We start from the raw sequence: 144,179 nt of genomic DNA, 5'->3' as shown, positions 1-144,179 counted from the left end.
CTAAAATTCAGAGATTTTTATAGCATGCCCTAAACTATCAAGCAATTATACCTCTTCCCGCTAAACATTTCTCTAGTTCATTTATTCACGCAGCTTCTTCCTGAACCTTCCAGCAGGTCACGAGCACCCAAGCAGGAACAGGTTGTAGAAGGCTTTCCTTCTCTCCACAGAAATAGGCATTTCGTTCCTAACCAGTGGGGAATTAAATCCGACTTTTTCTTCAGTTCTAAAACTAGCACCAGCTTCCACTTCTCACACTCAGTCTGACACCCCCTCATCAACCTCAACAGCTTAGAGTCAACTGTTAGCCATATGAGACTTCAGCGACAGCAGAGTTTCTCTTGCACTGAACTTGCATTTCCTGCTCCCATTTCCACTTGATTCCTGCCTTTCTATTGGCAAGAGTCATCCTGGTAATCACCGCTCTCCTTCCTGTGACGTGGCTTTCCTGTCTGTTTTTCTTTTCCCAGTAACAAATAACGTCATTAAATCATGTGAAATTTAGCAAGTATATCTTTAATCTGTAAGAGAGATGATAAACTTAATTTGCATCCTAACTTAGAAAAGACATGGGTAAAACAACTCATGTCAACTACTGCTGCTTACATTTTCCTGAAAGTTTTGTGAAATCGGTATTCTCATGGAAACCGACTTCTGAAACTTCATAATAATGATGAGGAGCACTTTTCTAACCTTATTTTAAATTACTGAAAGGTCTCCAAATTCCTGTTTAGATGTAATTCTAGAAAATATTATGATATAAAAGTAAGACATAGTATTTTTTAGTAGGAGCTCTTTTTTAAAATAAAATAGTCTGTGGAGCCTGGAAGGAGTCAACACTTCCACTAAGAAGCATGCTGGTATGAGTATATGAATATTTTATGTTGCATCTTACACAGAGGCCTAAAGGAGAAAAAAAATCAACAAACTAAATTAAGCAATGATATTGCAAAGGTCTTACACTGAGTGTCAGAAGGGCCGATGATCTATTATTAGTTCTCAAAGTATGCTCTGTCAATAATCCATCATCAACTTCCCCCAAAAATCACTAGAAAAACCTGTTGAACCAGCAAAGCTAAGAAAAGCTAACCTAAAATCTTAGCCATTAGGTTTGCTTCCATAAGGGAGCATACGACCTTGACAGTCTTAAAAATCTCTGCAAAGCACTGAGCCACTGGGTGGCTCAGTGGGTTAAGCCTGTGCCTTCATCTCGGGTCGTGATCTCAGGGTCTTGGGATCAACCCCCAAGTGGGGCTCTCTGCTTGGCAGAGAGCCTGCTTCCCCTCTCTCTCTGCCTGCTTATGATCTCCCTCTCTGTGTCAAATAAATAAAAATCTTAAAAAAAAAAAAAAGAACTCTCTGCAAAGGGGATGGCGAGAAAGGATATTTATAGGGTCCAAGGTCCAGGCTAAGTGATTTTAAGGTGCGTCTTGCAAGCCAGAGTACTGGTTGGGTTGGGCAGAGTTTATGACACAAAGCCTTTGAACTTTAGGCACAGAAAAGTATATATTACAGAATAAGCTGTTAGTCTTGACAGGTGGGTTATTTTGGTTGGTTTATAGTCTGCCAAGAATAAATATTTCCCTGGGGAATGTATTTAAGTTGTTTTGCTTAATCCCAGTATAGTTCAGCACAAGGTCAGAAGAGACAAGAACAGAACAGCTTAACACAGGGACCAAAGAAAAAAAAACAAACAAACAAAAAAAAAAAACAAAGAAAAACACAAAAGTTAGTCCAGTTCTCAATTCTGCCTCTAAACTCTTATTTTCAGTAAAATGTTCCCATTATATAGATTCAGAAACAGCAACAATAAGTTGATGTCCCACTAACTAAACTACTGGACCAATGTCACACTATACCAAAGTCAGCACTGACCCATAATTCCTAACTTCCAGTGCAGTGTTCTTCCCATTACTGTTATGCAGAAGAAACTGGGTTTTATTCTAACCTTAATTAAAAGCCTAACCTAAGGTGCTTCGTTAGTGCGTAAGTAGCGCGTCAGTCTCATAAAAGTCTAACCTAACTGTAACTAAAATATGGGTGGCAATTATAGCTTAAGCTAGAAATCAAAGAACCACTTGATCATGTAGACATGAGAATGTAATTTCTCAGGCTGAATATTTGATAGAACTTAAATAATCATTGCAAAGGATTTCAGAAATTCTATGAAATAACCTCAAAATCTCAAAGAGAAAAACAAAGCTAAGTGTGTGGACTTACATGTGCAAATGTACACAGGGTTGAGGGAGTGTTACAATAGTGAAGATAGAGATGTGTAATTTAACCTAGTGCACGAAATTTTTCCAGGCTAGACCCTAAACCCAGAGTCATCCTTCGTCTCTACCAGGCTTTGGGAATTAGAGATAGATCAATGCTTCAAGCAGACTCAGCCCAACAAATCTCTCCATTTAGGCCAGAAAGGTTGGCTGCAATTTAACACCACCTACACGTGTACTGGACTGGACTGGGCAGTCTCGTACAGGATGCAGTCTACAAAACACACATGGTAGCCCTAACTAAATCAACGATCCTTTGCCCTCCAAAGTCTACTTGCTACAAAGTGTATTTATGAGAGAAAAACATATAGATGAAATTAGAACATACTGTTCAGAGTTCCTATGCTATTTTTAGGATTTGAATATGCTTCTGTTTTTATTTATTTAGTTTTTTTAAAAAGATTTTACTTACCTATTTTATTTAATTTATTTACTTAATTTTTTAAAAAGATTTATCTATTTATTTATTTAATTATTTATTTGACAGACAGAGAGAGAGAGACACACAGCAAGAGAGGGAACACAGGCAGGGGGAGTGGAAGAGGGAGAAGTGGGCTTCCTGCTGAGCAGGGAGCCCAATGTGGGACTTGATCCCAGGACCCTAGTATCATGACCTGAGTGGAAATGCAGATGGCTAATGACTGAGCCACCCAGGCGCCCCTACTTACTTATTTTAGAGAGTGAGAGAGTGTGTGTGTGAGCAGGAGGAAGGGCAGAGGGAGAGAGAGAATCCCAAGCAGACTTGCTCTGAGCGCAGAGCCTGACGAGAGGTTTGATTCCATGACCCTGAGATCACCACCTAAGCTGAAATCCAGAGTTGGATGCTTAACTGACTGAGCACTCCAGGGGCCCCTCAGTATGTTTTTAAACTTCTCTATTCATGTGTGTGTAATAAAGCTTTTGGAGGAGGTTTGCCTCAGGTCTTATTTTATGTATTTACATAAGATTGCTGGTCTATTATTAGATATACCACCCTGAATCTTAGAGATTATAAACCACAAACATTTTAATCTGTTCTCCAGCTCCTTGTCCCGTTCAAGCTCTATTATAAAGCCATGTGAAAGTGAACATTCATAATGCAGAGTACTAACCACTATACGATCACGGCGAAAGTGAACATTCAGAAGCAAAACAAGTTAATGCACATTTGTTGGGCTTGTTGGAATCTAAAATCATAGCAAAATTTTGATATACCCGAAGTTAGTCATTTGCCTTTTATGAGGCAATCAAAATTCAAGATTCTATATACATATCATTCGGATTCCCTTAATTTCTCTTTATTACAACTGGAAATGAATCATAAGAGAATTCATCTTTAATGCCCCAATATTGCTTATCATTTTATAGATAGTCTCCCAAGATGTTATAATCATCTATTGGTATCAAAAATATTTAAATGACATTCAGTCCCGAAACTAAAATAAAACTTATCACACACTTAAAGTTGTAATCTCCTGGAGAGCAAAGAACTTGCATCTCTTGGTTTTTGGAAAAGTGAAATAGCAGCTTTCTGTAGAATTAACTCTATGGCTACAGGGAATACAAATATGATTTAGGGACAAATGCTCAATATTCTACAACAAAATATTCATACTTTTTTTTTCAGTTTCTTTTATTTACAATAAGATTATCCATCACTAGTGACAAAACATTATCACCACCTTTCAGTTTACCTATAAAGTGAATAACAGCTCAGATTGTGAATATGACCTAAATAAATTTATACTTGGCTCTTGGGGTATGAGGAGTGGCATGCTAAATAACACTTCACCAGGAGGTCCTTTGCCACAAGTATGCAGCCTGTCATTTCAATGGCTATTTAGTTTGAGAGACTAGAATAGAGAAATTTCTGGATTCTAATTTAAGCCATTTAACAGATAAGATCAGAATGGTGATTAAAGCAACAGAGCCTTCCATAGCTTTTTGATTTAGAACCATTACCAACTCTTTCTTTGAATTGTGATTGTCTAAAGAAATTGGGGAAGATTAATACAGATTGTAGGTAGAAAAAAGTGTTTTGCTCTAGAGATAAGATGGATAAATTTATATGTTGAAATAGCACATAAAAACTGAATGATGAAGGGCACCTGAGTGGCCCAGTGGGTTAAGCCTCTGCCTTAGGCTCAGGTCATGATCTCAGGGTCCTGGGATCGAGCCCCACATCAGGCTCTCTGCTCAGCAGGGAACCTGCTTCCCCCTCTCTCTCTGCCTGCCTCTCTGTCTACTTGTGATCTCTCTCTCTCTCTCTGCCAAATAAATAAATAACATCTTAAAAAAAAAAAGTGAATGACGAGCAAGGCAAGATGGAGGAAAAACATTTCATTTCACTTCTCCTACTAATAACAACAAAAGTCCTGGACAAAAACCCATAAATGGCCCAACACAAGACTGGAAAAGTGGAGAAAACAAGGCAGATTGTCTAGTGAACTTAGAACTTGTGTCTCAACCCAGTGATGAGTTCTGTGGGCTTTTTACTTGGTGGCTATATATCTCAGCCCAAGGGCTACAGAAGTTCACAACTAGCACAGACCTAAAAATACCCTCAAGAAAACAGGCTTTTTCTAGACAAAGATTAAGAAAGGGTCACCCAGTAGGCTCGCTCTGCTGTTCTTTCTGCTTTTGAGACAAGCACCATGAAAAAAATGTTGTGTCTCCCCTCCCACCCCAAGGGCACTGATATACCCGAAGTTAGTCATTTGCCTTTTATGAGGCAATCAAAATTCAAGATTCTATATACATATCATTCGGATTCCCTTAATTTCTCTTTATTACAACTGGAATTCTTAACAACTTTATTACAACTGCATTCTTAAAATGCAGATGAAAAATTAGAAAATCACAGCCAAGAAATAGAAGATGTAAAGAAGGACCAAACAGAAGGTTCAGAAGTGAAAATACAATCACCCAGAACAAGGGAACTTAGTAGCAGAATGACAGGAATGCAATGGTGAACCTGAAGAAAGAAAAACAGAAATGATCCAATCAGAGCAATAACAAGGCAGATTTAAAAAATTGTAACTGATGAAATTTGAAGTGAATTATGGTCTCCTATCACATACGCATTAGATTGGCAGAATAGATGAAGCTTAACCAAGTGTTGGTAAGGATATAGAATAGTAAGGTCCCTCACCACTGCTGTATGAAGGTAGATAGAAGCAACCACTTCAGAAATCATGTTGGTGGGGCACCTGGGTGGCTCCGTGGGTTAAAGCCTCTGCCTTCAGTTCGGGTCATGGTCCCTGGATCCTGGGAACGAGCCCCGCATCGGGCTCCCTGCTCAGTGGTGAGTCGGCTTCCTCCTCTCTCTCTGCCTGCCTCTCTGCCTACTTGTATCTCTGTCTGTCAAATAAATAAATAAAACCTTAAAAAAAAAGAAGAGGGGGAGGAGTCAAGATGGCAGAGAAGTAGCAGGCTGAGACTACTTCAGGTAGCGGGAGATCAGCTAGATAGCTTAGCTAAAGATTGCAAACACCTACAAATCCAATGGGAGATCGAAGAGAAGAAGAACAGCAATTCTAGAAACAGAAAATCAACCACTTTCTGAAAGGTAGGACTGGCGGAGAAGTGAATCCAAAGCCACGGGAAGATAGACTGCGGGGGGAGGGGCCGGCTCCCGGCAAGTGGCGGACCGACGGAGCACAAAATCGGGACTTTTAAAACTCTGTTCCGCTGAGGGACATCACTACAGAGGCTCAACCGGGGTGAAGCCCACGCAGGGTCAGCGTGGCCTCAGGTCCCACAGGGTCACAGAAGGATCGGGGGTGTCTGAGTGTCGCAGAGCTCGCAGGTATTAGAAAGGGGAAGCCGGCTACAGAGATGGAGGTGAGGACTGAGCTCTCAACTCGGGGTTACCTTGAACTGGTCGCAGGCTCGGTCAGCTCAGAGCGCGGCCAGAGGCAGGGTGACGGGAGTCATTGGGTGCTGTTCTCTGAGGGCGCACTGAGGAGTGAGGCTCCGGGCTCTCGGCTCCTCTGGGCTGGAGACTGGGAGGCCGCCATCTTCATTCCCGCCCTCCGGACTCTACGGAAAGCACTAAGGGAACAAAAGCTCCGGAAAACGAACCCGAGCGGATTACTCAGCCCGGCCCCGGGTAAGGGCGGTGCAACACCGCCTGGGGCAAAGACGCTTGAGAATCACTACACAGGCCCCTCCCCCAGAAGATTAACAAGAAACCCAGCCGGGACCAAGTTCACCTACCAAGGGGTGTAGTTTCAATACCAAGGAGAGCAGCGGAATTCCAGAGGACGAGAAAGCAAAGCACGGAACTCACGGCTTTCTCCCCATGATTCTTTAGCCTTGCAGTTAATTTAATTTTTTTTTTCTTTTTCAATTTTTTTCTGCTTCTGCTAAATTTTTTTAACTTTTACCCTTTTCTTTTTTAACGTTTCTTAACTAGTTTATCTAATGTATATATATATTTTTTTCCTTTTTATATTTTCTCTTTATTGGTTTTCTTTTTTTAATTGCTTTTTTTTTTTTTCTTTCTGAACCACTTTTTATCCCCTTTCTCCCCCTTCACGATTTGGGATCTCTTCTGATTTGGCTAAAGCATATTTTCCTGGGGTTGTTGCCACCCTTTTAGTATTTTACTTGCTCCTTCATATGCTCTTATCTGGACAAAATGACAAGGCGGAAAAATTCACCATAAAAAAAAGAACAAGAGGCAGTACCAAAGGCTAGGGACCTAATCAATACAGACATTGGTAATATGTCAGATCTAGAGTTCAGAATGACGATTCTCAAGGTTCTAGCCGGGCTTGAAAAAGGCATGGAGGTATTAGAGAAACCCTCTTGGGAGATATAAAAGCCCTTTCTGGAGAAATAAAAGAACTAAAATCTAACCAAGTTGAAATTAAAAAAGCTATTAACGAGGTGCAATAAAAAATGGAGGCTTTCACTGCTAGATAAATGAGGCAGAAGAGCGAATTAGCGATATAGAAGACCAAATGACAGAGAATAAAGAAGCTGAGGAAAAGAGGGACAAACAGCTACTGGACCAAGAGGGGAGAATTTGAGAGATAAGTGACACCATAAGACGAAACAACATTAGAATAATTGGGATTCCAGAACAAGAGGAAACAGAGAGGGGAGCAGAAGGTATATTGGAGAGAATTATTGGAGAGAATTTCCCCAATACGGCAAAGGGAACAAGCATCAAAATCCAGGAGGTTCAGAGAACCCCCCTCAAAATCAATAAGAATAGGTCCACACCCCGTCACCTAATAGTAAAATTTACAAGTCTTAGTGACAAAGAGAAGATCCTGAAAGCAGCCTGGGAAAAGAAGTCTGTAACATAGAATGGTAAAAATATTAGATTGGCAGCAGACTTATCCACAGAGACCTGGCAGGCCAGAAAGAGCTGGCATGATATATTCAGATCACTAAACGAGAAAAACATGCAGCCAAGAATACTATATCCAGCTAGGCTTTCATTGAAAATAGAAGGAGAGATTAAAAGCTTCCGGGACAAACAAAAACTGAAAGAATTTGCAAACACCAAACCAGCTCTACAGGAAATATTGAAAGGGGTCCTCTAAGCAAAGAGAGACCCTAAAAGTAGTAGATCAGAAAGAAACAGAGACAATATACAATAACAGTCACCTTACAGGCAATACAATGGCACTAAACTCATATCTCTCAATAGTTACCCTGAATGTTAATGGGCTAAATGCCCCAATCAAAAGACACAGGGTATCAGAATGGATAAAAAAACAAAACCCATCTATATGTAGCCTACAAGAAACTCATCTTAAACCCGAAGACACCTCCAGATTTAAAATGAGGGGGTGGAAAAGAATTTACCATGCTAATGGACATCAGAAGAAAGCAGGAGTGGCAATCCTTATATCAGATCAATTAGATTTTAAGCCAAAGACTATAATAAGAGATGAGGAAGGACACTATATCATACTCAAAGGAACTGTCCAACAAGAAGATCTAACAATTTTAAATATGTATGCCCCTAACGTGGGAGCAGCCAACTATATAAACCAATTAATAACAAAATCAAAGAAACACATCGACAATAATACAATAATAGAAGGGACTTTAACACTCCCCTCACTGAAATGGACAGATCATCCAAGCAAAATATCAAAAAGGAAATAAAGGCCTTAAAGAACACACTGGACCAGATGGACATAACAGATATATTCAGAACATTTCATCCCAAAGCAACAGAATACACATTCTTCTCTAGTGCACATGGAACATTCTCCAGAATAGATCACATTCTTGGTCCTAAATCAAGTCTCAACCGGTATCAAAAGATTGGGATCATTCCCTGCATATTTTCAGACCACAATGCTCTAAAGCTAGAACTCAATCACAAGAGGAAATTTGGAAAGAACCCAAATACATGGAGACTAAACAGCATCCTTCTAAAGAATGAATGGGTCAATCAGGAAATTAAAGAAGAATTGAAAAAATTCATGGAAACAAATGATAATGAAAACACAACGGTTCAAAATCTGTGGGGCACAACAAAGGCAGTCCTGAGAGGAAAATATATAGCGGTACAAGCCTTTCTCAAGAAACAAGAAAGGTCTCAGGTACACAACCTAACCCTACACCTAAAGGAGCTGGAGAAAGAACAAGAAAGAAACCCTAAACCCAGCAGAAGAAGAGAAATCATAAAGATCAGAGCAGAAATCAATGAAATAGAAACCAAAAAAACAATAGAACAAATCAATGAAACTAGGAGCTGGTTCTTTGAAAGAATTAATAAGATTGATAAACCCCTGGCCAGACTTATCAAAAAGAAAAGAGAAAGGACCCAAATAAATAAAATCATGAATGAAAGAGGAGTGATCACAACTAACACCAAAGAAATACAGACAATTATAAGAACATACTATGAGCAAGTCTACGCCAGCAAATTTGACAATCTGGAAGAAATGGATGCATTCCTAGAGACATATAAACTACCACAACTGAACCGGGAAGAAATAGAAAGCCTGAACAGACCCATAAGCAGTAAGGAGATTGAAACAGTCATCAAAAATCTCCAAACAAACAAAAGCCCAGGGCCAGACGGCTTCCCGGGGGAATTCTACCAAACATTTAAAGAAGAACTAATTCCTATTCTCCTGAAACTGTTCCAAAAAATAGAAATGGAAGGAAAACTTCCAAACTCATTTTATGAGGCCAGCATCACCTTGATCCCAAAACCAGACAAGGATCCCATCAAAAAAGAGAACTACAGACCAATATCCTTGATGAACACAGATGCAAAAATTCTCGCCAAAATACTAGCCAATAGGATTCAACAGTACATTAAAAGGATTATTCACCACAACCAAGTGGGATTTATTCCAGGGCTGCAAGGTTGGTTCAACATCCGCAAATCAATCAATGTGATACAACACATTAATAAAACAAAGAACAAGAACCATATGACACTCTCCATAGATGCTGAAAAAGCATTTGACAAAGTACAGCATCCCTTCCTGATCAAAACTCTTCAAAGTGTAGGGATAGAGGGCACATACCTCAATATTATCAAAACCATCTATGAAAAACCCACCGCAAATATCATTCTCAATGGAGAAAAACTGAAAGCTTTTCCGCTAAGCTCAGGAACACGGCAGGGATGTCCGTTATCACCACTGCTATTCAACATAGTACTGGAAGTCCTAGCCTCAGCAATCATACAACAAAAGGAAATTAAAGGCATCCAAGTCGGCAAAGAAGAAGTCAAACTATCACTCTTCGCAGATGATATGATACTATATGTGGAAAACCCAAAAGACTCCACTCCAAAACTGCTAGAACTTGTACAGGAATTCAGTAAAGTGTCAGGATATAAAATCAATGCACAGAAATCAGTTGCATTTCTCTACACCAACAACAAGACAGAAGAAAGAGAAATTAAGGAGTCAATCCCATTTACAATTGCACCCAAAAGTATAAGATACCTAGGAATAAACCTAACCAAAGAGACTAAGAATCTATACTCAGAAAACTATAAAGTACTCATGAAAGAAATTGAGGAAGACACAAAGAAATGGAAAAATATTCCATGCTCCTGGATTGGAAGAATAAATATTGTGAAAATGCCTATGCTACCTAAAGCAATCTACACATTTAATGCAATTCCTATCAAAGTACCATCCATTTTTTTCAAAGAAATGGAACAAAGAATCCTAAAATCTATATGGAACCAGAAAGACCTCGAATAGCCAAAGAATATTGAAAAAGAAAGCCAACGTTGCTGGCATCACAATTCCGGACTTCAAGCTCTATTACAAAGCTGTCCTCATCAAGACAGCATGGTACTGGCACAAAAACAGACACATAGATCAATGGAACAGAATAGAGAGCCCAGAAATAGACCCTCAACTCTATGGTCAACTCATCTTTGACAAAGCAGGAAGAATGACCAATGGAACAAAGACAGCCTCTTCAATAAATGGTGTTGGGAAAATTGGACAGCCACATGCAGAAAAATGAAATTGGATCATTTCCTTACACCACACATGAAAATAGACTCAAAATGGATGAAGGACCTCAATATGAGAAAGGAATCCATCAAAATCCTTGAGGAGAACACAGGCAGCAACCTCTTCGACCTCAGCAGCAGCAACGTCTTCCTAGGAACATCGCCAATGGCAAGGGAAGCAAGGGCAAAAATGAACTATTGGGATTTTATCAAGATCAAAAGCTTTTGCACAGCAAAGGAAACGGTTAACAAAACCAAAAGACAACTGACAGAATGGGAGAAGATATTTGCAAATGACATATCAGATAAAGGGCTAGTGTCCAAAATCTATAAAGAACTTAGCAAACTCAACACCCAAAGAACAAATAATCCAAGAAATGGGCAGAGGACATGAACAGACATTTCTGCAAAGAAGACATCCAGGGGCGCCTGGGTGTCTCAGTGGGTTGGGCCGCTGCCTTCGGCTCAGGTCATGATCTCAGAGTCCTGGGATCGAGCCCCGCATTGGGCTCTCTGCTCAGCGGGGAGCCTGCTTCCTCCTCTCTCTCTGCCTGCCTCTCTGCCTACTTGTGATCTCTCTGTCAAATAAATAAATAAAATCTTTAAAAAAAAAAAAAAAGAAGACATCCAGATGGCCAACAGACACATGAAAAAGTGCTCCACATCACTCGGCATCAGGGAAATACAAATCAAACCACAATGAGATATCACCTCACACCAGTCAGAATGGCTAAAATTAACAAGTCAGGAAATGACAGATGCTGGCGAGGATGCGGAGAAAGGGGAACCCTCCTACACTGTTGGTGGGAATGCAAGCTGGTGCAACCACTCTGGAAAACAGCATGGAGGTTCCTCAAAATGTTGAAAATAGAACTACCCTATGACCCAGCAATTGCACTGCTGGGTATTTACCCTAAAGATACAAACGTAGTGATCCGAAGGGGCACGTGCACCCGAATGTTTATAGCAGCAATGTCTACAATAGCCAAACTATGGAAAGAACCTAGATGTCCATCCACAGATGAATGGATAAAGAAGAAGTGGTATATATACACAATGGAATACTATGCAGCCATCAAAAGAAATGAAATCTTGCCATTTGCGACGACGTGGATGGAACTAGAGGGTATCATGCTTAGCGAAATAAGTCAATCGGAGAAAGACAACTATCATATGATCTCCCTGATATGAGGGAGAGGAGATGCAACATGGGGGGTTAAGGGGGTAGGAGAAGAGTAAATGAAACAAGATGGGATTGGGAGGGAGACAAACCATAAGTGACTCTTAATCTCACAAAACAAACTGAGGGTTGATGGGGGGAGGGGGGTTGGGAGAGGGGGGTGGGGTTATAGACATTGGGGAGGGTATGTGCTATGGTGAGTGCTGTGAAGTGTGTAAACCTGGCGATTCACAGACCTGTACCCCTGGGGATAAAAATATATTATATGTTTATAAAAAATAAAATTTAAAAACAAAGAAAAGAAATCACGTTGGCATATCTGATGGAGCTGACGTGCGCAAGTCCACCATCTAGCATTTCTAAGGTTCCATTCTATAGAAATTCTACCACACGTGCCCAGAGAAGTGTTAAGTTGTTAACTGGAGGACTGTTTCTAAAAATGAAAATTTTGAAGCATTGTTCACTAATTGAAAAGATAGATATATTTTAGAACATTTGAATATTCCTTGAATACAGAGCAACGAACATGAATTATATTTCCGTATACCAACATTCAATTTAAGGGTGAGTGAAAAAATGCAAATGAGATAAAATTTCAGAATATGAAATGTTTGTTGCCACTTATTGTTCACATAAATTGAAAAAATAATAATATACATTCAGTTTGAATATATAAAGATCTAGTAAAGTATAAAAATATATACTGATGAGTGGTTACATTCTCATTAGTGATTATGTCTCTGCTGTAATGAAGCTGAATACGTTTGAGAAGGGTTTTAAAATGCACTCTGAGAACTATGACTTTTTTTTTAATTTTGAGAATATTTGAAACCAATACAGCATAATACTAATATTTTCTTAAATTTGGTAGTTCATGAATGTTTGTCACATCTTTCTTTTACTTCCTATACTTTTTTTGGCAACAGACAATTTAATACACAGGTTTTGAAATACTTTATTTTTCTAAAAAAGTATAGCCTCTAGCCCATGAACAAAATCTATGCCCTGCAATGTTAGATTTTCTGTGCTCTTAGTCTTGTTCTAACATGTACTTCTTGTTCATTTACCATCAAGCAGCCCTAAGTTTCATTAGTGATAGCTTTATTTAATTTAGCTCCTTCACTTCCAAGTAACAGCCATCACATGCAATTTCTAGGAAGATGAAAACCCCAGCTAATAAGAAACTGATGTCCAAGAAGGGAGTAGCTTCACTTACTTTCCCTTTCTACTAAGAATATTCTTATTTTAATTTATAATAAAATATTTTGTGAAGACACCACCATGTAGAAATGTAGCTATTGTTGGAAGAAGCTCACAGTCAGTTCAAACAAAAAGGAATAGATACCTAATAGCAGAATACATTTTAACAAACATTTTAGGATTTTACTATAGCTAGGTGTGATGCAAAGTAATTTACAATGTCAATCTTACATGTGAGAGACTGAACGTGCAAATGAACAATGGCCAGAGCATATGCAAGAGGAGAACTCTGACCCACATGTGCAGCAATGTGGTTAGGACGCTAAATCGTAACCTCTGTAGCCATCAGTCCCAAATGGTTGGGACCTAATCAGTAACTGCCAGGTTCCCTAATTTTTACCTTTGTTTCTAACTTAGGAACAAACAGGGAAAGCCAAATACACTCCCCTCATCACATGGGATATTCTACTTCTTGTTAGTCTGCCTCCAGCTTTCCCAGCCAACATATCCAACCAGGGCGTGCCTGATATCTTCCATCTTTTTACTATAAAGTGTTTATACTCTCCGCTGCCTTTGAGTCTCTGCCAAATTCAAGTGACAGTGGCTTACTCTTGAGCTCTAACAACCTCTGAATAAACAGCCTCTCCTTTTTCTCATTTGGTGGTCTTCATTTACTTCCACACAGGTAGTATCAAATTTACTCCTCCAACACCCCTACAAGGAAGGGTTCCCCTTCGGAGAAAATGAGACAAAAGAAAGTGTATGTAACTTGCCAAAGGTAGCACACAAAAAAATAATTATGGAGCTGTGATTTGAACCTATATAGTATCATTCTGAGCTTGTCCTCTTATTTTTATATAAACTGTATTAAAAATTATCTTACATAAAATTAATCACATCAGTCCTGAAGAGGGGAAACCACATCACAGAGATGTACAGTTTCTAAGACCTCTATAGTTTAACATAACAAAGGAGGACTCTTTGCTCCTGCTCCGTAAACACTGCCTGCTGTGTGAAAGCTCTGTTCCACATCTTTTCTGAAACCAGCCTGATCACTCATGGCTGAGGGAAGGAGAAAGCATGGCTTTTAAGCTTCTTAAAGCACACTGGCTGTTAAGCTTCTACCCCAAAGTAACACCTGTCATTTCTGCCCATGCCAACATTGGCCAAAGCCTGCCACATGTTCACCTAATTTTTACAGTGTAGGAAGTACAATCTTTCCATGTATGTGGGAAGAGTAATGATTAATTCAGCTGCCAAACAAAATAATGTAAACAGTCTTTGTTGTTTAAATCCCTTAATCATGTTATAAATGAAAAGTCTCTGATCCCTCTTCAAAGTAAAGACCACTTCAATGGTAAAAATACAAATACTATCTCTTTCTTTAATTCTCAGTGTAGGTAAGCCTCAATCATTTGAGAGAATTTTCAATACAGTAGATTTGAGTGGCTTAAAGAGACAGTTTGCCTCTTTGAATATAAATATATGTATAGAATAATATATAAACAAATATATATTTATAAATATAAACATATATAATATAAATATATTATATATATATATATATCAACACCATAGAAATTCATATGATGGTTATAAGCCTCACAACAGCTGCCCTTTGTATATATCCAACTTTGGCTGGTCCCTGACTTAGTGGCCTCTGATATATCAATATTGTAGCTAATGATAGAAATGGAATTCCTTCTGGAGCTTCTTTTTATCTTAGGTGACCTTGTCAAGAAAATTATTTTATTATTTTTTTCAAATAAACAGTGTAGTTCATGGAAGAAGAAAATGTTGTAAAGCAAAAAATTAAGTAACGAAAAAAATATTATGCATGAGATACCAGATAGTATCAGCTCATCCTAGAAATATAAATAATTTCTCTCATACATTCTCTCATACAAATCTTGTTTTATCCATGACCCAGAAGTAGGCAACTTTATGCCCTCTTTGACCTCTTACACTCTGCAGCCACTGCTTATTGGGTTAGCTATGAACTTCTGAGCCAAGATGGGCAAATCAGACACTCTGTTCAAAAATATGAGAATTTGGACCTAGGCACTCATTTGGAAATCAAGTGGAAAAACTTGGTGGCGGAGGCCAGTGGGCTTTGTTATTGTTGTTTGTTTTTAATCTTTTTTAAAATCTTATTTTATTTGAGGCCAGTGTTTAAGGACAATATGTAAGTAGATAAACAAACTGAAAATCTGATTATAGGGAGAGAGAGTGAATAATGAAGCAGATACACAATGAGAAGCAAAGTCAAAGAGACAATCAACTATGTAGAAAGGGAGAGACAGAAACAGTAGGAGAGAGAGAGTGAGGAAGATGGAGAGTAGTTATCTGACAACAACACATTCTTTTGAGCATGTTACATTCACAACTACATTCTAAAGCTTCCTTACATCTTCATATTAAACATTATGTTTAATCAAGCTTATTTTTATCATGTGTTAAACACAACTATCGCCAGCATTCTTTTTTTTTTTCTTTTTTAAGATTTTATTTATTTGACAGACAGAGATCACAAGCAGGCAGAGAGGCAGGCAGAGAGAGGGGGGAAGCAGGCTCCCCACCAAGCAGAGAGCCCTATTCAGGGCTCGATCCCAGGACCCTAGGATCATGACCTGAACCAAAGGCAGAGGCTTTAACCCACTGAGCCACCCAAGTGCCCCTACTACCAGCATTCTTAAGAGTGTGCACTATTATACTTGGAAGTACCCTCTTTTGTTCAAGCTGTCTCATAGGCTTGAACATTTAGCTGGTTTCCAGCATCCCTTCTCATTCTGGGCCAGTTCAGTTGAAAAAGACGTAAACCCTCAGGACACTTATCTCATCCCTTTGCACCTCTCCCTATTTTTCTTTCTCTACTCCAGTGAAGATGGGACAGGTTTGAACTTTGCTGCCTTTGTCCCTCCTACTCTATGCAGCAGATCAAGCACTAGTTGTCATGGGAAAATAGGGAGTCTTATGGATGTACTTATATCACCTGAGACTACCAGGCTGAGTTCTGGTATGCTAAAGAAAATCCCCACTGTTTTGACAAAGCTGGGTGTTCAAACTTACGGTCCTGCTGCCATTTTAAACAAACAAATAATATCATTTTACAGTCAAAACTGAAAAATGACTTCCTCGTTTTAATGAGTATTCACTGAAACCCAGGAAGTCATTTCTACAAAGGGGATAGAAGAAGCCTCTAGAACAACAATATTTACTGATATGGAAATAAAGCTAAAACTGTTTTTAAGTACTTTTTCTATCCTACATAATTTATTATAGGTTTGATGCATCATATTTAGACAAAAACAAGTATGAAAAAATGAAAAGAACACAAAATTATAAAGTACCAAGCAAAAGGAGGCCAACAGCCAAAATGAGAGTATGTTTCAAATAGGAGAATAACCTATAGTAAAAATAAAATAAGACTTTGTAGGGGAAATACTGTACAGAAGGCCATCTTGTTAGCCAAGATCTGAATATTTAAGATATACTGACATGCAGCTTTATTGATGATATTCAAGTGTTTTTTAAATGCAGAATGAATCATTTAATGGGACTTGATATTCTTTTACAACAGACTAGAGATATAAATCCAAATCCTTTGTCAGCTTGAAAATCTTCACAGATAGAAGCCAAGAAAGATTTTTAAAGTAAGGAACATAACCCCAGGTTACAGTTACACTGTCTTCCGGTAAGACATATGTGCATGCTTTTGGAAAGCAACATTTTATCTTCTGCCATCATGAACGTGTCAAGAGACCTTTCTTAAAAGATGCTGAACCTTTGGCAGGCACAAGAATGAGATACTTAAAGGCCCACACTACTACTGTATTTTGCTTCTTTCGATCTTCCATGTGCAGATTCCAGAATGTATTTTTCAGTATTTTGTGACCTGTTTTTGTATGACCGTGAACTAGTAACTCCTCTGGAGAATGTTATATTCAAAATAAATTTAGCCGTGTGCTTTCCTACTGATGCTACGACTTGCTTGTACTTGGCCAGTCATTTTTCTTCTATTTAGCTCTTTACAGACACAGGGGCTGGGGAAAACCTAAAAACGGTGATGGTGTGAAGGAATAATAATTTATCTTATGTCATATTCCTCCAATTCCAAAGAAAGCATTGCACTCAAGCACATTGCAGTTAAAGAAGAACCACGAGAATGGTACTTAATTTTATTATCAATGGATCAGGCAACTTTCACCACTGTATTACTTTAGCCAATTTATTTTCATTCATCTATTTGGTTTTTGTTCATTCATTCATTTATTCATTCCTTTACTTATTTAATTTTCTTTTTTTTTAATTTTTTTTAAGGATTTTATTTATTTATTTGACACGAGAGAGAGAGAGGAAGCAGGGGAAGCAGCAGGCAGAGGGAGAAGCAGAAGCAGGCTCTCCAAGGAGCTGAGAGCCCAACATGAGGCTCAATCCCCGGGCCCTGGGATCAGTACCTGAGCCAAAGGCAGACACTAAACTAACTGAGCCACCCAGGTACCCCTAATTTTATTTTCTGAGGAGAGCCAGAAAATATCACTATCTTCTATCTTCTTTCTTACCCAAACTTCTAAGGCAGATGAAGGTCTCCAACATCACTGTAATCAGAGATGGCAAGCTCCTGATTCTTAAACTTGGAGTTGGAAGTACATACTCTAGTCAGTTCCTTATGTATTTACTGAACTGACCAGAGCTTATCTCCCTTCCTCAAACTTACACCTGAAACATGCCTAACATTTTAGTGTAAGACTTGTTGACTCACATCTGTTTCAGTCCCAGGATGACATTTTGTGGACTGCTTTATAAATATTAACTGTACATATTTTAAAATATGACACAGTGTCTAGCTCATACACTAAAGTCAAGGCTTAAATAAAGAATGCCCTTGCTGGATTAAACTTTAAGCACAGTCTAAAACGTGAATCTGAAATTTCAAGGGGTGTCCATATTTTAAAGTATCTGAAATTAGAAATGTAAGGTAATTAAACAATTTTCAGTTCATATAATTGCCAAAGGATACAGGCTGAGCAGTATTCAATTTCTAAACTTCCTGATTTGCCTCCTGAGGAGGAAATTGCTAAAGGAGATGAAGGTTCATGAGTTTTTGGTATCTATGACTTGGTATCTATGACCTTTATAATCCCAAATTCAAAATGCTGTGGGGATAATAGAATGGGTTTGGTGATTCTAATTCCAATTGATTTGTGGCAGAGATTCAAGATCAACACCAATCTGGGGGACTATTTTAGAAGTTTTGTGTTAGATATTAGGAATACAGGCACGAAGTTGATTTTTATAGACCTCTAAATTCCCTTATAGAATCTAAAATTTGAATCAGTTTTATTATTACAGCTTTTGACTCAGAATATGAATTACATTAACATAACCATTAACATTTATGCTAGAGGTGGAGCCTAAATGTGGGTATGAAATAATGCAAATGTAATATTAAAATAATAAAACTCACAGCTGTCTTTCAAATGCAAGTATCATTAAAAGAATAAATCAGACTGATGGACTAGATTTCACCTCTATAAGTAACTTTCAATATGACTTTATTTTCTAGCTTAGTTGAAGAACTAGATGCCAAAAATATGAATACACTGTGATTTATTTTTCAGGTAGAATTTAAATTTGCATATAAAAAATGAACTATATTCAAGGTTCAGAATCATTTGTTTAAGATATTTGGTTATACTTTATTTTTTATTTTTTTAAAAGATTTATTTATTTGAGAGAGAGAGAGAGAAGTAAAGGGAGAGACAGAATCTCAAGCAAACTTTCTGCTAGTGTGGAGGCTGATGTGGGGCTTGACAGGGGTCTCTATCTCACAACCCTGAGATCATAACCTGAGCCAAAATCTAGAGTCAGTCACTCAACTGACTGAGCCACCCAGGCTCCCCTTGTTATACTTTAAATTACTCTTTCCATACAGTTTAGTACATGTTGTGACATCATTTTTTTAAAAGATTTTTTTTTTATTTATTTGTCAGAGAGAGAGAACACAAGCATGGGGAGCAGCGGGCAAAGGGAGAAGCAGGCTCCTTGCTCAGCTGAGGGAGCCAATGAGGGACTCGATCCCAGGACCCTGAGATCACGACCTAAGCTGAAGGCACAGGCTTAACTGACTAAGCCACCCAGGCATCCTTACATCATTTAATTGGTATAAATTACTGTTCTTAGTTATCTGTTTTATTTTTTATATCACAATTAGTTTTTCACAATGATATTAAGAGTAAGGAAAACTGATCTCAATTTAATTTTGAGTCTGCATAATCAGAAATGTATTTAATTCACATGATATGAGGGATAATCTAAAAAGTCATCAGCATACCCAAGCTCTTCTAGATTTTCTCCTGTTACCTCCTAGGATTTTACATTTAGGTCAGTGATTGATTTTGAGTTCACTTTTATGAAAGGTGTGTCTACCTTTTTTTTTTTTTTTTTGTATGTGATTGTGTAATTGTTTTAGCGCCTTTTGTTAAAGAGACTATATTTGCTCGATTATATTGCTTTTGTACCTCTGTCAAAGATCAGCTGAGTATACTTAATTTATGGGTCCAGTTCTAGGCCTTCTATTCTGTTTCATTGGTCATTACATGTATTTTTTGCCAATACCACGCTGCCTTGATTACTGTAACTTTATAGTAGGAGGTCTTATAGTTGAGTAGTTTGAAAACTTGTGTAAGTAACATATGGCTACAATTAAAGAGCACTTATGTGCCACTTTTATTGCTTTGAAGAATCAATATTATAAACTTGGCTGTTCTTACCAAATTAATCTATAGAGTCATGGCCATCTTAATTACACTCCCCATAGCTTTTTATTGAAATTGCCAATTTGAATAACGAAAATGTATATGGAACTGCAATGCAAGAATATGAACCAAGAATCTCTTAACAACTTTTAAGAAGAGGAACAATATGGTGGAAGTTAATATACTGTGTATAATATAGACATAAATCTATAGCAATTAAGATAGAATGGTGATGGTAAAATTACTCACAAAGCTGATCTTTGCATTATGCACATTTGTTTTATGGAAAAAGTGATTTAAGTAGCAGAGAAAATTTGCTTTTCCAATAAATGCTGCTGTGTCATTTAGATAAACCAAATGGGAACAAAATTAATCTTGATCCCTACACCCCACTCAAAATTCAGCTCAAGGTGGTTTATTGATTTTCATGTGAGTGCTGTAACAATAAAGCTTTTAGGGGGAAAAAGAGACTATTTTCATGGTTTTGGAGGAAGGAAAAAGTTCATAAACAATTAACAATTGACAAATTCGACTACATAAGTGACAAAAGACTTACTTGTATAAGTGATTTTAAAAATCTCCTACAAATAATAAGAAAAATCCAGAATGTAATTTTTTTTTTAAAGATTTTATTTATTTATTTGACAGAGAGAAATCACAAGTAAGCAGAGAGGCAGGCAGAGAGAGAGGAGGAAGCAGGCTCCCTGCTGAGCAGAAAGCCCGATGTGGGGCTCGAACCCAGGACCTGGGATCATGACCTGAGCCGAAGGCAGCGGCTTAACCCACCGAGCCACCCAGGCACCCCCAGAATGTAATTTTTAAATAAAAAGACAATAGACTGGGCAAGACAGTTCATAAACGATATGCACATGTCAATAACTGAGTGAGAAGTGCTTAACATACTGGTTTTGTATACTAACCTTGTATACACAGTACTTGCTAAATATGCTGATAAATTCTAATAGTTTTCTGTTTTACCTATTTTCTTTATATACAATCATGTTGTTTTATAATACTTTTCTTTCCTTTTTTTAAGGTTTTTATTTATTTGCTTATTTGAGAGAGAGAGAGAGCACACATAAGCAGGAAGGGCAGAAGGAGAGGGAGAGAGAATCCTAAGCAGACACCCTACTGAGTGCAGAGCCCAATGTGGGGCTAGATCTCGTGACCCCGACATCATGACCCGAGTCAAAATCAAGAATCAGATGCTTAACCAACTGCGCCACTCAGGCACTCCTATTTCTTTTTAATTTATAGGAATTTCTTCCTTTCAAAAATTTTCTTATTAAGCTGACTAGAAGATTTAGTATAATGTTTAATACAAGTTATAATAGTGAGCCCTGTTGTCTTATTTCTAACCTCAAAGGTTTTCCATGTAGCCCCACCAAATATGATAATTGTTGTATTTATCCTTATACAAGTAAGGAAGTTCTTATTCGTTCCTGGTTTGTTAGTGGATCTTTTACAATCACAAACTGATGTTGAGAACTCCAAAGCTATTTTTGTACCTATAGAATTGTTTAAATGATATTCCCACCTGTTAAATTAATGTGATAAATTGCATCAGTTGATTTTTGAATGCTAAACTACACTTCCTTTCCTGGAATTAACTCTACTTGTTTGTGACATATTATAGTTTTTGTGCGTAAGAGGTTTGATTTGTCAATAATGTTTTTAGAATCTTTGTGTCTACATTCGTATTTTAGTAGACAATGAAACATCCTGGATCACAAAATCCAGAGAGAAGAGTGAGAATGAATTAGTCTAAGCTCAACACCACCAATGAAAATGAATTATAAATGCATGTCCTACCAATATGACTCCAGTGGTTTCATGTGAAGTGAGGAGACATCATTATACTGATATGTGCAGATAGAAAGAACTCTTTGATATGACATTATCTAGATGACTCCTTGTAAAATTATGAGTTACCTCTCCATGGAACCAAACAGCCTGTTAGTGTTTGGGGATCCTCATGATGTTCCCTTCCCCCCTCCTTTGCAGAATCAAATTGTTTGGCTGTGATGTTTGGCCATAGGTCCCAGGTCTTTGTACCAGTTTTTAACGGAGAAGAGAAAAAAAGTCAGTTCTTACAGTCATTACATGTTATAAGAATCATGATAGACTTTAGAACTTGACCAGTATGTAGATTTCAGTTGACTTTCCTTCTCTCAGCAGCTCTTAAGAAATTATGTCCTACTAAATTGAAACACCGATCCAAACTTATTTCCTGTTACTCCTCTTCACATGCCTGAGACCAAAGGGATTTTTTCACTGTTATTACATTCTTATCATGACTTTTCTTTTGGCTGTGCCGTTTCCTCCACTTTGAAATGTCTACTCTGTTCACTGCATGTCTATGTTGTATCCATTAGTTAAAGTCCAACTCTTCCAGGAAGCTCCACTGGCTTGGAGTTTATATGCCTCCCACTGTCCATAACAGTTAATTTTCCAGGTACCTAGCATAGTGCTAGATCCTGGACTGAATCCCTGAATGAAATGGACAATTTCCCAACTTTCACAGTTTCTCCTAAAACAAATATTAAATTGTTGTATAGGTGATTACCTAAAGTACACTAGAAAGATATACTTGTGATATTTACTTTGATTTCTACTTTTACGTGTGGAGGTTTTGATTGTTTTCATTTTGGGATTATCCTAAAGGGTTAATGTCTATTAAACTTTTTTCTGAGAATCTTTTGTTTTTGTTTATATATTTTATCATTTCCTTTTAAAAAGTCTGTGTGCCTTTTGTAAATTTACTGTCATTTTTCTGCTTTATTTTCTTCTAAGCTATACTGTTCATGTTTGTGTGTATGTTGTGAGGATGACATTCTTCAAAAATGCTTTCTCTCTATTTATACCATTTTATTGTCCTAAACTACTCAAACATTTGATTTTTTTCCCTATAAGTACTTCATATATATCATCAATAGTTAGGTTTCAAGTGAGCTTCACATTTTAGGGCTATTTTCATTTAAAATCTGGTGTTTAAATAATTATCTATGAGTTCTAAGATTATTTCAAAAATAAATATGGTTTTATACTATCATCTAAGGTTATGGAATATTAGTTCCATTTTTTATGAGTTGAGAAATTTTATCTGCTCCAAATCCAGTTTTGTGTTATTTCTATTATGCCTTTTCTTAGTACCACCTTATTATCCTGTTAAATTGATTCTTTCTACATGTAAGGTACCTTTGTCAATATGCTTTCTTCTCAAGTGAAAATTTCATATTACTGATGAATTTTTGAACAATGTGAATAACACATTTTTTCCTCTGTTACCTGACTTTTATCAAATTATTAATATGAATCAGAGAATAGATTTCTGTGTGGAAAGCTAACTATTAGGAGCAGTGAAGAAAAGCAAGATAGGTCACAAAAGTAGCTAAAGACCCACAAAGGCATGTGGATGGGGATTTGATGCTGTGAGGGAAAAATTCAAAACTAATCAAATAAGTTAGAGCACTGCCACTTTTCAGTGGAGAAAGAAAGCACAGGAGAGAAAAATGCAAAGAAGAAGGCTAAAAGCTCAGTCACTTGCCTGGAAATTTATTTATTCATGTGGAGAAAGGTAATTTTTAAGTAAGAATGTGTATCATAAAGCACTATTTCTTAAATGGGTCCCCACAGGGTTTATTATTTACTCATATTAATAAACAAAGTAGGTTAAAAGTAGCAGCAGTGGTTCAGCTGTTAAACTCGATAAAGAGGAGAAATTATTTAACTAGAATAAATACAGTAACAATGAAGTGGTCATAAAATTAGGCATAAAAATGCCTTTGTACACAGTGTCTTCGTATGAACAGAGATTTTGTAGAAGAGAGAAAAATGCAAAGGTAACCTAAAAAGTAACTGAAAGAGGCTGTTTTAAAATATTTTTCTAATATAATAATAGGATAATTTTTTTCCCCTGAACTCAAGAAATAAGTATGGATCAACAGGGTGATCCCTTTCAGGCTGCATTTCTCAGCACAGCACTATTGCTATTTGGGGCCAGTAATTCTTTGTTGGGGGGGGAGGGCTGTCCTGCATGTTCACTATGGGATTCTACCCTTGGTACCCTTGGTCTCTGTCCATTTGATGTTAGTACCATCTCTAGCCCCTGAGTTGTGGTAACCAGATGTCTTTAGACAGTGCCAAATGTTCCAACCCATGGGGTTGGGCAAGGGAAAATTGCTCGTGGTTGAGAACTGTCACTTTAATGTAATAGTCAAATTTTAAAAAGTCAAAACAAACCAAGCTTCCTTAGTCACAGTATTGATTTTACATAAAACAAACACACATAAAAAGTCAAGATACTGGCTATGGTTTCAAAGCCTAGCGGGGAGATTGTAACCATTACCTACCGCACAGGTATTGAATGCTAAAGTCAGAGCATTCGTTGTTGAATGCCTATTTTACAAGTGAAAGAGCTGATAGTTGTGTTAGCAATCACTTTATCGTTCAACAGCACAGGCTGCTACACGATAAATATCCCTGTGATCCAAGTTTAAGGAAAGCTGTCTACTTAGAATTATCCTCATTACCTTGTTTAGAAAATCCTTATTGAAGACAGCCAAAAATATACATAAAATAGAAGGTAACACAAAACCCCAAACAAGCGCCCTGGTAAAGATTCCTGGAACTTCTCAGCAACAATGAGTAGTTTCTGTTGTTCTCTTGGCTGCTATCTCCTACCCCTGACTTCAGCAACATGACCTTCTTCTGTGGGATAGGGTCTTCCAATTATTCTGGCTTCGGAATTGTCCTAGACCCAGCTGACCCACAGACCTGTTAAGAATCCTTTCAGATGTTGCAATAAAACAGGTTTTGTCCTGTCTTTCTACTCTTTGAAGAGGCCTGAACTGAGTGGGTAGGGTAGTTGCTTCCCTAGATCATCCCCGTACCATTATATATATTTAGTTCTTATTCACCCAGTACATAGTTACTTACATACTAACATTGTTCTACTAATACTATATATTAGTATATATACTATATACTTTACACTATATATACTATATATATATATAGTATATAAATATATATATATATAATAAAGTATACAGGAATAGGTATTCATAAGGGATGGAAGGAATATAGTATTAAGTATATTTACACCTTTTACAATTTATTTTTATCTCACTGAAAATGTTACTCATTCTAGTTTAGTGAGAGTCATGTGATTCAGTATTTATCTTTGGAAAATCTGGTTTAAATACTTGGAGATATAAGAATTCAAAAATCTAGTTTGAAGTTCAGTTTATCTGACAGATGATGCATAATGACCATCTTTAACAAAGATATATCACAATTACTCAATTTATAAAATAGAAAATACATTCTTAAGACAAGTTTGCCATTATTAATAGTGAATACAAATGTATATAGGAAGTAACATTCCTAATATTTTGAATTTTGGGCCAATGTCATCAAATCTGATTAGCTTGCCATGATTTTTACTAAGTAATGTGGCTGATAAAGGGCTTACATTAGAAGTAAAAAAAAAAAAAATTTCTGAAGAATGACATCACTATTATTTAAAATTTTTCTTTTCAAGAATTTTCAAGAATTTATTTAAAGCCACTACTTCATTTTCTGAGTTAAAACTAGATAATATGATCCATCAATCCACTTAAGTGGCAACAAATACACATTTATGCTTTGCAAAATATGGAAATAGTGGAAGGCACTGTTGCTTGTACCTCTGAATCACAGAACTCATAATTTTCCTTGCAGGTATGGTACTATAAGGACCTATTTTATATTTTTATATTTTGGCAAGAAGCTTTCATTGAGGTTAAACAAAAACCTTGTAGTTTAACCCTTATACTGTCCCTGTTCCCCTTCCCCCAGGGAATTCACTTAGAAACAAGTCCCGGAAACCAGCTCCAGGTAACAAAGCCCAGATACAAGGGTGGGTTGGGCCAGGTGGAGACACCAATCAGTGGCGGGTTGCATACTGTCTCCCTAGCTACCTAGGAGTATGGGCCCCGGCCCTTTGGGGAGCCTTTTTGGCGCCAATCCTAATCAAGGTGTAACAGGCTGGTTCAAATGTCTACTAGGGTAAATTGTAATTCAGTTGGTCACCTAGCATCACTGTGGAGTCTCCTGTGTTTGTTACAATCTCATTGGTCACCTGTGTGTGGCCAGGCCCGACTGCATGGCCTTTGCCCTTAAAAGCTAGTCTGTGAAACAGAGAAGGGTCGCCCTCTCTTGTAAGAGGTGCGTCCTGAACGTTCCCTTAGATTCTTGATGCTTGGTGCGAAATAAAGCTTTGCTTGACCTTCACTTTATATCAGTCTCGCTCCTTTAATCACGGACCCGTTATTGGGGCATAACAGGTACGTACTGCAGTTGATGTTGGAGGACAGGAAAATCAGTCTATACATTAAATATTAGTAAAACCCAACTGTCATATGTTATATTAAAATGAATGGAAGTAGAAATGAGCCTTGTCCTTCTTAGCAGCTGTGGAAAGTTCTGCCCTTTCCTTAGGCTACACATCTTCCTCAATTCCTAACTAACTTATGGATTGTTTCTTTGCCTAACATTCCACATGTAACTTTACTCCTTTAGTGAAATACAAATGTTTTCAAGATTCTGTATGCAGCTGAATTGTTCTTTTATTGTCACTCAACCAGGTCTTCTGGGCCTCATGTTCCAAATAGAAAACATACAAAGACAGAACAAGATGCCATAACGACATGACATTTTGGCTGTTAATTGGACACTAGGAAATCAAAGGTAGACAAGGTTCTCTTGCTAAGAATGACGTCAGCAGTTTGTTTGAGATTCTTAGGGCCTGGAATTATAAAATTATTTATTGATAAACAATATAAGTATTTTAAAAGCACAATTAACAGCAATTACATACAAGAGCAATTCAGAAGACTGTGCTATAAATTACACTATTTTATGCCCTTAAGAAAATGGCAAAATCTATGTGTCCTGCCAAATCTTTCTTCTGTTTTCCATCATCATGGTCAATGACCATCAGGTCACATCAGTCTGAGGAGAATTGATTTTGCATTTACAAGTCCAAAAACTGCCTAGGTATTTAACTCTAGACCAAGTAATACGTTTGTAGAGATATAGAAATCAGATGTTTGGGGTGTGTTGGAACAAAGAGGTTACAAATGGAGGGAAACACAATTACCCAAATTAAAAAAGGATGAACAGATGGAAGCAAGTCATATAGAAAATAAGATTCATAAAGTTCTCAAAGGACTATGTTGCTGAGGCCCTCTGGTTATTCCATTGTAAAGAAATAGCAATGCATCTAGATTTTTATTCTTATAACTAATGCGGGCTTGAATCACAAAGTTGGAAGATCTAGAAGACAATCCATAAGTGCTTTTGAGGTAAGAAAGATGTTAGGGTTTGAAGCCAATGGCCAAGAAAGAACGCTTAAGATGTCTTTGGTACAAAAAGGTGATGGTTTTTTTTTTTTTTTTTAAGGTTTTTTTTATTTATTTGACACAGAGAGACGCAGGGAGAGAGGGAACACAGGCAGGGGGAGTGGTGGAGGGAGAAGCAGGCTTCTCACGGAGTAGGGTGCCAGTGAGGGGCTTGATCCCAGGACCCTGGGATCAGGACCTGAGCTGAAGGCAGAAGCTTAATGACTGAGCCACCCAGGTGCCCCAAAAAGGTGGTTTTATTAAAACACAGGGTCATGACCCATGGGCAGAAAGAAGCTGCTGTGGGGTCCTGATGAGTGGCCCATTATATACTTTCAAGTTGGGAGGGAGTTAGGGATTGCGGAAGTTTCCAAGGAATTTTGGAAACAAGGTTTCCAGGACCTTGGAGAGGCTAGTTATTGTTGGGAAAAGGTCATTTATTACTGTCTGTTAAAACCTTAGTCATGAGACCCTTGAGATGTATATCGGTGGGTCATATGCTTGGGGGATGACTGCCAACATACATCTTGGGGGTTAGAGATAAAGGAAGTTTCCAAAGGAATTTTTTATTTGTTAAAGAGACTCACAGGATCCTGGGGGTTGTCCTTTTGCCCTTAGCAAAGTATTAACATCAAGGCAGTGGAGCTTCCGGAAGGTCACTCTGCCTGTTTCAAGGACTTGTCAGTGGGCTATAGGTAGGAAGAAAATTTAAGTTTTCTTTTGCCTTTGTTTCCTATATCACTTTCTGGAATGAATTAATACTTTTATATTTTTGTATAGTCATCTTTGTTCAGAAGTCTTACAGATATGTTACAGAACTTGTCTAATTGTTTTCCTACTTAAATAATTTCTTTTGGAGAAACCATATTAAAAGCAAAAATCACTGTGTATTTATAGACCTCGACGTTGAATGCTGCTCTATATTATAATACGTGCCCACTTTGCATCTTTATCAAGCAAACTCAGGCTTGTCATTAAGATGGCTCTTGTATTCTCTAGGAACACATTCATGGATCTTAACTTTCTCCAGCTAACAGTTTTAGGTGTTCCTTCTTCAGAACCCCTCCGACCTTGCACCTAACCCAGCATTGTGCTTCTGACCAGTGTTGTGCTGAGTAGTATTGGAGATTGAGGCAAAAGGAAAAAGTGTGATATAGCTTCATCTAAAATTTTGCTGCTTTCTTCATCATGAAATGTTTGCATCAAGTTTGATTTTTAAAAATATCACATCAAAACTTGATTTATTTTGATTACTGAATTGTTTTTTGTTTGTTTGTTTGTTTTGTTTTGTTTTTGTTTTGGCAAGCCCTTCAATGTTATAACTGAGCTGAGAGTTCTCTGGTCCCAGCCCTGCTTTTTACAATGTATTGTTTTTATCTCTATGCCTGCCTCCCTGGTATAGACTGTGGACTTTCCGAGAACAATGGCCAAGTTTTTCCATCTTTGAATTACCAGCATCCGGCACAGCACCAGCATGTAGTAGGTGTGCAATAAATACTTTGTAAATACAGATTAGATACCCATGCATGCTTTTAAACCTTATGTGTGCTTTTAAAAATTAATTCTTTATGAATCCACTTGACTACAAATGTAATATTAAAACCTCAAAAGATAGTCCTCATATTATTCTTGACTTTCAGGGATAGCATTAATTCTCAAATTTCTTTTCAAAATTCCATTTATTATGACACCATACCCAACCCACACTGGCTTCCCTTGTTAGAGAAAATTGTGAACATTTCCCTAATTAATCTTCCATAACACATTTTTTTTTGTTATTTTTGTCTGATTTAATTGAGTTTTATTTTAAATGAGCTGCTGCCAAGTGTCATTAGAGCTTGATCTACATCTTAATAAGGTGTGCACTAGGGCACAGAGCTGAGCCACAGGCAGAATGGGGTATGGCAGACTTATAAAGAGACATCAGAGGTGACAGTTAATGGCAGGGTTGTGTCTAGAGACAGAAAAGAAACAGATTAACTTGGCATCTGAAAATGAAGAGATTGGTAGCATTAACTGAGAGCATAAAATAGGTACACTTGAAAATGGAACTTTTAATTTTTTTTTTTAAGATTTTATTTATTTGAGGGGACCTGGGTGGCTCAGTTGTTAAACATCTGCCTTCGGCTCAGGTTATTATCCCAGGGTCCTGGGATCGAGCCCCACAAGTGGCTCCCTGCCCAGTAGGAAGCCTGCATTCCCTCTCCTACTCCCCCAGCTTGTGTTCCTGCCCTTGCTGTTTCTGTCTCTGTCAAGTAAATAAAATCTTTTAAAAAAAGAGAGAGATTTTATTTATTTGAGAGAGAGAGCATGAATGGGGCGGGGAGCAGAAGGAGAGGGAGAAGCAGACTCCTCAATGAGTAGGGAGCCTGACATGGGGCTTGATCCCAGGACCCTGAGATTATGACCTGAGCTGAAGACAGATGCTTAACCAACTGAGCCATTCAAGTGCTTCAATTTTATTCTTCTTTATTATTATTCTAGTAATTATAAGAAGGCTTAATATTTAATTCAAGAGAATTCTATGTTATAAGTCCTATACTCAGTAACAAAAGTGATGACTATAATTTTCCAAGTCAAATCATTTGGTAAAAATTTGTTAGCCGGGTCTATATATAATACAATATTTCCTGGGATAAGTTAATGGATGGTGAAACTCACATTTCCAGTTCCCCTTCCTTTGAGCTTAACTCAAGAATAGACAATGCAGTGGTATAATGCTATTTGAGAGTTTGTAAGGCACTTACACGTAAGATGAAATTAAGGAAGAGTGAATGCAGGTGTAGACCAAATCGTATATATTTTAAGATACATAAACACAATAGTTCTGAGTGTCCTCCTAATTTTTGATTTGTCATATAATTTTTCCTTTAGTACTGCGGTGAAATCTGGCATCATAATATCATCACTATGATTAGCATGTATATGTTAGTATATAAAATATATGCTATAACATATGATAACATCATCATGATCATCATAGCTATTACCGATTAAGTGTTTCCTGTATGGCAGGTGTTATTCTAATGTATATTGTACATATATGGATATGTAGTGACAGGCAAAGCTAAGATTCAGATCCAAGGGAACATAATGATTAAGAACATGGGATATTTCCTTAAAATAGTCTCATCTCTCTGAGAACTTTTTTGTAGTCTGATGATTGTGGCAACACATGAACCCATCCTTACAGCACTCATGGATAGTGGTCATCTGTCCTCTGGTGAATTCATTTATTGACTGGAAATCAATTATCTTCTATAAAAGAAACTTGCATCTTTAATATTTAATTGTGTCCAAGTTCTCTTCATAGAGACCTATTTTCTTATAGCCTGTTCTTGCTCATCTAGGACTCTTCCTTCTTAGACCACAGAAAATACTCTGAAATCATGTTTGTATGGCAGAGCTTCAAATACTATAAGTCAGCTATTATCCACTATTCCTGTCCATCTTGCATTCTTAAACATTTCTAGATCCTTTGTCTCTTCTTCAAAGGACACAAAGCCACATTCCTTATATATTGTTCATCTTTCCTGGATATTATCTTATTTTTCAATATTTTTTTTCCTTTTTAAATTTGAGTCTAGTTGACATGCAGTGTTACATTATTTTTAGGTGTACAGCATAGTGATTCAACTCCTCTAGACATAATTATGGTATGCGTGCCACAGGTGTAGCGACCATCCCCATACAACACTATCACAGGATCATTGACTATATTCCCTCTGCTGTGCCTTTTATTCCTGTGATTTATTCATTCCACGACTAGAAACCTGTGTCTTCTACTCCTTTTTACCCATTTTTGCCCCTCCCCACACCCCACTTCCCTCTGGCAACCATCAGTTTGTCCTCTGTATTTATAGGTCTGATTCTGCCTTTTGTTTTTTTATTCATTTCCTTTGTTTTGTTTTGTTTTAGAATTCTACATGTGAGTGACATCATATGGCATTTGTCTTTCTCAGTCTGACTTATTTCACTTAGCACAATCCCCTCTAGGTCCAAGATAAACACTATACTGTATTTGTGATCTGACTGTAAGGAGTCAAAATCTTAGAAACACAGTAGTCTAGATACCAAGGGTCTTGGTTATCCCAAACCAGTTCACCTTCCTCTGACCATGTTTCAGGGCTTCCTTTTAGTTGCCTCTTGCATTATTTTTTTTTTTTTAAAGATTTTATTTATTTATTTTTGCCTGTGCGGGGGGGGGGGACGGTGAGAGAGACAGTGAGTGCGTACAAGCATGGGGGCGGGGAGGGGCAGAGGGAGAAGCAGACTCCCCATCGAGTGGGGCGAGCCTGATGTGGGACTCGAATCCAGGACCCTGGGATCATGGCCTGAGCCCAAAAAAAGATGCTTAACTGACTGAGCCACCCAGCCAGGCGCCCTGCCTCTCCTATTATTTATCATAGTTTATAATTGGACTTAGGGAGGAATAGGGAGAAATAAGTCCACAGCATTTCGTCCAGTCTAGAAGTCTCAATAACTTTTAACTTTCCCTACTTTAAGACTTATCCCTTGTAACCTGTTCTCTGCTATTGTTATGAGCTTTGTCAAATTAAAATCCAGGATGTACCTGTCCTGATTTAAAATTCTGAATTAATCCTCATTGCCTATAGTATGAGATTCGATGTCCTTAGAATGACTTTTAAGGATTTTGTTTTGTTTTGTTTTGATGTGACCTCTGCCTGCCTCAGAAACCTTGTCACTCCTACAAGAACCTTGCACTTTAGTATGACAGGGTATTTGCAATACCTTGAAAAAACATGGCCATTCTTTCCATTAGTACATCCTAACCTCTTCCCCTGAAATGCTCTTCCTTTCACTAACCAAGTGGGCTCCGTTTACAAAAGTTGAAGCCACACATGTAATTTAAGGGAGAGATGTTTCAACAAAGTATTTGGGGGGGTTGAAAGGTTAGACATGAAAGGTGAGCTGCTTAAGAAATTAATAACAACTGAAGGACCAAAGAAGGAATGTTCTGAGGAAATGAGGGCCATTTCACTTCATGACCAATTCTCTAAACTAATTTAATAACTGGCCCATTTGCTAAATGAAAATCTTTTCAAATTTACTTGTTTCTTATAGCTGTTTAGTTTAACACAACCAGTTTTGTTTTGTTTTGTTTCGTTTTTGTGGTTGCATTTTATGGAATATTTTTACTTATCTTAGTCCTAGCTCTCTGTTGTGGCTGGAGAATGAGAAGCAGGGAAGGAAGGAGACTGAGCATCTTAAAAATATAATCATAGAATATGTGATCTTGAATATGCATTGCTTTTACTAACATAACCACCATTAATATATTCATCATAAAATATGTAGTTTTAAAAATCTATATTTATTTATATTACATATTTATATATCACATAATTACTTATAATCTGTATTCAGTAAGATACTTCCACATTTTTCATGAATATATTTTTAAGCTCTATTTTCCTTGAATATATTGAGTAAATATATTTTTCTTAAAAGTATATATTTTTCTTAGAAGTATTTCTTCTAATAAACCACCTCAAGAGACATATATTCATCAAAAATATATCAAAGAATTGCTCCCTAAGAGTTAATTCTGATGAAGTTTTGATGAGGGATCACACTTAGCAATATTGATATTGCTAACAATGGAATGGAATTCCCAGTAATTCATAATTTATGGAGATCACTGAGTCTCTGTGGGGCCAGATGGTGCTTTTTAATGGTTAGTATTAATATATTTTCAAAGAACTTTTGTTTTGACTTGGAAAGGCTTTATTACACCTGATCCTGCCCACTTTGGTAGGGCAGCTTTGAAGCAATGTTTGTGATTATCTCCCCATGGGGGTTAGTTAGCCAGAACTTTGGCCCGAGGGTCACAGAGAGGGTGGAACTAGGCAAGGTGTATCACCAAGAGACATAGGTAGGTATGTTAGCAAATATCTTTGGCTAGACTGAGCATCACAGAACAGCCATGATGGTGTCAGAGTCTTGTCCAGCATCACTGAGTTGTTCCTAGGGTAAGTACAACAGATCATGTTAGCTCTGTCCCTGGAACTGCAGGACCATACTGCTCAGTAGGGCACAAACCCCAGTCAGGTCCAGGTACATGTCCAATGATCCTAGCAATCATTTCATTTAGAAAGGACATTGTTTCAATATTGCTGAGAGATCTTCCAAGAGTTCCAGCCATACAGAGTTGATAAAAAAACAGATTAAAAAAAAACTCTAATCATAGTATCTTAAATTAAGTTTGAATCATTTTCCTCTAGAGGGCAAGAGTATGTCCTAGGGAGCAGAGGTGAGGCCAGGAGCTGAGTTTCATAAGTAACTGCAGCTCCGTGACAGCTGGGGGATATGGAAGCACCAAGTAGGAGAGCGTTGCACCAAACTTTAGGTGTTTTCTTGTCATTTGGATAGAATTATTGTGATGACACCTTGATGACAGCATGAGCAACTTAAAACTCTGCTGAATAGGAGTCCTCCTCAAATATGAAGCCATAGAACATAACCTTCCAACTCCTCCTTAAAACAATAAGAAAGATCTGGTGCTTAATGTTGGGCTTTCTGAGAACTCTGAGGTTTAGAATAAAAAGACACCAGGTCCTGAATGTGAGTGGATTCTATCAGTTACTAAAAATAGAGAATAAGCAAAGAAATATGCAAATACATACATATATACAGTAAGTCATGGTCCAATCCCAAAGGATCATAGAAACCAACTAATTCAACTGTCCTATTCATCAGTGAGTAGCTACTAAATATTACATTATTTACGCAATGCCCTCTACGAGGTATTGTATGAGTAGTACCAATGATGCTTTGAGCATAGTAACTTGTGCATCGTGCTATTTCTTAAGATATCTGGATGAAGGCATGAAGAAGTGGGCATCTTCCAAATCACAGGCCGCCATTCAGGCCTGCAGCTTCCTGTTCTTCTGCCTCATACAGAATCCCAAGAACAGACGGTAACACCAAAGTTAGAGAGCTTAAAACTGATCTCTGACAGTATCAGAAGATCCTAAAGAATCGGTCGGCACTTCAAGACTTTATTAGAGTCTTTAGCTGTCACTTAATTAGAAGTAAATAAAATGCTAAATAATAGATATTTCTGGTTAACTGAATGATAAATATAATAAATTTGGAGCACATTGTTTGGCCTGCCTCCTCTGCACCCCCCAGATCCTCATTATTATCTAGGGAAGAAAAGAGAGCTAGAGAGAAGATGCACCAGAGGTTCCTCTTAAGCTCTATTCCTCAATAGTTCTTTGAATCTTATCTTAAAGTAATGCAGGTTAGTACATTCCTGAAAGTTCAGCATCTTTCTCCTGGTGCTGCTTTGAGGTTCTGTAATGGAGGCCGCTAGTTAGGAATTACAAAGAAAATAAATCATGATTAGTTATTTAAACATAAAAAAGATACTTGTGGTTTAGAGGCAGAGTTAAATAACACTACTATGCTAAATGACTCAGATGTTAGAAAAATAAAAAACAAGAGGTCATTTATTTCCACAGCCACCACTAAGGTGTCATTAAAATTGAAAGGCTTAATATCAACAATAGAAATGTGTTCGGCCCGAGGACCTGGACTGCACCAGGACAACTGAGTTTCTGTGATACCATGGGCAGGGCGCCTGGGTGGCTCAGTTGGTTAAGTGTCAGAGTCTTGGTTTTGGCTCGGGTCATGATCTCCCAGGATGATCTTGGTCACGGAACCTGCCTCAGCCTCTCTCTCTCTCTCTCCCTCTACCCCCACCATGCACACATGCTGTCTCTCTCTCTCTCAGATAAATGAATAAAGATCTTTAAAATATCATGCACAAGAAAAACCAAAGCAGGTCTCTCTGGTGTCATTGGAAGAGCACACATGATAAATGTGAGGAAACAGAAGATCATAAACTTAAGATTATGTGATTTACAGTCCTGATGAGATGACAAGCGTACTTCTGACCTCAGTCTGTCACTATGGTTTTCAGTCTTGGCAAATCCATTTGTTTCATCAGTTGAGTGAGTGCAAAAGGAAACTATTCTTTCTTATCTGTCATGCACAGTCTACATGGAAGGCAATTTTACTGAGCACCCATAGTACCTAGAAGAGGAGATTTACATGGACTAGATTTAATGGACTCTCAAGTCATCCAAATAATGGTGGCCATTATTGTGTGGCTGTTAAATCATGTTGCCCACGAATAGTGGGGTTTTTTTTGTTTTGTTTTTTTCCTGTTTTTCTTTTTTTTTTATTATTATTCATTTATTTGACAGACAGATCACAAGTAGGCAGAGAGGCAGGCAGACAGAGAGAGAGGAGGAAGCAGGCTCCCTGCTGAGCAGAGAGCCCAATGCGGGACTCAATCCCAGGACCCTGAGATCATGACCTGAGCTGAAGGCAGAGGCTTAACCCACTGAGAAACCCAGGCACCCACGAACAGTGTTTTGATATACCAACCAGCCTGTGGGGTATGGGTCTTCAGGAACAGTGATGTGATCTGGAAAATTAATACTAGCCACTTTAGGGCTAATTCTAATGTGTTTCATTATTTCTATGTCCAGCAAATTTGCATCTGTCTAAAGCTATCTTAGATATGCCTTCTCATATTTTAAGTAGATAGGGAAAAAGCATCCTTTGTAATAATTGAGCCGTTGAGGACAGTTCTCTTTTTGCTAAAATGTTTGAAAGATATGAATAAGGTCTAATATAGAAAGGTCTCAACTTTTCTACTTATGTGGAAAAGAAACCAGAGAATTTATAAACAAAGAAATAAAGGCGAGAGAAAAACTTTAAAATGGCTCATTCTATTTTAATTCTTCTTTTTTATTGGTTATGATTTCTTAATATTAATTTCAAAATTCCACTCTGGCTTTTTAAACTGATCTATTGACTGTAATAGCTCTCTTAAAATTGTGGCCATAAGGTCAAACCACTACTTAAATATTAGTTACATTGTACCTAAGTGGAAAATGAAGATCTTCTCATGAAAAATGAGCATATATTACTTCCTATTGTTGACTAAGTGAAGATTATCTACCAAATTCAGTTGCATGGGGACCCAAATTGAGGAACGTGTGCAGAACCCAAACAGCTCTTTCACCTTGGCCATATACAATTCTTCCAGTTACATGTTGTGTAATAAGTCACTCTCACACCTGGTGGTTAAACTTTTTTTTTTTTTTAATTCCCACAAGTCTGCACCTTGGGCTGTCTCTCCTCAACTGTGCGTTAGTTGGCGTGACTCAAAGCCTGGAGCTTTGAGTAGAGCACTTTGTAAGCTTGCTCCCTCACATCTAAGCGTGGGTTTAAAAGATGCAGAGAGCTGGGTGATAGAGCATCAGAGCCTGTAATGTTTTAAAGTTTTATTGTGAATGATGTCAACTATGTGTTTTCTTGAAGAAAGTGAGAGCATAAAACCCCAGAGTAGAAATACTCACAGGCCAGAGGGCATAGTTTGTGGTCTGAGGAATAAAACCCTAATTGAAATAACTAACTATTTAGGCTTCACTTTCTCCTCTGTTTTTCCAATATATGATTTAGTAAAATCTATTTTAGATAGAAAGGCACCGTTAAAAAAAAATTAGTAATGATTTAGAAAGGAAACAAAATAGGATTTAAAACTAAATATAATTCAAAAAGCAAGAGACCCATAATAAACAAAATGAAGATAAACTCATATCAGATAAAGTGCCCAGGGTTTAAAAGAAAATATTAGGATATTTCCATAATTCATAAATTTCTTAGAGAAAACAAAACTAAATTAGCTCCAAAAACATTTATCAAAAACAGGAAAGGAATAGAATGTGAGTGCTGAATTAGAGAATAAATGGGAATATGTTACATTTTTACTAAAATTAATGCTACCTTAGAGGCAACAAAAGTACAATTGATAATGGTAAAAGTATAGATAAGGCAAGAAGGCCAGACTTGAAAAAAATCACACAAAATTAGGTGGAAATTAACAAAATGTTAACATTAAAATAATGAATAGGGAAAGTAAAATATATGAAGACAGGTGAAGAAATATGATATATGCTCTATTAAATAAGAGAATAAAAATAAACACATGACAATTTTTTAAAAAAAGGTATTTCCTGAAAATTCTAGTTTTCCTAGGAAAAAGTCTTCTAAGAAAACTAGAATCTTCAGGGGACAGCCCAGTGTGGGGGAGAAAATGATATGGAATAATTACTAATATCTATCACAGTGGCATTTTAAAAAAAGACCTCTGAGGATAAAGAAGGAATCTAAGGGGCATCCAAAAAAGAAAAATCATGTCAATTTTCAAAGGGGAAATATCAGAGTGATATCAACATTCAAAATACTGCATTTTAATATTGAATAACATTTCCAAAGAGAAAAAAGTTTAATTTAGTAAGATTTCATATTTAGCTATAAGTCATGCAAATATTCTGACATATATAAGAACTTGAAGAATAAAGCAACCATCAATTTTATAGGAAACAAGAAACAATTTACGTAATAAAAGTAATAAAAAATAAATGCACTCAATCTAAATAAATAAAAATAAAAAGGACCAGGAAAAGAAGATTTAACTTAGGATATAGAAACCTGTGAAACTACCATTTCTATCTTAATAACCAGCTAAAGCCAGATAATCCTTAAAATCATAACTTCTCTTGAAATCCCTGAAAGGCAGAGGTCTAGAGTAACTAACTAGTCTTAAATCTGTAGGAAAACCAGGGTCTCCGAGGAGAGATGGAAAGATGGAGATGAGCACAGGATTACCTGGGGAAGACCAAGGGGAGAATATGGGAAGCCATATAAATTGATAAGATAATTTGGCTAAACTTTTAAGTAAATTGCCAAAGGCCAAGTGTGGGCTGGTTTGAGAGTATGGAAGCTATAGGAGCAACAGATGCAGGGGAATCTGCACCCGCTAGCAAATCCTTCTCTGTGGACTTCATCAAATACTCAAGAGAAAGATAGGGGCAATGAGGAGGCTAGAGCATGCCTCCCACAGGTCTATGCTTTGGGGAGGAAGACAGAAACCACTACTGGAAGACCCACATCCTCTTTCCCAGTGGAACAGAAAACTTAAGCCCCCATGAAGGGAGGCAAACTCTGTGGTCTCCAAGATACACATAAAGACCCACTGTAGCTATGGGAATGAAAGAAAAGACTAAACAAAACTTCTATACTAGGGAAGGGGCAGAAAAATATGCTAGACTCAGAACTTATAGAATCTGAGAGGGGTGAAATTCCTAAGAAAGCCCTACCCAAGGACCAGGGAGCTGGTGGACTGAGGCTGACCAAGGAAAACAGCCTTCCCTTATGCTTTCCACACCGCTGTTGAAATTTTGCTAGTTCTTCAATACCCAGCCCAAATATCCCATGTTTTATTCATCATGTTTCCTCCTATCATTATCACTCATTCATTTATTCAACAAATATTTGAGACTCTGCTATCTTTAGACATGAGACTACTGCAGTGAACAAAATAGAGAAATTCTTTGCCTTCAAAATGCTTCTATAGGGGAGACAGAAATAACCAAATAAGTTTATAATGCCCATCTGTAAAGAAAAAGAAAGCACTATAAGTGGTTAAAGTGATAGGGAAAATGAATTCAGTAGGACTGAGGGGTGACTTTTAAGTGATGATCTACAGCAAGTCAGAGAGCAAGGGAAGGAATTATCTGGGGAAAGCTCAGTCCTGATAGATAAAAAACTGAAAAGGCTCTGATGCTGAGATACACTGGAGGCCTGGGTGCTGAAGCCCCATAAGCAAAGGGAAGCAAAACTGACTCCCTCATAGCCTTTCACATGACCCTCTCCCCTGGCACCTGTACCTATTCAACAAATGTGTGTTGGTGTGTTCTGACACAGCCTGGCTTCAGTTATCTTCCTCTCCTAACCTGTAAACTGGGAAGGGCCTTGGTTTAATCCTTTTGAACCATCAATGCCTGACACTAAATGTAAGTTCAATTACAGTCCAACTAACAGCAGCACTGGTATATTAAAATATTAAATTAAAAATTAAAGCAATTAAAAATAAAAGCAGGAAAAAAAAAGAAATAAAAACAATTTCAGCCTTAAGATTAAAGAAAGATCTTTCCACATGCTCCTCCCTGAGTAAAAAAATGGTGAGGTGTTTCTCCTATTTCTTTTGTCCAGTCCACTTATGAAATCAGTTCTGCCCAAAGGCAAGGGAAACAAAAGCTAAAATGAACTTTTGGGACTTCATCAAGATCAAAAGCTTCTGCACAGCAAAGGAAATAGTCAACAAAACAAAGAGGCAACCCACGGAATGGGAGAAGATATTTGCAAATGACAGTACAGACAAAAGGCTGATATCCAGGATCTATAAAGAACTTCTCAAATTCAACACACATAAAACAAATAATCACGTCAAAAAATGGGCAGAAGATATGAACAGACACTTCTCCAAAGAAGACATACAAATGGCTAACAGACACATGAAAAAATGTTCATCATCATTAGCCATCAGGGAGATTCAAATTAAAACCACATTGAGATACCACCTTACACCAGTTAGAATGGCCAAAATTAGCAAGACAGGAAACAACGTGTGTTGGAGAGGATGTGGAGAAAGGGGAACCCTCTTCCAATGTTGGCAGGAATGCACGTTGGTGCAGCCACTTCGGAGAACAGTGTGGAGATTCCTTAAGAAATTAAAAATAGAGCTTCCCTATGACCCTGCAATTGCACTACTGGGTATTTGCCCCAAAGATACAGATGTAGTGAGAAGAAGGGCCATCTGTACCCCAATGTTTATAGCAGCAATGGCCATGGTCGCCAAACTGTGGAAAGAACCAAGATGCCCTTCATGGACAAATGGATAAGGAAGATCTGGTCCATATACACTATGGAGTATTATGTCTCCATCAGAAAGGATGAATACCCAACTTTTGTATCAACATGGGTGGGACTGGAAGAGATTATGCTGAGTGAAATAAGTCAAGCAGAGAGAGTCAATTATCATATGGTTTCACTTATTTGTGGAGCATAACAAATAACACGGAGAACATGGGGAGATGGAGAGGAGAAGGGAGTTGAGGGAAATTGGAGGGGGAGATGAACCATGAGAGACTATGGATTCTGAAAAACAATCTGAGGGTTTTGAAGGGGCGGGGGGTGGGAGGTTGGGTGAGCCTGGTGGTGGGTATTATGGAGGGCACATATGCATGGAGCACTGGGTGTGGTGCATAAACAATGAATTCTGTTACACTGAAAAGAAATTAAATAAAAAAAAAAGAAATCAGTTCTGGGTCACTAAGAACATCTGCCATTATTTCAGGAATATATCTTAGCTATATCCACATGACAATTTCAATCTTGGTACAATTGCTAAAGCAAGACCTGAATGATCAATTGAGACTAATTCTGTTCTTGAAGGAAGACCTGAATTTTTTGGTTTAGAAGAAACCAAGATTCTCTGGAATGGGTCTAGATCTCAGAAAACTGCAATAAGTTAACTGTTAGATTTCTGCTCAACCCATAACAATCTCTTCCTTAATTCCCACTACTCAGAGGTGAACAGTTGGCCAGATAATCCAGTGTCTTCAGTAGCCCATACAGGTGAAGGAAACTACCAGTATGCTGCCTATCATTAGTCAATCTCCTTATCTTCTAATGGTGGGACTTCTACTGGATGAAACTGCCTCTTTATCGCTCCAGCCCTCCACCATCCATAGGATTTTGATATCAGACTGACAAACTTATCTTTAATTCAAAATATGGCAGATTCTGTGAATTTGGCTTTTTGCTCTTTACTCCTCATCCCCTCTCTTTTTTAAAGATTTATTTATTTATTCATGAGAGACAGAAAGGCAGAGGCAGGGGAAGAAGCAGAGCTTAATGAGGGACTAGATCCCCAGACCCTGGGATCATGACTGAGCCCAAATGCAGATCTTCAATCAACTGAGCCACCCAGGCGCCCTCCCCCTCCCTCTCTTAAAACAGGGATTCACATTTCTTACTAGAAAGAGAAAAGAAGGTACCAGAAAGAAAAGTAATAGTAGTACAATTTCATATATTCATGTCCGATACTTTACAGAATCAGAATTCTCAATGAATATTATAAAAGGAGGTCAGATAGTTTAGCTTTGATATAAGAAACCATTTTAAAATTCTAATTAGATGGAAAAGGAATATGGTTTTTAAATTAAATTCTGCAATCACTTCAGTTTAAAATTTCCCTTTTGTTAAATAATAAAAAAAAAACTAATGCTGTGTGCTAATACTGATACTTTTTAATCTACTAGGTTCCAAATAACCGCTGATTAAAAGAAAGAAATTTCATCATAAGAGGGAAATTTAATGAGTTCTCATGAACAATTAAAAAGATTATTTGCATATTTTTAACCTATTGGAGGAAAAAATACCGAGCGGGAAAGGTTTAGCAATAATCACATGCTGAGAAGGAGTGGAAAGGGAAACATTAAATGCTTTTCTTTCCTCCTGAAGCCATGGATAGCATTTCAGGAGGCTTATTAGCATGCACACTGGAGTGACCTGATTTGACAGTCCCCTGCACTTAGGCAGGTGCTTATTACAGGTGCTCCATCACTGGTATTTTTATCTAAGAAAAATGAGAAATACAGAGAAGACCCATGCCCGATTATGTTCATGATAGTGTATTATTACAGCAATGGGTAGAAGGAAATTATACCCAAAGCCAAGCTGGAGAAACATCTGACAAACTCTCTTTGGAGAGTCGATTTCATGACATTTACTCTTTGTCACCCAGTCTGTGGTACACAGAGCCATCGTGCCTGGGGCTCCTGGGTGACTCAGTCGGTTGAGCAACCAGCTTTTGGTTTTGGCTCAGGTCATGATCTCAGGGTCATAGGATAGAGTCCTGTGCCCGTGGGAGCGGCTCTATGCTCAGCGCAGAGACTGCTTGTCCCTCTCCCTCTGCTTCTCCCCCTGCTCTGTCTGTCTCCACCTCAACTAAATAAGTAAAATCTTAAAAAAAAAAAAAAAATCTGTGCCTGAAGTCAAGGCAGGAAAGGTAAGGAGCTGAAAAGAAGAAGAGCTTTAGATTCAGAAATGATCAGCCACTTACTACAAAGTGACCTCAAAGAAGCAATTTTTTTTCCTGTATATTATCTATAGATCACACATATGTAAAGGTTATAATAACATCTACCTTTTAAGGTTGTCATGATGATCAGAGAAAATGCATTTTTTTTCCAGTACAGTTTCCTATATATAGGAGGGACTTGGCACTTGCTTGGAAGCTAAGACATAAACCATATAAATAATAATAAACATCCATTAGCAGACAAGCAGCACATCATTAATGGGAGAATACTCTAGATAGTATGTAAAATGTGGGAAATGATATTGTCAATAGAGTCATCTTTGATTTTGAAGACCACAATGATTTCTCTTACTATGTACCTTCTGCCTGCACCTTTAATTAACCCTGACATTGGAATGAATATGCTTCCTTCAATATGAAACAAACTGGAAACACTGGCACACTCCCTGTGGCACTTGTTTTCATGAACCCACATCTTGTTCCTTCAGCCCATTTTTGTTTCCGCCACAGCTCCAGTGGGCTGTGCTGCCATGCTGACACTGTTCCACCCGAGGGTGCCCTGCACAGCTCTCTGGGTTTGTTTGCTTCAGAGCTTTCTCAGGGCCAGCAGCCCTCACGGACTACACAAACACAGCCTATAACTGCAAGATGAGAGGCGTGGGAGGGTATAGTCAATGTCTCAGGCAACCTTCAACTAAGGGGAATAGGAGCCAGTGGAAAAATCTCTCCAGCCTCCTGTCAGTTGGAAGGAAAATTCTGGAAAGCATTCTTCATGCTTTGCAGAGACCCCATCTGAACTGAGCCCCTGTTGCCTGCAGCAGGGATCTTCATAATGCACAACTGACTTTTCATCCTTTTCCTTACTCTTCCTCAACCCCTTTTGAGATCTCCAGCATTATCTGTCAAAGAAACTTCTTGTTTTCAAGCTTCATTTTCAGGGGTTCCCAAGTTAAGACACCTACCTACCTTCCTTCCTCTCTCTTTCTTTTTTTTATTTTAGAGAGAGTGAGCAAGAGCATGAGTGGGAGGGGTAGAGGGAGAGAGAATCTGCAGCAGACTCCATGCTGAGCACAGTGCCCAACCTGGGGCTCAATCCTGAGATCACGACCTGAGCCCAAACCAAGAGTCAGACATTCAACCAATGCCACCACCCAGTGATTCAAGATACTTTTCAAAGATGAGATGGATATCAGGTGTAATTTAGATCTGGGCACAATCAAAAGGCACATATCTCATAACTTTGATATATTATATATAATTTGAATAGGAAAGTAGGTATCACTTTTCACAAAATCTTTCATACAGATGGAAAATAGATGTGTGGTATAAGAGGTGATGGGACAGATCATTTGTAGGAGAAAACATTTTGGAAGTAACAACATATGAGTCAATTATATGTACCTCATACTCATTTTGTGTAGTCTTAAGTACATAGAGGGTAATGAACTCTTAAAGATATGAGAGATTAAAATGCAAGAAGAAGAATCTTAGTTGATGATGCTTTTTGCAGTTTTTTTTCAGATAATGCACTCCAAAGATGATTTGTATTTACAGATGGAAAAAATGTTATTTGCTAATACCTATATCATTAGTACAGAATTTTTAAACTTTCATTATGAAAAACTTCCCGAATACATGAAATATACAGAATAACATAAGGAATTGCTGTGTAACCATAACCAGGTTCAACAATTGTCAATGTTTATTACTCTTTAAAAAAGAAGATTTTATTTATTTATTTGAGACACAGAGAGAGAGAGAGATTGAGCACGAGCAAGGGGAGTAGCAGGCAGAGGGAAAGAGAGAAGCAGGAAGCTTCTGAGCAGGAAGCTCAGTGCGGGGCTCCATCCCAGGACCCTGGGATCATGACCTGAGCTAATGGCAGACACTTAATTGATCGAGCCACCCAGGCACCCCAATGTTTTATTATTCTTAATTTTATCTATTCCCTCACTTTTTTCTTGAGTACTTTGAGCATATCTAAGACATCATATCATTTCACCCATAAATAGTTCAGTGTGCATCTGTGCCAAATAAGGGCGTTATTTTATATAACCATATGCCATTATAATGCCTCACAAAAATATTAGAATCTTTTTTTTTTAAGATTTTTTTTTTTTAATTTGACAGATCACGAGTAGGCAGAGAGGCAGGCAGAGAGAGAGAGGAGGAGGAGGCAGGCTCCCCGCCGAGCAGAGAGCCCGATGCGGGACTCGATCCCAGGACCCCGAGATTATGACCTGAGCTGAAGGCAGAGGTCTTAACCACTGAGCCACCCAGGCGCCCCTAGAATCTTAATATAATCCAGTCCTTATTAAATTATCTACTTGTCTCCAAATGTCTTTCATACTTAAATCATTTGAATCAAGATCCAAAAAATATTCTATATTTGATTGTTATACTTTTAAAATGTCTTATGATTTATTATAATTCCTTCTTCCATATTAAAATAACTTTACTGAATTATAATTAAGGTACAATAAAAGGTACAGATTTTAAATGTGCAGTATTATGAGCCTCAATGAATATATACATTAGTGTAACCACCCCAGTCAATCAATATGTGGACTATTTTCATCATGCCAGAATGTTCTCTAATGTTCCTCTGCAGGTAATCACCACCCTACCCCACCACAACAACCGAGACAACCATTAGTAAGATTTCTAACATCATAGCTTATTTGACTATTCCAGAACTACATATGAATAAAATGATAAGATGTATGCTCTTTGTGACTGGCTTTTTTGTCTCTCAACATGTTACTGAGATTTATTCATGTTCTACTGAACAAATATGTCACTCTTGGTTCATCTATTCACCCTAAATAAAGCTGCCCTGAATATTCTTCTACAGGTATTTCTGTGGACTTGTGATCATTTATTAACTTTATTTTTAAATAGCTAATGGGTAGTTTTATATTTATAAATAATATTTTTATTGTATTTTCCAATTAATTGTTGCTTGTGTATGGAACTACAATTGATTTTTGAATACTGGCTAGTGTACTACAATCTTGCTATTATTTAATATTAATTCTATTGGAATTTTGATTTATTTTGTTTTTTACATTGCTTAGGATTTTCCAACATAAACAATATAAACAATCATGTCATATGCATTGTTCATTGTTCTCAGATGTAATATCAATGAGCAAAGGTCAGCAGAATCACATTACTGATTAATCACTGTTAAGTAACTAAAGAATGCAAAGCATATGTCTTCTCAAAGGTGTTTCTCATTCACAGCAATATACAATTATTGTCAGATTCTAAACACAGGATAAAATGAGATTTCATTGGCTTGGTGCTATTTACAGTAGACAAACTCTCACCCTAATTTTAATTGTTTTGGATGGTATTTTAATTTTTTGCATTTTCTATTTTATGCACAAAGAAATACATAAAAATATTATTGCATTGCCAGCCAAGAACAATGTTATATGGCTTTGTCAAACACTTGTGTAACAAGAAAGCAACTTCCCACAATGCCTTTATCTCCCCATGTTGACAGACCATTGTAGCATACACTATGTACAATTTCAGTTGTCAGTAATTTCAACAGAGCTTTTTGCAGTGACAGGAACAGAGTATTTGATTTGAAATTGTCAACAGCTACTAGAGGAAGTTTCATATTAGTTGTCAATTCAGATAAATATTGGGAAATAGAAAATTGGTCCTGTACGCTATAAAATTTCTTCCCTGCATGCCATTGGATGATGTTGATGAGAACTGCTTTGAACTTGTCATAAATCCCTGATTTCAAAGTTCTAAGTCAAAGTGATGCCTATTTCCTGTGATTACTCAGGTCAAACTGTTCCTCTTAAAAAGCTCATGTCCAGATAAATCTTGTTGGTGTCAAGTTTTGTCTTGATTACCAAATAAGCCTGGTCACAATATGTTCTCTATAAACTATGGCCTAGCAAAAAGGTTTATGTGATGTTCACTATTAATCTTCCTGTCATTAAAAAAGATGACATAGATGTAGCATTGGGGAATTGGGCTCTAGAAAGCAAAACAAAGACAACATTTCAAACATTTCAGAATGAGCTGAATTTTATTTGTTTCATGGTGGTGATTTCCAACTATTCCCAATTTGCAGATACTCACAAGGGAGAGGTACATTCAAAAATGCAAATATTTCCCATGTTAAATTATGAACAACATGCACAATGTCTGCTGCCCACCTGATGTGGGGAGATATGTAAGCAATTAATTTCTAGAAATGAAAAAAAAATATCTTTACCCTAGTTCCAGAGGAAGTAAAATAAGACGGGAATTTTGCCCATTATATTTTAAAACAATACTACAATTAGCATCATCAGTAATGGTAAGCAAACAAAGAGATACTAAATTGTTTTCTTTCTCTCAGGAGAAACACTTTCCCTAGTGTTTGCTACATGAAAAAAATAGCAGATGTATGATGATGGAAAAATGATTAATAGCCGAGCTAATACTCAACAGACATAGAGTCTGCCCCTTGAATTTTTTTCTTATATTTGAGAGATGAGGTTTACCTAATTTAAAAAGAGACTAATAAATAGAACGAACACTCATCTACACATTGCCCATCTCAAGAAATAGAACATTGCTAATAATTTATGAACTTCCTGTGAGTGCCCTGTGATTCTGTGACCTTGCCTCTCTTCCTGAATTGTAGGTTTATCCTTCTGTTGCTATAGACTTATTTATCTACTCCTAAAAATGCATTATTCAATTGTCAAGTGCTTTTAAACTTTATGTAATTATTAGCCTCACTGTGAACAGTTCTTCTGCACAATCTTCTAAAAGATTTGGGGAGATTTATCTTTGCACAGGTGGCTATATTTGATTTGCTGTTACCGTTGCATAATACCTCATCATAAGCCCGTAGGACAATTTTGTTCTCCCTCCTTTTCAGTGGACAGAATTGTTTCCAGGTTTCTTGCTACTACAAAAGATGCTATACATGTTCTGATGTATTTCTTCTGCAGTGCATGGGCAAGAGTTTTATTAGGGTGTGTGTCTAAAAGTAGATTTGGGGGTTATTTTACACTTTACTGGAACACACCAGAAGTGTGTAAAATGGTTGCTCCAGTTTATATTCCCACTAGACATGTACAATGATTTCTCAGTAACACATAATATTTAGTATTGCTACTCTTTTAAAATCTTGCCTATCCTAAACATAAGAAATGGTGCCTTGCTTTTCAATTTGCATTTTGCTGATTGTCTTCTGACTTTTGCAAATAACGCTGCGATGAACATTGGTGTACCTTTGATTGATTTTTGAATGTGAACTTGCTGATACAAATTCTATTTGGTTAAAATGTAGTATACTTTAAAAGTATATTTTAAAAATATTTTAGTTATGATTTACTAGTATTGTGTTAAGGAATTTTGGATCTTACTTGTGAACACGCTGGTTGGTAATTTTCTCTTTGGTCAGGTAATTCCGTTATCAGCTTTGGATGATAGAGATTTACTGGCCTCATAACACAAGTCAGTCTTAGCCAAAGATCCTTATTCTTCTGTTTTCTGAAAGAGTTTATGTTATTTCTTCCTTGAATGTTTGATGGATCTTACTGTATGATTCTTGAGTTTTCTTATTGGAATGATTTTTATAAGCAATTCAATTTGTTTAATAAATAGTGGGCTTGCAGATTCTTTTTTTTTTGTATCAGTTTTGAAAGGTTGGATTTTTCAAGAAAATGTGTCCATTTCATATAAATTTTAAAATTTGTTGGCATTAGTGTTTTTATAAAGATTTTATTTATTTTTTAAATGACACAGAGAGAGAGAGAGAGACAGTGAGAGAGGGAACACAAGCAGGGGGAGGAGGAGAGGAGAAGGGAGGCTGATGCGGGGCTTGATCTCCGGACCCAGGGACCATGACCCAAGCCAAAGGCAGAGGCCTAACAACTGAGCCACCCAAGTTCCCCTGGCATTAACTTTTTCATGATATTCTCTCATTATCTGTTTAATGTCTATATGCCCTGTAGTGATAATTCCTTTTTCATTGTTGACTTGGTGATTTGTATTCTCTCTCTTTTTTTCTTTTTCTTATTCCTTTTCTTCATCAGTATAGATAAAAGATTTGTTAATTTTGTTTTTCAGAAGACTAAATTTTGGCTTGATTGATATTGCTTATTATCTATCCCTTTTCTATTTAATTAATTTCCTCTCTGTTATTTTCTTATTTCTACATACTTTCAGTTTACTTTGCTTGTCTTTTAAAATTTCCTAAGGTGAAACCTGAAGGCACTGGTGTTAAATCTTTTCTCTTTTCAATTGTAGGAAATTTCTAAAATAAGTTTCCCTTTCAGAAATGCTTTGTATCTCACCAATTCTGATATATTTTTATTTACTTCATGATATATATTAATGTCCCTTACGATTGTCCTTTCCTTTGTATAACTTTAAATTTATGCTGTTTAATTTCCTAGTACAGCAAGTTTTCCTAGATATGTAACTATTATTAAAAATGTAATTTGCATGATTTAACTCATTTGAATTATTGAGACTTATTATATTGCCCAGAATATATTTCTTTTTCATGAACGTACTATGATCACTTGAAATGTGTTTTTATTCTGAAGCTGTTGGATGTAATATTCTACTTGAGAATATTCTCTTCTGTTAGTAATATGCTGAGAGTTTTTACTCCAAATGAATGTTGAATTTAGTCAGATGCATCTTATACATAGTTTAAAATGATCACATGGTTTTTCATTTTTAAATTTGATGAGGTAAATTATATTTATTGATTTTCAAATGATAAACTGATTTCCTGGGAGAAATCCTATGTGATTCTTTTTGACATATTGCTTGATTTGTTAATATTTTGTTATTTTTGTACCTATGTTTGTAAGGGGTATTTGTCATTTTCCCTTTTCTCTCTTTTTCTATTGTGTGTGATAGATTTGTATGTTGTCTACCTGATGTCAGATTTACTATTAAGTTACATAGTCAAGACATGGAATTAGCCAAAATGATAGGTAAACAGACTGGTGGAACAGAGAAGAAGGTCCAGAAATAGAACAATAAATTTATGGACAATTGATTTTTTATAAAATTCTTAGGGTACTTATATAGAAAAAAATGCTTTTCCACTAATATTACTGGGGGAAAATATATATGGTCTATGTGGAAAAAAAGTGAGAATCAACTTTTACCTTGCACCATATCTCAGAATTAACTTGAATGATAAATCCAAATGTGAAAGCTAATTCTAAAAATTTCCTAAAGATAAGGGAAGATCTTTTTGCAGTGTTGGATTAAGCAATGTTTCCTTAAATAGGATACAAATCATTAAATAAGTATAAATCATTAAAAATTTTATTAAAATTATACCTTATTGAAATGATATTATTTGACTCTTCAAAAAACACCATCAACAAAACCAAAATGTCAGTTTCAGGAGGGAAAAAATATTCAAAATAGATTATTCTTACAAAAACTTCTAACCAAAATATACAAATAACTCTTACAACTCAAAATTAAAAGACAAACCACTTAATATATAATAGAGAAAAGATTCAAACAGATATTTCACAAGGTGTAAAAGTAGCCAATAAGCACATGAAAAGATGCTCAAAATTATTAGCTGACAGGAGAAGTCAAGGGAAAAAAAACCGTAAAGAAGTATCACTACCTACTCTCTAGAATTGCCTCTTTTTCTTTTCAGACTGAGATACTAATTGCTGGCAAGCATGTAGAGCAACTGAATCCTTCCACACAGCAGGCAGAAATGTAAAATGGTAATACCACCTGTAAAATTATCAGTCAGATTCTCAAATAGTTAAGCTAACATTTACCTAATGCCATTTCTCAATTCATTATATGGTATGAAAAAAGTGAGACACACAAAGGGTATATACTTTACAGTTCCATTTATACAGCTGCAAAACAAAAAACGAATCTGTAATGACAAAATCTGGATCAACTGTGCAGGACTAAGAGCAAAGGCGGGGTGCACTTCTGAGAATGGCCGTGACATTGACCGTCTAGATGACAACTGTGGTTTCATGGATGTACGCATCAGTCAGAGGGCGCCAAACGGCACGTCTCGAATACATGTGTTTTATTTCATATAAATTGCCCCTCAGTAAAGTTAATAAAAATAAAGTATGTATGTAAACCCAAACAACTCCATAAATTAATTACTAAAATGGCAAATCTCACATTTCAGTGACATTTTGGTAGTGTTAATTCCTAGAAAGTGGAGTAATTAAGCAGGATTTGCCTGTATCTACTTTGCCAGACTCTGTCCTAATTTGTTCACAGCTTCACAGAACGTGACTTAAGCAAGCATGCTTCTTTAACCTTTTATCAAGCTATTTTCCCTCACTCATCTGAAATCTTCTTCCTTTCTCCATGTTCCTTTAGAATTCCCACTCATCTTTTAAGACCGGACCATCAAGCACCCTCCTTTTTAAATTTTTTTCCTTGAACTTCCTGGATGTTAACAGCTCCTGCCTTTAAATCTTTTTAAAATTTTGTGTGTGTGTGTCCCTCTCTTGTAGACTTGTACTTATTCTTTGCATTATTGTAGAGACAGTTGTGTGAAAATTTTATACTAGACTGGAAGCTCACCAGCATCTGGTTAGGTGCTCTGGGCTTCGAAACAGGCCCAGGACCTAAGGGACAGATATTAAATGCACAGTTAGTTGAAGTTAAACTTAATCATTTTCAAATTTAGTTAATTTAGAAATAGGTCATATTTTCCTATTATAAGCCTCTTAAGGGAAAGATAGACAGCCACGTATGCTATTCAGTTAAAGAAAAACACTCATAAAGCAGGAGTCTTCAGAAAGAAACTTCAGGTTACCTGTCAAAAACATATGGCATTTCTTCTTCCCTTAATTAAGGGGAAAATTTCTTAGCTTTGGCCTAAAACTTAAATCACATCTGAATAAATGGGCTTCCCAAAAGATGAAGTGTTTGCTTTTTAAATACTGCACAGAGACCGTCAGTCTTCTTAGAATTTCTGTGAAGAAGTTTTGAACTTTCAAAATGACTTTTAAACATCTCAATTTTTGCTCATGCATGGATGCTACTTTCAAAACTGAATTGCATGAGACAACATTAAACACAGAAAGAAGAATTTCTTCCAAGCTACTGCAATAGAGGAAAGACCAGAACTCAGTCTGAGATTTTTAAGATGGGGCAGAGGGATCATAGGCCATCTGGGTTTGCTAAGTGCTTCAACCAAAGGAAAAGTAAATGTTCATGTGTCTTCATAATTGGAAATAGCTTTACACCTGAAACAAAGCACCCAGGATATCAACCCTTTGTCTATAGTGTCATTTGCAAATATCTTCTCCCATTCCATGGTTTGCCTCCTTGTTTTGTTGACTGTTTCCTTTGCTGTGCAGAAGATTTTTATCTTGATAAACTCCCAAAAGTTCATTTTCACTTTTGCTTCCCTTGCCTTTGGAGGCCTGTCTTGAAAGAAGTCGCTGTGGCCGATGTCAAAGAGGTCACTGCCTATGTTCTCCTCTAGGATTCGGATGGATTCCTGTTCACAACAGCCAAAATGTGGAAAGAGCCAAGATGCCTTCAGCACATGGAATGGATAAAGAAGATGTGGTCCATATACACAATGGAATATTATTCATCCATCAGAAAGGGTGAATACCCATCTTTTGCATCAACTTGGATGGGACTAGAGGAGATCATGCCTAAGTGAAATAAGTCAAACAGAGAAAGTCAATTGTCATATTGTTTTACTTACTTGTGGAACATAAGGAATAGCATGGAGGACATTAGGAGAAGGGAAAAACGAAGGGGGAGAAATCAGAGTGGGAGAAGAATCATGAGAGACTATGGACTCCAGAAACAAACAGAAAGTTTTAGAAGGGAGGGGAGTGGGGCTGGGTGAGCCTGGTAGTGGGTATTAAGAAGGACATGGATTGCACGGTGCATAGGTGTTACTCAACACGCTGAATCATGGAACACTGCATCGAAATTAAAGATGTGCTGTATGGTGACTAACATAACACAAGAAAGAAAGAAAGAAAGAAAGAAAGAAAGAAAGAAAGAAAGAAAGAAAGAAAGAAAGAAAGAACGAACCCAGGAAAGAAAGAAAGAACCCAGGAAATAAAGGAAGGAAGGAAGGCTCCTACTCTCCCACAGAGACTGGAAGAAAGGGACCCTATCTTCCTCAGAGGTGTCATTTCAAAGGGATGGCCCCAGGTGCTAGAGAAAGAGTCTTGGATTGTAAAACTAGCAAGAGGCTTAAAGAAAGATTTGCATCTCAAAGGTGCAAAGTGAGATTTTACAATGACAAGTTTTCTCAAGTAAATGCTGTAAGAAAAGGGAGCGGAGAGACCTCTGTGGTTAGGCCATCTGGATTCTATAAGGGCCTGGGTGAAAGGGAGGTCAGGGGCCTAGAGGCAGGAAGAAGACTGTCTAAGTATAGTCAAGCTGAGGAAAATATTGAGGTTACTGCCTTCCTTAACTAATGATTTTATGTTTCTGACACCGAGCCTTTAGATTTGCCAAATTAAACTTTGCTTAATTGTCCTTGAGCAGAGAGCTGGCCCCCTGAACTGGAAAACTGAGGCTTCAAGGGTATGTCATTTTGCTCTCTTTCAGGCTGAATGTGGATGATAACACAGTTTTCTTCCAAAACTTCAAGGCCAGAGCAAGGGCAGGATAGCTTCAAGTGGCCCGCTAAAGTTGTGCACATAATACTTTAATAGGGATAATTTTTCCTAATTGATCAACAAAATGAACCTCTCCTCCAACAGTAATGAAAATAGAATTGATAATGCTTGCTGTGCACTAACTTAGGTCTTTACCATACTGTCGTCGAAAACGATGCAGCATACATATTATTTTGGGAGCAGAGAGGTTGAATTTAATCAGTGCCTTTTGTTTTCTTGCTATTTGCCTTGATTGCTACAGTTTAGCTGTTTGGCTCTGTTGAGTCATTATCTGTTCCTCTCCCTCCTTCCTCGCTTCTCTTTGTTTCATTAGCATCTTTATTTTATAATTTCTTCATTGTTTCAGCGGTGGCGCTCAGTGTTTAAATGATTGTTTTGTTTCTAAACTCTTTTTTCATCAGAAACTTTTATTTCAAACTAAAGTAGTTTGAGCAAATCTGATGTCTCCTTTGGAATTGTATTTCTCTACACATTTGTGATAGAGTTAGTAGCACACTACAGCATGATGTGGATAATTATGTAATTAGGATAATATGCTATAGGTAGTGTATACTAAATTGGTTGCATTGACAGCCCCAGTTAATGACCTCACTACATCCATGCTCTTTGTAGTGTGATTTTGCTACTCCTCTCATCAAGAAGTAAAGTATGGAAAGAGCCAAGATGCCCTTCAATGGATGAACGGATAAAGAAGATACGGTCCGGGCGCCTGGGTGGCTCAGAGGGTTGAGCCTCTGCCTTCGGCTCAGGTCATGACCTCAGGGTCCTGGGACCTGGGATTGAGCCCCGCATCGGGCTCTCTGCTCAGCGGGGAGCCTGCTTCCTCCTCTCTCTCTGCCTGCCTCTCTGCTTATTTGTGATCTCTATCAAATAAATAAATAAAATCTTAAAAAAAAAAACAAAAGATACGGTCCATATACACTATGGAGTATGATGCCTCCATTAGAAAGGATGAATACCCAACTTTTGTATCAACATGGACGGGACTGGAGGAGATTATGCTGAGTGAAATAAGTCAAGCAGAGAGAGTCAATTATCATATGGTTTCACTTATTTGTGGAGCATAAGGAATAACACAGAGGACATTGGGAGAAGGAGAGGAGAAGGGAATTGAGGGAAATCGGAGGGGGAGATGAAGCATGAGAGACTGTGGACTCTGAGAAACAAACTGAGGGTTTTGGAGGGGAGAGGGGTGGGGGGATGGGTTAGCCTGGTGATGGGTATTAAGGAGGGCATGCATTGCATGGAGCAGTGGGTGTAGTGCATAAATAATGAATCTTGGAACACTGAAAAATAAAATTAAAAAAAAAAAAAGAAGAAGTAGAGTGTATTTCTCCACTCTTTGAATCTGTGCTGGTCTTATAACTTGTTTTGACCAACAGAATGAAGCATGAGAGATTTTCCCAATTCTAAGTCTAGCAATTATTCTAAGTGCCTGCATCTTCCAGGGCAATGAGCCTGGACTACCCAGTGAGAGAATCAGAGACCACCCTGAGGAGTGACGAGTGTCAGCTGAGGCTATCCTAGACCAGTCAACCCCTAACTAACAAACTGAGTGCAAGTGCATGGGCAAGTCTAGTCAAGATCAGCCGCATTTGTCCATATCAACAGACCAATTGACTGAGCCTTAGATTCATAGGAAAAATTAATGTATACATTTCCTACCAGTAGGGTATTGTGGTTGTTTACACAGCACTATTATAGTATTAAAGAACAAATACTATATACTTCATTTTCTTATTATGGCACACACTTTGCCCCACCGAATTATTTTAAACATCTACTGAATACCACATTGTTGTAAACACTGAAGGCGCAGAAACATGTATCAACAACACTTCTTTCAGTTGATATGCTCGTGTGAAAGGCAGAAGGAAAACTATCCACACTTTATAATAGAGTGTGATATGCTAGGTCAGATGGGCACAGAGTTCATGGAGACCTCACAGGGGTTATTTAACTTAAACAGGCATCAGATGGTCTTTCTGGCAGTGACTGAAATGTGTGGTATCTTGAATTAGGATGAGTAGGAGATAAGTTGGTTAAAAAGTTGTGAAAGAAGAACATTCTAGGAAGCAGCAAATTATTTTCTAGATCAAGAAAACAAAAAGTATTGACAAAATGGTAAATAATTGAAAATAATGACCTATATAGATTTAGCAGAGAAGATCTGGAGAATTTAAGCAGAAAACAGATTAGATCATACGTATCCTTGGTTTCTGAAAATCTGAACTCCATTCTGAAAATTGCAGCAAAAAAAAAAAAGAGAGAAGATTATCAAGAATTACAGTCGATGTGGTTATTCTAAGGACTTTAGGAACTCTCTACGGTAGCCACATGGAAAAAACTAAGGGACTGTCTAAGATATGAAATATGCAGGAGGAGGCCATTGCAGGAATTCAGATGAGTGAAGAGGATGTGGGATACCTGAAGCCAAGGAGATGGAGACGGGGCAGAGAGAGGAAGGAGTAACAAGAATAGAGACCTTAGGGGCACCCGGGTGGCTCAGTGGGTTAAGCCTCTGCCTTCAGCTCAGGTCATGATCTCAGGGTTCTGGGATCGAGCCCTGCATCGGGCTCTCTGCTCAGCAGGGAGCCTGCTTCCCCCTCTCTCTCTCTGCCTGCCTCTCGCCTACTTGTAATCTCTCTCTCTCTCTCTCTGTCAAATAAATAAATAAATAATTTTAAAAAAAGAATAGAGACCTTGGTTGCACTAATATTCAAGAAATCGATATATGGACAAGGAGAAAGGAAAGGGGGAAAAAAAAGAAGAGGAAGAACCACCACATATGTAGAGAGAAAACCAGAAACTCAACTGGTAAGTGGCATCAGCTATAGAGCTTAGTAGCCCAACGGGACCTTCTAAAAGTTTCTGAGGGAGTCTGAGTGACTGAGTAAGCACTGAAAAGATGGGTAGAGAAGCATGGTAGAAACTTTGAACTCAAAAATATTTGAGGACTAAATATATGGCACAAATGATGTATGAATTTTAATCTCATGGTTATATCATCATTAGTGAGCGTTTCTTGAAAGAAGGTAGAGTGATAGAAATGGCACCGTAATCTTTCCTTCATTCAGAAGACAGAATGTCTTTCTATATCCTTCAATCTGGGCTGCTCCTGTGACTTGACTTGACTAAAACAGCAATGGAAGGGAAACTATACAAATTCTGAGCCTAACCTCAAGAGGCTTTTGTATGCTTCTCACTCTTGGCACCTTGAGACTGGCCATAGGTACATGACTGAGTCCAGATGAGATAAGTTGAAGGACCTTCTAGTTGACCTAGACCAAAGTGTATTTCCTATGCCAAAATATGTAACCATTGTTTTCAGTCACGGTGCTTATGATGACTTTTTTTTAAAGCTTAAACGTCAACTGATAAAGAAGTTTCCTAGAAAGATAGTACCAGAGTATCATGGCTTATAGTTGGAATCAAGGTATTGTTACTGTTCATGTTCTACATTCTGTAATAATATCTGCATATTGAACTTGTGACATATCAATATAAAAGCAAAGAAAATGAAGCAGGGTGGAAAGAAAATGATGACTCTACTTAACTAAACTAGGTAGGGATAAAATTGATAACCTTTATGGTTTGAATTCATAAGCCTATTTTACCCTCAATTTAGTTTTATGTCTTCCAAAGCTTCTGTCCAATTTTTTACAGATTTCATAAAAGAAATAATTTTCTTTTTGAAATTTCAGAATTGCTTTTTGGTTCAATTAAACCTTGATGCCAAGGCAACTGAAGCTGTGACCAGTCGACTGTCCTATATGTCTTGGCCAAATGAATACATTCTGCATTTTTCCTTTATCAGCCTTGGATGAATTATTCATTGATTGAACTCACATTTCCAAGAACACAGATGAAAATGGTTTTAAAATGTGCCCTTTAATAGAGTGTCCTGTTTTTTTTTTCCTCATTAAATGTCTTTGTATAGTCAACTATTGCTTTTAACCAACCACAGCTATGCCCTGAAGGCTTATTATCACCTTAGGTTCTTTTACTCTTCCATAATATTCTTTTTCCCCCCCTATACCTGAGTTTGCTACTCCAGAAATACCTGTGCAATCCTCATATTTGAAATCATATTTTTATGCCCCTTCCTCTGGCAAATAACAAGTAATAAAATGCAATACATGAGACTAAGTAAAATGCTGTTTCTTTTCTTCCTTTCTTTCCCACTATACTTCTTTTCCTCTGTCCCTCTCCACTTCCTTCCTTCTTTTATCTTCCAGAATGCACAATTATTATTTGATATGTTGTTTGGCAGTATGGCTTTGTAACCATGTTATTCCCAAACTCCCATCTCTTTTAAATGTATCATGTTTGAGTCCCTAAAAAATAGGTTTCTTTTTTCTGAAATGCTGTGTAGTAGAAAAAGAAGCAATTTTGAAGTGATACATTTTGTATTTGATCCAGACTGCACTATGTTCTTGCAAAGAAATGAGTCAAATAACCTAAATGATTCTCATTATCTTATCTAGAAAATAAATATACTTATTTTAGAAGAGTGGTATGAGAATAACATAGTGTATATTTAAAAAGTTACAATGTAGGTGGTACTTTAAGACACTTAGAATTGGGACACCTGGGTGGCTCAGTTGGTTAAGCAGCTGCCTTCGGCTCAGGTCACGATCCCAGGGCCCCGGGGTTCAAGTCCTACATCCGGCTCCTTGCTCACAGGGAGCCTGCTTGTCTCTCTGCCTCTGCCTGCCACTCTGCCTGCTTGTGCTCTCTCTCTCTGAGAAATAAATAAAATCTTAAAAAAAAAAAAAAGACACTTAGAATTGTATGAAATGTCAAAGAAGTAAAGCAAATAGTTCCTCAAATGAAACGAAGCAGAGAAAGACTTTTCTTAGACTTAAAACTTTAAATGACCCCTGAAGGGATATAAAAATTTATATTTTTAAGAAAGAGGAGCTCTTCTAGGAAGAAACACTCCAAATATCTGGGTTCCTAATGACTACTTCCGGGGTCTTTGGAATACTTAAAAATGGAAACGTGTCCTTTTATTAATCTAATCTGTATCTCCTATACCAAGACCAAGATCATATGTAAATACACACTTAAGGAAGTAGCAGCAAAGGCTATTCTCTTTCATTATGGCATTTTCATTTTCTTAAGAGAAAAGTTGTCCTTACAGAGAAAGAATATATTGTAAATTCCACACTCAAAGCTTTTCTTCCATTTTCATCTATTTTGTTAAACCACATTTTTCACTCCATGAACCTGGCACATATCTTATGCAAGAAAGCATAAAGTATTATCTGAAGTACAAAGTCATATATATTTCAAGTCGAGGTTGAGTCGACAAAAAGATTAATTTGCTTTTTGTCAACTCCATCCTCCATTTTTCTCTGTCACTGATTTCTTTCTGTGCTCCTCGGTAACAGGGAAAGATGTCATGAGAAAGTAAAAGAACACAGTATCCCAGGAAAATGTGCGTAATGAGGTGAAATTCAGATTCAGTCTAATCCCACATTCTTGTTGTGCCACTTAGGTACAATTTTCTGTAAAGTAAGAGATAGAGCTTATTTTCAAACTTAACGGCATTAAGCATGTGATTAGACGGTAGAATCGCTTGGTCTGTATTTTCTATTTGTGGCCTCCAGAGGGCAGCATTCATTCTTTCAATACTAAAGAACACTATCCACTGTTTATCTATCTATCTATCTATCTATCTATCTATCTATCTATCTATCTATCATCTATCTACCTACCTATCATCTATTCCCCCTTAAGTTATAAACATGTTTCTGTGTAGGGGCAAGGAATCCTCCACCAACATAGAAGACTTACGAGAAAGATAGAAACATTATATATTGATGCTTTCTTTGCATTTCTGAGAGAAGGAATGCAATGTGGCCAACTAAACAGAATCCTTCTCTCTGAACTTTTCAGTCACACTAAATATCAACTAAAAATGATTCTACTTTCATAATAAAAACATCCTATTTGATTTTATAAATAATTAAACTTTCAAATGGATGATGAAAATTACTCATTCCCTCAGTGGGTGGGTGGGTCGGGGTGGGGTGGGGGGAGAAAAAAAGCAAAAACAAAACAAAAAACACAAGCATAGAAAGGACAGCTGACTTTTACCAGAAGAAATAATGTGTTTTTCCAAGAACGAAGAATGACATGCAGCACATTCTAAACGACACTCAGATCTCCTGATCCATAGCAAGGAAAGCTGAGATGATTCCCTCTACATGTAAAGGGCTTTCTTATATATTTACTGCCATAGATTTTTGATAAGTCAAGACCAATAAGGAACCACTTATAAACTACTGCTATTATTCTAAATATAGAAGGAGTGTGTGATATAATAATTTTGGGACAAGGGAGATAAATGTGTTTTGCCCAACTAAGAAAACTTTCGATGACCTCTTCTCTATAAGCTGTTTGGAGAACAATTCAGAGAGAAGGCAAGGAAGGCTTTATTTTAATTATTCTTTCTTAATTCCATATTTTGTTTTGTCTTTAATCAAGAAAAAAGGTGGAACAAAATGATCATGAAATTTTCATGGAGACATTTCAGTTAGTGGTAGGGAAAAGATGTCAATCTTGAATTTAGCACTGAAAATTTGAGGCAATGGTGGTAGATGCTGGTTTCAGAGAAAACAGAGACCATGAACGAGGCCATGGGGAAGGGAAAAGTACAAGACATGTGATTAATAATTATACATAAAATCACAGTGACTAAATTTATTCGTCCCCAAATTGAAGAGATAAAGTTGTTATTAATGTTTAAAAATGCAAGAAATGGAAATGTTTTCTTTTAATATGCTGTGCTTGCCCACATAAATTTGTCTTTGGTTATTTGCAGGACCTAGTCACATACGCTTTCACGACACTTTTTTTTTTTTTTTTTTAATGGGAGGGGAGCTTAGGTTCCTAAAATTCACTGGCAAGAAAATTAATAGTTGGAGGAAAGTGCAGAATGATTGAAAGATGTTCTTAACAAATCATGACATTTTTCTTTCCCCTTAATAAGTAGAAATGAAGCTATGTCTATGGGATTCTTCTTTCACATGAGCACTATAATTTACACGCAAAATAAATTCAGGTGGAGTTATTCGGGGAGCCTGGGTGTAACAGGATCGCCATTTGTCAGAGATTATTACTCTAGAAGGCTCCCTAGGAGAGGCATAAATTTGCCCTGAAATAACACATTGCATAATAACAGCAAGGAGCTTGTCTCTGCCCTCCTCATGGGCTGTGCACCTGCTCAGGGGGACTTTCCTACTGAGCTTATCAAGCCTACCTGCTCATTCATGTGGCAATCCCAGCCTTCAGTTAGAAACTGGTGGAGCAAAACCAGACCATCAAATCACCCACTAACATGTTGCCTTTGAAACACAGAGAGGATAGATCTGCTTTGTTTGGAAATAATTATTCGAAGAAGGCCAAAATGGATATGTGGGAAGATAGCAAATACCAAAGTCAACAATCTCAATTAAAAATCCTAATAGTTTGGCTGGTCTATTAGTGATGAAGATCGGGGTCCTCATATTGGGAATTATAAAGGTCTCCTCATGGGGTTAGTGTCTATAATCGCTTTAGGCAAAGTGTCTAGTGGAGTGTTTGGACATAGTGAGTCTTTCTGTGTTGGAATCAGAACTTTCAAGCATGACTACAGACATCATCCTTCATATAAGAAGACAGAAAATGACATGAGCAGCATAACCCCATGCCCTAAGTAGAAGCACTGACCCACTGCTGTTACATATCTCTGTGCACACTTAACTTACAGGCTGTGGTCTAAAGGCTGGGAAAAATATAGAGGGATTCTAGCCATGAGCCTCTAAAGAGTTAATTGGCCTTTGATGGTATCAAACTTGGTGCTTATTCAGTACAAGGTACAATTAACACCTATCTTATAAGTTCTTGAACCACTTGTAAGGAAATTTTAAGGCAAAGATATCTCTTTGAAGGTGACAGCAAACGTCCTTGTTATTGAGTACTGTTGTAGTTAATTGCATTATTAAGCCTTGACACCTTTCCCACTTAAAGCTCTACTGTCATTTTGTCATTTTGGAAGAGTGATATGAGGGACCGTACTCATTTACCAAGCCTACACTAGTAGTTGGTAAATGTGGTTTTGTTAAAACTTAAATGAAAAGCTAAACTCAGCAATTTAATCCAAATAATGAGCTACCAATTATTTTCAGGATCTTAAAACCCTTTTTGGTTATAAATTGCTATTTGCAGATAGCAACTAGTCAATCATTTTCACCACAAAGCCTCTTATTATGTAAAATGGTTTTAATCATTAAAAGTGTTTGGAATTTCACAAAGTCAGACAGCAGTAAAATACCTAAGAATATACTCTAAGCCAGCTACAATGAATTTCAACTTTATCTGGTTCCAAAGAGAAAATTGAGTAAAATATTTTTGTGGATGAGTATCAGTGGGTTTCCACTGCATATGTTATTTCCAACAGGGATAAGCGTATGGTTAAGCAGAAAAAGAACTGACTGATTTGATTAAAAGTTTTTTCTTAGAAAACTATATATAGAGATCATGTAGAGAAACATGGCAAGACTTTTCAGGGCATTATAATTTATAGGACATACATGACTTTATATATATATATAGTTTTATATATGTATGTATATATAGTGTATACATAGTGATATATGAACGGGACCCACATAAATGACCTCTCATAAAGGAATAATTGATACTGTACAATAATATTTTGATGCCCCTCATTAAAGCACCTTCCTTAAATAACTTTTCTTTAAAAAACATCTTTCTTTTCTATTACTTACTTTATTTTTTTTTAGAAGATTTTATTTACTTGACACACAGAGAGAGAAATCACAAGTAGGCAGAGAGGCAGGCGGGGGTGGGGGGAAGCAGGCTCCCTGCTGAGCAGAGAGCCCAATGTGGGACTCAATCCCAGGATCCTGAGTTCGCGACCGGAGCCGAAGGCAGAGGCCCAACTCACTGAGCCACCCAGGCGCCCCTGTATTATTTACTTTAAAAAGCCCATAGGTCAGCAGTGAACAGAATCAAAACAGACATAATTTTAAAAGAGTAAACATGAACTGTCTAGAGAAGATCCCCTCATCCTAGGAAAAAAAAGTAGAAAAATGTTCTAGTATTGGTTTTAGCTTATATACAAATTCACCAGTTCAAGAAGAGAAAAGAATCCAAGACTACTTAGTATATCTCAATATGCTACACATTCAGTAACACCTGAGTCAAGGTCGTCAATGTACATAGCAATGGATTGTCGTGGTTTATACTATTAAATTACAATCCTATAAAAGACATTTTGCTTATTAAATAGGCTAAAGAAGAAAATGGGACAAGGATCTCTTCTCCAAAAAAGAAAGGAGTTCAAATCCGAAGCATAAAAATGTCAGGAGAGTGGCAGGATCCACTTTTGTAACTAATTCTTCTTCTAGGCTAGATTCTAACCCCTTTTGTGAGGCCATGTGAGGTAATTCCATCATTCAGTGAGTATTTGGAACCAACCAGCAGGCGCTCTCCAAGGTGCTAAGAACGCAACTGAACAAAAGTCAGTGGCCTCATGGTACATTCTAATGAGGAAAATAGATTACAGATAAATAAATGAGTTGTGTCATATAATAGCATGCAGTGGTACATGCTGTGAGAAAAAATATACAAAGCAGTGTAAGGGTAAAGAGAGTGGTGACGTTGCTATTTTAGACAGTAGATGGGGAAAGCCTCTTTCTGAAGGTGAATTTGCCTAGACAGTTCAAGAAAGCAAGGGAATCGACAAATATCTAGGGGAAGGATATCCCAAATCTAGAACGGCAAATGCAGCAGTCTTGCTGTGGAAATATCCTTGGCACTTCCACAGACCTTCCAGAAGGCTTGTGTGGCTTGGGAAGATTAAGGGGAAGGATAGTAGAAATAGAAGAGAAATGAATGAGCCAAATTCCGTAGGAACTTGGCTTTTATTTTGTGATAAGAAAGTGTTTGTGGACTTTTTCACAGGGGAGCAACATGATAGTTTGTATTATAAGGGGTCACTCTAACTGCTGGGGTTTTATTTTTATTTATTTTTATTTATTTATTTTTTAAAGATTTTATTTATTTATTTGACAGAGAGATCACAAGCAGGCAGAGAGGCAGGCAGAGAGAGAGGAGGAAGCAGGCTCCCCGCTGAGCAGAGAGCCCGATGCGGGGCTCGATCCCAGGACTCCGAGATCACGACCTGAGCCGAAGGCAGCGGCTTAACCCACTGAGCCACCCAGGCGCCCCACTGCTGGGGTTTTAAATCTAAAGAAAGATCTGTCAGCCAAGTGTGTCACTGTGCTTCAGCTGAGTTTACCCAGAAAGGTGCACAGAATAGACTGATTTGGATTTAAGTTGGGCTGGGGTTTTACTAGGCAGAGGGAATATGGGCAAGAGAGCTGATGATAAGACTGCGTTCTTTTAATTGGGATAAATTGTGCACAACACAAAATACCATTTTAACATTTTTAAGTGCACAGTTCAGTGGCATTAAGTATACTCATACTATTGTGTAACCAAACGCACCATCAATTGTCATCTTCCCAAACTGAAAGTCTGTACTCATTAAACAAGAACTTCTCAAGCTGCCTCCCTCCAGGTCCTGGTAACTACTTTTCTGGTTTCTGTATCTACAAATCTGACGACTCTAGCTACCACACCAAAGTGGAATCATACAAGAGTTTTCCTTTTGGATCTGGATTATTTCACTTAGCATGATGTTTTCAAGGCTCATCTATGTGTGGTGTGTGTCAGAATTTCATTCCTTGTTAGGACTGAATAATATTTATTCTGTTGTGTGCATGTGCCATATTTTGCTTATCCGTTCACCCCTCCATGGACAGTTAGCTTGTTTTCACCTTTGACTATTGTGAATAATGTTGCTATTATCATGGATATACAAATATCTGTTGGAAGCCCAGCTTCAAACCTGTTTTGGGTACACAGCCAGAAGTTAAATGACTGGAGCCTATGGTAATTCTAAGTTTAACCACACTGCTGCTCTGCATTTTACATTCCTATCACCAGTGGACAGGACATTTGACCACACTGTCACCAACATTTGTCATTTTTTTGTTTGTCTTCTTGTAAGAGCCATTCTAATAGGTGTGAACTAGTAGCTCATTATGGGTTTGATCTGCATTTCCCTAATAATTGGTCACATTGAGCATCTTTTCATGTGCTTACTGGACATTTGTGCATCTTCTTTGGAGAAATGTCTATTGAAGTCCTTTGCCCCTTTTTAAAAAACAGGTTTTTAAAAATCATTGAGCTATAGGAGTTCTTTATATACTCTTGGTATTTTCCGCTGACAGACATACAATTTGCAAATATTTTTTTTCCATTCCATGGTTTGCTTTTTCAGTCAGTTGGCAGTGTTCTTGATGCATAAAGCTTTTAATTTCAATGAGGTTCAATTTATCTATTTTTTCTTTTGTTGTTGAATTGCTATTATTTTGATGCTTTTGGTGTCAAATCCAAGAGATCACTGCCAAATTCAATGTCATGAAGCTTTTCTATTATGCTTACTTCTGAGAGTTTCATAGCTTTAGCTATCACATTTAGAGCATTGATCCACTTTGAGATAATTTTGTATGTGGTGTTAAAGAAAAAGGGTACGACTTTATTCTTTTGCACTTGGATATGTTTTTCCAACACCATTTGTTGAAAATACTGCCATTTCCTCATTGAATGGTCTTGGCATTTTGTCTATAATTATTTGACTATATATGTGAGGGTATTTCTGGGCTCTTGATTCTATTCCATTAGTCGATTTGTCTGTCTTTTGCCAGTACTACACTGTTTTTATTACCATAACTGTGTAGTAAGTTTTGATATAAGGAAGCCTCCCTCGACATTCCATATGAATTTTAGGACAGATTTTTCTATTTCTGCAAAAAATTTTGAGATTTTATTAGGAATTACATTGAATCCGTAGATTACTTTGAGTAGTACTGACATTCTAACAATATTAAATACCCCAATTTATGAAAACCACAATGAAAATCACAATGAGAAAACCACAAAATCACCTTACGTCTGTAAAAACTGCTATTATCAAAAAGACAAAAGGTAAGTATAGTCATGGATATAGAGACAAAGGACCCTTATACACTATTGGTGAGAATATTAGTTGGTAGAGCTGTTGGAAAACACCATGTAGATTCTTCAAAAAAATTAAAAGTAGAACTACCACATGATCCAGCAATCCCACTTCTGGGCATATATCCAAAGGAAATGAAATCAGTCTCCCAGAGAGATATCTGCACTCCCATTTTGACTACAGCATTAATCATAATAGTCAAGACAGGGAAATAACTCAAGTGTGCATCAATGGATGAGTGGATAAAAAAGATGTTTTATACATGCATGTGTGTGTGCATGCATGCACGTGCACAGACATACACAGAGGACTATTATTTGGCAATTAAAAAGAAGGAAATCCTGCCATTTACAACAATATTGCTAAAACAGGAGAACATTCTGCTAAGTGAAATGAATAAGCCAGAGAAAGAAACACAAACACTGTATGATCTGACTTATTTGTGGAAACAAAACAAAACAATGAACTTCTAGAACTCATAAAAGCAAAGAGTAGAAATCTTATTTGCTACCAGAGGCTGAGGCTATGGGAGAAATGTGGAGACACTGGTCAATGGGCACATAGTTGGAGTTATATAGCATGAATAAGCCTGGAAATCTCAGATACAGCATGATGACTGTAGGTATAATACTGTACTGAATACTAGAAATATGCCAAGAGTGTAGATTTCAGGTGCACCCAACACACACACACACACACACACACACACACACACACAAATGGTAACCATGTGAAAAGATATGTTAATCAGCTTATCTGTAGTAATCATTTCACTATGTATATGTATATTAAATCATCATGTTGTATATCTTAAATATGCAATTTTTATTTTATATATTTACTTATACTTCTTTTATACATAAATAAAAAATACAGTCATGAATACACATGAGAAATCATAAACATAATATTAGCAAAGCCCAAAATTATACTTAAAAGATGGCCAAGCTGGGTTTTTCTTGAGGGGAATGCAAAGCTGTTTTAATATTAGGAAATCATTCAATGTCTGTTACCACTTTGACAGATTCAAGACTTAAAGTCATATTATTTCAAGAAATGTATGCAAACAATTTAGCAATTGTGGTACCTTAGGAAAACTGTTTAATGTTTGAAAACTTGATTTTCTCCAGCTGCAAAATGAAGAGAAAAAGTTTTAAAATGTGAGCAAATTATTTTTTAAAAGATTTAATTTATTTATTTGAGAGAAAGAGAAAGAAAGAGTTCAGAGTATGAGAGAGAAAGAGAGAACACACAAGGAACCGGGAAGGTCAGAGAGAGAGAGAGATAAGCAGACTCCACGATGAGCAAGGAGCTTGATGCAGGGCTCATCCCAGGACAGGGGGATCATGACTGAGCTGAAGGCAGAGACTTAACTGAATGAGCCACCCAGGTGTCCTGTGAGTAAATTATTATTAAAGGACAGAAAATACTCCACAAAATATCTTGTATCCCCAAATATTTTATCTTGACATTCACTGAAAGACTTAAAGAAAACAACAAATCTACTATGTTTCAGTAAATCCATTTCAATCTTAGGTTTAATTGTATCTCAGAGAGAAATATTAGTTTCTGTACTGAACTTTATTCAATGTTTTAATTCTACTTAATCATGAGACTCTGGGAAAATTCCCATTAAAAATAAACGTTTTCTCCTTCTAATTATGGCAGCAAACATGACATTTGGAAAGAAGTCTGTAGACATTTTATGAGCATTCGTTAATAATCAGTCGGATACTAGGATTAATTTAAAGAGTCACAACTCTGCAGACCCTGGACTTGGACATCACGTATGCTTTCATATCCAACCCATCTATTTCTATGGAATAAGTTAAACAATTATTTTTATCTAGCATCCAATGGGAAATTATCAGTCACAATAAAAACTTTAGTTAACAGGACACCCAGAACAAAAACTTCTTTTAACTAAATGTGCATATATGTATATGGGGAAGACAGGGCTTTGTTATACACAAAGCATTAGATAGATCTCAGCTTTCAAAATAAACCATGGTAGGACCAAAAAGTTAGTCTACAGAGAAAAAGAAGATACAATGGAGATGCTTTTTAGCTACAGCTATGAAATATTCAGCTTTTCTCAGAACAAAATCACTTTGCAAAACTCTGCTCATTAATTCCAAAAGAAGAATAAAAATGTATAAAGCATGTGAGTCTGTTTTCAAATGTACTACCTAACGCACCTAACTTCAAACCAGATGATGATGTATAATTTTTTTTTTAAGATTTTATTTATTTATTTGTCAGAGAGAGAGAGAGAGCGAGCGCACAGAGTGGCAGAGGGAGAAGCAGGCTCCCTGCTGAGCAAGGAGCCCGATGTGGGACTCGATCCCAGGATGCTGGGATCATGACCTGGGCTGAAGACAGCCGCTTAACCAACTGAGCCACCCAGGTGTCCCGATGATGTATAATTTTTATAACAGTGTCTGAGGATTCAGGTGAGAGGCTTACAAAAGATTCTTTAGTGTAACTCTAGGATGGGGGCACCTGGGTGGCTCAGTAGGTTAAGCATCTGCCTTTGGCTCAGGTCATGATCCTGGAGTCCTGGGATTGAGCCCCCAAGTGGGGCTCCCTGCTGAGCGGGGAGCCTTCTTCTCCCTCTCCCACTCACCCTGCTTGTGTTTAAGCTCTCTCTCTCTCTCAAATAATTAAATAAAATCTTTTTAAAAAGTAAGAATAAATAGATAGTGTCATTTACTTATTTACTTATCTTTCACCCTACCCACATGTCAACCATCTTAAAGTTTGCATGTGATATGAATTCAGAATCAGAAGTCCTATTTTTAAAAATTTCTGTACAGACATCCTTTTGATACAGCACCATTTACTAAATTGTATTAGTGCCTTTGCTGTGTATCAGTGTGTAGGTCTGTTTCTGGGTCCTTTAGGTTAATTCATGTGACAATTTGTCAGTTCCTGTGTGAATACACCACTTTACTTCTATATCTAGATAGTAAGTCCTGAAACTTGGTGGTGTAAATCTTCTTTGTTTTTCTTCTTCCAGCTCACCTTGGCTATTTTAAGTCTTTTTGATTTTGATATAGATTTTCGAATCAGCTAATTACATTTCCCAAATCATTCTGTTCCTCCTGTAACTTTGAGAAATAGGTAGTCATTGAGAGCTGTAAACCACAGTGAAACTTCCTAGGTTATTATTTAAGTCCCTTAAAATACGCTTCAAACGTATTTTTCCAGCCTTATTTTCTAATTACTCTTCTTCATTAACCTCTCACCATCCCCCACATGTTTATTTAAATCCCCTGCCTCTGTCATTTGACAGCTGTTTCCCCAGCGGGAGCGCTCTCTCAAGTCCTTTCTACCCATCTAAGTCTTATTTCTGTTCCTGAAGTTTCTGTTTCCAGATTCAAATGCCACTTGCCCGAAGCAGCTTCCTCTTCTCCCTCCAGCGCACACTGAGCTCAGCATCATCTGACCTCCCACTGTAGTTGTTTCTCCAACCAAATATATTGTGGACTAATCACCTGTAACTTTATAATTTTAGCTATTATTTTTGGGAAGGAATCTTACTTTCAAATTGTTTCACCTTTCACAACCCTTAACATGCTGCTTCTATGTAAAAGGCGCTGAATAAAGAAATAACTGCAGATTTCTTGCCTGCAGAGCTTTTAAAACAAGAACACCAGGGGCGCCTGGTGGCTCAGCGGGTTGAGGTCATGACCTCAGGGTCTTGAGATCGAGCCCTCAGCGGGGAGTCTGCTTGAGATTCTTTCTCCCCATCTGCCTCTGCCCCTCCCTCCTGCTCACTCTCTCCCTCAAATAAATGAATAAATCTTTAAACAAATAAAATAAGAATACTAGAGCCAACATTTGCACCACAGTATTAGAAATCACACTACGAAATTAAAACATATGTGGCTGCTGGAATGACTTCGCCTGTTTGTTGCCTGTTAGAAACTGGAATGAAGTCTTAATCTGCGCCTGTTCACCTTGCTGTGGTGTCTCCACACGTACCTGTGACTGAAAAAGTCAGGAGTTTTCTGAAGAAATTGTGCTTCGTGTCACACCATAAAAGGAGGACCTTCATACTGTAAGCTATGTGAGACAGAATGTTCTAACCATTTAAAAATATATGTGGTAGGTTAGGGGGATACTTCAGGGATTTGGCTTAAATGTACTATATCTGGGGCGCCTGGGTGGCTCAGTGGGTTAAAGCCTCTGCCTTCGGCTCAGGTCATGATCCCAGGGTCCTGGGATCGAGCCCCGTATCGGGCTCTCTGCTCAGCGGGGAGCCTGCTTCCTCCTCTCTGCCTGCCTCTCTGCCTACTTGTGATCCCTGTCTGTCAAATAAATAAATAAAACATTAAAAAAAAAAAAAAGAAGAAGAAGGGCTAACACTTATTTTAAAAAAAAACAAAACAAAACTACTATATCTGCTTTAAGGGGTAAAAAAAGCAGATTATGAAGCCTGGATAAGTTCTTTGAAAACTAACTTAACATTTTGAAAGAAAAAATCTAAATAGCTTTATCTAAAGAGCTGAAAATGCAATAGAATTGTCCTTTTGTTTTCTTATGAGTCCATAGTAATCATCATGATTCATGAGCTCAATACTAACTCTACTACTATTCTTTAATGAATAAGAATTTCTTGAAATTTACCTTGGGGCACCTGGGTGGCTCAGTGGGTTGAGCCTCTGCCTTTGTCTCAGGTCATGATCTCAGGGTCCTGGGATTGAGCCCTGTTTCGGGCTCTCTGCTCAGCGGGGAGCCTGCTCCCCGCCCCCACCTCCAACCACCTGCCTCTCTGCCTACTTGTTATCTCTGTCAAATAAATAAATAAAATCTTAAAAAAAAAAAAAAGAATCTCTTAAAATTTACCGTAATTAAAAATAGACCACAGAGCTCTGGTCAGTACTATGCATTTGCATCAAGTAATATATAAATAAATAGCCACATGAAGATTTACCATAATCTTATGACTCCCCAAGTAAATAGGGTTCTTTCACTTGGGTCAAAGAATACATGTGGGTCCCCTCAGCACATGCACCCTTCACCGAATGTTGCCAGCCAGGCATCCTATGGCTGAGTGACTCCACTTTGGGAACTTTGTCATCCTTTTCTAGAAACTTTTAAGACTTCAGTTTTAAATCACCTTCATTCATTCCACAAAAGTGTTCCAAAAATCATCTTAACATTAAGTAGTTTAAAAATATATATATAGGCACCTGGGTGGCTCAGTGGGTTAAAGCCTCTGCCTTCGGCTCTGGTCCCGATCTCAGGGTCCTAGCATCGAGCCCACATCAGGCTCTCTGCTCAGCAGGGAGGCTGCCTCCCTTCCTCTCTCTCTGCCTGCCTCTCTGCCTACTTGTGATCTCTGTCTGTCAAATAAATAAATAAAATCTTTAAGAAAAAATAATAAAATAAAAATTAAAAAAGAATTATATATGCCACTGCATTTTTGTTTTTCTGGAACTTGCTGATTACTAAAAAAAAATTTTACAAATGGGCAAGGTTTTACTTAAAGTTACTTTCACCAAAGCCTGAAGATATCTATCTTAAATATTATTTTTATTTTCACAAAGTAAAATTTTTGCAATTATTTTTGTTAATGTCGTCATAATTTTGGCCATAAAAACCTTTATGTGACCTGCAAGCTGACTTTAAAAATCAGAACCCTGCTCTTAAAGATGAGATGTTTAGTCACTAAAGTTAGTAAAAAAAAAAAAAAAAAAAAAGATTTCACTAGGTATTTTTTTTTCCCCAAAATGTATGGAATTTAAAATATAAATAAGTAAGCCAAGTTGAGGAAATTACAGGCCAACATCCATAGGCAAGAAGGGTAATAACATAATTATTATAAAAATTCTTAGCTGAGTGATTAATCCACAGGTATTACATAAGGTATTTAAAAAAAGTTTACAGAAATCTTGTTTTGTTTTTTTTTTGCAATTGTCGATTTACTAGGACTGCTCAAGAACAGATGATTATTCCTGCTAGCCTCTTAGGAAAACAATTCTCTTCCAATTGAGAAATACAATTTGATAGTGGAATTGAATGGTATCCGTTTTTGTAGTTGCTCCTCAGGTCAAATGAGGCCTAATGCAGCTAGATGCAGGCACTTGAACTAACATACACTTCCTCTAGCCTGCATTTGTTTTATAGTGTTAGGACTAGGTTAAGTATCAGAGGTGGAGGATGATCAGTTACATTTACGCACTGAACACTTACTAGTTAGGTGTTTCAGTGTATAAACAACTTAAGAAAGAGTGAGAAGAGTGAGTTGGCCAAAGGGGAAAAAAAAAAAAAAAGAACAATTAACTGAAATACAAACCCAGAAAAATGAGGTAAGTGGCACAAGAGAGAAAAAAATCTGATGCAAGGAAAGTTGAGAGAAGAGAGACAGCATCTAGAGTAAAGGAAAATAGGTTGTTCAAAGTGTCGTAAGGAAGGGGACACAGAAAAAGAGTTTTTGCTTTGTTTTGTTTTTTAAGATTTTATTTATTTGACAGAGAGAGACACAGCAAGAGAGGGAACACAGCAGGGGGAGTGGAAGAGGGAGAATCAGGCTTCTCACCGGGCAGGGAGCCTAATGCGGGGCTAGAACCCAGGACCCCGGGATCATGACCTGAGCCGAGGCAGACACTTATTAACAACTGAGCCAGCCAGGCGCCCCAGAAAAAGAGATTTTTAATAAGGGTCAGGTTATGGCAGGGCAAAATGAACGGGAAGCATGCTGTTCCTGCAGACCCATGTTATGAGGATTTGATTCTGATTCGTATATGAATACGGTCTATTGTTAAACATGATTTGTTGTTAATGAGAAAACTAATTCATAAACTCATAAAGGACACTGTGAGAGGGCTGGCCAACGAAATTGGCAAACGGATTCTTGGAGGTTATTTTCTTAGCCAAACCACTGATTTTGATGTTGATGTTATTTATTGTACAGAAAAGTAAGTTTTCTGTGACTACCAGTCACTTGTTGATTTCTTTTAGACAAAAATCTTGACTTCTACAAAAATCAACATCTGGGGATCTGGATCATCCCCCCCCCCCCCCCTTTTAAAACAGTGTCTAGGCCCGAGCTAAAACCTTTATAAAAGTGACATATCTAGAAAAACTTTAATGCCACAGTAAATAACTGAGGATTCTTGATACTGATAAGTGGGCATGGGGGTTTCTTTCGCTTTTCTCTTAGTCCTATGAGAATTTCTCATTTATCAGTAAATACAGAGTTTCAGTCAGTGAGAACTGTGGATACTTAGATTGTTTAATAAATTAATCTGTTAAAGATTATTTCTTTGTTTTAATTATAGTATCTATTTCATCAGTGTGTGGATAGAATAAACTTAAGGTTTCTGGGAAGTCTTAATGGTACAAGTTTCTTCTTTGTTCCCCTCTACTATACATTCTCTTTCCATACAGTATTTTGCCACCTTTATGTGTGTGTGTGTGGGGGGGGTGATAACCTTTGTTAAAATCAATATGATAAATGAAAAAATTGCTAAAACATCCGCTATCAGTAGATATTGTGATGGGTGCTATGGATACAAAAGCCCACACAAAAAGTCCATACCATCATATGGTTCACGTTGGTCATGATTTTATTTCAAAATACATAAGACTGGTCTACACAACCATAATAACAAGAAGGAAAATGTACTTGTTAGAGCATTCTTCTGCATTCTTCATGAATCCAGAATCACTCAACAAGACAATTAACTACAAGTGATTATTAAATTATGGATGAAACACTGTTACAAAAAAAGATGATGCCCTCCCCTCAGAGTTGATAATCTACTACCTTGCTATGATCAGGTCAAGACCCAGAGCACTTCATAATATGGTGTGGACGGCACCCCATAAGTGTTAGGTAGTACTGACAAAGCACATGAGTTATTAGCACAAGCAGAAGTAGAGGTTCAAGTATAATTTGAAATGACCGATTTGGTATGGAAGAAAAGTTCTATTTTGGACAGTAAAAGTAAGTGAATAACTGTTCACAGATAATTGCAGGTTTTAGGGATATATATTTGATTTACAGAAATAAAGTCCTAAAAGGCTTATTAGTCTGGGAAATAGAATCACACACAATGATGGTCCACACCACTACAAATCAGTCCATTGCTTCAAAAACAAGATCTGATAAAATTTGAAAGAGATATGTTTTCAACTTTTTTTTTTTTTTTGCTATTAGTATAGTTCTCGAGAGAAAGATGACAGCCTATTATGTAGAAAACATTTCTCTTAATGACTGCTTACTTGCATGAAATCTTAACCTACTGGATCCTATAACTATTGCCATTCTTACTAAAATGACCTAACTTTATTTTTGTACAAATATAACAGGTTTTGAAAAATATGTAGCACACTAATATCACTAAGTACAGACTTACTATAATCTTGCCTCCCAGGTAATGAAGGAGACTGCACACGGATCACTCTTAAACTTCATACTGGTCGACAATCTATTTTATTTCTATCAATCATGATTTTCCCCAATGCACTATGTATTTTGTGGTTCCTTTCAGTTCTCTCAGTCGTTTTGCTGTCATACGAAAATTTGCTATCAGATTAAAATTTGCCAGAAGGAATTGTATAGACTTTGGTTAGGGAGAAAGGATAGCATTTCCCATGTCTAATGTGTACTAATGAAAATACATTGAAAAAGTCATTATGAACATGATGAACATTATGAACTTACTGAGGTTATTCAAGGGCAGAGAGAAGCAATACGGTCAAAGGGGTAAAAGCATCTCCAGGAGCCATCTTTTGGTGAATAGCTATGACTTGCCTGGCTTACACCTCCCACACCCCTAAAGAACAAAATCAGGGATGCATCCTTCCGGACAAGACCTTTCTCATCACTGCAAATCCTTTGACCACAATGAGTTAGTAAGAGTTTTATAAAGAAAAGGAAAAATTAATAGACCCCCACCATTTTGCAACATGCACCCAACAAAAATTGGCACACCACAATGTCCTCTTCTCTCCGAGTTTTCCAGCTTATTCTCTTCCTGCCCCTGAGTCTTACCCTTGGTTCCCTCTTTGTTTCCTTCAAGATCCTGTGCACTTCTTGAATGCAGGAGGTGCACGAGTCATCCCTATAATCGCTGTGCCTGTGTCTAGGGCCATGAGAATAGGTATTGAAGAAGTACCAGTTACTCTGCTCACTGGGATTCCTCTTTTTCTCTGTTGATGTGGCTTTTACCCTATAACCTGTGGGTTCGGCAATGAGCCTGCCTTCCACACTGGTGGCCATCTTTCATTATTAAAGTATTTTGCACACTAATGGATTTATGCCCTTAAGCTTGCATCCTCTCTCCCAGGGTCTGTGGTGATCATGAACCTGCCAAACCTTCCTTGTGGACACCCACAGCTCCACGGTATCTTTGCTCATCTCTTCTCTGCACTGATTTTGCTAGTTGGTAGGATTATTGTGACTTTTGGGGCTTTCTGTGTGGATTTATAACACCTTCTATTACTATGAGAGATATCTGTTTGAAAGGGCTCTATTTGAAAGTGTTCCAGGGGAAACAACAAAGGCTGTTGGTCTTTCAGAGCTTTCCTGTTATAGCCTCAACTACCTCATAACTGGGGGGCTATAAGAAGTAGTACATTACGATTAAGTTCTCTCCAATGATTCATAGGCTTTCACATAAAATCACACCCTAGAAATCCATAAGCAGCCCAAACAAAATCTTCTCCAGTTCCTTCCAGACCCCAGCTACTTCAGAAGTCCAGAGAAAACTGGGTGAGAGGATCTCCCTGGAGGAAGCACAGAGGGAAAATCCTAGCTGAAGTGTGCAAAGGGAGGCAAGATATTGGCTCCTTACTAGACCGTGAGTTGAGCTGGTCCTCTGGCCATGCAGTCTTCATAGTGCACAGCACTTGTTGTTTTTCACTGACCAAAATATGAAAGCATTTTCCACATTTGGGAAAGTCCTCCTATGTGTCTTGTTGTGAGGAAGAAACCACCTCCAAGTATAATAAATGAAAATGCCGGTTGTTCACCCACCCAGCCTCCTTGCAGGGGAGACATAGGTGTATGCTCTTTGTCCAACTGTTAGACAGATTTTACCAGATTTTGCTAGATTTTGAATCTGCCTCCAGCAATATGAATAACTAGGTGTTGTATCTTAGTTATCTATTGCTGCATGACAAATTATACCACAATTTAGTAGCCTAAAACATTTGTTATCTGAGTTTCTGTGGGTCTAGACTCCAGGCACAGCTTAGCTGAGTCTTCTGCTCCAGGATCCTCCTTGGAGCTGCCATCAGGGCCTTGGTGGTGCCAAGAGCCACCTCAAAGCTCAAATGAGGAGTTTCTGCCTCTAAGCTACCTCTTCTAGTTGTTGGTAGGATAAGGTTCCTCATAGACTGTTGGACTCAACCTTACTCAACCAACTCACTGCCTGTTGGCTGGAGGCTGCTCTCAATTCCTTGCAACATTGGCCTCTTCTGGGGGCAACCCTCCAATGTGGCAACTTCTTTCATCAGAACAAGCAAATAAGAACCACAGAGTGAGAAAGAGAATGCAAGTAAGATGGAAGTCACCTCTTTAACGACTTTACCATAGAAATAATATCTCATCACTTGGCCATATTCTGTTCGTTAGAAGCAAGTCACTCAGTTCTGCTCACACAAGGGGAGAGTATTACATAAGGATGTGCATGCCAAAAGGAAGGGATCATTGGCAACCTTTCAGAAACTGCCTACCATGGAAAGTATGGAATTCATTCTAGTGAGAGCGCCAGCAAAAGCAGTAGCTACACTCAGCTCTAAAAGTCCCCAAATACTGAAGCTCTTGCTACAGTGCTAATGGCAATTTTGTCCTGAGAAACATCTCTGAGATGTGATTTTGGGTGCTATTCCTGGCAGAGTAGCTTTCGAGCCTGATTCTTTGGACTTCTCATGAATTCTCTGAGCTATTACATGTCTTTGAATTAAGTTCTTTTCATCTACTTAAAGTAGCTCATTTGTTTTTGCTTCTTGTAAATAAAAGGCTTTATGGAGAGAATGAAGCAAGGAAACCCCAGAGTGTGAATGGAGACCTCATTTTGTCTACCTCGGAATATCAGGTCCATACCTGGTGGATAGCAGGCACTCAATGCACAGATACTGAATTCCTGAATAAGTGAAAAGGCATCAAGTCCAGAGGCCAAGGTGGGTCTGGAATTAGCATCAAAGGTTCAAGTGGAGGATGAATGTGGTTTAGGAACTGGTCAGAGAAAGTAATTTGGTGTGAATATGATGAAAAAGAGACTGGTAGATAGAGACAGGTAGATGAAGTCATTCGTGATACTTGGGGGTCAGCTTTAAGCATTTAACTAAGGCTAGGAGTTTCCCACAAAATTGCATGAGGCCAGCAGACACAAAAGTCTCTGGAATGAAAGAGACTTACGTTGGCCATCAAAAAAAAGGACACTGAATGTGAAGAGAAACGGCAGGCGGACTGCAGCAGAAGTCACCCTCTGAGAAGGGATAATGGACATGATTATCCAAGGCCTGGACTCAGAAAATTTTTAAGCACTTTAAAAGCTCCATATTTTATTCTTTTTAAAAAATATATTTATTTATTTGAGAGAGAGAGAGCACAAGCAGGGGAAGGGCAGAAGGAGAGGGATAAGCATACTCTCAGCTGAGCAGGGAGCACAATGTGGGGCTCGATCCCAGGACCCCAAGATCGTCACCTGAGCTGAAGGCAGACCATTAACCAACTGAGCTACCCAGGCGCCCCTCCATATCTTATTCTTAATAATGATATAACAGTATTATTCTTTGTTTGGGTTCTCCCAAGCAGATCTTGAGCAAATAATTCAATTGAAAGTCATCAATCTGAAGGTAGTCCCTGGACATGCCACAAAAGGAATGCAGAAGTGAGACCGGGAAAGGAAGGCAACCAGTGAAGGGTGCCATGTCAGGTTAGTTACTGTGTGGGAAACTGGAACTGAATCCCACAAGGGAATTCTGAGAGCCAGTGTAGAATACACATGTGTGTTATCCCACTGGAGGGGTGACTGAACTGGGGTATTTATATACTAAATCTTGTTGGCCATTGCTTGGCCCTGAGGTCATAGAGCAGGTTCAGGTGGCCAGAGAAAGCTACAATGTCTTGTTCATGACTTAAACGTAAATAGCATGCCAAGCAATTATCTTGCAGCAAACCTGAGAGTTAAATACTATTACCCTAATTCTGGACATGAGGAAAATATGGCTTGACAAATGGCCTAGTGGAGCTCAATTTTCTCTAATTCTAAAGGCTTTATAGAAATAAAATGGTACATCTTGACATAATGAAGATAGAAAAGAGAAAGGAATAAGAACTACCATCAGCATGTCATAAAAGCAAAACAATGCCATAAATGCAGAAAGAACAAAAAGCAGTTTAGTGTACTAAGTACATATTATATCCCTCTTTAAGGAAGTTTAACACATAGAGCCAAAGATTGAATGTTGGAAATTCATCCCTGAATTCCCGAGCTCTTAATTATTCACTTTTTTTTCCCCTCCTCACTTGCAATCTTTCTGTTTCCAGAATGAAAAACAAAACAAAACATACAAACCTGAGTTGTGAGAGATTCATTACCGGAGGAAGATTACTTATTGGAGATTACTTATAATAGGAGGCTTATGGGGTTGAGTAACATCCCCCCAAAACCCATATTCACTCAGAACCTGACAACGTGACCAGATTCAAAATTAGGGGGCTTGCAGATTTAAGTAGTTAGACAAGGTTACACTAGATTAATATGGACCCTAAATCCAATGACTGGTAAACTTACATGAAGCCCGTGTGAAGATAGGGAAGGAGAGCAAGTGAACCTGGAGCAAAGATTGAGCTGATCCAGCTACAAACCACGTCACACCACGGATTGCCAGGAACTACCAGGAGCTAAAAAGAAGCAAAGATTCTCCCCTAGAGCCTTCAGAGGGAGCATGGGCCTGATAATACTCTACTTTCAGATTTGTAGCTTCCAGAATCCTCTGTGAGAGAATAAATTTCTGCTGTTTCAAGCCACCTAGTATGCTAGAATTTATGAAAGCGGTCCTAGGAAATCGATAGAAGGATGTTATAGGATTAATGGTGCCCCCCACTTTCATATGTGGAGGCTCCAAGCCCCAGTACCTCAGAATGTGACTGCATTTGGAGATAAGGTCTTTACAAGGGTAATTAAGGTAAAATGAGGTCATGGTGGGCACTAATCCAATATAACTGGTGTCCTTACAAGAAGAAGAGATTTAGGACACAGACAACACAGAGATGGAGACAGAACCCTGTGGGAATACAGGGAGAGGTCAGCGATCCGTCAGTCACGGAGAGAGGCCTCAGAAGATACCAAACCTGATCTTGAACTTCAAACCTCCAGACCTGTGAGAAAACCAATTGCTATTGTTTAAGCCACCCAGTCTGTGGTTGTTCGTTATGGCGGCCCTGCCAACTAATAAAAGGTGTGTAGGGTAGGGGAAAGATGAAAGATGGAAACAAAACTTCCATTTCATTTTGACTCTACCCTGACTCTTTCACTTTAGGGGCAGAAGGCAACTGCATGCGTGACCAAGGGATCGGTCCTCTGAAGGAAGAAGGAGGAGACTGAAACGTGAAGAGGGTCTGACAGTTGGGGCATATTAATTGTGCACTGGCAGCTCTGTTCTGCGGCCATGTTGGCAGAAAGAAGTCTGAAGAGCCTTTGCACATCCTTCGAGTGCTTATGTAGCAATGGCCAATGGTTTTTTGTTTGTTTTTATTTTCTTCTTCTTTTTTGTCTAGGAGTGTTATTTACATAGACTACAACTCTGATTTTAGAGAAAGAGGAACAGGGATGTAATCAATGGGTAGAAATAAACTGATAGCTTCCAGCAGATCTTGACTTGGGAATCTCTGTGTTTAAGATTCCTTGTACAAAGCACTAGAATTTCAAAGAAGACCGAGATCCAAGAAAAGCACTCAGTTTGGGAATAAACAATGCATATTTGGTTGACACTTCCCTTGCAATGTAACTTTCATGGATCTGAACCTCATTTATGCAACACAGCATTTAAGAAAGACAAATCCTAGTAGCAATGCATGGGGACATATGGCAGTTACACTTGTGGTGAACATAGCATAATGAATAAACTTGTCAAATTATTATACTGTACACCTGAAACTAAGTAACTAATATAATGTGTTAAGCACACTAAAAAAAAAAATTGCCAATGGGTTATCTGTTGAACAGATGAACAGCATATGAAAAGGTGTTTGACATTACTAATGATCATGGAAATGAAAATAAAAACCATAATGAGCTACCTACCACCTCACTCCTGTTAGAATGGCTTATATGAAGAAGACAAGAAATAACAAGTGTTGGTGAGGACATGGAGAAAAAGGAACCCTGGGGCACTGTTGATGAGAACGTAAACTGGTGTTGCCACTATGGAAAATGGTATGGAGGTGACTCCAATTCTAAAAATAGAATTATCCTACAATTCAAGAATTGCACTACTGGGTATTTACCCAAAAAAGACAAACACACTAATTTGAAGAGAAACATGCATGCCTATGTCTATTGCAGCACAATCTACAATAGCCAAACTATGGAAGCAGCCTAAGTGTCCATCAATAGATGAATGGATAAAGAAGATGTGGTATATAAACACAATGGAATATTATTCAGCCATAAAAAAGAATGAAATCTTGTCATTTGCAAAAACGGGGATGGAGCTAGAGGGTATAATGCTGAGTGAAATAAGTAGGTCAGAGAAAGACAAATACCGCAAAACAAAAGAGCAAAGGAAAAAAGAGAGACAGAGAGATAAATCAAGAAACAGACTCTTAAGAGAACAAATTGATGGGTTATTAGAGGGGAGGTGAATGGGGGACTAGGAGAAATAGGGGATGGGTATTAAAGAGAATACTTATTATGATTCTTAAAAAAGGTAAAATTACTAAAAAACAAAAAAACAAAAAAAGAAAGACACATCCTCTGGGCTTTCTATAATGTTATTTCCAAACCAGACAGCTACTGAGGGATGGAAACTGGGGGACAGAAATTATTGTGCAAAACAGAAATTCTACAGTGTGTGTGTGTGTGTGTGTGTGTGTGTGTGTGTGTGTGTATGTTTTAGAAAGTACAGTCTATTACATAATGGGAAGATATTCTTATTAAAGAATCCATTACAGAATGGGAAGATATTTCTTTCTATATATACTACATATTTTGTAAATTAAATGTGTCAGTGTTTGTGTTGAAAGAAGAAAGGTTACTACATGATTTTTTAGTTTGGATAGCATCTTCATTTATACAACATCTTCATATGTTAAAATATAATTGAGTCCTATTTGTTACACAAGAAGGTACAAACTGTAGATGAAAATGATGTTTCTCAAATTCTTCTGGATGAGAGACTAAAGTTTGCATGTCTTCCAGCAACACAGAGTGTATTAAAGACAATAAAATTTCACTTTAGAAAAAAACACCCAAACATTTTTGATTCTTAAAAAAAAAAAAAAAAAAAGCAACTCTAAAGGGAGAAGAGTTAAATATATATATATATATATTTTTTTTTTTTTTCAGTTTAGGTAAACTCTTTGCCTCTAATTATCTTGGGCTTCAAAATTTCTTTCAGAGAACAACTCTTCCATTATTGTATTTCTTACTCTAATGGCCACCTTATATAAGAATCAAATCAAAGTAAAGGTAATTTATTGTCCACTAAAACTTTCATTTTCTGTCAGCAACCAAAGTATGAGATTGTATATATGAGCCCAAATACAAATTATAGAGATTAATTTTATTAAAATGCAGCAACAAGCAGAATTTTTCCCCAATACAATAAACCTTTCAGATGGATTAGAGACCTTGAATTTAAACCTGTGATGTTATCTTGCCCTCTTAAAAATGGTTATAAAATCTACAGTTAATAGAGTTGTTCATAGACATTCCCATTTCTTCCTTCCAAAACCAGTCTTAATACATTTTTCTTGATTCTTAGGCATATGAAGTAAACTAAAAAGAAAAACCCTATGGCTAGAAATTATTTATAAGTATACATAGGCTTTTATATGTATGTTAATGAAATTATATATAAACAATTTAAATGGTGATAAAAATCTATAAAAATCACAGCTTGCTGGGGCTTTCTACAATCACTGGCCACTCTGACATCTTTCAGAGCTCACAACAGAAATTCTGTCACCTCAGGAGCTGGCATGGGCCAGGTGCCTCCTATCTGCATGAACCCTTGTTCTTTCCTCAGAGACCAGTTCTTGCAAGTATCTTCACTCATTATACCCAGAACGTTAAAGCCATTAAGAGATGCTCACGGGCACATCGACCCCCTGTAAAGGAGATACTGTGTACTAAAGTCAGGTCTGTTGGGTTTTTGATGGTATGCTTATCACTGTGACTTGTTTGTTTTATTTTTTAAAAATTCCATTATAATTAACATACAGTTTTGTTATTAGTTTCAGGAGTATAGTATAGCAATTCGACAGTTCTATACATTACTCTGTGCTCATCAAGAGAAGTGTACTCTTAATCCCCTTCACGTATTTCACCCATCCCACCCCCATCTGGTAAACATAAGTTTGTTCGCTACACTTAAGAATCTGTTTTTTGGTTTGTCTCCTTTTTCTTTGTTTTGTTTCTTAAGTTCCACATATGAGTGAAATCATATGATATCTGTCTTTCTCTGACTGAGTTATTTCACTTGGCATTATACGCTCAAGGTCCATCCCTGTTGTTGCCAATGGCAAAATGTCATTCTTTTCTATGGATGAATAATATTCCACACCACATCTTCTTTATGTATTCATCTATCGATGGATAGTTGACTGGCTTCCATATCTTGGCTATTGTCAATAATGCTGCAATAATCATAGGGGTGCATAAACCTTTTTGAATTAGCATTTTCATATTCTTTGGGTAAATACCCAGTAGTGGAACTACCAGATGATATGGTAATTCTGTCTTTAATTTTTTTGAGGAACTTCCGCATTGTTCTCCACAGCGAGTGTACCATTTGCACTTCCACTAACAGTGCAAGAGGGCTGTTTCTTGTGATTTTGACTTTAGCCATTCTGACAGATGTGAGGCGGTATCTCATTGTGGTTTTGATCTGCAGCTCCCTGATGAGTCATGTTGAGCATCTTTTCATGTCTGTTAGCCATCTGTGTATCTTCTTTGGAGAAATGTATGTTCATGTTTTTTGCCCATTTTTAATTGCATTATTTGTAGTTTTTTTTGGTGTTGAGTTGTATGACTTCTTTATGTATTTGGATAGTAATACTTTATCAGATATGTCATTTGCAAATATCTTCTCCCATTCAGCAGGTTGTCTTTTAGTTTTGTTGGTTGTTTCCTTTGTTGTACAAAAGTTTTTTATTTGGATGTAGTCTTCATAGTTTGTTTTTGCTTTGTTTTCCTTGCAGCAGGAGACATATCCAGAAAACTGTTATGGGTTTTATGGCTGTTTTTGTAGTTCTTCTCTGTTCCTTTATTCTCCTGGTCTCTTCTCTTATAGCTTGCTGGCTTTCTTTACTGAAATACTTATAATCCTTTCTCTTTTACTTTTTGCATATCTATAACTGGTTTTTGATTTGTGGTTACCATTAGGTTTCTATATAATATTTTATGAACATAGCAGTCTATATTAAGTTAATGGTCACTTAAGTTTGAAAATATTTTCTACTCCTCTCCCTCTCAATTTTAGTTTTATGCTATCATACTTTATATCCTTATATTCTGTGAACTCTTGACTGATTTTCACAGATAAACTTAAATTTTACTGCTTTTCTCTTCCTACTTTTCTTACTCCTGCTTATGGTCCCTCCTTTCCACTCAAAAAGTCCCCTTTAACATTTTTTGTGGTGCTGGTTTGGTAGTGATCAATTCCTTTTACTTTTATTTGTCTGGGAAACTCTTTACCTCTCCTTCTATTCTGTATGATAGCCTTGTTGTACAGAGTATTCTTGGCTGCAGGTTGGTGTGTGTGTGTGTGTGTGTGTGTGTGTGTGTGTGTGTGGTTTTTTCATTCAGCATTTTGAATATATCATGTCACGTTCTTCTGGCCTGCAAAATTTCTATTGAAAAATGAGCTGACAGCCTTATGAGGTTTCCCTTATATGCAACAACTTTCTCCTGCTGCTTTTAAATTTTCTCTTTGTCACTAATTTTTTGCCATTTTAATTACTATGTGTTTTGGTGTGGTCCTCCTTAGATTGATTTTTTTGGGAGATCTCTGTGCCTCCTGGAACTGGACTTTTTCCAAATTTGAGAAGTTTTCAGCTATTATTTCTTCATATAAATTTGCTTCCCCCCTTTCTCTCTCTTCTCCTTCTGAGATCCCTATAATGTGATGTTATTAGGTTTGATGATGGTGCTGAATTCTCTACCTTCATTTTTTTAGTATTTTTCTCTTACCTGTTTAGCTTGATTGTTTTCCATTATTCTGTCCACCAGGATGCTGATCCATTCTATTTCCTCTGGTCTACTACTTATTCCACTAGTGTAGTTTTCATTTCAGTTCTTGAGTACTTCATCTCTGATTGGTTCTTTTTTATGTTTTCTATCTCTTTGTTGAGGGTCTTACTGAGGTCCTCCACTCTTCTCAAGTCCTTGAGTAACTTTAAGTTCTCTATCAGACATATTACTTATCTCCATTTTGTTTAGTTCTCTGCTGTGATAGTGTCCTGTTCTTTCATTTGGGAGGTATTCCTCTGTCTCCTCATTTTTTTCTAAGTCTCTGTGTCTTAGGAAAGTCAGCTATGTCTTCTGCTCTTGAAAATAGAAAGAAGAGGTCCTGTGGCACCCTGTAATGCAATGTCCCCTAGTTACTAGAAACTGGCACTTCAGGGGAATCTTCTATGTGTGTTGTGTGAGCCCTACTGCCATGGCTGAGTCACTGTGACCTGCAGTCCACTTGTTTGCAATGGCTCTCTTTGCCTATTGTGGGCAAGGTTTGGTCCCTGTGCTGTTAGTGGGCCAGTCTGGGGCTACTTTGGACTTGAGCTGGGTCAGACTAGGCATTTTCCAGAGATGCAATAGCACCAAATTCCATTTCCCTGTATTGTTTCCTGAGAAGTCTGCTTTAGTGGGTGGAGCCTGCAGTCAGACAAAATCCCTGCCTCCAGGCCACTACTGGATCCATAGTTGAACTGGTCTGTGGTTATCTTCTCTCTCTGGGCAGAAGGCAGTTTGGAGCAGTGCTGGCTCCCTGTTGGGGCTATTTGCACACAGCTGTGCTTGTGTCACTGCTTTGGATGGGATCTGGCCAAGGGTGTATTGGAGGGGGCAGATCCACAGGAGAGCATGGGGGTGGGGTATGCTGGTCTGCTGCATTTGCTCAAATCTCCTCTAGAAGTCAGCTGGGTTGGAGGGGGTGGATCCACAGAAGTGCATGGTGGGGCATGCTGTTAACAAAACAGGTTTAAAGTGTCCTCATTGTTGCTGATTTCCACAGGTGTCTGTGTATGCAGGCTGGGAGTAGGGGAGAGAAATAGTGCTATCAACTCTTGTTCTGAGGGAAGTCTCCTAAAGATCTCTGCCCTTCTAGCACACATTCTGAGATTTCAAACAAATCTCCCTCCTATATACCGCAGGCATTTTTCAAATTGCAGCTTCTATATTTTATCTCTGCAGGTCTGTTTATTATGCTCTCTTTTCTCTTTTCTTTTCCTTCCTTTCCTCTCTCCCTTCCTCCTTCCCTCCCTCCCTTCCTTCCTTTTTTGTAAAAGAAAAAAAAAATAATGATCTAGATTTATCCAATGAAGGGTGAGCTGATACCTTCTTTAAAAAAGAAAAAAAATCGTTTTTAGTATTGAGAAGTCATTAAAGTAATTGTAATAGATACTTAATGTAATAGGTACTCAGTAAAGTGTGGGAACTCAGTTTCCGTTCTCTCTTTCAGGTCTCTCAGAACTGAGTCTACTAATTTTTATTAAGCCCTGCTGATTTTAAGAACTGCAAAATTATGCCCCTCTGGATTTTAAAACTAAATGTTATGGGGATTCATCTTCCCTATGCAGGTTTCTTGTGCCTCGGATCCCTAGTGTGAAGGTCTGTTTCTTTCCCCTCTCATGCTTGCAGTGTCCTTCCTTCCCGCTGACAGTCTTAGAGGGTCCATTTAGCTCCTGACTACATTGCTACCCTTTCTACCCTCTTCAGCTTAGCGTTTTCTCTACATTTAGCTGTGGAGCATGTGTTCTGTTAGTCTTTGGGTCATTTTTCTGGGTTATTTACACTAGTGTGGATGTTACCTAGTTGTATCTGTGGAATGAGGTGAGCTTAGGATCCTTTTACTCTGTCATCTTCCCCAGAAGTCTGAGTTTGTTTTTAAATTGTAGTTAATGTTAAGAAAATCCTCTAGGACTAGAAAGCATGTCCTCTTTTAGCTACCTTTGCTCCAACTCACTGTTTCCAAATATTAGATTTTTGCATATTTAAGTTTTCTAGAGCTCTGCTTTTCGTCTTCACTGCTTGATGAGCTTTACCCAATGTCCTTATCAAGACATCTTGAAAAAATTTCAGAGTCACAAAACCTAGGCATTTATGTTACCTCTTTGAAAATAAGTTATCTGGGTTTATTATAGATTCTTCCCTTAATGGGCAATATAGGGAAAGTTTTTTTTAACTATTCAAATAATCAGACCTGTACATTTTGGTCATATTATCTGGCAAGCCACCTCCAATGGTTTCAACCTTTCTGAAATTCTTCATAAATAATAGTAATAATGATAATAATAATAATAATACCACCAAAGTGTATTCTAATCAGGATAGGTGGAACTATACAGGGTTCTTGGTATGGTCAATACCAAATATGGCTTTTATACTCTTTATGCATACTATTTTCAATCTGTAAAATGGGAATAAAAAAGGCAATGTTTTTTATGAACTGGGACAAAGGTCTCTGGAACCTGATAGCAGCCAGTATAAGCCTTCCAGTAATGCCCATGGCCCCACATGCTGCCATCTTTCCAGCAGGGGACACAGGACACAGAACAACCTCTACTTAGATCACTGCAGCCTCCTGGTTCCCATAGCAACTGCTCAGGCTCTGGTCCAGCTGTCCTTCCCTCATTGCTTCCTTGAGGCCTCTTTCCTCACTATATAAGTAATTGATATTTCTTTAATCGCTCCTTCCTTTAGTTTTTACTAAAGAAGTCCTAATACTAAATACGGTAATATTTAGCAATATTATTAGCAACAGCAATAATTAGCAACAGCACTAATAATGAAAATAATAACTTATTTTTAAGAGTTCCCCCTGAATGTCTGCATTCTAGTAGGTCTCTGAACCATAAGATGAACTGAATGGTAAAAATGGTATGGAATTGTGATTGGAATAAAATTATAGCCCTACCACATTGGACTGGATGTACAAACTGGTATAGGCTATTTCTGAGTTAGGCCTATTATCATCCACTGAAAGGCTCAGAGCCATATCATATTTTCATTACTATCATGACATAATTTCTCCTTTGTTTTGTAAAGTTTATTTTGTGTCACCTACTGTAACTGCCTCACTATTAACATAATAATGGAAATGTAAATATTATATCAGGCTCACAGGGTAAGTATCAAAAGAAAAAAAATGTAGGATACAGGCATGATAGAAAACAGAGTGGAGATTCCTCAAAAAAAAAAAAAATTAAAAATAGAACTACCATATGACTCAGCCATCTCACTTCTGGGACATGACTTCATTCATGTCAAAGGTAATAAAAACAGAATCTTGAAGAGATATCTGCACTTCCATGTTCATGACAGCATTGTTCACAATAGCCAAAATATGGAAACAACCTAAGTATGTGTCAACAGATGAATGGATAAAGAAATGTGATACACACATACACACACAAACAAACAAACACACACACACACACACACACACACACACATTATTCAGACAAAAAGAAGGAAATTATTCCATTTATGAAAACATGGATGAATCTAGAGGGCCTTATGCTAAGTGAAGTATGTCAGACAGAAAGACACATACTGTATGATCTCACTTATATGTAGATTCTAAAACAACGTCAAACACGTAGAAATGGAGTAGTTGGTGGTTCCAGGGGCTGAGGGGTAAGGGGACATGAGGAGATGTTGGTCAAAGGGTACAAATTTTTCGTTATAATAAGATGAGTAAGTTCTGATGATCTACTGTATAGCATGGCAACTATGCTTAATTATACTGTATTGTGCACTTGAGATTTACTGAGAGAGTAGAGCTTAAGTGTTTTCACAACAATGAAAGGTTAGGTACGTCAGGTGATGGATGTGTTCATTAGCTTGATTGTGATAATCACTTCACAATGTATACCTATGTCAAATCATCACGTATACCCTACATAAATATAATTTTTATTTGTCAACTATACCTCAATAAAGCTAGAGAAAAAAAGAAAATAATGTAGGAAATGGTAGAAAGTACCATGGCTTTATTTCCTTTAATCTAAGTACATCTATAAGCATGCTTGTCAGTGAATTGCCAAGAGTAATAACGATGGGATGACTTGGGACACGAGAATAGATGAAGAGAAGGTGCTTGTAGAACAAATGGGACTTGCATGGCTTGACAAGCTTTTATACTAGGTTAAATGTGTGAGTGGACGAGAGTGCTCAAGATTTTATCTTCTGGTGTGGGAAGGTAAGACTTTTTATCAAAGACTATTCTGTGACCATATATGATTTTGTTAATTTTGTGTGTATAGTCAGTTACATACAATTTTCACTATCTTTATTTATGTGCATGTGTTTCAGTAAAAATTGACTTCAGAGGGGCACCTGGGTGGCTCAGTGGGTTAAAGCCTCTGCCTTCGGCTCAGGTCATGATCCCAGTGTCCTGGGATCGAGCCCCACATCAGGCTCTCTGCTCTGCAGGGAGCCTGCTTCCACCTCTCTCTCTATCTGTCTGCCTCTCTGCCTACTTGTGATCTCTGTCAAATAAATAAATAAAATAAAATAAAAATTGACTTGGGACACCCAGGTAGCTCAGTCAGTTGAGCATCTGGCCCTTGATTTCTGTAAAGGTCATTATCTTAGGGTCCTGGGATCAAGCCCTATAGGCTCGGCACTCAGTGTGGAGTCTACTTGTCCCTATCCCTCTGCTCCTTCCCTTGGTCTCTCTTTCTCTCCATATATAAATAAAATCTTTTTTAAAATTGAGTAAAAAATACTATGCACAGATGTTACGCGATTGGGTTATTTTGAATTCCACTTATCAAATTATGGAGGGTTGTTTCTGTATTTCTACGGAAATTCTGTTACAGTTGCTGAAGATTATTATGTGGAAGCTTTCTGACATCATCAGACATATTAATCTAAATTGATGATTCACAGAAGTACACGGAGGTTTTGTAGAAATGGGGTAGGATTACTTTGAAGCTTCCAGAAGCCACTTCCAGAGAAAAGACCCCAAACCTTATTTTTGCAGAACTGCCATTTTAGGTGTAATTCCCCTCTCTACTCTGAAACATCCAGGCCACGGAGGCACAAGAAGTAACCAACATAAGCTCTTTCCCTTTGAAAGAAAATAAAAGTGAAACTCTTAAAAGGTGAGATTTATGACAAATGGTAGCTGATATTATCCACAATTTCATTAGTGAACTCCTGATTGCATAAAAGAAACTTAATAGAAGCTTCTCTTTAGAAACCTGATTATTATATTTGTTTTTGTTTTAATATGCACATGCAGTAGGGGAACATGCATGGAATTTATTAGGCTTGGCTAATTTTCTATCAATTTTAGGAATCCAAGATTAGCCATGTGCAGTTCATAGCTGGTACTACAAAAAGAGAAAATATCACCTAGAAAAAGCAAGAAGTGCTTTGTTCCTTAAAAATTAATGTGAGATGTAGAATATCACAGTACTTTGAGAAAAAAAATGAGCAAAATTCCCAGAATCAATCAGCCAAAGATAATTGTGTTATTAAGAAACCATTTGACTGTGTGTAGATGAAAAGCCATATTTTGCTCAATCTACAAAAAAGCTTTACAGTATATCTGAAACATCTAAATTACCTTTATTAATAAATATAAAATGTGTAATTTGGTTAGTATGCTGGATTAATTGCCTAACAAAGTAAGTGAGTCCCATGAGCATGCTATGCAAATCATTTTGTAAAAGGTCATTTTTATTAGCAACAGTGGTCAAGTCAAATATGCAATTTCTGGAATAATGTGGCACATAATGTGCTGATACATTCAAATACTATGGATATTAAATCCAACCATGCCTTATTTTAGGAAGCTAAGTATAAATTAAATGTATCTGAATTATTTGTGATTTACTTAGTGTTCACTTACTCTACAAATGTTCATTGATAATCTACTGAGTGCTCGGCACTGGAAAGGGTACAGTTAGCTCCTTTGCTTATTCTGGCCTTTGTAGCCATCAAATGCTTGATCTCTAGACATCTACCACGTGGACATATAGGAGGTACTCAGTAGGTACTTGCTACTCTCCCTCATGAACTATTGTGGAATATTTACCCAGTGGGTCTTGAGAATACAATGATGAACAAGACATGCAAGGTTCCTACCCTGAAGGAAACCATCCTCCAGTGGGAATGACCCACACTAAGAAACAAATAGGATCACTTCAGTGAGCAGTAATTGCCTAAAGAAAGGTAGCAGGACAGAATAAGACAAGTGTGGACAACATCCAGTAGAAGGATCAAGGAAGACATCTTGGAGGTGAAAACTGACCAACCAGGGGTTAGTCACACAAAAATTTCAAGGAAAGCCACTTCAAGCAGGAGTTGCTGACACAAAAGCCCATGCTTGAGACCATTTTTAACAAAAACAGTTTCCCTAAGTATGGAGTCTTAAAACCTCAGGTGTTTATTGTTCATGAAGAGGAAAGGTTCCAAGCTGGTGGTCAGTGAGCTAGAGGTGGGCCACAGAGCTGTTCTGTTTGGCCAGCACAATGCTCAGTGGTTGTTTTCTTGTATCGTTTTAGGCCAACAACCAAAAGTTGTGAGATTTCTGATTAAAACCCAGCTTTCCGACTTTTCTTTAGAAACCAGGTCTGGAGTCTTATGACCTGAATTTCGGCATAGCAGGTGTGGGTTATACAGCTGGTTGTGCTCTTCAGATGAGGTGTGAGGTTTCACTCTGCCTTTGCCAATGTCTTGCCAACTTTCTTATTCTGCCCCAATCCTGAAGCCAAAATTTAGCTGCCATTTCTCATCCTGCTCCTGTTATTGGTTTTCTCTGTAACTATGTTTTCTATCAAAACTAGAAAAAGAAAAGTGAGGTTTAGAGGATTATGTGTTTCAAGAAAAAATGGTCAAAGAATATATAAATCAGTCTTTGTGTCAGCAGGATACAACCCACTTTTCCTCTCATTTACATTTTTTTCCTGGTCCTATTAGGCATATGAGTTTGAGATACTTGAACACGGGTTTTAAAAAAAACAAGAGCATCATCCAATATTATTTTTTGGAAAAATAAAATAAAATTAGAATGTAGTTTTGGGCTGCTTTGGTGGGACAAGTTGGGTATCTGGACTTACATGAACTTGAATCTTAGTTTCAACACCTACTAAACTGATAATGGGCCAGTTAAATTCTCCTCTCATCCTCAGTGTTCCCATCTATAAATCTATTGATCTGGATACATAGTAATCAACCTTGTCACATTTTTCTAAGAAATAAAGTTTACCCATAGAAGCACATAATACTTGGTAGACCATAAATGTAAAGTTCTCATTGTTATGTGTGTAATTTGGGGTTTGGTGTAGAAGTCTCACAATGACTCACTTTACCTTAGTTACAGTCTGAAGTTCTCCTAGGGCAGTTAAAAAGAGAAGAGATGGGGGAGGTGGGATGAAGGAGGGGAGAGCAGTAACAGTATTCGTTGTACAGTGTATGCCAGCTGTGTGCCAGATTCTTGACTCATAGTATATTATATTATAGGTTACCTCCATTTTACAGAGAAGGAAGAACAAATGCAAGGAAGCAATGTAACTTGCCACGGTCACACATAAGAGAGATGCCTGCATGCAAACGTTTCATCACTTTTCTCTTTTTTTCTTTTTTTGCCATCTGCCTGCCCCCTGCTAGAAGAGATGGAGAGCTACCGTATAACTTCCTTGAGTCACAGAAATGAAAGCATGTCTAGCATTAGTGGATTTATCGAACTTGGACGTGCATAGGAATCATCTGCAGAGCTCACTAAAAATGCCCTACAATGATGGGCTCTGATTCAGTGGGTGATGTGACCATTTCATCCTGAGAGGCACCAGTGAATGTCATTCTGGTCTCAGCAGCTAATTTTTTACTGAAAAAGTACAGAACGTGATGACAAATTCCATATGGTACCTGATGAACAGACACTGCACGAGAATGGATAAAACCTAAGCCCCTAATATCACAGAGAAAATCTTTAGAATGGTCTTAGATTATTTTTCTTAAAATTAAGGTAGAGTTGAGAGGACAGATAAGACTTGATAGAGTGAAATTAACTAAAATAATTAAATTCTAATGACAAATCTGATCATGCTTTGTTCTTTCTATGCATGGTCAGAAATATTTACATCATTTGCTTATTCAAATATAGAATATATGATTGTTTAATTGAACACTAAAGTATTAATTTAGGACCCATCGTAATTATACCTTACATATGAGCCATTCACATTTAAAATAATTTCCACTGTACTTCCCTCTAAAATGAGTTTTTTATGCATCTACTACCAGTTTCATTATATCTTTCCCAGTAAAATCCCTGATAAGATTAATTACAGAAAATAGCAGACACTACTGGAAATTACTATCACAAAGTGCACGGCTAGAAACTGTTCATATGGACAGAAGTCGACTAGGTCTCTGTCTTCTTCCTTATCTTCCAGGTAGAATGAATTATAAGTCCTAAAATTTCAAGTGCTGAACTTAACATTGTTGAGCCTCACAGGGCTCCAAAGGCCTAACCATGAGTTTACTGCTCTTGCCAGATATGTCTTCATGCTCAGCATGGAAAACTCCACCAGCTAGTCCCCTATCAGCTGAACCAGCTGCACCTGCCCCTGCTCAATTTAAAGATTTTATTTATTTATTTGACAGAGAGATGGAGAGAGAGAGCACAAGCAGGCAGCGAGGCAGGGAGAGGGAGAAGCAGGCTTTCTGCTGAACAGGGAGCCCGACATGGGGCTTGATCCCAGGACCCTGGGATCATGACCTGAGCCGAAGGCAACTGTTTAACCGACCGAGCCACCCAGGCATAACTGCCCCTCTTCAATTTAAAGGGTTATACTTTCTTGCCAGGCCATAAAAATACTCAAACAAGCCAATCACATTCTCCCGTGGAAATTAAAGCCTGCCTCCCACAGCCTCCACTGGCTCCCTTTGCTTTGTTAATTTGATTTTCCTTATTATTATATTTTTTACTTACATATTTTTATGTTGTTACTAAATATAGTCCATTCATGAATTGACTGGCTATGCCTCTCAATCCTTTTTCAGTGTCAAGGGTCTCAGTGTTTTAGTATCAATTTGAATGGTCTCTTTTTATAGTAGAAAATACTGTATTTGTTGCAAATAGTTTCTTCATTGTATTATTCATCTTTTTATTTTAATTATGTATTTTTATCTTTTTGAAATAAAAATCATATCTAAATTTTAAATGTTTATGCAGATCAAATGTCCAATTTTTTTTTTTTTGGTATGCCTTTGGTTCCTTTTAAAGTAAGAAAGACTTCCATCCAGAGATATGACAAATAGTTAATGATGCATTATTCAATTTTTCTCTGGTTTGATTTTTTTAACTCTTAATGCATCTGAAACCTATTTCTTAGTGTGGTGAGGTGAGATTTCTAATTTCTGGCTTGGTATTTATCAGATAAAGCATCTTAATTTGTAATTCCAAATTTTTTTCTCCTTTTAATCTCTAGAGTCTCCACTTTCCCCATGGCCAAGTAGAAAGAGAGAGAAAAGATTACACAGGCAAGTGTGAAACACTGTATTGTTGTTTCCCTAATGAACATGGAGTAAGAATCTATTCCAGGGAATGAGTTCTCTGAATATCTTCACATTCTGGTTAATAACTTGACTCTTGGTTGTTTGTAAAAAAAAAGAAAAAGAAATTAAGGCAGAAAAGAGATAGATGGACCAAAACATACATAAAATACTCACAATTAGGCAAAACAAGAAAAAAAGGAACAAAGTAACTCTTCAATGTGTGCTAGAATCCTTCATCTATGGAAGGTAAATATAAATGTCTGACTCCAGATTATTAGACAAACCAGGAACCACATGTTTTTTTAGGAAACCTGTGTAGGCAATGTTGGGAGAAACAGGTCTACGTCTGGCCAGATCTGGGGCATCTGACGTGAGATGGGGCAGGAAATGATGTTAGCAAAGGGTATCAATGAGTCAAGCAAAGATTAAAAACAATAGGTTTCTGTTGCTACTCTTTGAAGGGCCAACAAGACTTGTTTTCGGCAGAATAATCTATCAAAGCTAGTGAGGAAGAGTCACGTGGAAGTGCAAATCCAAACAGGGGCTCCGAATGACTTAAAGGTTTATAGGGAAATGCAGAATACCAGTGCTTTAAAGGCCTATTCATCCCCTACAGGCTTTCTGCAATGGCTTCTACCTTGGCAGAAACGTAAATTAGAGGTGAGAACAGAAAAGGATATGGTGGAACAGGGCAGCCAAGATACATACACCATTCCCAAATCGCTAACTAGAAGGGTCAGAAAGAGGGAAGGGCATGATTAGTATGGCTAGAGAGACTTGTAGAGCTTTCAAGAAATATTTTCATCTGTTTGTTTCTCTGCTTGCTTGCTCATGTATTTGTTATCTGTGTTTATATACCAGGTATTATGCTCAGATCTGAAGACAAAAACGTCCAAATGGTCTAAAACTATGTCTACCTGCCAAAAATTCATCGAGGTCCTACTATGGACCATCGCTCACATTAGTAGGAGTTTTGAATTCATGCAGGAACAAAACAAATATGGTCTCTGCCCTTATAGGAACTCTTACCTCTTTCTCTTGAAATATTTAAAAATAGAAAATACAGAGAATCATATATCACACATTCCTATAACCCCTAAAGATTTAACAAATGATAATATTTCATGTATTTGTTTCAAAAAATATATTAAAAAATAAAATCACATAGTGACAGAGCTGCTTTGACCTAGCTCAAATGTAATTTCCCTTCCCCTCTTCAGGGAAATAATTAATTATTCTGAAGTTGGCATTCTTCCAATTATTTTAAAATATATTACCACATACATATTTGTTCATAAAAATTTTGTAGCATAATTTTTATTTTGGAAAATTTGAAATGATTTTTTTTGGTTTTGTTTTAAAGATGTTTTATTTATTTATTTGACAGACAGAGATCACAAGTAGGCAGAGAGGCAGGCAGAGAGAGAGAGAGAGGGAAGCAGGCTCCCTACTGAGCAGAGAGCCTGATGCAGAACTCGATCCCAGAACCCTGAGATCATGACCTGAGCCGAAGGCAGCGGCTTAACCCACTGAGCCACCCAGGTGCCCTGAAATGATGTTTTTAGTGTAAAATGATAACTTGCTTTTTATATTTCACATCAGGTTTTTGAGATAATCTACTTCATGTTTATTAAATACCAACTATGCCTTAGCCATCATCCTAAGTGCTAGAATAAAGCAGTGAACAACCAAAAATTTCTGCCCTTATGAAGCTTATATTGTAGTAGAGTGAACAAACAATAAAAAACAAAATATGAAATATTCTATATAGACTGTTGTTAGAGACTGAACTGGGAAACCCCCCCCATCCCACATTCGTACATTGAACCCTTAACCTACAATGTAACCCAGTTTAAAGAAAAAGGTCTATAAGGAGCCAATAGAGATTAACTGAGATAATAAAGGAAAGGCCTTAATTCCATAGCACTGGTATCCTTATAAGAAGAAGAGACATCAAAAATTTTTCTTTCTACTCACATGTACATAGAGGAAAGGCCATGTGCTGACATGGATGTCATCTCCAAGCCATGAAGAGAGGCCAAACCAGAAACAAAATCTATGGTACCTCGATCAGGAACTTTAGCCTCCAAAACTCTGAGAAAATAAATGTTTGTTGTCTAAGCCACCCAAGGTGCAGTATTTTGTTATGACAGCCCTAGCACACTCATCAGCTACTATATGTTGATGAGTGCTAAGGAGAGGAAGTAGAAAAGGGGAGATAGAGTGATGAGGGTCAGACTGGAAGTTGGAACTGAGTGTTCAGGGATGTCTTATCCAAGGAGCTACTCTTGAGAAAAGACTGATGAAAGTGGAGGGGGTGGTCACTTGGCTAATGGAGGGAACAGGAAGTGCCAGTGCAGAGTCTGATATAGTAGTGTGTGGCATGTTCCAGGAGTCATGAGGAGGTCTGGATGGCGGGGTGGAGGGGAAGAAAGAAGGGGAGGGAGAAGATGAGGCTGGAAGGTTAATGAAGGCCAGATCACGTAGAAACCGAGGGAGAGTATTTCAACGGGAATGACAGGGTCTGACATTCATTTTAACAAATTGTTCTCAATGATCCTGTTGAGAAAAGAAAAAAAGTCCAAGGGCAGAAGGAGGGAAACCTCTTATAAAACTTATTTCAGTAGTAAAAGTAAAAGATGATGGTGATTTCAATCAGGCAGGTGGCCATGGGAGTGATGAGAAGTGATCAGATTGGAGATACATTTTGGAAGCTCTGAGCAACTTCAAGAATCGTCTTCCAGTAACACAGGTGAAAAATGAGATCATAGGATCCTAAGTCCAAAGCATTAAGTTGAGATGTTGAATACATGGGCTGTGAGATATAGGGGTCTGGAGTTAGGGGAGAGATCTAGGCTGGAGATAAAACTTCAAGTCATTGGCACAAGGATTGTATTTAGAGCTATAAAAATGGATGAGATCACTTAAAGAGTAAATGTTGATAGAAAAGAGAAACCCAAGGAGAGGTTATGGAGATGACCAGCAATCAGTAAAGGAGACAGAGAGACTGGCCAGAAATTTTGGAGGAGAACCAGGTGTCATAGTCTGGATGTTAAATGAAGATAATGATTCAAAGGGGTCATGAAATGGCTCAGATTTATCAATGTTATTACAAAACATCAAGGTCATTAATTTACTTTCTACACAGTCTTCTGGGATAGGAATACAACCATTTTTATTTGTGCATTGTTATGGTTGATATGTTAGTTATTTATGATATTTCACTTTTATAAGTAATGTAGCAATGACCATCTGTGACCATGAATGATACTTGCTTTAGGGTATTCCCTGGATGTAGAAATGTTGGGTTGTAGAATACGCATCGTAACTTTTCTAGATATTGCCAAATTGTTTTTCAGAGTCATTGTACCAATGAATGCTCCCACCAGTAGTATCTAAGAGCTTATATTCTTGCTCACACAGGGTGCTGTTCAATTTATTTTTGACAGATGGATCTGAATTGGTATCATGTTGTTTTAATTGGCATTTCCCTGATAGTCCTAGTGAAAAGCATCCTTTGTGGAATGCCTATTCATAGCATTTGCCCATTTTTCAATTAGGTTGTTTTTCATGATTACTAATTTGCAGGAACTTCTTATGTTAATTGGATGCTAACCCTCTGCTGGTTAAACACATTGCAAATGAATGTTACCACCGCCATATTCCTCATCTCTTAACTTTGCTTATGGTATTTTTAGTTGTACATTTAAAAAAAACTTTAAGGGCGCCTGGGTGGCTCAGTGGGTTAAGCCGCTGCCTTCGGCTCAGGTCATGATCTCAGGGTCCTGGGATCGAGTCCCGCATCGGGCTCTCTGCTCAGCAGGGAGCCTGCTTCCTCCTCTCTCTCTCTGCCTGCCTCTCTGTCTACTTGTGATCTCTCTCTGTCAAATAAATAAATAAAATCTTTAAAAAAAAATAAAAAATAAAAAATAAAAAAAACTTTAATGTATACATCATAGTTGGGAGGAATTAGTTTTAGAATGAGAAGATGGAGGACTTACAGATAAGTTTTAAATTTGATAACAGAAAGCAAAGTGAGTTTTGCACCAGCTATTACTTCAATAATCAATTACCCAATGCAAATAATCAGTTAACCAGTCAAAGAGCAATCTGACCATATTTTAGAAGTAGAAGGCTAGTTGGTATGGTTCTCCTGTGAAAAAAAGGAAACAACTATTTATGCACCTGAAGGAATCTGGGCAATGCTGAGATTGAAGTTGAAGTTGTAGAATATGACTTTACAGGCACTCCTGTCTATGCATTTGTTTGATTTTCTCAAGCTAGGTTCATTGTCCCTAGTGAAGGCACACAGAGAACACACACTGAGCTCTTCTAGCTCTTCTAGTGTGTTCTGGGAGTTCCTGAATAAGAGGCCCCAAAAGAACAAGGGGGTTTACATGAGGGTGGAGAAGGGATGGTTTAAAAGTTGCATGGAGGAGTGAGGATATTGCTGTCCTAGCTCCCTACCCAAGGTACGTGAGTAGCTATAGACTGAATTGTGTTCCCTGCCAAATTCCTATGTTAAAGCTCTAACCCTTAATGTGACTCAATTTGGAGACACAGTTAATAATCTTCACAAAGAGGTTAAATGACATCCTAAGGGTCGGGTCCTGATACATTAGGATTAGTGTCCTTATAAGAAGAGACACCAAAGAGCTCTTTCTGTTTCTCTTTCTCTCTTTCTCTCCCTCTCTACCATGTAAGGATATAGCAAGAAGGTAGCCATCTGCAATCCAAGGATAGAGCTCTCACTAGACTCTGACCCTGCTGGGACCTTGATCTTGGACTTCTAGTCTCCAGAACTGTGAGGAAACACATTTCTATTGTTTAAGCCATCCAGCCTATGGTATTTTGGTATGGCGGCCTGAGCTCTGACATGGGTAAGGGAAAATGAGCCACCTCCATTGGAGAGGCCTCAACAAGGATTGTATATCAAAGGAAGAGTTAGGTTTCAATAAAGTTAAAGAGAAATTAAGTAATGAAAAAAATAAGAAATTTTCTCTAGGAAGCCAGAAGTGTAGGTCCGTTTGTTTCCTAGGAAACTGAAACTCAAATGGACATAGTTTTCTTTATTCCACACAAGTGCCCCACAATACTGTTGATATGTTTACTTTGAATCTTGAAACTCCAATGTATTAAAATAGAAATTTTAATATTTATAATGAGAACATTTTTAAAATTTCATGTTTGGAATTTTTTATATTTAAAAATCCACTAGTTTATTTATTTTTTCCACTGGCTTATTTTTATGATTTTCATTTATTTTTCTAAATGATAAGATATCAGAGATTCTGGCTGTTGTTCTCAAGAATATAACATATTGTAGGCATAGGTGTTGTTTTTTTTTTTTTTAGCTCCAATAAATGAAAAGCCTAATTTCATAAAAATTTACCATACTTTAATTTTTGTCATAGTTTTTGACAAATAAGGAGGGATATTAGGGTGTTACAAAGTAATTTTTATATGATGAATATCACTTAAGGATCCTGTAATGATTATATCTTGATGTAAACTGGCAGACTTTATATTTTAGGCACTTTAACTTGCGTTTCCATCTAAGTATTCCTCTTGATTTCTGTTTCGCCAGTTGAGTTAAATACATAAAAATAGAGCATACACAACAAATAATAATATTAATATAAAAATCTAAGCCATCACAACTACTATATTAGCTATCAGTCTATTGGTAAGGGATAAACAAAGTGAGTCATGAACATGCAGCTCTGAGGTACACTAACTGCCAAGAATGCTAACTCATTACATACTCAGTGGGTCTACAATTATGTTTAAAAGAGAAAATAATTGTGTGGATTAGTTTTTATCAAAACAGATACTGAAACTGGGGCACCTGGGTGGCTCAGTCCTTTGAGCACTGGACTCTTGATTTTGGCTCAGGTCATGATCTTGGGGTCATGGGATGGAGGCCCGAATGGGGTGGGATGCTCTGCTTGAGATTCTTTGCCCTTCTCTCTCCCTTCCCTGTACCCCTCTCCCTGCTTATGCACTCTCTCTCTCTTTCAAATAAATATATCAACTTTAAAAATAAAATAAAAAATGAGATACTGAAACAGATGACACTAGTACCTTAATGTAAGGCCAACCTCAAGAACAACTTTCAATTTGTTGAGGTCCAAATTCAGCCTTATTCAAACAGTTACATATTTAAATTATCATCAGCATTCCCATTAATCCCAACTTGGACACTTGTATCTCAAGATATTTTTAGGCCTTAGTTTTGTCATGTTTCATTTCCCATTAGCTATTCTATACCTACAACCCTGTTCATCTTTTCATAAATAACATAACTTCTATTGTTTTTAACCACAATTATAATAGCATAATTTGGAGAGGGCATTAAGATTTCCTAGAGCTGGAATATGTGTACAATCTCTGAGTGTACCAGGAATCTTTTATTCTGCTAGTAGTTTTAGCGCAAGAAATTCTCAGTGTTACATCATCCTACAATGGCCACTAATGAGCTCCATGGCTATAAAAGTATAATAAGTTCCAACTATGTTATGTAGAGATATTTTTCTCATTTAGAAGTTTGGCTTTTACTATCACAATGTAAATGCATCCTGTATGATAAATCTATTTGTTCCTGAAGAGATTTAATATTTATCTGTATGCCTTGCAAACACCTTATCAAAATGAGAAGTAGAATGATGACTTTAACAATAAATCTATTTTAATGTGTTATTTTTTCATATTATATAAATGTTGAGAAATTTAAAGACTAGATAAATAGTCAAGAAAAAAATTGTTTATGACACTGAGGAAGAACAGCAAATAGGTTAAATAAATCACACATACAATTTTGAATTTAAAAATCTTTGATATTTTTTGAAAGTTTGAATTTATTTTTGTTATTTAGACTAAAAAAAGCAAATAAAATATTAATTCAGTTGTGTATCCACAAGGAGCTCAAATGGACAAAAATAATTCAAAGGTTGATTTTCAGTATTTTTTCAGGTCCTTATCTGGAGACTTTTTCTTGTTCCCTCTCAATGGACTATTAGTGACATAATTAGTGCTAATAGTCCTTTATCAGAAACATGACTTTTTACTCCTTTTTGTTTGTGTTGCATTTTGCAGATTCCAAGGAAGTTTTTTAGGCTCTTACAAAAGGCCTGTAAAAAGCTAAGAGGGCAAAAGAGAATGTAGAGATTACAGGCAGGTGACCAGGGCCAAGTCTGTTAATAGAACATTTGTATCTGGCTGATCTGGCTGCCCTTGGAGTGGATGTAGCTGATAAACCTTGGGTCTACTGAGCAGATGTTACCTCTCCAGATATTTAAAAGACCACATGCTTCCGACTGCTCTCAAAATAAAGATGGAAAATGTCAGAAGACATGATATATAAGCTTTCATATTCCTTCCATCGCCTTTTAAATATACTAGATGGCCCAATGGTCATGCTCTTCTATTTCACTACCTCGCACAGAACCAAAATAAATACGGCCCACATAGAACTAACTTTACTGTTGGAATCTGTTTGGTCCAGTCACATAATCATTATAACCTGAAGGGTATCCCCTTCAGTTAAGAAAGACCAAAAACTAATCTTAGTTTTAAAATTTATAATGATCTTCCAGTTAATATTATTATCATTACAAAAGAGTATAAGGATGTATCCTTAAAGTGCCCAGTTAGAGATAATGTGCTTAATTAGTGAGAAGGCTTAAATGATCACCCTTCAATACATGTAAAATACAGTATTCCTATTGTCAGTGTTTAATCCCTAATTGCTCTGGCACCATCAGCAGTACATTTCCTGAACATTTCATCTCTAGTTGAAATGATCTATTTCATTTTTATTCAATTGGGGAGAATTCAGCACTAATATTTCCTACAAATATTTTTGTGAGTTTCCTTATTCTGAAGTGAAAGCCCAACATTTTTAGTAATTCTAAGTATAAATCAAAAAAAAATTAATCATAATGTTTTTTCCAATTTATAGCCATCACATTTTCACTGGAAAGTGACATTTTATTATCCTGAGAAAACAAATTGCAGGCATTTGCTTCTATGCATTTCAAGGACAAGAAAGAAAAGATAGTGTATGACCTCCCAGACTGTAGAACAGAGGCCAATCAATGCAACTACCTACAACACCTACAATTAAAAAATAGTCCAGCTCCCGGAACAAAAAAGTTGACCGATTCTCTGATAAATTTGTCATGTGGGAAATATCATAGGGAGTATGCCTGGACACATTTTGAGATTGCTCCTAGGATTTTAGAGAAGGGCTTTCTTCAAGCAATGTGAGAACTGTCATGTCACAGAATTGCACATTCATTCAAACCTTATGAATATATCCCATTTTTGGCGGGGCAAAATTTTTACATCAAAGCATTAATGAAAACATCCTAAAAAACTATCTGTGTTTTCTCCATGTTTTTTTTCCCCTCTTTTCATTGTGTTCTTAAATAAGTCATTTCCTGACAGGTAAAAAGATGGTCTTATCATAGGAAAAGATTAACCTGGATCATTTTGTGTATTTTATATTAAATAGAAGTATCTTTTTCAAAATATATTCTGTAATAATCATTTATAAGCTCCAGGTTAAAACTGGCTCTAATTTTCCCAGTTCAGTTTTTTGCAACTTACTGCTAAGATATGAGAACTGGCAAAGCAGGGGAAATAATTACTAACATTTCCGCTGTTGCCAGGCCCTTGTACTTTGTTCCATTTTTTTCGGGTGGCTGGTTCTCAGTTTAACCCGGTTGATAGAGAATGCACGCACTATAGCCCTCTCACGGTCCCCAGACTTACTTGCTTTCAGAAATATAAGTTCTCTGGCAAGGAGAAAGTCACGAATCTGCCTTTATTTTGTGTGGGTTAGCTTTTGCTCCCTAATTTTCCTTCTATTCTCAGTTGAAGGATAAAACTTCTAGAGAATCAATGTTTATGAAGTAGGCACAGGAAATAACATTGGCATATTGTGTTCCAAGAATTTTATGGTGATGGGAATTGGAAAAATTCAGAGTGTCTCCTGAGTATATATATTTTTCTTCTTCTTCCCCTGTTTAGAGTGAAAGAGACTTGGAAAGTGGGAAATGTTCATCTCATTGTAGTTCAGGACATTACACTTGATAAAATCCTAATAATTGACATTAACAATTAAGCTAAGAGCTGTGCATATTAACTGGATGTCCGGCCAAACCTCAGCAAGGGGATTTTCATCCAGCACTAAAATGCCTAGAGAATGGGACCAAAGGCAAAACATCCTTTGTCCACTGGCAGATGGTGAGCCTTGACAAATGGTACCCATCTGAGGAGGAGAAAATAAAGCAATACTAACAACAATAAAATAACAAGAAAGGGACCTATGTAATGACACAGCAGGAAAAAAAAAAGGAAATCATCATCCTAAAAGCTGAGAAAATGATACTAGGATCCAGAAATAATAACAATAATGAAAGGAAATTACAATAGCTCTTCAGACTCATTATAGGATGCAAAACAATACAAACTCTACGAGGCAGGTGTGAAAGCACTTGGTAATGTGGACATAAGACAGGATGCAATGAAGTGAGAGGTGGCTGAGAAAGGGAGAATGGCAGAAAAACTCCAATGCAATGAAAAGATTACATTCATATTCGACATTAAAATCTATTTCAAAATCAAATCACTATTAAAATGTAAATGTCAATTCTTTTTTCCAGAATGCAAGGAAATTGACCAGGAGATTAAGAGGAAGGGGGCCAAAGGAAAAAAGATTATCATAGATAATAAATTATGGAAGAAGAATTTTGGGTGTTTTGAAGGAGAAGAAACCATTGGAACGTAAGTAAAATCTAAAACAAACAAGCAAACAAAACTCTGAGTAAGCCAACTGTGAAATCACACTGTGCTATACATAAAATAATCAAAGAGTTCCATCCCTAGACACCCTTGGCAAAATTTTTGAATTAAATGGTTAAAGAAAATATTGAAAGAACACCCAGAAAAACTGGCTGCCTTTATATTTTTCCTCTGTATTACTAAGTGCCAGAAAATGCTGGCATTCAATCTATAATGTTTTTAAAGGGAAAGGCTGTAACAGAAGAATTTCTTCACTAGCGAAACTGTCTTTCATTTGTGAAGCCAACAAGAAACGATTCTCTTACAAGTGAAATTTAAAGATATACAATCAACTACCCATCTTGGAAACAAACAACATAAACGAATATTTTGAATGAGAAAAAATGAGAATTAACAGTTTAAGAAGGCAGAAGTAGTGATAGACATGGTAGAGACAAGTTTGCATTTATTTTCCCTTCTAGGAAATATACCAAGAGGAACTTATCTGTACAATGGAAAAGATTTAAGCATAAAGAAATACATTATAGTACAATTATAGCATACTGTAAAAAATCCTAAATATTTAACTGTAAAAAAAAACTGTAAAAAAATCCTAAATATTTAACAATAGAATATCATTCAACAAGCTAAGTTTATGATGAGTTTTAATGATATAGGATAGGTTTATGATGAAATATTTAGCAAAGAGCAAAGTATGAAGTGATAAATCCATGAATTAGCAATGTGAAGAAAAATTACATGTGACTTTTATCTGTAACATTTTTTTATCTTTAAAAAAAGATCTGAAGCAAACATTAAACAAAATAACTTCAAAATATTTGGGGTAGTGGGTATATAAGTGTTTTTTTTAAAACCTCATTATATATAGTTTTTCAGAACTAATTTATTTCAAGAAAAATCACAGAGGGGCACGTGGGTGGCTCAGTTGGTTAAGTGTCTGACTCTTGATTTTGGCTCAGGTCATGATCTCAGGGTGGTGAGATGGAGCCCTGCTTTGCAGGAGGAGCCTGCTGGAGATTCTCTCCCTCTCCCCCTGCCCTCCGCTCTCTCACTCTCTCTCTCTTTTTTTTTTTTAAATATTTTATTTACTTATTTGACAGACAGAGATCACAAGCAGGCAGAGAGAGAGGGGAAGGCAGGCTCCCCACCAAGCAGAGAGCCCGATGTGGGGCTCAATCCCAGGACCCCGAGCCAAAGGCGGAGGCTTTAACACACTGAGCCACCCAGGCATCCCTCTCTCTCTCTTTCTAAAATAAATAAATCTTTTAAAAAAAAAAATCATAGAAATAAGATTGTAGGAAAAAATGGCCATTTTGCCACTTTTGGGCACTGGTAACATTGTTCTTTCCCCCTTCTTATTTTATGCTTTCCATTAGATCTTTCATATGTTATAAAGAAAACCTGCACTGCCCCCAAATGAGAGAAAATCACTCACCAAGCTTCAGAAATAAGAGCTTTTCAAAAAATTTTAATACCCACCCATGAGTAAAATGAAACTTAACCTCCCTATCAATTTCCTCATTCATAAAATAAAAAGGTTAACATCTCTGCTTCCTAGAATTATGAGGCTTACATAATAAAATGTCCTGCAGCAGTACGTCTCTCAAAGAAGGATTTTTCTGAATGAATATCTTCATTGGGAGGGGCTGATTTTGCTGGAATTTGATTAATTTAGTTTGTGGCTGAGAAGCACAGCAATTGTTCCTGCAGTTGTAATTGGAACTAAACTGCTATATGAAGTTCTCCTTAATAGGGAAGTGTTGTCCATTTCCCTTGGAAGACAGGGTAGACCCACACCAATGTCCTTCTGTGACTTTGGCCACGTTCAAGAGAACTACAGAGGAAGAAGCAGAAACTTTGCCATAGGGGAGGAAGCCCCCTGGTCTGCTCGAAAGGCGGTGCAGGGTCAAGTACAGAAGAGCCCATCAAGGGAGTGGGATGCAGGGTGTTCTAATTCATCTAAGGGGCAAGAGGTCAGATCCGGAGAAGCAACAGGCAGCCATCTGTCTAGTCACCGGACCCTGTACCTCTTCTTCCTCAACACACAGCTAGACTACATTCCCTGGCCTTCCCTGCGGCTCAGTTTTCCCTTGGGACTGAGCTCTAGCCTGTGGCATATAAACAGAAGTGATGTACACTTCAGAGTGATGTGCTTGACCTAGGAAACCTTCCCACAAATGATCCTTCACTCTCTTCTCCCTTTCACTGGCTTGATACAGATATCCATGGCAACAAGCTTGGCCTCGCTCATCACAGAGATAAGACATTACCAGTTTCTCCTGAGTAGGCACTTAGGGTTTTTCATGAACATAAAAGAAACTTTTAGTGTGTTCACCTGCTAAAATTTTTAGTTTGTACTTTATAGTGGCTAGCATTGCTCTAAGTAATAAAGGTTTCCTCATACCACGGAGGTGGCAAGTTGAAGATAATACCAAAATTGAGGTCCCAAAACCTGAAAGTAGAGATCAAAAACAACAGGAGCCCTCATAAAGGCCTTCAGATTTTGAATCAAGGCGGCAGGGCGGAAGTGAGGTCCTAGTGCAGAGCTCACATGGAGCAAAGATTTGTCTATTTTAATTGCCATGCATAGATCTTATCATATAGCATCTGCAGTGAGGCCAGAATCATGCCTAACTGGAAATCAAAGGGAGTGTTAAGTAATATTGTCATTAACATACAAATATGTCCCATGGCTCCCATCATTTGAAGCAAAACACTTCCCATGATGCCCTATCCTCCCTTTAGCTGTTCTCAATTTCTTCACCTTCTTCCCCGCCAAACCTTGGGAAAGAGGAAATTGTCCACATATGCTATTTCCTGTTATTTCCCAAGGAGTCTTCATCCTATTCCAACGCAATTTCTGCTTGCACCATCCCAAAACCTCCAGGCAAGGCGGCCACTGACTTTCACAGAGGCGAATCTAATGGAAGCTTTTCAGTCCTCAACAAACCGGAAGTTTTATCAGCTTTCAGTGGAATTGGTGGCTTGCCTTCTACTTAAAACTATTCATTGCTTTTCCCTGAGCTCAGAATAAAATATAGGAAGTTTTAGCATGACCTAGGCATCTCCATGTGAGCTGGCCATCACCTGCCCAATGTCATATCTAGGCAACATAATGTAATGGTTTAAGGGCTGGGACCCTTCCATTCAAAATCTGAGTTTCAATATTGACCTCTGAAAGTATTTTCTCCCTGCTTCACTTTCCTTTATGTGTAAAATGGACAGCATCATGATGCCTACGTTATAGATCTGTCGTGGGGGCCAAACAACGTAATGCATAAGAAGTTATAACCATGCGCTACACATATGAAAAGCTTTACTATTATTATGTTTTTATACTTTTATACTAGCAAAATATCTTCCTACCACACCAGCTTTCTCTCTGCTCCCTGAGCCAAGTTTTATTTATTTCCCCTGCTCCCACCTTGGTCTCCCACATGCTTTCTCCCCCCACATCCCGCCACCTCTGAGATTGCTTAATCCTCCAATATCTCCAACTGTCTTCTTTTCATTCTTCCCTTTGGGGAGGCTTTTCTGCCTTACCTAAAATTGCTCCTCATTTTTATTTCTTAATCATGCTCCACTGTTTTCTTTCTAGCACATAATACAAAGTGTATTTGACTTGAAACACATACTCACACCCCTATAGTTATTGCTTTTGTGTCTTATTGTATTCCAGGCTTCACACTCTTAGTAATCATTCAGCCTATCACTGTGCCTGGTGCATATCAGGTTGCCAATAAATATGTATGGTGGAAATGGTTAAATGAATGAATGTAAGTGCTTCCTGTATACGGCTCCAGCTTCTCCAGTGGGTGAGCAGGCCTGCTGAAAAGAAAATGAGTGGCAACAACAGGTAGAAAGTGTTGTAGACAGAGGAGACAAAGTAGTGTCTACAGAATGTGAAACATTTCATATTTAGACATGATCATTTTAGTGGTAATCAAGAGCTACTTCATCTCAATAATACTTATGACCTTTTTACACAGCATAAAGTGTAGGTACATAAGATTAAATTCACCTTAAAAGGCCACAGAATCTTTGTTAGATCTAGAAATGGTTTCCGTTTCAAATGACATAAGCTCATTGAAGGCAAATCTTAAGTGGTACCTAGGACAAGGCACTAAATAAAGTAGATGTAAAGTAATAAATACTGAGTAATTCCTAAATTAGTTAATAGTTCCCTTGAAGTGGTTGGGTAGCTGTAATTGCCTATTTGATTCTAAGTGACTTGCATCTAATTCCACATTTTGATGGCAGCAATCGTGCCAAGTGAAATTGGCTGCAATCTCGGCTAAGCTCAACTTAGTTTAATATTTTTGGCTTTTCCCCAAAATATTTAGAGTTTTCTTTTCACCTTCAGTGATTTACTATTCAACCATGGTTCACAGAGGTTAAAAGCATCAACCTTAGTACATATACAGTGTTGCTGTCAATGTCTTGAGCAAAATTTTCTCATTCCCAGGGTATGGCAAAGAATTTCCAAGCATAAATTAGAAGCCCTCTGCTATTTTCATTTAAAGCGTTTTTTTTTTTTTTTTTTTTTAAACTAAGAGCATGTTATGCACCCGACATTACCTTCAGAGGTGACTTCAGCAGGGTCATGGAAAGAGGGATAAGAAATATGCCTCCATAGGACCCAAGAACCTTGTTCTTTTCTTTTCTTTTATTTTTAAAGACTTTTTTTTTTAAGATTTTATTTATTTATTTGTCAGAGAGAGAGAGGGAGAGAGAGCAAGCACAGATAGACAAAATGGCAGGCAGAGGCAGAGGGAGAAGCAGGCTCCCTGACGAGCAAGGACCCCAATGTTGGACTCGATCCCAGGACGCTGGGATCATGACCTGAGCCGAAGGCAGCTGCTTAACCAACTGAGGCACCCAGGCGTCCTGAACCTTGTTCTTTTAGTTAGTGGTTTGCATGCTACCACTATCGTCTAGATGCCTCCACACTTTCTCTGTGAATTTTTGAGCCTATAGTTCTGAGAGACAGAGAAGTCCAGAGTGTTTCCAGCATGTAACATGAAAAATTTAGTAGTACTATTACGATTATTGATTAAAGGGGTTTTAGGAAACCCTCTCCCAAAGGGTATGTATCCATCTGAAAGAGTAGAATGTTGTATGGTGAAGACTCAGCTCTACAGGATAAGTTCCCTGAAGTGAGAGATTATACTTCAGTTATGGTAACATACCAAGAGGTCAGGTATCTCCTAGGACAAGAACATGCGCATTTCATTCCTCCAACAGGGCATTAGGAGAATGAAGACTGTCTTTTAATGTGCCTCTTCCCCATGTCTTCTTCTGCAATTTTCCCTCTACCCATTTCTTCACAAAACAGGCTCCCAGGGCCCTGATATTGTTCTTTCTTTCTTTTTTTTTTTTTTTAAGATTTTATTCATTTATTTGACAGAGATCACAATTAGGCAGAGAGGCAGGCAGACAGACAGAGAGAGAGAGAGAGAGAGAGGAGGAAGCAGGCTCCCTGCCGAGCAGAGAGCCCGACATGGGGCTCGATCCCAGGACCCCGGGATCATGACCCGAGCCGAAGGCAGAGGCTTTAACCCACTGAGCCACCCAGGGGCTCCTGTTCTTTTTATCAGAAGTCCAAACATTGTACCTTGCATACCCTAAAATCACATCCTGTTTCCCCCACCATCTTTTATCTCAGGGCTCTCCATTTTGTTAAATAACAATGGAGACAAATCAGTCAACCAGCAATCTCTGTTATGAGTTCCAGTCCTATGAGAGGAGGGGGAGAAACACACATATTTTATGCCCAATCTTTCTTTTGCTTGCCTAGCTCTTGATTTCTTTCATTTTCTATGAATACTAACAGCTTTAGTTTCTTCCCTCCATCGCTCATTTCATGTGTCCATAGTAGGAATTTAACCTTTTCTAAAATAGATTAGATAATTATAATTTTCTACTAAATTCTTATCAAACTCTTTTCTTGTTTTAATCTCTGCATTGCTTATCTCTCTCCTCATTTCTATTTACCACATCCAGCCTCTACTTACACAATTGCTGATCCCAAACTAGAATTTACAGTGTGAATTTTGTTAAGATGGTGATAACATCTCCATTCATTCATTCATTCATTCATTCAATTAACATTTCCTGGGCATCAGTGTGGCAGAAACTAGAGTCAGTCCCAGGGAAGTCAAAATCCTTGCCCCTAGTTTTGTAAATGAAGGGGCATGTGCAGTATATAATATTAATAGTAAAGAAGAGAAAGCAGACACTGGTCTGGCTTGTGATTTGTTTTAATCCAAGCATGCAGTCAGAATACATATTAAAACTTAAAAGAGCATTCATAGCTGTTTGAACATTTGCAATGTCAAGTTGAGTTATATTGGTGAATTGCTGCCCAATCTTGTTTGCAACAAAAACAGAAGTGGACTTTTATGTGTGTGTTGTTGGTGGTGTTTTTTTTTTTTTTCCTCAGTGCTAATATACATAGAGGGGAAGAAAAGGCAAAAACTCTGATTATTTTGTCTCGTGAAGAAAAAATCCAGTATCTTGCACTAACATAAAATTTGGTTTAGTGGATTTAAGTTTAGGATTCCAAACAAAAATCTCTATCTGATATCCTTATGACTCAATTGAACTTTGGGTGAAAAAGAGTTCCCAAACTCCCAAAGGCAGCATATGACACCTCTCCATAGAGCCCTAGAGTAAAAACAGGACACTGATCCAAAGTCTTGGTACATCTTATGCCTGGTCTCCTGCTGACAAGAACGGCATGCCCTCTGAGAGGCACAAAACTAACTCTGAGAGAAGAAACCAGGGATTCATTCTGAAGGTCAAGGCCAGCAAGCTCATAGAAGCTATTGCAGTGCACGGTAGGAGATGATTACAAGTTGATGGTGAGTGGCTTTTCCAGGCATGTAGAAGGGTTTTAGTACTGCAGGTGCAATTACCACTTAGCAAAGAATCAGCACCCTCTTACTGAAATTAGAACATAAAATGAGTCAGGCTGGTGGACAAATTGCAGTCCATGGCCCTGCTGTGTTAGTGACCTATATTCACTTTCCAAACTTAGTATGAAGCTCCGTATCTGCAGCTCGCGATTTAGTGGAAGATGGCAAGGAAGGTAATGTGTTCAAGGAAGAAACAGGGAGAATTCAGTGTTATGACATCTCTTCAGATATCAAAAGTTTAGCTCAGGCTAGTGCAATCAACCTCCATCTTCAAACGTTGCTAATAGTAACATGGAGGAGTCAGGAGTGCAAGGATGCCGATCGAGAACTGGAAGCACAGGAAGATGACAGGAAACACAGGGCAGAACATAGTTAGAAGCGTGAATGCCACTAAAAACGGGTAAGCAGGCTATCTAAATGTACAACAAAGAAAAGGGAAATGACAGGTCTTGAGAATGGTATGATTTTAAGGTTTTAATGTGAGATTTAGAGTAAGGTTATGAGTGCAAGGAATTTCCACTTTCCTTAGAGTGGTCTTCATCTGAATCACCCTGTAAATGGAAATAAGCAGAGAAACTGATTCCAAGAGAATTATAAAATGAACTTTGGCTGGAAGAAATTATTAAAGGCATATGATAAGACTTGTCTAGACCTTATATTTATGTTTCTTCTATATGACATTGTTTTGTTTTTATACATTTTTATTTGAGAGGCGTGGGGGTCTTATAATTAATCTGAACATGGGCACAAAATTAATTTAAAGAAAATAGGAAAATACTGAGATGTAAAGTTACCTAAAATTTCACTTATAATTGGAAGCATTTTCTAAATTACCTTCATAGGAGAAAAAAGTTTTATTTTATTTTTTTAAAAGATATTTATTGATTTATTTATTTGAGATGAGAGAGAGAGAGAGAGCACCAGCTGGGGGAGAAGCAGAGGCAGAGGGGGAGAGAGAGAGAGAGAGAGAGAAGCTGACTCCTTGCTGATTTGGGGAGCCTGACCTGGGGTTTGATCCCAGGACCCTGGGATCATGACCTGAGCCAAAGGCAGATGAGTCACCCAGGTGACCTATGTTTTTATTTTTTTAGTTGAAAGGTTTCTTTTCTTTTTCAAATTTTTATTTAAATTCCAGTTAGTTAACATAGTGTAATATTATTTTCAGGTGCAGAATCTAGTGATTCATCACTTACATACAATACCCAGTGCTCATCACAAGTGCCCTCCTTAACACCATCACCCATTTATTAATAAAATTGATAAAACTGATAAACCCTTAGCCAGATTTATCAAAAAGAAAAGAGAAAGGACCCAAATAAACAAAACCACAAATGAAAGAGGAGAAATAACAACCAACAAACATAACAACAAATAATTATAAAAGAATATTATGAAAAATTATATGTCAGCAAATTGGATAATCTGGAAGAAACAGATATAAACTACCAAAACTGAAACAGAAAGAAATAGAAAAACATTTTAAAGTACAGATTTCACCTAATTCAGAGCTTGGAGTCATACTAAATTTTAAATTAAATTAAATTTTATTTTATTTTTTTTTTAAAGATTTTATTTATTTATTTGACAGAGAGAAATCACAAGTAAGCAGAGAGGCAGGCAGAGAGAGAGGAAGGGAAGCAGACTCCCTGCTGAGCAGTGAGCCCGATGTGGGACTCGATCCCAGGACCCTGGGATCATGACCTGAGCCGAAGGCAGCAGCTTAACCACTGAGCCACCCAGGCGCCCTAGTGAGTACTTTTTTCATGCCAGAACTGTGACTGTTCAGATGTAATATGTTTCTATATTTTCTATATTCATGTTATGTTTTTTACTTCTTTTAAAAATTAATTTCACCTGAAAATAATATTACACTATGTTAACTAACTGGAATTTAAATAAAAATTTGAAAAAGAAAAGAAACCTTTCAACTAAAAAAATAAAAACATAGGTCACCTGGGTGACTCATCTGCCTTTGGCTCAGGTCATGATCCCAGGGTCCTGGGATCAAACCCCAGGTCAGGCTCCCCAAATCAGCAAGGAGTCAGCTTCTCTCTCTCTCTCTCTCTCTCTCTCCCCCTCTGCCTCTGCTTCTCCCCCAGCTGGTGCTCTCTCTCTCTCTCTCTCATCTCAAATAAATAAATCAATAAATATCTTTTAAAAAAATAAAATAAAACTTTTTTCTCCTATGAAGGTAATTTAGAAAATGCTTCCAATTATAAGTGAAATTTTAGGTAACTTTTACATCTCAGTATTTTCCTATTTTCTTTAAATTAAAGAAAATAAAGCCCGATGTGGGGCTCGAACCCAGGACGTGGGATCATGACCTGAGCCAAAGGCAGCGGCTTAACCCACTGAGCCACCCAGGCGCCCCTTAAATTAAATTTTAAATTAAATCACTCATGTGATTTAATGCAATTCAATAAATATTTGCTAAGTACCATTATGGATATTAAGGATGAATAGATAGCATTTTAAAAGGCATTTTTAAAACACATCAATCTTTTCTGGTCCTAAAGACTTAAAAACTATTTGAGAGCAAGGGCATAGTGAGAGATATGAGTGAAAGAATCATGTTCAGGGATTTGACAACAAGTGGAAGAGTTCCTTTTTAATACATTTTTAACGACAACACGGGCAAGTTCTGACTCAAGAAATCTAGGCCTAATGAAGTCCACATCCACCAAGAAAGTAAGGTTTTAAGAAATAACACATGGGAAACACTGCAAAATCCTTCAGACTTTAAGGAGCAGGGGAACTGAGAAAACATGTACCCAATTTGGCTATTAAGAGAGAACGCAGCATTGTAAAATGGGCCACCATACATAGGGATCATGAAGAAGGCAAAGTCTTCAGGGATGTGAAAGCAATACTTCCAGGTAGCTCTTTTAGGACACAAGATGGTGGGAGCTAGAAGAATCAGAAGAGGCCAGAATCTTGAACAGCAGTGTGTGTGTGGGGGGAGGGGGTGGGGTGGGTGTCTGCGCGTGTGCGTGCATGCGCGCGTATGCATGATGCTCTTCTTATTGTTTCTTTGCACTGAAGGTTAACATTTGTGTAGAGAGGTGATGGAGCCCACAGAGAAGGAGATACTGGAAATAAAAACAAAAGTGCAAAAAATTAAGGTTTAAATCCTGGTGGGGCAGAGATACATTGATATCAAGAGCAGAAGCTAAAACATCTATGTTGTCTTGGAGGTGAAATAAATAGTCCTTTGTCAACCTGCAGGGAGAGGGTGGTCCTTCTTCAGACAGGGATAGGGGGTGGGGGATAATGTTTCCCCACTCCTAGGGAGGGCTGGAGAGGGGCTTGGAGGGGTGACAGGACGGAGAAGGGTCTGAAAGGAAACAGAGATGGTAAATACAAGGGAAAACCTGGACTAGAAAGGAGTGAGTTGACAAGGTTCATGTGCAGTGATCTTTATTCTCTTGAAAAAGCAGGAGGCAGGGATGTCCAAACTGAATTTCTAATTCTGGACTGAACTACAGGATCAGTTTTGATGCAGCTAATCCAGGAGAGTTTAGAGAGGAAAGCTGGTTAGATTAACACTAGATTTTGTTTTCATTATTATTTATAACACAAATTTCTTTTTTGGTACTTTTTGTAAACCACATTAGGTGTTTAAATCTCTCTCTACCTTATAATATCACCCATGTTTCCATTATTATTTCCAAGAGTGAGTCAGTATGTTAAGCGGAAAAATATATTTGAGTAAACTTTTCAATAAAACCAGTGTTCATGGCGTGGGAGAAAGGAGAAGAAGCTAACACTTATTGCCTAATCTCAGTGGAAAAGATGAGATTCTGGACTAAATCAAAATGAACAAATTCAATGAGAAACACATTATTATTGGAGAAGACTTATTTTTTCAAAATAGGATATTTGAATAAATAGCATGTTGTTCAACTAATCCAAAAGTCAAATGGAAACATTCTACTCTTAGACACTTGCCAAGTCACCGTTCTCAAAGTTTGTATTCTGGACATACAAGCGGCAATATGACAGAGTACTCTTGTTTTTGTCTTAGGGAAAATTATACTTCTACTTAAAATAATCCCAAATAGTGGCAATTATACTGAAATTTTCATTATCAAGTTAAAAATTCTAATGGTAAACTGATCTCAGAAGTGCTTCAAACAATTTATAGTCAATTTAAACAATTTATAGTCAATTTAAACAATTCAAATATGTAGTCTTAAAAATTTTTCAGAAATAATCTTCTCTGTTATCCTTATGTAATAAATGAGCAAAGAGATACTTAGAGTAGTTTTCTCAAGGTCATAATTATTTAAGAACAGACAAAAATCTATAATATTCTGTAACTCTCCCTTCATTCAGTCTCTTATTCATCTATCCATCATGCTTCTTGTTTCCACAATTCCTTTGAAGCCAAAGCAGCTCTCTTCCTCAAGGAAATGTCTCTTGGAGGATTTCGTAACAGTATTATATACTTCATTGGCTCCTTGGCTAACTGAAATAGATCATCTTCCATATGTGGTGTTATTCTACAATTGTGATTTGGAGGAAAGAAGGGGCCAGGTGTAGAGATAGAAAAGAAGCTGGAAAATCATGACAGCATATGCTCTAAAAATTAATGAGCATTTTTTTTCAGTCACAGAGTTGTGCTGAACTTTCATGACTTTTAAATGACATTTACTGCTTTAAGAGTTTTTATAGACTCAAAAACAAAAACAAAAACAAAAAAACCAACCCCAAACCAAAAAACAACCAACGATTCATGTCTGAGGAGGAGCATCAGTTGCTTTCAGAGGCTAAGAGCGCCAACTAAGTCTAAGGCCAGTGACTTAATAATGCCTGCCCCCATCTATCCTATTAGGAATACCGGCACTCAGCTGAGAGGTGGTGTGTGGTCCAGAGACAATGAACTGTATACCCTTGTTAGTTTCCTAGGGCTGCTGTGACAAAGTACTCCAGACTGAGTAGCTTGCAGCAGAAATTTATTGTCTGGAATAAATAGTTCTGGAAGCTAAAAGTTTGAGATGGAGGTATTGGCAGGGTTGGTTCCTTCTGAAGGCTGTGAGGGAAGGATCTGTTCTAGTCTCTCTTGGCTCATAGATGGCGGTCTTCTTTCTCTGTCTCTTTGCATTGTCTTCTATGAGTGTCACTGTGTTCAAATTACTTTTTTGAAAGGATGCCAGTCATACTGGGTTAGGGCCAATCCTAATGACCTCACTCTAACTCGATTACATCTGTAATGACTCTATCTCCAAATAAAATCACATTCTGAGATGAGAACTTCAACATGAGAATTTGGGAATGTGGGAGATACAATTCAACTCTTAACAACTTGATATTCCAGAAATACTATCTCTCTTTTTTTAAGATTTTATTTATTTATTTGAGAGAGAGGGAGAAAGAGAGAACACAAAAGTGGCGAGATGCTGAGGGAGAAGGAGAAGCAGGCTCCCCGCTGAGCAGGGAGCCCCACATAGGGCTTGGTCCCAGGACCCCAGTATCATGACCTGAGCCAAAGGCAGATGTTTAAAGGACTGAGCCACCCAGGCGCCCCACCAGAGATACTATCTTAAATGCATTTAAATTACCAAAGTAGCCTGAGAGAGAACCAAAAATACTGACATAGTGTGTTGAAAGGATGATAAATCTGTATCAATCTATTATAAAGCTTTTGTTAAAAGAAGAGAGAGAGAGAGATAAATCAAGGAATGACAACATAAGCACCTTATTTGGGATTATAAAGATAGCCAAAAGAAAAACTGATCCTGGAAGCCATTAACAGGGGCTTCTGAGATCTTGGGGCAGAGAAAATGATCAATTATTTTTGTCATAGATTCTGTCAAATTATTTTATTTTTTAAAGGTATATATACTTTGTATATACTTAAAAGTATTTTTACTTTTAAAAAGCATATTTACTTTGGTAACTTTCAATTAAAATCAAACTAAAGGTCTAAATTACTGTTGACTCTGAGACTAACTGAGAGTTGTAAGAAAATAAGTATAGCCTGGGAAGACCAAGTAAAATGACCTCACCTGATAAAAACTTGCATGATGTTCCTATGAGGATAGCTGTCAACTGATAGTGGAAAATGAGACACCACAGGACTAGGGGACAGAGCTCCCTTCTTTCACTGACAAAGGTAGTGTCTAGTAGGAACGCATTGTAGACAGAGGATAAAACTGAAAATATAGTTTCAGGATTAAAGGATAGAGAATGGGGCTGGGAGTATGCTAGATTTTTTTTTTTTTTTTTTTTTCAGAAACGTCACTCATTTGTTTTATGGTTTTGAATAAGACACTTAACCATTCAATCTCACTGCAAATATTTTTTTATTATCTGTAAAATGGGAGGAATACTCCTACTTTGATTTATAATTTGTTTTTTTTTTTCCTCAGCCATTTTATTTTTCATAGTCTTTTTTCTTAATATTTGTGTGTGGATATATATTATATATACATACTTGTGTGGATATACATGTATATAAACTTATTTTGTTGTCAGAGGGCATAAAATTTTATTGCCTTGGTGTAATAAATTCTCCTTCAAAACATTTCTCAAGGTCACAAAAACTCACCCTACTCCTGACTCTCCACAGCAAAGTTCCTGTCATCAGAGTTGTGAAGAAGTGAAAACCCACAAGCAACTAGGAGAAATTAAACAGCAACCTAATTGTTCTGGAATATGAAGGCTGGCTTATAAACAGTTTGCAGTAACCCTGACTTGAACTGCTCCTCAATTTAAGGGAGTTCCCTATTGGTTATGAAGAAAGGAAAAACAAACAAACAAACAAACAAAGGCGTCTCTGCTCAGTAAGATTCTACAAAGCCTATTCCTGCAGAGAACCCAGAAATTGAATTTGGAGAAGCTCTTTTCAAGCTGTAATGTGCCACCTGCCTCCAGCTATAAAACCCAAAGAAGAAGGACAGGAAACATGCTCAACAGCAAGAGGCAATTTCTAGCACTGTGCAGCCGGGTCTCTGTAGAAAAGCAATCTTTTGTAGAATGTCACCAGCCTTTCAGGAACTGTGAGGCTATTTCTTGGGTTAGTTGATATCCCATCATTGCTTTAAGTGTTATCATTTACTTTTTCAGGCATTGTCAACTTAAATACATAAAAAATGAGGGGGCAAATTTTGTTTTGTGAAACGGTCATGAAATGTTTACCAAACGTTAGTCACCATAGTAGGTGTTACAAACCAAAGGGAAGGAGAAGGTCTGGGGGGAGGGTGGTTACAGGAAAGCAGCCTTCAAACTGAAAGCACTCTACAGACAGAGGAAACCATCATAACAGATCATTGAAAAAGAAAACAAAACAAAACCCGCCTCAAACACAGGATCTATCATATGGGCACATGCATTACAAATTTTGTTTTGCACTACCTAGGAACAGTTTTCTGGACAAGGGGCCGTGAAGCCTTTGGAAAGGGGAAGACAGGAAGCAGGATGTCCCCTCCCACCTTATAAAGAATGACCTTATCTTTTTTATGAGGATAGAACTCCACTAGTCTTTTTTTTTTTTTTTTTAATATTTTATTTATTTACCTGACAGAGAGATCACAAGTAGGCAAAGAGACAGGCAGAGGGAGAGGGGGAAGCAGGCTCCCCGCTGAGCAGAGAGTCTGATGCGGGGCTCTATCCCAGGACCCTGAGAACATGACCTGAGCTGAAGGCAGAGGCTTAACCCACTGAGCCACCCAGGTGCCCCAGAATTCCACTAGTCTTTTGCTACCTCAATGCCACTGTTGTATTATTTAGCTTTTCGAATTCTCTCTGTAAGGGCCTACTTAGCCAGAGCGATTCCATCTTGGATTAAACAGCCATTTTGTTGTTTATGCAGTAAAATATGGTCAACCAGTCCCTGATAACAGAGCCCAAATACAAGGATGGGTCAGGTCAGGTGGAGATAACAGAGCCCAGAATACAAGGATGGGTCAGGCCAGGTGGAGATATCCAATCAGTAAAGCGCACATACTATCTCCCTAACTACCAAAGAATGCAGGCCCCGCCTTTTGGGTGCCAATTCTGACCAAGGTGATAGGCTAGTTCAAAAAGCTACTATAGGGTGAATTGTAATTCAATTGGCCACCCGTGTGTGACCTAGCATGACTACGCAACTTTCTCTCTGTGTTACAATCTCATTGGCCACCTGTGTGTGGCCAGACTCAACCACATGGCCTTTGCTCTATAAAAGTTAGTCTGTGAGGCTGGGAGGGGTCACTCTCTCCATAAGGATGGCCCCGACTAGTCAGTTTGATTCTCGGTGCTGGTGCGAAATAAAGCTTTGCTTGACCTTCGCTTTCTATCAATCTCTCTCCTTTGATCACGGACCCTAACACTCTCCATTCGCTGTGTGATGGTAAACTAACACGTTTCTCATTAATAAAGGGAGATGCCCTTCAATTCTAAAAAAGTGTAGATAAACCTCACTAATTTGGGGAAAATAAGAAAAGAGAGCTAAAGCGATTTTTAAAAGCTCAATTTTTACGAAATTTGATTAGTGTAAAGTATCTCATGGTAAAGGTAACTTACACACTAACTCTTTTGGGCTGAAGCTACCAACGCCCCTGAAAAATCCCTACTCACCATTTTAGGGCATGAGTTTACCTTGGGATTTTTAGTGTTGTTATTTTCTTTTTGTTTTTGCTGTTGTTTTTTCATTTCTTCTTAGCAAAGGAGTGACATGATCTGGGGTATTCATTGGGAAGATAATTCTGGCAATGATGAGAAGAAATGGAAGGGAGTAAAATGCTTAGGTAATTAGATATCTGGGTAATCTTAGGTAGTGATAATAATCCTTGTAAGATAGCAGCAAATATAAGATACGTTATAGGGGGGAAAATCAACAGAACCATGCTTTATTTATAGTTTCCCTTTCTAAAGCATCAAGGCGAGCTGTCTCCTGTACATTGAAGTTGTATTAATACAGGTTGGTGGAATAAATAATGTGCACCCATGAAAGGAGGAAATTACTTCATATGTGAAAGAACCAGTTAAAATTGAAGGGGCCGGGGTGGGGAGTGAGCAACAATGTGACCATGATAAAACTACAGTTTGAAGACTTCATGACTGTGGGTATTGGGTGGTCTTCATTCAGAGAAATGATGCATTTATTAGGCAGACCTGTTCTCATCAATTTTGCAATTGTTGATTATCCTGGGTGAGACACCCAATTCCCCAATGCAGGACACAAAGAACACCTAGTGTATGTAGAACAGACTGCACAGATGTGATGTATAGTTAAAACTGCCAACAGAGAGACCCAATCATGACATCTCCTGGGGAAAGAATGTAGATAGAAGAGGAGTGAAAGAAAGAAAGGGAGGGGAGGCAGGGGCAGAAGCTCAAAGAACAATGTTTATGATGGATGATGGTTATATGACTACGCAGTGACAAGACACCGACGCTGTCAGAAAATTCTAAAATATTAATTATGAAGAAAAACCCATTCTTCCAATATGAAGCTACTAGATTGGTAACCCTGTCCTTCCTTTTCCTCCAAGAAAGATCTCACTTGTCCTGCTAGGTATTTTTGTTTTGTTTTGTTTTGTTTTTGTCTTTGTTCGTGCCCAACATGGGGCTTGAACTCATAACCCTGAGATCAAGGGTTGCACGCTCTACTGAATGAGCCAGTCAGGCACACTTGACTTGTCCCCCTGTTTTGGGTAAATAAGATAGAAATGTTTGAACTAATCAGAAGATAACTGTCCACGTTAAAGGTAAATATGAGGGAAAACTTTATTGAAGTCCCAATTATAACATGAAATGATCTTTTTAAAAATAGGATTTATCAAAGATTCCCTTTTTGTGAAAATCACTGAGCCGTATTGATAATATCTACTCATTCTACAAACATTACTTACTTTCATATAAATTATGGTAAAATTTGAATCCTAAATTATTAGTGGCAATACAAATCTTAGATTTCTCTGAAAGCCCAAACTACCTTTTTATTTAACAGAAACCTAAAATTATTTATATGTGTGTATATATATGCACATATATATGGTTTAGGAGATTATTACAGTTAAAAGCACTCAAAATTTTATGAATTAAATGGATACATAATGAGGAAGCAAAATGATGAGCTGTATTAAGATACATAATTTTTATCATTTTATTTGTATACATATACAATGGTCTGCAGTTATAAATATAAAATAGGTGAAATTGGGAGGGGATCTTCAAGAAACTTACATATTGAAAAGCAAAATCATTTGGGAAACGCAGTCCTCCCATTAGTTAAGGCCTGCCATTACAGAATGATGGCAGACATACATGACATCATAAATACCTATAGGAGAGCCAAACTCATTTACTAATAAGGTACATGATAGTAATAAGGATCTATGATTTTAAAGGTAACTTGACTCTTCCATGTGATCAAATCTCCCAGCAGTTCTGAGCTCTGCTTGGTAACTACTGCTTTCTACCTTGTATTTTCTGTATTGCAAGGGGTATTTTTTTTTTTTATTATAACCAGGGAATTCTCTTCATTGATTCAACTATCTACATAGTGCCTAGTCCAGGGACATGCACAGTGTGTGCAGAATAAGTTAAAAAGGAGGAGACACGACAGGGAAGCTGTAGTGTCTGATTCTTTGTTCAAACAAAGCCAAGTTAAATAAGAATCTTAGAATAGTAAAGCAGAAGATTAGAGAGACTGCATGACGAACCCACCTCTCCACCAACATATTTTTTGCAGTGGAAATCTCAAAAAGGTAAAGAGGTTTGCTAAAGTCACCAACCTGGTTAATGGCAAAACCAACCTGGCATGCTTTCTTTGGGTGTGTGTGTGGGATGGTGAAGGAGGGAGGTATTTTAGGGCTGGTGAATGAGGAGAGGAGGGGCCAGAGGAAGGAAAGAGATACAAGTACATAGGACACCTTTCAAAATTAAAAAATAAAGAAAATCTAAATACTTAATTCTCTCAATGCTTCAAGTCTTTTGATTCTAAGCTCACTAATGCTTCAGTGAAATTTCATTCCTCAGAGAGTAACAGTAATCAGAACAGTACTCAGCTATGTGAGATTTACACTCCTCTTATGCCTTTAGAATTCTAAACTGTGGAGAAAAAAAGCATAGTGGATACCCAAAGTCGTCTGGAAACAGAAAAGAATGAAGTCCACACTTTCTTGATTTGCTTCTCATCTCACATGCTTTTTTTTGTGCCTTCTTTTGGTGTGAGAACACGCATTTGAGAGCGTCAACGTCCATGACACATTGTGAATTTTCACACAGTGGAGGGAGACTGCGGTGGCAGACAAGCAACAGGGACAAACAAGCCATTAGAGTGCAGGATCCCATTTTCAGGTAAACGACCTTGCTAATGAAGAAAACAACGCTAAAATGCCCACAATGACTTAAATAGAATCCTCCCCAAAATCCACTCTAAATTTAACTTTCTATATAAAACCTTCTTCAAAATTTTCTATAATCTATTAAAGCACTTTAATGAATATCATATTGAGACTGAAGGAGGCCATTATAGTGAACATCCATTGTGTGGGGAATTTGCATTAATAGCTAAAAAGGTATTGGTCTCTTGCTCCTTAGCAACTGCAAGTGATTTCTAGTAAAAATTTTTCCTCTGTTTAAGATGACCTTGTTCTTTTCCTTCCTAACTTATAGTCCGGACGGGAGGAGGGTCTGAACAAATGGTTATTAAAAAAAAATGCCAGTTTTATGAATGCACTTATTGTCAAACTAACATTCAGAAAAAGACAATTAAACTGTCCCCTCTCACTCTCCAGGCCATTCAGAATGGGTGGGATTGAATCTGGGGGATTACATGGTCCTAACAAAAATCAGACAACAATAATAATATCTAACATTTGTAGGGGGCTTAGAATGTTCCAGGAACTGTTTCAAATGTCATACATGTATTAACTCATTTATACCTTATAACAACCTTACATGGTCAGGCATATTATTACTACCATTCTGTATGAGAGAAACGAGACAGACAGAGACTAAATAACTTGCTCAAGGTACACAACTACCAAGTAGTAGAACCAGGGTTAAAAATGAGGCAATTTGACTGTTCTTAACTTATAGGCTACAGGTTTCTCCTACTGGACCCAGTGTATGTCCCACTGTGCAGCCTAGCATTTGCTCCTGTTTAATCATGAGACAGAAATCAACATGGCATTTAGTTGCTTAGTAGAATTTGTGAGTCCTCAAGTCCTGGAATATTAGAGTTTAAATGTATTCTAGTTATCTGTGTTCTAAGATTCCCTTTTTTTGTTTGTTTGTTAAGATTTATTTATTAGAGAGATATGGGAAGGAGCAGAGGGAGAGAGGGAGAGAGAGAATCTCAAGCAGACTCCCCACTGAGCATGGAGCTGGACCCTGGGCTCCATCCTATGACTCTGAGATCATGCCCTGAGCCAAAAATCAAGAGTCCAGTGCTCAACTGACTGAGCCACCCAGGCACACCCCCCCCCAAGCCTCCATCTTACAACTGAAGATCTGAAGAACGATTAGGAAACTGACCCATGAAGGAAGCAGAAGCACAGAACCAGAAGCTATACAGGGTCTCCTAAAGCTTTCAGTCCCTCACTGGATCTCAGGGTCCTTTCAAGAGAGGGTTCCCTTGTCATGTGTCTGGAAAACTTACTTGTACTGATACAAATAATTTCAATAAAATTAGCTTTTATTGGGGTGCCTGGGTGGCTCAGTGGGTTAAGCCACTGCCTTTAGCTCAGGTCATGATCTCAGGGTCCTAGGATCGAGTCCTGCATCGGGCTCTCTGTTCAGCAGGGAGCCTGCTTCCCTCTTTCTCTCTCTCTGCCTGCTTCTCTGTCTACTTGTGATCTCTCTCTGTCAAATAAATAAATAAAATATTTTTTAAAATTAGCTTTTATTAGCTGTTACAGACTAGGCAATATTTTATGTTTTTAGATACATTCTCTAAGTTAGATTTATTATCTCACCTATTTTATAAGTGAGAAGTCTCTGATGACTTGGTTAAATGTTATAGGATGGTTTTCCACCTTGTTTAATTCAGAGACAGACTTTCCCATTCCTTAGCAACCTTCCATAAAGGCTCTTGCACTGCCCACGGAGATCCCTTTTGAAGACTGAAGGTCTTACTCTCCCAGCTACTACCCTCAAGAATTGCTAAAACTGAATGGGGTCAGCCCGTATCCAAAGAATGTACAGGCTGATTTTCAAGGCCCACCTCTGTCTCCAACCTCCCCGTGGGGTGCTGGTGTTGACTGAGCCCATGCTGGGACTATGTGACTGCGCAACTTCCCTGTCTGTTAATCCTGCTCCTTTTACTTTTCCTCCCTTCAGGTGTGAATCCCCAAATCCCTCCTCCCTAGCTACTTCCTATAGGTAATCTGAATCTCAAAGTCCACCTAAGATTCTCTCTGTCCGTCTGCCTCCTACCCCTCCTCCTGTGTGCTCTCTCTCTTAAAAATAAAAGGATCTCAAGGTGAACTCACCCTGGATTTAGAGTAGAGCCTAAATCAGATGACTGGTGTCCCTATAAGAGAGAAGACACAGAGACACAGCACGCAGAGCAAAAGGCCATGTGAAGACAGAGGCAGAAACCAGAACAATGTGGCCATGAGCCAACGAATGCCTAGAGCCACCAGAAGGTGGAAGAGACAGCAGGGATTCTCCCCTGGAGTTTACAGCGGAAACACGGCCTTGATGACACCTCAATTCCAGACTTGTGGCCTCCATAACTCTGAGACAGAGAACTTCTGTTTTGTTTAAGCCTCCCAGTGTGTGAAACATTGTTGCTGCAGCCCTGAAATGAAGACTTTCACATGATGCTTTCAAACTGAATGAGGTCCCTTCCAGTTTCTGTATCTAGCACAGAGCCCTACCCAGGGCTCGATCTCATGACCCTGAAATCATGACCTGAGGCAAAATCAAGAGCTGGACGTTTAACCACTCAGAAGCCCCCCCCCCCCATGAAGATTCTTAATTATATTTCTAAATAGCCTATTTCCAAATAAGGTCACAGGTTGAGATTCTGGGAACACGTGAATTCTGGGGGACACTATTTACTTCAGCACACTAACACACAAACACACTCTTCTGCACAGCAGCCCCTCGTTATTGGTACCCAGCTTTCGTTCAGTGTTCTCAGCTTTCCTGTTCCCTCCCCATCTGCTCCTGTTGAGATCATGCTCCTCTTCCCACAGGATCCTCTCCTCCACTGTTGTTACATCTGAATTTGAGATTTACTTCTCATTAATTTATATGCTCCTAAGGCCCAGTTCATGGAGCCGTAGTACTCAGGTTTCAACCAGAGAAACAGAACCAGCAGGCTAATAAAGTAGGATATAAAGAGATCTGTTTCAAAGAATTGGCTTACATGATTAAGGGGGCTGGAAAGTTTGAAATTTATAGACCAGGTCAGGAGGCTAGAAACTCTCAGGAAGGAGTGGGTACTACAGTTCACAGGCAGTTTCTTCCTCAGGAAAACCTCAATTTTGTCCTTAGTGCCCTTGACTGATTAGACGAGGCCCACCCAGATTATCAAGTATAACCTCCTTTCCTTAAAGCCAGCTGATGGTAGACATTGACCACATGTACAAAATGCCTTCACAGCAAAACCCAGACTGGTATTTGATTGAATAGCTGGGTACATCATCCTAGTCAAATTGACTGGTAAAACCACCTGCCATAGGAAGGATGGTCTACTATATGACTTGGGAAGGCCCTATTGGGAAATACTGGAAATCAGTGGGTTTGCTGGGGAGATTACTGCAGCTACCGTGTAACATTATTTTACCCATTATGAATTTTTCTAAACAAAAATTTTTACTATTTGAACCCTAAAACTGTGTTCTTTTACAAAAGCAAATGAACATGAACATGTTCTCTAGAGGACAATCTATAAAACAAGCTGAGCCCTACTGTATCTTCCTTTATTCCACTGAAGGTTAAACTTACCCAAGACCCCCAAATGATGAATTGGAGAGCCTGGATTTGCCCTCATGCTTGCCTAATGGCAGAGCTAGCTCTTATGTAATTTTACTTGTCAGTAAATAGAAAGGCCAGAGCTAGATCTCAGAGCTCTTGACAGTCCAGTGTTAGTTCTCTTTTACTGGACTCATGAAATTTTATAACCATGACATCGAGGCAAAAGGGTACAGTGCCCCACTAGAGGGACAAGAGACAATATAATCTCCAAGCTATTTTTAGCTACAAAGTGCTATATTTTATTCGAGGCCTTGAATTCCTCAAATCTAGGCCAAAGCAAATCTGTTTAGGTTTATACAGGCTGGTGTGTCTTGTGTGATAACAGCTAATGGTAGGAGGAAAGAATTATGTTCTGTGTGAAAATCCATTCATGTACCCGGTTTACATGAACTAAAAATTAGTCTTACTATGACTGGTAAATATTTACAAGCATTATTCAATACTGGGCTCAATCTTCTTTTATAAGAAAGCTCCATTCTAAGAAAATTTTCTTGGGAGTGAAGTAAAACTATGTCTTAGAAACCAAAACACCATATCATCATGACTCAGGTCCTTAATATTTCTAGATGTGTATGCTTTTTTATTTGACATTAAAAAAATGTTGAAAAACTTCAACAGGCTTGCACAAGAAAAAGTTATTAACAGATTTCAACCTGCTGCAATGTATCTTTCATGGTCAGGCAACTTTGTGAAGCAAACTGAATCGACTCTTGTCAGCTTGGACATATTTTCATAATTCTTATTTTGTGCCCATTATTCCCTGTTAATCTCCACAGTTCTAAAATTTGACAGCAGTTACCTGAATAATCATATTAATTATTATCACAAGGAATATTTCTTACAATTTAGTGTTATTGCTCAGCTCTATAATTTTCTATGAAGCCAATGGGATTTTAAATGATTCACCAGGAATGCATTATAGAAAGAACTTCTCCCAGATTTCCTTCTGTTCTCCTTTAGTCTGCAAGAACTTAACTAATTTTCATATTTGAAATTGGTCTCCATTGATAAACAGTCACGTATGTCTACTAATATTTAATAGCATTTGCCTTCCTGACGTACTTCAGCATTGCATTCAGTCCTGTTTTCTCCCAGAGGTGCAAATCCCTACCTTGCAAAGTGCTGATTTCGGCTGTGCCGCCACAACAGGGTAATCATGAATAGAAATGTATGTGCACATTATAACTGGGTGTCACAAATTTAGAGGGAAAGCTTAAAGCTTATCTGAGTGAACAGTATCAGTAAGGACAATGCATATCTTTACAAAAGTTCATTTGACTCTTTTTTTTTTTTTAAGATTTTATTCATTTATTTGACAGAGAGAGATCACAAGTAGGCAGAGAGGCAGGCAGAGAGAGAGGAGGAAGCAGGCTCTCCGCGGAGCAGAGAGTCCCATGTGGGGCTCAATCCCAGGACCCTGGAATCATGACCCGAGCCAAAGGCAGAGGCTTTAACCCACTGAGCCACCCAGGTGCCCCAAGTTCATTTGACTCTTAAGGGATTCAGTGCAGTTATAGACTGAACTGTGTTCCTCCAAATTCATAAATTGAAGCCATAATCCCCAATGTGACTGTATGTGGAGATTAGGACTTCTAAAGATACAGTTAAGGTTAAATGAGGTCATATGGATGGCTCCTAATCCAATCTGATGGGGTCCTTGTAATTAGAGGAAGAGACACCAGGCGTGTGCGTGCACACAGAAAAGGCCATCCAGAGGCCATGAGAAGGCCATCATCCACAATCCAAGGAGAGAGGCCTCAGGAGAAACCAATCCTAATTGCACCTTCACTTTGGACCTCCAGCCTCAAGAACTGTGGGGAAAGAAGGGCGTTTTCTGATCACCAAAGCTGCTCTGGCTATGTGTGCAGAAGGCCACAAGTGTCGGAGATTAAGTTCTTGTCGTCCTTAATCATGATCTGTAGTAGCATCTTTTGTTGGCTTCTTTCCATTCTCTCTCATGCCTTTATCCTCTACTGGGGTTCCCTGGGACCACCTTCCAGACTAACTGCTTGCACTGAATACTCATCTCATTGTCATTGTCCAAGGGAACCTGAACTAAGAGCCACTAAGGGCTACCGTGAGGATTCAGTGAAGCTCTGTATGCATTAGTAGGGCATGTGATGTAATGAGCACTGGGTGTTACATGCAGTGGATGAGTAACTGAACTCTACATCTGAAACTAATGATACACTATGTATTAACTAACTGAATTTAAGTAAAATTAAATTTAAAAGAAAAAAAGAAAGTATCTACATCACTACATGAGGCTTCACAATAGCAGTTCAATAAATGCTGATTATTATAATAATGTGGACCCCCAGCCCTTTTGAGCTGACTTGGACTCTGCTCCTCTAACCTAAATTCTCCCTCCCCTTCCCCTTTTCCTTCCCCTTCCTTCTCTTCCTCCTTCTCCTCCTCCTCTTCCTCTTCTTCTTCTTCTTCTTTTTTTTTTTCCAATTTGAAAGAGAGAGAGTGTGTGGGATCATGACCTGGGCCAAAACTAAGAGTGGGATACCTAACCAACTGAGCCACCCAGAAGCCCCTCTTCTAGTTTAAATTCTATACTAAATTCAGACTTTATTAAGTGTCTCTCTTTCCTCCGCACGTATCTTAACAATATCCTAGGGTTCACTCCTATAACTGGGAAAAAAGCACAAAATGATGAACCAAGGAGCAAAAATATGTCAAGGGACTCCACATGAAATTCTGCACATGTTCTGGTGGAACATGCCAAAGTAGCTCACACTGACACCTTCCCATAGCCTGAGAGGAGGTTCTTGTTCATTAGCTTGACAGGTTCCTTTTTCACTAACTCAGAGTCAGAAATGCCATGTGGTTGGACTGGAGGTTTCTGGAAACAGTATCCATCTGCATCAGAAAGACTTAAAACGTAAAAAAGAAATTATGATTATCTGTCACGATTTGTCTAGTTGACTGGTGGTTTATAAAACCACAGAGTGGATGTCCAGACCCTAGATCCTGTTACAGGTTGTGTCTTTCTTGGGCAAATCATTGAATTTCCTCTGTAGCTCAGATTACTCATGTGGACATGGATGGGTACAGTTAGCTTGTTTCAGACTTTTCACAAAGCCCTAAAAAGCATTTTGTTTTGTTTTGTTTTGTTTTTGGTCAATGAATGAATTTTCATGACACATTAACCTGCATGTAAAAAGACCTGGCCCAGAGCTGGAGTGTGAGAAAACTATGAAAAAAACTGAAGCGTTAACTTGCAAATTTGAAGTTCAGTTTTTAAATAACTCACACAACCAGAAAGTGCATAGGATTCAACACGAGCAGAGTGTTCTAGATTATCATACGTATTATCTGAAATGGTGTTTTTAAGAGGCTGATAGTGCAGTTCAAGAGTGCAGCCTGAACCATCTGCTTGAGCAGTGAGTCACTTGCAAAGAGCCCAGAGAGCTGCAGACAGAGGTGCTATATGAGATGGTACAAAATATGATACGTTGTATGGATTATTTGACCAAAAATCGATACGCTGCTCTTTTTCCAGCTTGTGCATGGAAACACAAAAGTGAAACTGACTAGAAATCAAAATGAAACCGACTTGCCTATTTCTGTTGACCTAGAGAATTAAAGAACAGAATTGACCCAAGAGCATATAAGATGAGAAGTAAATGGGTTTTTAAAGATTTTTTTTTTCCAGCATTTGAAAACTCACCATGTGTCTTTTCTTACACACTCCCTTCACCTAGTGCAGAATTATTAGGAGCTTTTTTCTAGTCTCGCAACCTTGAAAGCTTAGAGCTGGCTATGCCAACTCCACGGCCTTCAGGGATTATACGCACGTGAGACAAAAAAGGAGGCACCTCATCAGAGAGAACGCACACAGCCTCCCTCAACAGCAAAAGTCCTGGCACATTTTGTGCTCACACCTGGTTTTTTGTCCTTTGTTTTAGCATATTCTACCTGTATTCCCTCAGCCTTTCCATCCAGATCTACTCAGACACCAAAGCTTGTTGCTTCTTACTTCTTGCCTCTCTCTGGCATTCCTTCCTTTTTATTTTACAACAGTAAGTAAGCCTTGTCTTAATTAAGCCCGCATCCCTCAGACTTCCACCATATTCTCATAAGTGGAATTTTGTTTGTACTAATTTTCCTTCTTTGAGCAATCCAAGAATGCATCACTGATTTGATGTTTAAATAACCTTTCAGTCATAGGCTTCTACTCAAAAAGTGTGCTGAAGCTCTCCATCTCCAACAGCCAGAAGCCCAGGCTTGTTACTGGAATGTTAAGCTCAGTCTGTAACCAGGAAGTCAACTACGCTTCCAACTACCTCCTAACCAATTAAACTGGTCTTTCTTTTGGGAACCCTGAGTTTGTCATCACTGTGGTTGGGCTTACATTAATGAACTGCTATAACGTTCTTTTAGTCCTTCTACTCTATTTACTTGGCTCTCCCTGGCTTCCAAATGCCCAACTCGCAGTAAGTATCTTCTTCCAAAAGGTTTCCCCTTTCTCCCTGGATTGAAGTGAATGCTCCCTTATGGGAGATTCATTTAAATCTGCTGTGAAGAGATCACGGCAATTTCAGACAGAGCAAAGAGGAATCGAAGCTTACATCCTCCTTTGACAAACAGTTGTAGTACCCAGCAGTCTCCTTCATAAATTCACCCAATTAATGCCAAATATTTCCTGCAGTGAACACATCATTAACTTAATTCCTTTCTAACTGAATTGCCTCCATTCCAATACCGGCACGTTAAGAGCTATGGCCACTCCACCTCTGCGGAATGTTTCTGGTACAAGGCTGTCCGGAGCTCTGCCATCCCTAAGTACAGTGTCACTAGCAATGTCTCCTACTGCCTAGACCATAGCGGTGTATTCTAAAATATTACACCACATCTCTGAATGATCAATATGATAATTTACAGGAAGTTATCCATTCAATTTAACTAAAGAAAACAAACACTCCTATGCACACCCAGTTCACTGTTCATCAATACTCTGCGTGACCAGAGCCTGATTCCTCGAGTCACACAGTTTCCCTGGTCTTCACTTTGGTACCTACAACTTGCAATTTTTTATATATCTCTTCCTCACCCTAACCCCCCCTCCTCTCTTGGTAACATTCTAAGTTTCAGGACCTGAATAAAGGCGGTGCCATGAAAAGATGCAAACAGTGAGTTCAAAAGTTGGGTTTTCCTCTCTACTAAGCCAGACTTGAAACCTCAGACTCATGCCTTTTGACTCTTGGCTCTCCTTACTGTGCAGTGGGATCAGCTCCCCTTGCTTGTTCATTTCCTGGCAAAGACTTATTTGGCAAAGGCACTTCTTCCCCAGAGTGGAGGTGGTGGTGGGGAGGGAAGAGGGAGAGGTGAGCAAGGGAGAGGGAGAAAGGAAGTCCCATCTTTTCTTTTGCACATTTGCTTGGTTTTCCTCCCTTCGTGTGCTACTTGGATTAGGTCTTTACACCTGGAAGTAACAGGAAAATAATTATTCTAGCTGACCAGGGGCATAAAGATTGAATCAAAGGTGGGTCTGTTGTAGCTTACAGTTAGCATTCCCCAAAATTATAGCAGTGCCTGGGGGCTGACTCGTGGCCCAAAGGACTTGGGTTAGGGTACTTGATCACACCTCAGAGAAGAAAAGGTGTTTCATGTTTTAAATTCATTGTTGAAGAACTGTTGCAGACCTTTCAACAGAATAACAAGTATGCTTGTAGAAAAGTAAATAACATATGCAATTGACTAATAATATCCATCACATATGAGTGCCATTATGTAATCTCTATATAGGCAACTTTGGGATTATGATGTATTTTCTAAGTCACAAGATACACTGATGAAGCACAGCTACATGGTCTTTTAAAATTATTAAAATACATTGAAGATTTTTTAATCAAATTATAAAACACATAATAAAAATAGATAGTTCCATGTCTATGATAAATAAAATATACTTTGTACTGCTATATTATTGAAATACGTGACATTGTTTTAAAAGAAGAAAATTCTACAAATTATAATGGCATCCACATCTAAAAATCACTAAAAATTGCAGTTTGATTATCTAAAGAAATCAAGTACAAATGATAAAATGAATATACTTGTATTTAATTGGAATATTGTGAAGGTTAATGAAATCAAACAACCTTGAAGGAATGCAGGTGATGGTTAATATACCACATTGAATTTTTGGATTAATATTAAAAGAAAACGACCTAATTCATTTCTGTTTATTCCACTATTCAAACCAAGTGAAACTCCTGGGAATTATTAGGGAGACAAATTAAAACAACAGATGGACTCGCAGTTGCCTGCATAAGAATGTCTTTTCACAAAGCCTCCTGACAATTTCAGACATTCTAAGGTGCTCTATTTAATTTCAAATAAAGAACACTACATTTTCCCCTCTTTCCAGGCTGTCAATCTCTGAAGGCCCCAAAGAAAATGATTTGAAAACATCATGAAAGTATTTTCTCAGGCCTTTTATAACACACATTTTGTAAGATAGGTATAAGACACACTATTTTTTGATGAAAGAAAGAAAGAAGAAAATGTAAGCAATTTCTATTTCTCAAAGTATGAATCTCCATTTAGCGTATTATATGGGAATAATTATTTTTATGGAACACAATTTGACATGGATTTTAAAGAAAAAATATCCAATTTCCTACAGTATTTTTATTTCACATAATTAAAAGATTTTATCTTATTTTATGGATCACTGAGTTAAGTCAGTCAGTCAAACGGTGGCTATGGTAGCATTTACCTCTGTAAAAGTTTTGCCCTCAGAGAACTGAGTCTATGGATAGCTAATTTTGTTCTGCATTGTTATTTAAGATGCTTTGATAAATAAATATTTAGGATACTCACTAACCTAATGTTTAAAAGAAATTTGTTTTTTTTTTTCAATTTTGATAAGAGTCACACAGGCAAAATATATCATGGTGGCCTCTAGTGGGGAAAGTTATATAATTTCAAAGCATTTAATTGTACTGATTGCACTAAAATATATTTATGTATGCTAATAAAATAAATAAAATAAATTCTCACAATGGCACTAGGGATTTCTGCTTCTGACAGTTGCATAGTGGCATTTCACCGAACAACTCTCCTTCTAAGAACAACCAGAACGGTTGGTTTTTTGTTTTTAATCTGTCTGAAAGCATCAGAGATGTAAAAGGGAGCTTAAGGGCTCACAATCCTAGAAGGAATGAAAGTACTCAAAGAAAGAAGCCCAATATTTGCTACTTTTCTCCTTGGGGCACTTGTTTATTCTCTAGAGGTGACAGAGGTTGAGAAGCTGGGCAGAGCTGCTCGCAACGTTATGTGACTGGGAGCAAACAAACATGTGAGTATATCTCACGCAGAAGCAGAGATGCTAGTAAACACTCGGAACTCACCACTGGAATTAATGGAGGACCACGCCCCAACAGGGAACATAAGCATGTGGATCAGTTCTCACTGAGACTGAAATCCAGTTAGAAATCACATCAAAGCTCAGTTGGATTAAGGGGATCTGCCCCTATCTTAAATGTAGCATCATTATCTCCAAATGTTTTCATAAATTATCTGGAGCATTCAGTAAAAATTTGCAATGTATTCTGTAAGACAAAATAACAGAATGAACACAAAAAAGAAAAGGAAAAAACAGAGTAGGAACAAACACACAAAAGATCTATATATTCAAGTTATCAGATGTGGCCTTTAAAATAATTATTATTAACATGCTGAAATATAGATAATATGATCAGGACTTTTCCCTGAAAAGTGCAAACAATAACCTAAATGAAGAATTAATAGATACACTTACCAGCAGATTAGACAAATTAGAAGAAAGGATTAGTGAACTGAAAGATAATTCAATAGAAAATACGACTGAAATGCAGAGGGGGTAAAAGGATGAAATGTAAAGGATACAGTAAAAAGATCTAAAATGTATGTAACTGGAGTCAGGGAAGAAGAATTAAAGAGAATGGAACAGAAGTAATACTTGAAGATAACAATGAATAGAAAATTTTTGATGCTGATGGAAGTTAGAAATCCACAGAGCTAAGAAGCTGTCTATATGGAATCATACAAAGTACCAGAACTAATATATATATTTTTAAAGATTTTATTTATTTATTTGAGAGAGATACAGTGAGAGAGAGCATGAGTGAGGAGAAGGTCAGAGAGAGAAGCAGACTCCCCGTGGAGCTGGGAGCCCGATGCAGGACTCGATCCCGGGACTCTAGGATCATGACCTGAGCCGAAGGCAGTCGTCCAACCAACTGAGCCACTCAGGCATCCCAGAACAAATATATTTTGTTAGAAACTAAGAGCATGATTACTTTGGGAGAACAGAAACTAGCAAAGAGCATGAGAGATGCTTATGGTTTGGGAAATATATATATATACATATATATATATTTGATTGGGGTGTTTGATCTATACACAAAGGTTTATTCAGTTTGTGAAAATTTATGGGCTACATACTGAAGATATATACCTTTTTCTCTATGTGTTTTATACTTCAATTAAAAGTTAAATATGTTTAATAATAATAATGATGGTGATAACAATAATAATCCTATACAAATTCCCAAGCAGGAATAATACAGTGAAAACCATCCCTAAGCACAGCATATTAAAATCTCTGAAAACAAAACTCAATTACATGCTACTTATAAGACACGCATCTTTAATAAAAGGGTATGGGTTTAAAAAATACAAAAAGGGACAATCTTCACCAAAAGAAAGCATATATAAAACTATACCAGTATCATACAAAGTAGACTTCAAGGCCTAAAGCATCACTAGACAAAAAGAGGGATTTTTCATAATGATGTAACACTTCTAAGAAGATGTAACACTTCTAAATTGGTATGCAATCCAAAAAGTTGATTCACCTTATGGAAAGAGATATTTTGACAATCTCTACAGCCGATAAAGTAAGCAAACCAAAAAATAAGTCGGACTATAGAAAATCTCAACAACCCATTTATAAGTCCAGCCTGAATGTCAATTTTGACATATGTCAAACAAGATAAAGAACACATAAGTGTTCAAGTACTCACAGAATAATGACCAAAACTGACCTATTATTTTATAAATGAAGAAGCTGAACTGAGTACTTCTGACAGTAAGAGAAATGAAGCATTGGCTCAAGGTTATAATTATAGATTAGAGTTTTTTTCAGAACATATATATGGAAGCTGGTCCTCAGTACTACAGGCTCCTCGACTTAAATAGGCAAGACCCAAAGTAAATTCTAATAAATGCTTTGCAACTGATCTTCTGGCTGCCCAGATAAGAAGCAGCTGCTATGAAGATTATGCTATAAACATAAACAAAAGACTCTAGGGAGTGTCACTTTCTACTTTAGTGGTAGAATGGTGTCAGATTGTAGGCAGATACAGTCCCATAAATACATCGAGAGGGGCTTTCAATTTATATTTGACAACATAATCAGGGTGTAGTGACTCCAAACAGAGCTCACAATGAGTAACCATAATTTCCTCCTGCTCACTGCAGTGTACTATACGTGGTGAGCATGAATCTCCTAGACCTTAAACCTCAAGCTGCTGTAATCAAGTGAAATTTGACAGTAACTAGGAAATCTATAGCCAGTTTGCTGAGTATGTACTGGACAACCATACCTCTCCACCCTAAATTTCTGTGCAACCAGGAACAGAAACAAATATTGCTCATTTTTGGTAAAACACAAAATATTAACATTAACTACAGTTCAGAGTAATGTTGAAATTTACATGCAATTGGTCATTAGCTACCGTTTATTTGGCACTCACTATGAGCCAGGCACCATGTTAGGTGATATATATATATATGTTACATTTAATCTCCACAACAAAATTTCAAGGCGGGTGTTATTCTTCCTTTTTAACTAATGAAAAATCTAAAATTCTGAAGGTTTAAATAATTTGCCCAACATCAACAAACTGAGTTGGGCTCATAGCATGTCTATCTATCTTGAATGTCTACTGCCTGTGTGTTCTACACTGATAATAATCTGATAGAAAAAAGCAATTATTCCGGGGGACACAACTGTGAAAACACAGAAGAGTGCGGAATGCAGAAGAGCAACAATAGATAATACAGAACGAGGATATCTGTGAAAGAAAAGCCAAACAAAACCAGAGCAGATGTGGGTCTCTGAGTATTGGAACGTTAGAGAAACACACCTGCGTTGCTCATAGTTTAAACTGAAAGCAGGGACGCCTGGGTGGCTCAGTGGGTTAAGCCTCTGCCTTTAGCTCAGGTCATGATCTCAGGGTCCTGGGATTGAGCCCCACATCGGACTCTCTGCTCAGCGGGGAGCCTGCTTCGCCCACTCTCTCACTGCCTGCCTCTCTGCCTACTTGTGATCTCTCTATCTCTCTGTCAAATAAAGAAATAAAAATCTTTAAAAAAAATTCTCTAAACTGAAAGTATGTGGGGGGGTTGATGGGTGATGTGTGGTATGTATGTGAAAAAGATTTTGTATCTTTTAAAATTAACTGTTTAGTAAACTGTATTTTATTTCATGGTACAATTATAGTTATTTTCAATTAACCCTTTTATTAACCAACCCCCCTAAGTCTGTGATCCTCAAACTTTAGCAGGCATCAGAATCATCTGGGGGCTTGGTATGCACAAACTGCTGGGTCCCATCCCCGATTTTCTGATCCAGAATGTCTGGGTGGTATGCAAAATATATATATTTTTAATTTCCGATAAATTTCTGAGCGCTTGTTGAAGCAGCTGGTGCAGAGGCCACATTTTGAGAACACGGCTTGAAATAATTGCTGAAGCTCAAATTAAAATTTCCAGGCAGAGATAAATAGAAAGCCAATGGTTAATAGAACTTAGATCTGATATTGGCTGAACACATTTTCTTCTATGCGCTATGCTGAACACTTTACACTGCTGTCCTCACTCATCCCACACAATTACCCTTTGAGGTAGGCACTGCTGATGTCTCACTTCTCAGATGAGAAGATAGAGGTTGGAAAAAGCTAGGAACCTTACCCATGCTCACACTGCTAGAACCATTTGAATCCAGCTAGTCTAGAGTCTGAAACAAATGCTTTCATGGTTCTGAAATATTAGGGTGAAAAAGAGATCATCCAAGGAATTTTAGAAAAATTCAGATTCCTAGGTTCCATATTCAGAAATTCTGACTCAACATCTCTATCATGAACCTCAGGAACCTGCAATTAAAACTAGCAACGCATATGCAGACGTTGAATTAAGCCAAAAAATATTCTGGTCCCAGAGCACGCAGGCCAGGAAAGGAATGGAATTCATCATGTTGTGTTATAAAGGCTTATTCTCATCTGTGCGCATTGTAGAGACTCCACAGAAGAATTTCTGTAATGTAGAATATCAAACCAAGTTAGAGTTTAAGCTTATGTTTTATCATCAATTTAACAATCCCATCAACATTGAAATGTGTGGGCCATTATCAAAGGTTCACACCCATCAACCACATCTTCTACTTTGGTCAATTTCCTGGTCCAGCCTATGGTGGTTCCCAACATTGAAGAGCATCAGAGTCCCACAAGAGTGAGGTTGGTGGGTACTGTCTTCATGGTTTTGATCTCTGGAGGTTCTAGTTCAGTAGGAACAGGGCGAGGCTTGAGTCACTATATTAGTGAAAACACTCTAGGCGACTCATGTCATCAGCCAGGTATGAAAACTACTATTCCAGATCATTTTCTGCATAGTTACTTCCAATTGTAAAGAGCTGAATTACAGAGAGCAAATTGTGCCTTTTGTGGTTTTGAGTATGTATTCTGCTTGGTCCTTTGCTCTGTTGTTTCAAGGAGTCACAGCTAGTAGTCCTGTCAGTCATATCAACACAGCCGAAGACTAGATTGAGAGACAGGAGGAAGAGAGCAGAGCAGCAGAGGATCTTGCTCTGGTGACCCCTGAGTCTGGTGCTCGGTTGGAAGAGTCACAAGTTATTACTTCACGATTTTCTCAGTCAAATAATTTCAAGTAGGAAATCCACCTAAACAGTTTGTGTAAGTAGTGGTAGCAAGAATGTGAAGACCGTTGCTGGAGCTGAAAAAAGGCCATCCATTCTTTCACTTAATATGTGCTGCATACCTACGAAGCGCCAGGCACTGTTCCCAGCATTGGTGACCCTGTGGGAAGCCAGAAGGTAACATCCCTAATGTTGTGGTACCTTGAACTGATCAGTGGAGTTGGAAAATGAATAGGTAGAGAAATGAGTGACTATGCTTCCGATGGTGATAAGCATTACACAGAAAATAAAACAGAACACTCCAAAAGCAAGTGACCAAGTTACCAGGGATGAGAAGGCACTACTTCAAGGCAGTGATGGGAAAACACTATGATGAGGTGTCTTTTGAGCCAGATCTTAAATGAGGAAAAGCAGTTAACCATATGAGGAAAAATAATGAGAGATAATGGAAAGAACATATATAACATTTTTGAGACTTGAACAGCCTGGAGCATTGCAGAACAGAAGAATGAATAGGTCGAAAAGTAAGGAAGGGCCAGATGATGGAGAGTTCTGACAGTTGACATAAGTCATACCTGTACATGAAGACTTTAATAAATATAAAGGAAAGAGTATTCCTAGATAGGAGGGGCTAAGAACCACACAGATAAAAACTTTTCCCAAGAAATAAAAAGAAGTTATTTGTAAGTTGATAAAATGATTCTAAAATTGATATGGAAAAGTAAACAAGCAAAAAATTAAAAGGAAGATCAGTGACAGATTATTAGCCCTTCTGTGTTTTAAAACATAAAACCTCAACAATTTGAAAAGTATGGTATGGGAGCATGAGTCATTTTTCATACATCATATTGAGCTATCAACGGAGCAGAAAAAGAAGTAAAAAAATAGATGCAAATAGATACAGAGCTTTAGAATATGATTAAAAAAATGGTACTTCAGATCATCAGGAAACACATGTGTATTGATAAATTGTGATGGGACCCCTTGATAACCATCTGGAAAACAAAATAAAGTTAGATCCATACCTCATCCATATTCTGGGTTAAACTAATTTCAAAAGAAAAAAATGTATATATATTAGTATGGAAATGCAAAACGGTATAGCTACTTTAGAAAAAAGTTTGGCAGTCTCTCACAAAGATAAATATACACTTAGCATATTACCCAGCTATTCTATTCTTGTTCTCCAGAGAAATGAAAACGTATGTCCACATATCCAAAAACATGGATTTTATATAGGCTTATTATATATAATCAAAAAATAGAAACAACCAAAATATCCTTCAACTGGTCAATGGATGAGCAAATTATATTATGGCCATATCATGGCCATGTTCCATGGCATGGAACACTACTCAACAATTATGGTATATACATCCAATAGAATAGTATACAACTGGGGAGCCTGGGTGATTCTATCGGTTAAGCACCTGACTCTTGGTTTCTGCTCAGGTCATGATCTTGGATCATGAGATCAAGTCCTGCATCAGGCTCTGCATTCAGTGTGGAGTCTGCTTGAGATTCTTCCCCCTTTGTCTCCTCCTCCCTTGCTCCTCCCCCTGCTCTCTCTCTAAAATAAATAAATTTTAAAATCTTTTGAAAAAGAGAATATTATCTGTTAAAAATAAATAAATGATAGTTATAAGTATCAAACTGCACAAATATCATATGTAGGTGATAAATATAAGTATCACATATACAATATTGAGCAAAAGAGTTAATTGCAGTATAACATATAAATAAATGATGTCTACAAATATGAAATTATGAATCTCAACCATATAAATTTTTACAGACATACACATATGTTTTTAAGGTTATATATAGAGAGAGGCCTAAAGAAATGCACAGGCTTAATAATCATCAAGTTCAGGTTAGAGGCTATCTCCGGTGTATAAGGAAAATAAAGGAATTAGAGTAGGGTACCTGGGGAGACAGGACTCTCTTAGTAATTTTCTAAAAAATTTTTTCCATGAAATTAAAAGAAAGTAAGTAGTTTAAGTACCATAAATATTAGGTTAATTTATTTGACACAATCATTTTAAAACATCACAAATTATAAATTTAATAATTAGCATGCCATTATAGTAAAAGGTAATTAATGCTACAAAAATAATTTCTTTATGGAATAACTAATTGAAAAATATTAATATAGAGATAGAACTTTTTTTTTTTTTTGAAGTAGGCTCTATGCTCATCATGGAGCCCAATGTGGGTCTTCTTGAATTCTTGACCCTGAGGTCAAAACCTGAACTGAAATCAAGAGTTGGACGCTTAACGGACTGAACAACCCACGGGTCCCTATAAATAGAACTTTAAAAAAAAATTCTATCTGATAAATATGGATAGGGATAAACAGGGGTAAATGCTAGAATTTGCCAATGCCCTCAAGGCATTTGTTTTGTTTTGTTTATAAAATAAACATCTCTTAATAGTAAAGGCATCTAAATATTATAGGAATTATAAAATTAAAATATACTATACTCATTTATTTTTAAAGTCTTCTGAATGGACTCAGTGAAGATGGATTCAGGGTTTGGGCCAGCAGCTTCAGTGAATATTTTCATAGAGCCAGTCCTTGGAGCATTTCACCTCTGTTGAAACTGCTAAGGTGAACCTGTAAATTTACTAGATTGATTCTTAAGCCCAATTACTAAAGCATTCATAGTTTCTCATTTTGTTAAGTTGTTACTAAACTTGAGTGAGCTTGTATGTTTCCCCATTTTGCTTGTTATTTAACACTGGTTGCCTACTTTCAGAAGAAAGAAGACCCAGTGATTCCTTATAACTAAACATGGTATAATAATTTTAAAACATAGTCACACTCTTATAATAGAATGGGATAAATACTGTATAACTTCCCCTATTAGCCCCTATTCTCAATCTTTCTCTTATAAATAGAGCCTTCCCTTCAGCCAAAAACACACCTTACCTTTCTCATCACCCTATACCTTCAGTTTCTCATGTTTCTCAATTTTACACCAATTCCCACCATGTATTCTGTACAGCATCACCTGGATTTCAGTGGTGGTGTTGGGTCCCCAATGTTGGGTCCCCCAATAATGGGTCCGTGATTAAAGGAGCAAGACTGATACAAAGCGAAGGTCAAGCAAAGCTTTATTTCGCACCATGCATCAAGAATCAAACCTACCGGCCAGGGCCACGCCTCTTACAGAGAGCACGACCCCTCCCTGCCTCACAGACTAACTTTTATAGAGCAAAGTCCATGTGCTTGGGCCTGGCCACACACAGGTGACCAATGAGATTGTAACACACAGAGAAAGCTGCGCAGTCATGCTAGGTAACACATAAGTGACCAATCGAATTACAATTTACCCTATAGTAGACATTTGAACTAGCCTATCACCTTGGTGAAAATTGGCCCCCCAAAAGGCAGGGCCCACACTCCTTGGTAGCTAGGGAGTCAGTATGCATGCTTTACTGATTGGATGTCTCCACCTGCCCAACTCATCCCTGTATTCCGGCTGTTATCTCCACCTGACCTGACCCACCTGGGACTGGTTTCCCGGACTTGCTTTTAAATAAGTTCCCTTGGGGGGGTGGCCAGGGTCACTTTAAGTTTTACTGCATAAATAACAAAATGGCAGTTCAACTGGGGTGGGGCCTCTCTGGCTAAATAGGCCCTTACAGTGTCTGCTCTAATGAGATTTTCCTAGTTCTCTGGGGTGATGGGTGAGCTTGGGGACTGCTCTGATCCAAAGGATTGAAAAGAACTGAATGTTGAGTTCTTTTTCTCTTTCTCTTTTCTTCCTCCCCATTGCTCCCACCAATAGTGTCTATAGCAGATGAGATTTTGCTCTTCTTTGCCATTAAAGGATGTTTATGAGCAAACACACTTCCCTCCTGAGATAATTAATTTTTCTGCACTTTATATCCTCTTTATTCTCCTGGTATTTTACAGTGCATTCCCCCCCCCCCTTGTTATGCTAAGGGTACTTCTTTCATGCAGTATTTCCAACTGACTAATTGAAAATGCTCCTGCTTGAGGCATTTAGATGAAAGAGAGTATCTCCAAACAATGCTTTCATCTTGATAATGGGCCCCTGAGGGGAGCAGAGGGTGAATGGGTGGGAGGAGACTCCTTCTCCCTTCTACACTCTCCTTTCTATAGGAACTCACCTGCCAAGGCTCCATTTGAAAATACAGTTTTCGGAATTGGAATTGGGAGGGAGACAAACCATAAGTGACTCTTAATCTCACAAAACAAATTGAGGGTTGATGGGGGGAGGGGGGTTGGGAGAGGGGGTGGGATTATGGACATTGGGGAGGGTATGTGCTATGGTGAGTGCTGTGAAGTGTGTAAACCTGGCGATTCACAGACCTGTACAGCTGGGGATAAAAATATATTATATGTTTATAAAAAATAAAAGTAAAAAAAAAAAAGTAAATATAAAAAAGAAAATACAGTTGTCAAATACCACTATTCCTCTCTTCTCCTATTTCGCACATTTGTAGCACCAGTTTTCTTGTCCCATCTTGTTTAATGCCTCCACTTTTTTGCTCTCTGGAATGACCCCCCCCCCCCCCCCGCCCCCGCTCCTTGATTCGGCAGCCTCTCATTCATCTTTCCCAAACAGCTCCAGGTTGGGCTAAGTGCTTCTCCCATTGTATCCCCATGCAAGTAGGTTTCATAGCCTATACTAGGAATCTGTTGTTGTTGTTGTTTTTGTCTCTGAAAACTGGTTGAGGGTAAGGAAGGTGCTCCTTGCCCCTCCAAATTCTCCATTTGGAGATTTCAGCATCAACTCTGGATGTGGGATTTAAGAGAAAAATACCAGTCTGGTTGACTCGGCCTCATAAATGTCACTCAACCCATTTGCTCAATTTCTACCGCCTCTACCTTACTTACTTCAAGCCTTCATTTCCTTTTGCCTTGATTATCCTAGGAGCAGCTACCCAATCTTCCAACTAAGAACCCTGCTCCAATCCACTCTCTAAGGTAAAAACTAGGATTTTTTGAACTAAATTTAACAATATCTTCTGTCTTATTTTATGTTAGATTAAGTGTTCTCCAAAATCTACCCTTGCGCTATTTGACACTGAACTATTTCCAGTCCCCAAGAACTATGAAATAATCTCATGCCACTGTATATCTTAGCTTTGTCTGTGATACCCTTCCATCATCCTTAAAACAAGTTCAGTGTGTGTGAGTGGTGCCTGGCACATAGTGAACATTCAGGTAATGATTATAGTGATGACATCATAGTATATATAGCATATAGTACCATCGCAGTAATAATAGTATATACAGCATATAGCACTACTGCAGTAATAACAGTATATATAGCATATAGTACTATCGCAGTAATTATAGTATATATAGCATACAGTACTATCACAGTAATAATAGCATATCATTCAGCTTACTTTGACCTCCTTGGAAAGGAGTAATTGTCCTTCCTCAGTATTTCCACACTATTATACAAGCTGTGTTATAGCACTTAATGCATTATATTCAACTAAGTCTTATTTCCCACCTAAATTGTGACATTTCTAGAGATATTTTCTTTCTTTCTGACATACAGTTTTTTTTGTCCCAGAGCCTGAAGAAACAGTGATTACTATATACTTAAATAATCAATTAACCCCACTTTATAGACCAAAAAAAAAAAAAAGTTAACTGACTTCCCCAAACTTAACAAATCCTAGGGTGAGTATCTCAGTTTAAATTCCAAGGACAATGTTCAAACAATAAATACATATATTATATGAGTTTCTTTGTTAAAGAAAACAATTTGTGACTCCTAGCAGCCATTCAAAAACTGGTAAACTATTCTTAGTTTATACCTTTGATGCCATCTTAATAATCTACTCATGCTGCTCAGACCCGGATAATGACTGTCTCAGCAAATAAATCATGTGCAGACTACACTGTACCAAGCATAGCCCTAAGTGCTTCACATATATTCACTCATTTAACCCCACATTTTCTGACAAAAGAAAAAAAAAGTTATTTTTGGCTTCCACAATTGCCTTTGCAAAGACTGTTCTCATTCTGTCTTTCTATTATAGGTAATCTGGCACTTCACTTTTTTCTTTTAAAATCTTCACTTTGTCTTTGGTGTTGTATAATTTCAAGAGTATGTGGCTAGGTGTGGATTCATTTGTTTCTGCTAGGGACATGGTTTACTGACTAAAACTGGGAATTCACATCTTGCATTAAACCAATATTTTAAAAAACATATATATTTTTTTATTTTGGCCATTATATATTTTTAATTTTGCCTTTCCTGAATTTGGTCTTCTTTTCTCTGAAATTTCTATTGGGCATATGTTGAACCTTCTCATTTTTTTCTCATGCTTTTTTTTTTTTTTTTTTTTTTTTTTAAAGATTTTATTTATTTATTTGACAGAGAGAGATCACAAGTAGGCAGAGAGGCAGGCAGAGAGAGAGGAAGGGAAGCAAAGCAGGCTCCCTGCTGAGCAGAGAGCCCGATGCGGGACTCGATCCCATGACCCCGAGACCATGACCTGAGCCGAAGGCAGCGGCTTAACCCACTGAGCCACCCAGGCGCCCTTTTCTCATGCTTTTTAAAATAGTCTCCAACTTTTCATTCCTTTTCTCTGAATTCTGAGCAATGACCTCAGATCAGGCTTTTGGTTCACCAATTCACCTCCAATGTATATATTATGCTGTTCAATCAGTTCACTGATTTTTTTTTTAATTTCAGCTTTTATATTTTTTGATTTTTGGAGGTTCTATTCAGTTCTTTAAACCAGTTTTTTAAACCTTTTTTGACCTTTTTCGTGCTTCTGTTTTTTACATAGTCTTCAACATTTTCTTTTAGAACATTATTGATGTAAGACACACTTCATATTCTAGATCGATGGACCATAAACAGAGCTTGCACCACTCCTCAGAAGGTATTTGGAAATGTGCATGGACAGTTTTGGTTGTCATAGTATCCGAGGTGAGGGTAGGAGTGGGACTGTTACCAGCTTTTACCATCCAGAGAACACTAAACAACCTTTGGCAAGTGGGTGAGTCCTGCACAAGGAGAAACTTTCCTGCCCCAAACTGAAAGAGTAATGCTGTAAAGAAAAACAGATTCAGCCAAAATTGATTGTTCTCTTATCTTTAGGGCCTCTTGAGTCTCTCAACTTTGAACATGGTGAATTCCTTCCTTCTTTCTTCTGTTATTTCAGTTGTGAGTTCAACTCCAGGGCAGTTCATCTGTGGGAATTATTTGCAGGGATGGGTTGAAGGTAAATCTCTCCAGAATGATTTTATATTTACTGATGTCAGGTGCCCCAGGAGTATTAAGAGGCTAATATAAGATTGCGCGTGAATTTATTGAATTTATGAGCCCATGTCACACACGGGCCATGTAAGTTTGAATACTAAATCTGCATGATGGCTGGCAGGCCTTTGGTTATGAGATATTAGAAGAGACTTTTTTTTTTTTTTTTTTTCACTCAGAATAGGAACAGAGAAACTTTGATGTCATCTGTTTCTTGGGTAGGTAAATATTTTACCGGCCCATGCTGATTTTATGTCTGTCAATACCAATTACAACTTACCACCTCGTGTAGAACAGAGACTTTATCTCTGCTATTGGCATGGGCATTAAGCCCACACTCCTCAATTATCTATCTAGCTAGGGCAGCCAGAGTACACTTGTGCTTATAACCCTGAGTTTTCAGACCCTTCTTCTCTTTTTGACTCCCAGATATTAATCTTATATT

This window comes from Lutra lutra, chromosome 12, assembly GCF_902655055.1.
Source record: "Lutra lutra chromosome 12, mLutLut1.2, whole genome shotgun sequence".
In the NCBI taxonomy this organism is placed as follows: domain Eukaryota; kingdom Metazoa; phylum Chordata; class Mammalia; order Carnivora; family Mustelidae; genus Lutra; species Lutra lutra.
This window is presented reverse-complemented; position numbering follows the sequence as displayed.